General features: G+C 41.3%; 1 pseudogene; it reads left to right on the top strand.

The window, feature by feature from the left end:
• The first annotated feature begins 18,176 nt into the window (after nt 1-18,176).
• LOC123462571 lies at nt 18,177-18,355 on the top strand (annotated as a pseudogene).
• The last annotated feature ends 125,824 nt before the right edge of the window (nt 18,356-144,179 follow it).

Genomic DNA, 144,179 nt, shown 5'->3' on the forward strand with positions numbered 1-144,179 from the left:
TGGAAATGCCAGGGACTCCAACTACTACAAATGAACTTCAGATGCATGTGGCACCTTGTGCATCTGGCTTATGTGGGTACTGGGGAATTGAACCTGGAGCTCTAGGCTTCATAGGTGAGCTCCTTAACCTCTAAGCTATTTTGCCAGCCCTAAAAAATGCATTCTTAAGAAGACATAAAAATGGCCAACAAGGACTGGAGAGATGGCTTAGCAGTAAAGGTGCTTACCTGTGAAGCCTAAGGACCCATGTTTGACCCTTTAGATCCCACATAAGCCAGACATACAAGGTGATCCAAGCACACATGTGCACAAGATGTTGCACACATCTGAAGTTTGATTACCATGGCTGGAGACTCCAATTCTCTCTGTCTCTGTCATAAAAAAGACAAATTTTTAAAAAATAAAATGAATGGCCAACAAGTAGAAATATACTCAGCATCAGGAATCATCAGGGAACTGCTGATCAAAGCCACAGTGAAATAGCACCTTACAACTGTTGTCATGGCTATTAACAAAAAGACAAGAGATAACACATACTGGTGAGAATGTGGAGAAAAGAGAATACTATTGGAGTTGTGTAGATTAGTATAGACATTATGAAAAATAGTACAAAGTTTCCTCAAAACACTTAAAAATAGAACTTTGATCTGAAACAGAAGTCCCATTTCTTGGTAAATAACCACAGGAGATGAGATCACCTCCTTTGTAGAGATCTCTGTACCCATGCTCATTGTGGCATTATTTCATAGCTAAGCTATGGAAAGAGCATAAGTGACCATTGACCATTCATGGATGGATTGATAAAGAAATTATTTTAAGCCAGGGAGATGGCTCAGTGGAAGGCACTTGTTTGTAAAGTCTGTCAGCCTTGGTTTGATCCCCCAGTACCTATGAAAAGCCAGATACAGCAAATACAGAAAGTGGTACCTGTGTCTGGAGTTCGTTTGTAGTAGCAAGAGGCTCAGATGTACAGTGTCATGCATTTATTCTATCTCTCTTTCTCTCCCCTCTCTCCCTCTCTCGAATTAATATATATGAAAACTTAAAAAAGAAATTATGATATGTACAATGGAATATTATCCAGCCTTAATATAAAGAGTTCCTATGAAGCTGTGTAGATGGCTCAGCTGTTAAAGGTACTTGCTTGTAAAGCCTGACAGCCCAGTTTCCCTTCCCCAGTGCCCATGTAAAGCCTGATGCACAAAGTAGATCATATGTCTGGAGTTCATTTGCAGTGACATGAGGCTCTGGCACAGTCATACTCACACTCTCTGTCTGCTTCTCTCTATCAAACAAATATATAAATAAATAAGTTTTTTAAAAAAGGTTCATAAAAGCTAGGTATGGTGGTGCACACCTTTAATCCCAGCACTCGGAAGTCATAGGTAGGTGGATTGCTGTGAATTCAAGGCCACCCTAGACTACATTGTGAATTCCAGGTCAGCCTGGACTACAGAGTGAGACCCTATCTTGAAAACAAAAAATGTTTCTATTATTTGCAACAACATGTATAAAACTGGAGTAACAGTTTGCTTGTTCAAATAAACCAGATTATAAAGAAAGAATACAGTATATCTGTTATATGTGAAATATTTAAAAAAAAAAACAACAATGTCAACTATATCAAAAAAGGAAGCAAAAAAGTTTTGGTTACCAAAATTGGTAGACAGTGGTGAATAGGACAGGATGGGGAGATGAAGCAAAGTGTAGAAAGCTGTACCTATGAAAGATGCATAGCTGTACAGATGTAACATGTAGAAGATAGCTCATAGTACTATATTACTTAGTGGAAATCTGCTAAGAGAATAGATGTCAAATTTTTAAAAAATATATTATTTATTTATTTATTTGAGAGAAAAAGATGCACAGAGAGAGAGAGAGAGAGAGAGAGAGACAGGAAAGAATGGGAACATCAGGGCCTCCAGCCACTGCAAACGAACTTGACATGCATCACCTTATACATCTGGCTTATGTGGTTCCTGGGAAATTGAACCTGGGTCTTTTGACTTTTCAGGCAAGTGCCTTAATTGCTAAGCCATCTCCCCACCAAGCCCTGTTTCAACTTTTTAATTATTATTTATGTTTAAGCAGAGAGAAAGAGAGAGACAGAGAAAGAATGGGCGTGACAAGGTCTCTAGCCAATGCAAACAAACTACAGATGCATGCACCACTTTGTGCATTGGGCTTTACCTAGGTAATGGGGAATTGAACCTGGGTTGTTAGGCTTTGCTGGCAAGTGGCTTAACCATTGAGCCATCTCTCCAGGCCCGAGAGTAGATCTTAGATGTTCTTTCTATACATACATGCACACAAAAAGGTAAGTGTAAAGTGAGGGATATGTTAATCAACTTGACGTAATGATCACTTCTATGTATGCGTACTTATCATCATGGTGCATACCTTAAATATCTAAAGCAACAATGCTTTCTTTTTAAAAACATGTGCTCTTCATCTATGCATAGCCAATTACAGTGCCATGAGCATCTGGGCATTTAACGTAAGTTTTCCATGTTGGCTATTGCACTTCCTGACACAATGTGTCCCTTCTCATGTGATTTGATTCTTGAGTGTCTTCTCTTTCCATATTAGGATTCATTGTGCCTTTCATCCAGATTGCAAAAGGCAGACTATTCCAGAAGTGTTTGATAGATCAACATTAAATGTGACTTAAGTCCATGTTCCCTGTACACAGTCTATCTAATTTGTAATTTGCTGTACTGAAAGTTGCCTTAACCACATTCCACTGGGTTCCCTTTACATACAAGAAACTCATTCTAACTTTTTTCAGTGGGAGTCTCCATTGCAGATACAGTAAAGTATCCTACTTCTCATTTTAATACAATAGTCATTTCTAAGATCCTGGGAAAGTAGTCCATGATTCATGTCGGAATAATGCATTGCTTTCTAGTAAGAGATTCCTTGGAGTTGTGTCTATGGTTTAGTAAGAGACAACTTTTACCAACAGTTTGTTGAACAGAAATTCCTCTCATAACTTTCAGAAACCGAGTTTACACAAGAATGTTTGAACAGCATGGACATTATTGCAAGGCACCCAAACCCTGGGCGCCATCTCCCACGAGTTCCCAGTTCTCTAGTCATGGCATCCAGAGCTGTGACCGTGACATGCTGCTCTCTTGATGATACTGTTGTTGTTCAGAGATGGTGGATTTTTCTCCCTGGAGTTGATCAGATTTTACATCCTTGGAATGAATCACCACTAAGAGAACATTACTAGTGATCCTGGAAATCCATGGAGTGCCTTTTATGATCCATGACAAAGCAACAGACTGATAAACATAGGCACTGTGAACTAAATTCTAAGATCTTCCCCTCCGGTGCTGTGAGAGTTTAAGCAAACCATATCTCAAACCAAACCCATGCCTCGGTTTTCTCATCTGTACAACTGAGCACTGTTAAGCCCCCTCACAGGGCTATTTGCTTTCTTTGGAGAATATTTACCAGTAGAAAGTGCTGCTGAATTGTTAAAATGTTTGATTTGAGGGAGTAAAGTATTTGTGAGGTCTCTTCTAGTGTTTTGGCATCTAGATCTAAGAGAAAAGTCTTCATTTACAAATGTGGGAAATGTGTCTTTTAAAGATTTGCAGGGAGAAAAGTAAGCTGTTTTCTGGTTGTTGTTAAGTTGAGGAAACAAGTAACTTTCAGGGTTATGACTTGACCCACATGTAGGAAGTGGCTAACTTGGAAGACATATCCAAGAATAACTGTACCTCACATCCTTATAGTCTCATAGTCCACCAAAATTTCTAGTGACACTTAGTGTCTCCAAAACTAAAGAATGTGGCTGTCTGAGGCTTTTCCTACACTTCATCGATAGTATGTAGAAGCAGTAGTTAAGTTCCATTTCCAGTGTTGCAGACACAGATACCCACACATGCATTTCATATCAGGTATCCCAAAATGCATCTTTGTTGAAGCCTGGTTCAGTTCTATGTGATAGTATACCCAGGATCATTTCATCCTCTCTTATATGACATATTGGTCTTGAAATGCTAATACATTGGCATGTGGCCCTCGCATAACAGACAGCCAGAAAGGTTGTTGCTTAAGACACAGATCTAATAGAAGAAATTCTTCCCTAATTCTCCCCCATCATAAGATTTGGTTAAATTTCTCTTGCTGTGTACCAGTCATTCCTGCACATTGGAACATCGTCTGTTTCTACCCTAATGCTTGGTAATGTTTTACATTTTTCCATTTCTTAACTGAATAATATTACAACAGACCAGTACACTGTGGAAATGAAAAAAATATAATTTCCTTTTCTTTTTTTTTTTAATTTGAGAGCAGCAGACAGAGAGAAAGACAGATAGAGGGAGAGAGAGAGAATGGGCGCGCCAGGGCTTCCAGCCTCTGCAAACGAACTCCAGACACGTGCGGCCCCTTGTGCATCTGGCTAACGTGGGACCTGGGGAACCAAGCCTCGAACCGGGGTCCTTAGGCTTCACAGGCAAGAACTTAACCGCTAAGTCATCTCTCTAGCCCTTCCTTTTCTTTTTTTTAAAAAAATATTTATTTATTTATTTGCAAGGAGAAAGAGAGAGAAGATGGGTGCATAAGAGTCTCTTACCACTGCAAAAAGACTCCAGATTCACACATCACTTTGTGTATCTGGCTTTACATACTGAGAAATCAAATTTGTTCCAGTAGGCTTTGCAAACAAACCTTTTTACAAAAAAAAAAAAAAAAAAGCCTTTGAGTACTGAGACATCTCCCCAGCCTTCCTTTTTCATTTCTTGCCCTCTCTTTCATTACCTTAACAATTTATGCCGGGCGTGGTGGTGCACACCTTTAATCCCAGCACTCGGGAGGCAGAGGTAGGAGGATCGCCATGAGTTCGAGGCCATCCTGAGACTACATAGTGAGTTCCAGGTCAGCCTGAGCCAGAGTAAGACCCTACCTTGAAAAAACAAACAAAAACAAACAAACAAACAAAACAAACCCAAAAAACAAAAAACCAATTTGTCTATTCCTTCATCCAACATGTTTTTGAACAAGCCACCTGAATCTTATCTCATTTAATCTATGCAACTCCAGCATCATCATCATCATTGTAAAGATAACAGAAGATTGGGTTAGTTGCTCAAGTCCGGTGAGCCTAATAAAAAAAAAAAAATGGAATAAATAAAGATATAAAAAATTTAAATTATATCTTTTTGATGAAAAGCCAATTCTTTCCTGGCTCTGTCTTATTTCACAGGCCTCGGCTCCCACATAAAAAACAATGGGAAAGAAAGTGGTGCCTAAGGAAGGGTGTGTATGAGCTTGTAATTCAGAGGAGCTGAATGGTAACCTGAGGCACTGTAAGAGGTTTAGAGATAGATAGCAACCTACCATAGTGTGTGCTAAGTGTATTTTATAAACCTCTAAAAGGCTATGACATGATATGACATGTCTTGTTGAGTGAAAGTCACTAAAAGCAGATTTAAACCAGGTAACAAATGAAGGGAATGAAAAATATATTATAGGACTGGAGAGATGGCTCAGTGGTTAAAGGCATTTGCCTGCAAAGCCTAAAGACCTGGGTTTGATTCCCCTAGTACCCGTGTAAAGCCAGCTGCACAAAGTGATGCATGCATCTGCAGTTCATTTACAGCTGCTAGAGGCCCTGGCATGCCCATTCTCTCTCTCTCTCTCTCTCTCTCTCTCTCTCTCTCTCTCTCTCTCTCATCTCATCTCTCTCTATCTCTCTCTCTCCTTGCAAATAAATAAATATTTTTAAAACTACACTGTAAGGTCCTCAATAAAAGAAACCTGAAACTTGGGAGCATGAGGAGAGGGCTTCAGCTGAAAACCAGGACAGAATTTTGGGTTTAAAAATTAAAAAGGGTCCTTAAGACTGACTGATCTCTACAGCTGGAAAAGGAGAAGTCACGACTTACAGGAACAGGTATCAATTAACATTTGGCAGGAAGGCAACAAAAGCCTCAGGAAAATGCCAAGGATTTCATCAGGATAAACTTGTATAAGAATGTTAAGTTCAAGGGCACCAGATGGCATTTTCTGAGGTACTTGGGATTATAAACAGAGATTTCTGATACAAGCAGTTCCTTGGAGACACAGAGAAAGTCACCCAAAGGTTTTCATGTTATGGCTACTAATTGGCAATGAAGGAACTACGTGAAACAAACATGTCCCAGTGAGGACATGTGGCATGAACCAGATAAGAAGGCCACCTCCCTTCTCCTGCCTGGATGTGTTTTCTTTGGTCTGCTTTAGACCCTGGTAACATACTAGCTCAAAAAATAATAATAAATAAATAAATAGACTTTTCGTATCTCCTTTATGAAATCCACTTTTCGTGTTTTCCACAAGACACCCCTTTATGAGCCTGGAAATTCTTTTCGTTATCTTTTGCCTATCAGAGGAAAGATGATTAAGCTTTCCTCCTGGCGAACTGACAGTATAAGCAGAAAGCTTTTGAAGTTCTTGGGGTTATTTGGAAGAAAGCATTATGAAAAGTTTATTTCCATTCATGTTAATAAATAGCATTTTTCAAAATGCTAAAAGCAGGACGCTTGTTCCTCTACTTTACACAAAGGCCTCCCGCGTTTGTGATCTTCCTCACTCCTTTCCTTTGCTGCCGCTCCTCCACCCCGTCACCTGGCCGCAGCCAGCAGCAGCTTCTGCCTCCTTTGCTCTCTGCCTGACTTCTCCTCCTATGCATTCTACCATACGCTCCATATGCTTCAAATAAAGCCCACTGTCCGTCGGGCAAGTCTCTCTTCTCCCTCTTACTCCTCAGAGTGAGTCACATCCCTTGGAAACCCATCTTCCTTTGGCGTGTCTTTCTTTCTGAATCACTTCAGATCTGAAATGGAGAAGAGAATCACAACAATGCCATATTTTCCTGAGTTCTTTGTCACTCTCAGGAAACTTCCCCTCAGAAATTTTCCAGCCTTTTCCTTTTATGATGTCCTTTAAGGGGCTTTTATAAGTTGAAGAGACAGGGGTGCTTTGGGACTTTGCCTTGTGTCCTTATGAGATACTTAAGCGTTACCTACAAGGTGTTTATCTTTGCAGTGACAGAAAATGGTGCTATCTTATTGATGCATTCAAGTGAATTTACTTCAAAAGGGCATTGAAAAATTAGGAGTCTATCATGTTTTGGAATATATAGCCATGAGGAAAATGTAGACTTGTCCATTGTAGACAGGAGACAGGTTCCACTGAAGATGTCCATATGATGGAAAAGAACCTATCATGTTGACACTGGGTCTATCATTTCTCTGGCTTAAGATAGCTTTAAGTTTGGGCCCTAGCTTCAACCCTTTCTAGTAGGTTAATCTTGAAAATTTGAAGATCCACTTCTGTAAAAGCAGAATAATAAAAGGACTCTGGGCCTCCTTGGGAGGTTTGGCTGAGATATGCACCTAAAGTGCTCAACCACAGTGATCCTGAGAATTGTGATTGTTAGACCCCAGAAGACTATTCGGTACAGTAGGTAGATAAACGGCTGGGCAGTCAGACAGCAGCACACAGTTCAATACAAAGTACCAGTCACTGGAAACAAATGGGAGTGTTGCCTTATTCATTGGGAAGGCAACCAACCAGCCATCCCAGAGGAACTACAGGACTGGGGCGTTATGGGACCCTAGGGCTCTGGTCTTACAGGGCAGAAACCCACATATCAGAATAAGGAACCATGATGTTCATTGGCTAAGCCTTAAGCATGCTTTGAGATGGAGATTTCCTCATGCCCTGTGGCATATGTAGGTCCCTCCTGCCTCCGCCCAGAATCAAGACTAGAATGAGCAGGTAGGTCCCTCCCAGTGATTGGCTAAGAAGCATCTTTTCTTACAAGTCTGACAGGGCTATTTTATTTTACATATGGCACACATAAACTATCATAAAATGAATCACCAAGAAAGGACAGTTATTTTTTAATTTTCCCCAAGATAGTTGTGTTCAAATGAGCTCTTTCCTCAGATCTAACATTCTTGGATCACAATATGCCATTCTACCAACAACCTCCAGATCTGTCTTTCATCTGCATGTCTCTCTACTGGATCTGTCTGTGGTTTTGCCCAGCACAAAGTCCAAGTTGTTCCTTTACATAAAACCTTTGGATTTAATTCATTAGTATATTTTTCTTATTCAGAAAAAACAGCAAGATGATAAACTAATATAATTTGGGAGCCTCAAGTGTACTTATCTTAATGTGACATAAAAAAGCATTCTATTTTTAAAAGCCATTTACTTAGGCCTTCAATTTTTTTGTGTTTTGTTTTTTCGAGGTAGCATCTCATTCTAGCCTAACCTGACTTGGAACTCACTCTGTAGTTCCAGGCTGGCCTTAAGCTTACAGCAATCCTCTAACCTCTGCCTCCTGAGTGCTGGGATTAAAGGTGTGAGCTACTACACCCAGTTTAGACTATCAATTTTTTTTACGAAGTTAGTTTTAGTGATAAATAAATAAATACATCTCAAGATATTTTAGGAAACATTTTTATTCATTTGTGTGTGTGTGTGTGTGTGTGAATGTGCCAAGGTCTCGCTGTTGCAAATGAAAGCCAGATGCTTGCATCACTTTTTGCGTCTAGCTTTATGAGGGTGTTGGGGAATTGAACCCAATTCAACAGGTTTTACAAGCAAGATCCTTTAACTGCTAAGCCTTCTTCCCATCCCCAATATTTTTGTTAAAGGCAGAATTTCCTAGCCATGGGAGAAAGTTTTCACATACTTTTATTAAAAATAACATTTTTTTTTTTGCAGCTGTTGGGGATTAGTCCTTTTGGTTGCAGAGCAAGTGCTCTTACCCACTGATCCATCTCTCCAGGCCCCGACAATGTATTTCATTGACAAGTTTTAGACATGTATATAATATACTTGATCATATTTCCCTACCACTGATGGGGTTAGTACTGAGTGGGTCTTGTGCAAGTTATGACAGCCACTGTGAGGTCATGATTGCAACGGCCATGTTATGCCTAGATAACAGTGCCTCACTGCCCTCCTCCCCATCCTCTGGCTCTTTCTACCTCTCTCCCACATTTCTTCCTGAGCCTTGGAGGGGTGACATAGAGGTCTCATCTAGTGTTGAGCACTCCAAAGTTACTTGTTTCAGCACTTTGGTGAGTTTTAAGTGAGTGTACTCAGTGTTCACCACTCTCTTCAAAGAGAAGTTTCTCTATCCAAAGGTAAGAACAGCACTGATCTATGGCGTAGATATACAGATTTAGATGGAAATTTGGTGGGTCCATGCCATAGACAGCTTCACGTTGCTGGGATGAATATCCAGACCAGGCAGTGTTTATGGAAGGAGGGGTTTATATCAGGCTCACAGATCCAGGGGACACTCCCCCAGTGGCTGAAGAAGCTGCTTCCACACATCCACACACAGAAACGACCCAACAGCCAGCAAACACCAAAAGCAACAGCACAAACCAGCTCCACAGAGCTCAAACCTCTGTGCATAACTTTGGGTTGGAATTCAGGTCTGACCCCCCCCCCTTGTCCCAGTGACACCTCCACCAGGAAGGCAGCAGGAGACCCAAGTTGCAAGCTTTAATAAAACAGCTGAGTCTATGGGGGATGGACATACATCTAACCTGCCACAGTCAATAACATGCCATTTAGCCAAACAAAACAGTAGTCACTTTCCTTTTAGGGCCTATGACCTCCCAGTCACAGGCTTTTAACTAGACATTACCAACCGAGAATTCCTTCTCATAGAATGGGCCTCATATCCACCCAGAGGGAGAAGTTGGTTATCACTGTAAGAACCATGCCACTATTGCACACCCTGCCTGGCTGATTGGGTGTATAGCTTACGAGGTCCACTGCTGGGTATGAATGCATTTTTACATTTTTTTTGAGAGAGAGAATGGGCCTTAGCCACTGCAAACTCCAGATGCTTGTGCTACCTAGTGGGCATGTGCCACATTGCGCTTGCCTCTCCTTTGCGACTGGCTAAGGTGGGATCTGGAGAGTAGAACATGGGTCCTTAAGCTTCGTGAGCAAGCACCTTAACCACTAAGCCATCTCTCTAGTCCTAGTTGTACATTTTATGCTAATGCTTATATGTACATGTGGGTAAATCAAAAGAACATTCCATGAACTATTACAACCTAGAATAAAAAGTGCTCTGGTAAGTTAATTTATTATATGATATTTTTAATGTGGAAGAGTCCTTTTTGTAGATATTGTATTAGAAGAGTAGTTTCCTAAGCATATGCAAATTTTCTACTCCTGTGTATTTGAAATCTTACCACAGGCCTTTAGTGTGTATGTGGTTATTATTATTTTTCTATCATCTCCTAAAAGCATCTCCTGCCAGGCCCTTCCTACACACATTGGTCACTTTATAAATACTATGGAGACAGACAAAACCTGAGCCTCAACTTCTTTATGATTCATATCTTATTTTGCATGCAATTACTAGCAATATTTGAGGATTATGAACTCAACTTTTCCTCATAATTATGAGAAATATCTGTTATTTATAAACAGGTGTAATGCTGAAAAAAATCTGCCAAAGATCCCAGGGCTGGGTCAGGGCAGGGAGGGGTAAGAGATTGTGCTGGCCAGAGAGGCTTAGGTGTCTCCACAGCCGTGCACACTGGGACAGATAGGTTGTTCCGCCACTCTCTATAGACTTAGAGTAGAAAGTTTGTTTTCAGGAAGTGGCTAGTGGAATTTCCCAACTGCAGACAGATAATTTAGAAGGTGGGGCAAGTGGACAGTTGCTAATAGCCTCTGGGTTATGACACAGGTATCTGAAAATTAGGTCATTCTTCAGAAAGGGGGATGCCCAGGGGCAGGGGTCCAGTAGCTAGTTAGCAATTGCTGAAGGATTCAGCTTCCTGCGAAAGGCTGGAGGGAATCCAGCAACACAGCTGGGAGGGGCCTGAGCCCTAAAGCCCTGTAGTGCTGGGAGAAAGGGAGAGAGGACTGCCCCAGAGACAGAAAGCATGATTCAAAAGCAGGTGAGAGGCATCTGTAGTAATGGGCAGAAGAGATCAACCTGGAATTTCTTTGTCCTTGTCCAGTGTTTTCTCTTTCCTTTTCATGGGAGGCAGTGAAGGTGAAAAACTTTCAAAACTGTGGTACACTTTCTGTGTTGGGCAGAAGTTTGTGCTCATATTTTGTGCACTTGGAGAAAGCGATTCCCATAGAGAAGTTGCTGCTGGGCTTCCAGGTTCCCAGTGTCCCCAGGCCTCCCAGTAACAGCCAAGAAACAACCTGAGGTGGTGGTGGGGGTCTTGCCCTGGGGAGAAAGGCCTGCAGGAAGGGACATTTAAACTTTAAAGGTTAACGTAGATAAACTCAAGAGATATATTACCCAAAACATGAAGAAAATGAATAAAGAAACAAACATGCCTGTTCTTTTTCTTCTCTAAGTGAAACGGTAATTAAACTTCTTCTGAAGCACCATGGTTTCTTGTCCCTGCTCTCTTTCCCGTCTTGTGTTCCTTGCACAAGCTGAAGGGGACTTATCCATAGCGAGCTTAAAAGTGAAAAGGCAGGTCAGCATTTCTCTATCCACATGACATGCTCCAAACAGGTAGTCTCATATTTGGAATATAGATGTACTAGAATGGGAGGGAATCTTTGGATTTTGACTCTAGCTCCCAAGTGCATCAGGCACTCCAAAAGCTTCCTCCCAGGTTTAAAATTTAAAGAACCCACTTTTGCTCTTGGCTTTCAATTTTCCCATGATCCTTTCTCCCCCACAGATATAAACCCAGTAAAGGAAGAATCATTTTATTCAGGAGCAAAGACCTAAAACAGGACTTCCTGGGTAGCCTGATTGTGTGCAGAGGAAGCCCCCTAGGACCCTTTCCTTGCCGTTTCAAGACAGGCTTCCTGACTATTCCAGTTGACCTCAGCAAGGTCAGGCAGGCATGTGTTTAGGAAGCACCTCATTCTCCCACTAAGTGGCTCAATGCAAATGCCATTTCATGCTTTCTTCCTCAGTCTTTATTGTCTCTTCCATCGTCCTCCCATTTTCTTTAATGCTATGACCTTTATCCTTGACACTCTAACCTTCCTGTTTCTCTCATTCCCAATATCCACCCATTCCATACCATCTGTAAATTTCTCGGTATAAGCACAACTCAGTAGACAGTGAAAACAATTGGGTTCCATTTTCTTTCCTCATTTTCCCCATGAAACAACTGAGCTGAAGAAAATCAAGGGTTTACTTTACAGGAACCAGGAATTCCAAACCTGACTCAAAATAAAATTGGTCACAAGAATGAAAAGAAAAAAGGATTGTTCTCAATGAGACAATGTATTTCTTCCCATTGGCTTTAACAGATCTACTTTTGAACAAAACCTCCAGCTATCTGACCGTGTAACTCACTAGTATGTTTCAAGATATATAAGAACTCCTAGATCCTCAACATCAAAATGTGTACCATAGGGAAAATCCTTAGTGTCTTTCAAGTTAAACCAAAGAGAACCAAGTTTATTTGATCTGCATCTGTTCCTCTAATCTGTTCAATCAAGTTCATGCTTTTATTATTATATTACAGACAGAGGGGGTTTATTATATTTTCTATCTGTTTTGTAATGTATCCTATCTTATATGAACATAACATTTTTTGTTTCAATTTTGCCTACTCCCCTCTAGAATGGAAAAATAATTGGGCAAATCTTGCAAAAATTCACAGATGCAGCTTTGAATACAACAGGTCATAATGGCTTAAAATAGGAGTTCTGCTCTAACTTTCATCTAAACATATGAGGTGAGGGCCGGGGGCGGGAGGAAGTGGAACAATGGCCCAAATCCAGTTTTGATCCCTGCGCTCACCGGAAACACCGTCTAAAGCAAGAGCAGTTGTCAGCACTTCATCGGCGAGCATCATTATCAGAATTCCTCAACTCACTCACGGTATCAAAGGTTTGTTTTAATGGAAAAATGTACATGGCATCTTCTCTGGGAAGCATCAGAAAGGGTCCATTTGGAGCCTTGGCTTTGAACGTTGTGTTCTGAGCGCAACTCTGCGTCGCCCAGGCCGCAGCCCACACGGAAGTGAACGCTACAGATGTCACCCAGAGCCCAGGGAAGACAGATCCGGAGGTTAGGAAAGAAAGTGAACGGGATGTTTTCCCTGCTGACATTTCTCTTAACAACTGTGTCTAACCTGAAAATGTGGCTCCAATCCTTCTCAGAACTATTATTTTCTTTACAGCAAAGTTCTAAAAACTCAGTTTCTTTTGATTTCCAACCCCCTCCCCTGGCAGGAAAATGACACATTTGGGGCCAAGGCATTAAAGCATGGTCTCTTGGGAGAAGGGGGAAGGGCTCTTGCTTTCCAGCCCACAAACAGTTGCAGGTGCAAAAAATGTGCACACGAAAAGGGAGGTCTGGTAGAGGCCCCTTTTAAAATGTGGCCTTTTAAGTTCAATAAATCTCTTTGCTCTTCTCTTTGTAAGCAGTGTGCCTCCCTCCCACGCTCTAATGCACATCCCGGTCTCCAATGTGGCCTCCAGAAGGAATCTTCATGTTTGTTGTGAAGTTTTCCATAATTACATAATCGTTGAAGTCTGTGAGTTCGTGTTGAGGTGGCTGAAAAATGCAAGCCCGGGGATTACAGTAACATAATTAGACTGTTTCCTGTAAGAAAGAGTCAAGCGACTGTTCCCTGGGTCAGGCTTTGATTGGCTACCCTGGGAACCCTCTTTTTCAGTGAATCGCAGCTCTGTGTACATGTCTGCCAGGCAACTCCTTGAAGACATTTTTTTACGTGTGTTTTAAGGCATGGTTGAACTCTCCATACATGATCAGGGGCAGCAAAGCCAGAGGGCTGTGGTGTGTTGGATGCCTTTGTGTCTATATTGTGACATTCAGTGCTTAGGTTGTCTGAGCTGTGGTACTTTGACTCATGCGGGGGTGGCTGGAAGCCTTGATTCCTTGCCTTGGAGTGTGGGTGGCCAGGATAAAGAGAAGGAAAGATCACAGCTGAGTTTTAGATGTGTAGTACGATTGGGTGTCTGATACATATCATTAGTTACAAATCACTTTTAAGTCGATTGGATATTGATCTTATATGTGAAAAATCAAACAGACCTCCAAGTAGCTTCCTACAACCTGCTACGGTCAGCCCCCTAGAATCCACTTTCTAGTCCCTAACTGCCCTTCAAAGTGGTGCTTCCCATGTTCCCATGTCCAGTCCTTGGCGTGTCTGCTGCTTCTGTTACTCCTGGCACACACTGAGACCTTGGAGCATTTAATAGTCCAGGTAACAATGGTTAGCTTCTAAATAAAAATGACATCCTCTTCTAAGAGTACTTTTTACACTCATTTTGTGGTGCAGCTCTGTAGCTGGTTCTGGTGGAGTGTCCATCAGTGATCCCCAGCCACGGAGTTAACCACTCTTAAATACAGAAAGACGACCATGGGGGGAGGTCTCTTAATTTAGCTTTGAAATCATGATGTGGAACCCGAGAGCATGTCACTGAGGCCAGCGTTTGGTTTAAAGGAAGAAGGCAAAGTCAGACGGGTCTCAAGCGGAGACAAACGTCTGATCTCAGGGGCATTGGGATGAGTTTAACTGGGGTGACCATTCAGCCTCTCCCTGGTGCAGCAAATATGAGAGCTGTGGATCCTCAAGCAGAAATGTTCTGGAAACCCTTCCGCCGCTGCTCTGGGAGACACTCAGGCCATGCTCTCTGGAGCCCCTCTCAGGTCAGCTGTGGTCAGCAGCTCATCCATTCTGTTGAGTTTCCTCTTAGTTATTCCAGTTTCATAAATGTAAGAGAAAACCCCTTATCCATCACCTTCTTATTATTCCCCCCTCCCTCCCCAACTCTCTCTTCCCTCCATCCCCCTCCTCCCCAAGTCTCTCTTCGCCTTCTTCTCCTTCCCTTCACTACCTCCTTCTCCTCCCTCCCCCTCCCCCTCTCCCCACAAAATGTTTAAATAATACAATCCTGTTGTGTGAATCTCTGGAAAACTCTCTTGGAAAGCAGCATCAGCTCTGTGCCCTTTTGAACATTAACTTTGATAACATGTCTCCTCATTTTTCTGAAGGACTCTTGATTCTGTCTTTGCCAACTTTCAACTTCAAATAATAGCACTCATAAGGATGCATGTTACATTGAAGCTCAGTGCAGAGGGTTTCTACATGGCTAGAAGAAAATACAAGGATTTCCTTCTCTGCTTTGTAACGGGAAAGTCAATGTGAAAACTCGGGCTAGTTTGGAATTCTTCACATTTTAATCATTTCAAATTTATCTTAATAGGTCCCTTATTAATCAATTGTACACATGTAAAATATATGATTATTTATGTAATCTCAATGGAAGAGAAAACCTACTTGCTAATATTGTTATTTATACTGAGTGCCTTAACAACACTTAATACCATTAAAGTTAATCAGAACAGTTTATCTTATTTTAGCTATGGCTGTATAACACCTTTGAAACTTACTATGTTAAAGTGACAAATGTTTATCATCTCAAAGTGGAAGTGAAGAAAATTCCCATCTTAACTCACTCATCTGGCAAGACTCAGCTCTTTATGGGCCTGTCTTCCACACTTGCTGGGGTTTGACTATATATATATATATTCCCCCCCCCCTTTGGTTTTTCAAGGTAGGGTCTCACTCTAGCCCAGGCTGACTGAAATTCACCTTGTATTCTCAGGGTGGCCTCGAACTCATAGCAATCCTCCTACCTCTGCCTCCTGAATGCTGGGATTAAAGGTGTGTGCCAACATGCCCAGCTCCCTACAGGCTTTTTTAATGGAACAACTTAGAATATGGCTTCCCCCTGAGAAGTCTAGAACATATGCAAATCCTTCCATATTCTCTAAAATAAATAAATAACTTATTATATCTTTCACTATGAATATGGCATATAGTGTTTATACTATATTGTTCAGGGAATAATGAGAAGGAAAATGAAGGTCTGTCCATAATTTTTTTAATATTTAAAAAATATTAATATTTAGGGCTGGAGAGATGGTTTGGTGGTTAAGGCATTTGCCTGCAAAGCCACAGGATGCAGGTTCGACTTTCCAGGACCCACATAAGCCAGATGCACAAGAGGGGCAGGGCGCATGCATCTGGAGTTTGTTGCAGTGGCTGGAGGCCCTGGTGTGCCCATTCTCTTCCTCTCTCTCTCTCTCTCTGCCTCTTTCTCTCAAATAAAGAAATAAAATAGATTTTTGAAAAATATTAATATTTTACTGGGTGTGGTGGCACACACCTTTAATCCCAGCACTCAGGAGGCAGAGGTAGGAGAATCACCATGAGTTCAAGGCCACCCTGAGACCACATAGTGAATTTCAGGTCAACCTGAGCTACAGTGACACACTACCTTAGAAAACCAAAAAATACATACATACATACATACATACATATATATGTATATGTATATATATATATATATATATATATATATATATATATATATTATTTATTTATTTGAGAATTGGGATGGGGGCAGAGGCAGCTAGAGACAGAGAACGAGCACACCAGGGCCTCCAGCCACTGCAAACAAACTCCGGATACATGCACCACTTTGTGCATCTGACTTTGTGTGGGTACTGGGGAATTGAACCTGCGTCCTTTGGCTTTAGCAGGAAATGCCTTCACCACTAAGTCATCTCTCCAGCCTGACAGACACAGTGTTTGTATGTGCACATTTCCGTCCTTCGACATAGAACCTCAGATGTGGGATTCCTGGACACAGCATGCTGGCTGCACTACTTTCCCCTTTATGTTAATGACTGATAGACAGCACTCCCGGAGAGAGGCATACTTGTTACAGATAGAGACATCTATTATTTCACTTGTTGATACCTTTCACCCTGTTCCCACTCCCTTTATACCGAGACAGTTCTCAAACTTCCTAAATATCTGTGGGCTCTGATGACATTTTGACACTGTAAATGCCATTTTCTCATTTCACTTACACTGCTCCCTCTCTCTCATTAAGGAAGCTGGCTTCAAATTTCCTTCCCTTGGGGAGATATTGAGGAATGGTGAGAAGGAGGCGAACACCAGAGAAACTAGAGAGGTGGGTAGAGCATGTGCTTGCCAGACCCCCCACCTTCACTCCCCACCCTGCCCCTTTCACTGCTTCCGGGTCGGAAGGAAGGGTGAGGAATGTGGCTAGAGAGCCACATGCAAGGCAGTCATTCAAAGGAGGTGAAGCCTGCAAAAGAAACGCAATGCACACATGTACTTCTAGGCTGTCTATCTAGTAGCAGTCTTACACACAAGGACCCCTCTAGGATTGTGGTAGATGACCAGAGAGTAGGGAGAGAATTTGCTCTGATTCATAGAGACCATTCTCTTTTTGCATATGTGAATAGGGAGGACTGATGTCTGCTACATGTATATGATTAACTGACTTGACAGTTGTATAAGCTGGTCAAAATAATTGCCTATTGCATCCTAGAAGAGGAAAAACCTCATGTCAGCTAGGTGTGGTGGCTCATGCTTTGTAATCCCAGCACTTGGGAAGCTGAGGCAGGAGATAAGGCCAGCATGGGCTACATAGACAGATTCTGTCTCAAAAAAAAAAAAAAAATCAAAAAGGAAGAGAATATGTTATGATGGATAATTTTGAATCTCAGCTCAGCCACTAATTGGTTTTGTAACTTTGAGAAAATTATTTCCCTTTTTTCTTTCATGTGTATTATGCATTTTAAAAATAGACAAAATCTTGTTGGGTAGATGTGATGATAAATTGAGATAAAGTGTGTAAGGGTTTAAAAATTTCAGCTGTCATAAACTGCACAGGCCCTTTTAAAGACTTTAACATTCATGTACACACATTAGTAATGATCTTATAATTGTGACAATAATAGAATTAAAATTAATCCTTTAAAAATTAACATTTTTTGGGCTGGAGAGATGGCTTAGCGGTTAAGCGCTTGCCTGTGAAGCCTAAGGACCCCGGTTCAAGGCTCAGTTCCCCAGGTCCCACGTTAGCCAGATGCACAAGGGGGCGCACGCGTCTGGAGTTCGTTTGCAGAGGCTGGAAGCCCTGGCGCGCCCATTCTCTCTCTCCCTCTATCTGTCTTTCTCTCTGTGTCTGTCGCTCTCAAATAAATAAATAAATAAAATTTTTTTAAAAAATTAACATTTTTCAAGAATATTTTGAATTATTTACAGGAGAAATAAAATAGTTCCCCAGCATTAAAATTTCTCAGCTTAAAAAGAAAGTAGGATGAGAAGAAAGCTACATAGCCTCAGACTTCTGGGGACTGAAAAACAAGGAAGTGGGTGGCCTGGGGGAGCATAGGGCTCTGCCCCATGGCGTGCAGTCCCTTTCTACAACGCTGGAGATGAAGCTGGGCCTTGGGCCTGCATATTCCTACGACTTCTCAGCATCCTGTGGACCATGACTGAGGAGATAAACCATGCAGGAGATGATCATATCACCCACTCTTTGTGTTTTACACGATTAAGAAGAAATTACCTTGGTCTCATACTGTACTGATTTTTTAAAAAATCATTCTTTTGCAGAACTCGTTCTCAGCTCCAAGGAACTTTGTTCAGTAAAGAAGAGGAGCCAAACGTGACTTGTAGCAAGTGACTGCATGCTTGATTTTGGCTCTTTTGAATTAGCTGGTAATGTTTTGTGGGATTTAAAAAATATATTTCATTTATTTGAGAGAGATAGAAGGAGAGAGAGAGAGAGAGAGAGAATGGGCACACCAGGGCCTCCAGCCACTGCAATTGAATTCCTGATGCGTGTGCCATTTTGGACATCTGGCTTATGTCGGTCCTGGAGAATCAAACCAGGATCCTTTGGCTTTGCAGGCAAACACATTAACCACTAATCCATCTCTCCAGCCCTTGTGCCTTTTGACCTTTGGGTTTTATTTCGTTTTCTGTGCAGTACTAGGGATGGAACCCAGAGCTTTTGGAGTATGGATTTGAAACCCTTTGGCACATTTGCCTGCATAGCAGTCTAGCCTTATCCTGCATGGTGGTACATTTGCAGTGTCAATTATTGTGTCTGCCTCTCCTTTGCTAGCTAGGGTGTGGTTCGGTTGGTAAAGCTATTGTTGCAGTCCGGTTCGCATTGCTGGTAGAAATCACCCAACCAAGAGTAACTTCTGGGAAAAAGAGGTTTATTTTGGCTTGCAGGCTCGAGGGGAAGCTTCACGATGGCAGGGGAAAACAATGGCATGAGCAGAGGGTGGACATCACTCCCTGGCCAATATAAGGTGGACCACAGCAACAGGAGGGTGTGCCAAACACTGGCACAGGGAAACTGGCTATAAAGCCCATAAGCCCGCCCCCAACAATACACTCCCTCCAGGAGGCATTAATTCCCAAATATCCATCAGCTGGGAACCTAGCATTCAGAACACCTAAGTTTATGGGGGACACCTGAATCAAACCACCACAGCTATTACCCAGAAAAGCCTATGAACTCCAGCACTCTAGAAACTTCCGTGAGTTTGAGACCACCATGGGCCTTGTCTAAAAACCAGTTTCTTTGGAGCTTTTGTAAATCTGTGTAATGTTTAATGGATAAGTTTGAGGTCAAACAGATGAATGAATTAAAATATTAAAATAAAGATAAAAACACAAAAAAAAAAACATGTAAGTAAAGGTCAGTTGTGGTGGTACATGCCTTTATTCCCAGCACTCAGGAGGCAGAGGTAGGAGCATCACTGTGAGTTCAAGGCCAGCCTGAGACTACATAGTGATTCCAGGTCATCCTGAGCTAGAGTGAGAGCCTACTTCAAGAAAGATAAAAATAGGCTGGAGAGATGGCTTAGCGGTTAAGCGCTTGCCTGTGAAGCCTAAGGACCCCGGTTCGAGGCTCGGTTCCCCAGGTCCCACGTTAGCCAGATGCACAAGGGGGCGCACACATCTGGAGTTCGTTTGCAGAGGCTGGAAGCCCTGGTGCGCCCATTCTCTCTCTCTCCCTCTATCTGTCTTTCTCTCTGTGTCTGTCGCTGTCAAATAAATAAATAATTTTTTAAAAAAAAGAAAAATAAAAGTTAAAAATAAAAAGCAAGTGTAGGGGTGCAGAGATGGCTCAGGGGTAAGAGCATTTGCTGCGCAAGTGTGAGAACCTGAGCTCTATCCAGGCACCCCTGTTAAAAAGCTGTGTGGGCTGGAGGGATGGCTTAGCGGTTAAGGCGTTTGCCTGCAAAGCTAAAGGACCCAGGTTCAATTCCCCAGGACTCATGTTAGCCAGATGCACAAGGGGACACACACATCTGGAGTTCATTTGCAGTGACTAGAGGCCCTGGTGCGCCCATTTTCTCTCTCTCTCTCTCTCTCTTTTTCTCTCTCTCTCCCTCATTCCCTCTTTCTCTGTCAAATAAATAAATAGATAATGATAAAAAATTTTTAATTTTTTTTTTTAAAGCTGATGTGGCTTTGCTAAAGAGAAGAAACAGGGATAGAAGAAGCAGGATCCTTGGGGCTTTCTGGTCAGCCAGTCCCCCCACCTGTCTCACTTTGTCTCTCTCACACACACACACACACACACACACACACACACACACACTAGCATGAGCTCTGGATTCAGTGAGAGAACCCCCCAGTGAGAGACCCAGGTTCAGTGAGGACACCCAATGTCCACCTCTGATCTTCTCATGAGTGTGCACTGGGAATGCACATCTGCACACACATGCACCCCATATGCTACATACATGTGCACACAGATGTGCAGTTGAGATGAAAACACAAATAAGATACAAGATACTGTAGAGTATAATTAAAGTGGAATTAGATGGTACATACTCATTTATCATATATGCATGCTAGAAAAAGAGACTTTCTTCCAAGATGAATTTATAGCTTATAAGTCAATGAAATCCAATTTCTCGATGATAGATGGAATGCCGTATATAACAGTGAGGAATACACTAAAAGCAAGAGCAGTAAATGGCAATCGTCTGACTTACTGTATGTGTCATTGCAAAGAGTGATGATTTCTCACAAGTTGAGGTGAAATCAGGGACTATTATGGTCCATATCTAAATGGTTGTGCTCTTTTCTTCCACAGCCACCAACATGATTAAATAATGGTTTGGCTCACCAGAGACTCGAGTGTAGTGGCCTAAGTTCATTCCCAGTCTGTCACGTTTGTAAATGTCTCTGATGCTCAGCCTTAGAGCAGTGCAGATATAAGGGAAGGCACCCCAAGTCAGAAGCAGACAGGGCCACCCAAGGGGGAATGAGTATTCTCTGAGAGCAAGCCACCAGAGCGGGATACTGTTGAGTCTGCCTCTCACTGTGCGCTGCAGAGCCTCAAATGAGCCCTAGCCTGCTGGGAAGGAGGGTGCTATGGGAGCCACCCCTTCAGGAAGTCCTCTGAAACTCTCTCTATCTGAGGAAAATCCAGAGCTTCATGGAAGGTTCCAATACTGTCACAAGGCAGGCAATTCTCATGCTTAAGGTCTTCACTGAGAGCCAGGCACAAAGTGAAGATACCCCAGGGTTCATGTGCCAACAGCCGTGTTGTTTGGCACTTCAGGGTGGGAGGCGAAGGGGAGCAGGAAGCACGTTTTCACCAGAAGGAGCAGAGAGCAGTCTGAGAAGTGCTTAACATTAAAGAACCCTGGACTAAGTGGTTATCTGAATGGCTTCTTTTGCTTCGGTGAGTTTACTATTGTAAGTTATAGTGACTGGTTGGTTTTTTTGTTGTTGTTAAGTAGAAACTTTGTATGGGCACATCATGTATTGGTACCATCATTTCCCTCCTCCCTGCCCCATTCCACTGAGGGGCCTCCTAGGTGGGATTAGAGTTATTCACCATGAGGCTGTGGGTTGTGCCAGCAGCAGTCCCTTATTGGGAGGAGGCAATGCCTCTGGATGTTCCCTCCCACCATGTGGATTGACAATCTTTCCATCCCCTTGTCCACAAAATGTTCTGAGCCGTGGGTGGGTGTTTAGAAGTCTACTATAGTGTTGAGCTCTCAGTAGCTTCTGGACTTCTGCTTTGGTATGTTTTGAGTGTCCTCAGTGTCTGGCGCCTTCTTACTCTCTTACTCATTTCGTCAATTCCCCTGTGGTTTCACCTGAGCCCTGGCTGATGTGTGAGGGGTGGTTCCTCTCCTGTCAGGGAGTCGGCTCTCTATTTTTGTCTAGCTGATAGATTTTTGCCTGTCTTCAGTTCTTGATGGAGAGTAAGATCAGGATAAGTTAAAGGGGATAAATTTAGTTAATTTAGACAGATTTTGAGGGGTGTAGCCTCTTTTTTGGCCAAAAGCTGTGGGAGCTTCTCATTGGAATCCATAATCTTGGTTTCCATAGGATTCTGACTGAGTTCCAAGTTCCAGCTATGGGCTCCTTTCTACTGAGCAGATCTCTTAGGCAATCAGAAAGCTATTTGCTACCACCTAGGCTGGAAGCCACCTTGCACAGGTGTGTACATCTCGTCAGGCTGGCTGCTTTTGTATAGCAGTGTCCCTGCTTGGTCATAATGTTGTTGGCCATTTTCCCACAGAAGCTCATGTAGCACTTTCCAGCACTATACAGGCTAACCATCTTGGAACTGGCTTCCTTCTAGATTCCAGCTGGATCTCTTGATGTTCTGTGTCAGTAGCATGTGGTATCTTCAGCAATAGGGTCTTACCTTTTACCTCAGGTAGGTAATCAAGCACTTTGACAGAAGCCTGTCTTGTTTTGGAGACCTTACAGGTCTCTCCAATGAAAAGTTTAATGTGGGGCTAGAAATATGGCTTAACAGTTAAGGCCTTTGCCTGAAAAGCCAAAGGATCCCAGTGCGATTCTCCAGGACCCATGTAAGCCAGATGCACAAGATGGTGCATGCAACTGAAGTTCGTTTGCAGTGGGTGTAGGCCCTGGTGCACCCATTCTCTTCTCTTCTCTTCTCTTCTCTTCTCTTCTCTTCTCTTCTCTTCTCTTCTCTTCTCTTCTCTTCTCTTCTCTCTCTCCCTCTCTCTCTCTCTCTCTCTGTCTCTTTCCCTCTCTGTCTCATTCTCTGCCTCTTTCTCAAATAAATAAATAAATAAATAAAATATATTTTTTAATAAAGCTTAATATAGCTTATAACAGATTTCTGGTACTGGAGTCACAAGCCAGAGCCAAATATTTTAGGGTTAGATTTCATCCCACCTTCTCCAGGGGCCTTCTTACCAATTGACCCCAATACTCCTATTGAGGGCTATAACTTTTAGCCTTCTGTCAAACTCATTTGGGGTTTAGTTTTGTGTGTATCTCCTCCTCCTCTCACCTTCCCCCAGGCCCTTCCATTCCTGTTGTCTGGGCCTCAACTGCCTGTCAGGCATGCGGGCAACTCAAGCTGTTCCAGGTTAGGAACCTCAGATAAGGGGCACCATGTGGCATTTGTCTTTCTGTGTTTGTGTGAGTTCATTTAGTATGAATTCCAAGTCCGACCATTTTTGTACAAATTTCATTTAATAGTTTTTCCTTACCGCTAAGTAGTATTCCACTGTGTATATGTACCATATCTTCATTATCCAATTGTCAAATGATGGGCATCTGGATTGATTCCTATTCCTAGCTATTGTGAACTGAGCAGCAATTAACATGGTTGAGGAAATATCTCTGCAGTGAAGAAAGGAGCCTTTAAGGTAGGTTTCCAGGAGGGGAATAGCTGGTCAGTTGGTAGCTCTCTTTTCATCTTTTTCTGGAGTCTCCATATTGATTTCCATAGCGGTTATATAAGTTTTCACTCTCACCAGCGGTGAATGAGGATTCCTCTTTCCCCACATTTTGCCAACATTTATTGTTGTTTGATTTTTTATTTATTTTTGTTTTGTTTTTGGTATTTTATTTATTTATTTGAGGGGGGGAGAGAGAGAGAAAGAAAGAGAAGAAGATGGACTGAGGAAATGGCTCAGAAGTTAAGACATTTGCCTGTGAAGCCCAAGGACTCTGGTTCGATTCCTCAGGACCCACATAAGCTAGATGCACAAGGTGGTGCATCCATCTGGAGTTCGTTTGCAGTGGCTGGAGGCCCTGGCACTCCCATTCACTCTTTCTATCTGCCTCTTCCTCTCTCTCTCTCTCTCTCTCTGTCAAATAAATAAATAATAAAATATATTTAAAAAAAAAAAAAAGAAAGAGAAGAAGAGGCAGATGGATAGAGAGAGAATGGACATGCCATGGCCTCTAGATCTTGCAAGCAATTTCCAGACACATGCGCCACCTTGTACATCTGGCTTATGTGGGTACTGGAGAATCAAAACTGGATCCTTAGGCTTCTCAGACAAGTGCCATGACCCCTAAGCAATCTTTCCAATCCCTTTCTTGATTTTTAAATGATTGCTGTCCTGACTGGAGTAAGGTAGAATCTCATAGTTGTTTTAATTGCATTTCCTTGATGGTTAAGGATATTGAACATTGTCTTAAGTATTAGCCATTTGTATTTCTTCCTTAGAGAATTTCCTATTTGCTTCTCTGTCCTATTTTTTGAGTGGATTGTTTCATTTTTTAAAATCATTTAGTTTTTTTTAATTCTTTGTAGATTCTAGATATTAGACTTCAGTCAGCGGTGTAGCTGCTAAGGTTTTCTCCCATTCTGGGGGAAGTCTACTGGCTCTGTTTATGGTATGTTTGTCTGTACAAAAGCTTGTTAGCTTCATGAAATCTCACTGGTTAAGTGACTGTTTAATTTCCTCAGCTGCTGGGGAAGTCTTTCCCCACTTCTGTACTGTGGAGAATTCCCTCTATTTTTTCTTCCAGGGGTTTAAGAGTTTCAGGTCTGACACTGAGGTCTTTAAATGCATTTGGAGTTGAATTTTGTGCATGGTGAGAGTGTGTTTAGTTTCATTTTTCTACTTGTCCAGCACATTTGCTGAAGATGCTATCTTTTCTCCAGTGTACATTGCTGGCTCCTTTGTCAAAGATGAAGTCGCTATAGTTACTTGAACTAAGGGCTGGGTCTTCAATTCTGTTCCATTGGCCTGTATGTCTGGTTTTATGCCAGTACCATGCTTTTTTTTTTTTTAATTTTTTATTTATTTACTTGAGAGCGATAGACACAGAGAGAAAGACAGATAGAGGGAGAGAGAGAGAATGGGCGCGCCAGGGCTTCCAGCCTCTGCAAACGAACTCCAGATGCATGCGCCCCCTTGTGCATCTGGCTAACGTGGGACCTGGGGAACCAAGCCTCGAACCGGGGTCCTTAGGCTTCACAGGCAAGCACTTAACCGCTAAGCCATCTCTCCAGCCCTTTTTTTTTTTTTTTTGAATAGTTATTTATTTGAGAGAGAGAGAGAGAAGCAGATAGAGAGACTGGGCTGGCCAGGGCCTGTAGCCACAGAAAATGAACTCCAGATGCATGTGCCACCTTATGCATGCATCTAGCTTACGTGGGTATTAAGGAATCGAACCTGGGTCCTTAGGGTTTTCTGGCAAGTACCTTAACCAGTAAACTATTTCTCCAGCCCTGAGATTATTTTTTCTGTCTCTGTGAAGAATGATGCTGTGACCTTTTGATTGGCATTGTAATGAATCTATTTATTGCCAATTGCCATTTTCCACAATATTAATTCTGCCTATCTAGGAGGTTGGGAGGTCTTTCCATCTCATTTCTTTCTGGAATGTTTTTATGTTTTCATTATATAGGTCTTCCACATCCTTGGTTAGTGCTATTCCAAGGTATTTGATTTTGTGTGTGTGTGTGGCTATTGAAAATGGAACAACCTTGTATTTGTCTTTTGCATATAGGAAGGTTACTGATATTTGTGTGTTGATTTTGTAACCTGGCACTTTGCTGATTGAATTTATCTTATCACCTTTAGAAGTTTTATGGTAGAGTCTTTCAGGACAGTGAGTGAACTTTTAAAAAATATATTTAATTTATTTATTTGAGAGAGAGAGAAAGAAGAGGTAGAGAAAGAAGGAGAGAATGGGCACACCAGGGCCTCCAGCTACTGCGAACAACCTCCAGACGCATGCACCTCATGCATCTTGCTTTCCTGGGAATCGAACCAGGGTCCTTTGGCTTTGCAGGCAAACATTTTAACCACTAAGCCATCTTCTTCAGCCCAGTGACTGAAGGTTAAAGCATTGTGTTAGGCTTGCGGCTCATAGTGTATCATATATTTATTGAAAATCATAACCTAAATTCATGCTTAATTTACAACATCAGATAAAAACAGTTGAGACATAAACTCTATTTTTTTCCCTTTTTAGTTTTATTTATTTATTTACTCATTCTTTTGAGAACCTGCTGGGTCAACAATACTAATGTAGTTTCTGTATTTCTTGATTTTAACATGTCTAATTTCAGCATTGGTAAGAGTGTAATGTAGTACACATTGAGCCCAAATTCCAGATGAGCAAAGTGAAACTTAGAAAAGTGACATAACTTGCCCAAGGTCCCACAGCATGGGAAACGAAGAGAAGATATTTCAGCCAGTCTGTGATTTCCATAGTTATCCTCATCGCTCCACAGCTGCTACTACCATAGAACATGGGAATGCAAGCCTTGGTGAGAGAAGAATCTTGTATTAGAATTTGACAAAATGTTTTTTCTTTTTTTTTATTTTCTCACTTTACTTTTTTGTTTTCGGGTTTTTGCTTTTTCAAGGTAGGGTCCCATTTTAGATCAGGCTTACCTGGAATTCACCATGTAGTCTCAGGCTGACCTCAAACTCATGGCAGTCCTCCTTCCTCTGCCTCCTGAGTGCCAGGATTAAAGGTGTGGGCCACCATGTCCAGCTTTTACTTTACTTTTATTTCTATCCTGATTAGTAAATGAAAATGAAGAAAAATCTTTCCCCATCATGACAACACAGTATTTCAACACCCACACACACCACTGTACTTCAACACACACACACACACACACCGCTGCCACCACCACAAGTACTACTCACATGCCAAACAGAAACTAAGAGTGAAGAAATGTTTTCCTATGGAAATGACCTTGTGGCATTTAGAGAGAAGGACACAAGTGAACAGAAATTGGCCAAACCAAACTAGATGGACACATTCACTTTTGAGGGAGTGGAATCTCAGGCAGATAGGAGTCATCATAAGAAAGATAGACAGAGGGTGTTTTTGGAGAAATGGTATTCTGACAGTTCATACTGATCCTTGTAAATCATGGCCATTTTATTGTGAGACTGACAGAGAATCACTGAAATAATTTTCACCACTACAATATTTTAACCAAGGCATAATAGAATTTATATATTACTTTAAATATTTTATTTATTTTTGCAAGCCAAGAGAGAATGAGAGGGAATGGGCATGCCAGGGCCTCTCACCATGCCAAACAAATTCCAAATGCATGTGCAACTTTGTTCCTCTGGCTTTATTTGTGTGTTGGGAATCAAACCCAGGCCATCAGGCTTTGCAAGCAAGTGCCTTTATCCATTGAGCAATCTCTCTAGCTCCCCAGATTTATATTTTATAACTTCTAACTTTCACATTTAGGTAGAGAGTGGCTTGGTTGGGGAAGATACCATAAGTATGTACAAAATGAAAAAAATAAAGCTATTATAGGAGTGCAGGTTAGTGGTGGGATCCTGGGAATTGGGTGGAGACAGAGAAAAGGTGGAATAGATGAATAGATCCAAGATTTACTGGACAGATTGTCCAATGATTTGAATATGAGATGTTGACATCCAAGGTTATGTCCTGATTTGGACATGAACACTGACACAGATGGAGAAATCATGTTCCCAATTTGGGGTGGGGAGGCAAAGAGCACAACTGAGGTGGAACAGGTGGAATGATTCAGTTTCAAATCTAAGATAAGATTCTAGTGCAATTTTTCCAAGTGGATATTTCAAGAAGGTAAAGGTATATCTCCAACTGGGACACAGATATGGGTCAGAGATAAAAGTTTTAAATCTGGCATCTGGACAATATTTAAAATCAAGAGGGTAGTGTGGTCAGGAGTTAGAAGGGGAAAAAGATAATAAGTGGCCCAGAGGAAATTCCTAATGTTCTTCAACATTCAAAGTCAAGGAAAGTAGGAACTGTTGAGAAAGTAAGGTATAGTCAGAAATGAAGAGGAAACCTGAGAGATGGTGGGAAACAAGGGAAGAGGGCTTCTAAAGAAGGAAATAGTAAACACTGCTCAATTCTCTGCTAAGTCAAGTCAGATGAGGCTTGGAAATGACCATTGTATTTAGCAACATGGACACCATTTCATCTGGAGTGAGAAAGGAAATAAATACATGGAGGTAGGGTTTCAAATTTGGATGCGGGGTATAAAGTGATACCTATAGGGAAGATAGAAGTGATACCTATGGGGAGATGGAAGTGATACCTATCTATGGGGAAAGATGGAAGTGCTATCCACTTTCTCCAAAACAATATAGACACTGGAGAACGGAGCTTTGGGAGGATGAAGATGCTATATAGAAGCCACTGAAAGAGAGAGGGACATCAAGAAGATGAGAAAAACATTTCTGCCACAGAGGTAAATATTTTAAATTTAGATATAGGTAAAACTATAAACTTTCTCTTTAATAGGAAGGCTCAGTATTATACAGTATTGCTAATGCTCTTCATATTCATCATTCTAATTAATGCAATAACCCTAATTAAATTACAATTGCATTTCACACTTGCAGAACTCATACTATACATGTCAGGAACTGGGCAAAAGTGCTCATAAAATGCTAATCATAATCAGAAGTTCAATGAAACTTGGAAAAATGACTACAAACTTTATGAAAAAATAAACATGTGAGAATAGCAAAGAAAATTCTGGGAAAGAAAACAACTGTGGATTAGCCAACTGTAATTGTGGTTTGCAGCAATAGGGAGCTCAATGGAAAGAACTCAAAAAATAATTATAAGTTTATGGGTAACTTCAGTGCAACTATGGTTTCCAGTGGAGAAGGGAAACAAGGTGAAAATAAAAGATTTTGGAATACCTGAATCATTATTTTAAACGTAATAAAGCTAGGTTTGTGTACAGTTCTTTATCCTCAGGTTAAATAAGGGAAAGATTTGATATAAAAAGTAAAACTGAACTGGAGAGATGGCTTAGCCATTAGGGTATGTGCCTGTGAAGTCTAAGAACTCATGTTCAAATCTCCACGTCCCACGTAGCGAGATGCAGTGATGCAAAGCATGCAATGTCACACGTATGCCACAAGGGGCGCACACATCTGGGGTTCATTCACAGCAGCTGAAGACCCGGGTGTGCCCATTCTCTCTCCCCTTCTTTCTCTCTGCCTTAATCCTGTACACCCGAGAACCTGCTGCTCCCCTTTCACTGCTTGCTGGAACAATTAGCACTAGGAAAGTTTTCTCACAACAGGTATTTATGCATTACTGAAAGACATAAGGACAGTTGAGTTTTATTCCAGTCAGTAAGCATTGAGCTGTGGAAGATAAATAGCTTCTTGGTGGAAGGAGTGTTATTTTATTTGCTTTATCTTTTTCTCTCCCAAACAAGTTCATTATTAGTCTTTATAAATTATAGAATCTGAAGAACAAAATAAAACAAGGCTTATCTTCAAAAAAAGCTGTAAGTACTTTATATATGATGCTGAGAAGAACTTTTAAAAGTATACAGTAATCCTAAACATCGAGCTGATAAATGTATACACCTATACTTGTGCACCTACTTTAGTTAAACTGACCAAAAAATAGAGCTTACATAAGTCAAAAGTATGAAAGCTCGGGCTGGAGAGATGGCTTAGCGGTTAAGCGCTTGCCTGTGAAGCCTAAGGACCCCTGTTTGAGGCTCGGTTCCCCAGGTCCCACGTTAGCCAGATGCACAAGGGGGCGCACGCGTCTGGAGTTCGTTTGCAGTGGCTGGAAGCCCTGGCGCGCCCATTCTCTCTCTCTCCCTCTATCTGTCTTTCTCTCTGTGTCTGTCGCTCTCAAATAAATAAATTTAAAAAAAAAAAAAGTATGAAAGCTCTACTTGTAGTGAGAAAAGCAAGAGAAAGATAAAGAAACAGAAATGGTTGAAAAAACATGGAAAGATGTTCAAGTTGTGTGGCAAGGTTTTAAATACCAAAATTAAATCGAGAAAGCTATTTTTACTTAGATTAATCACTCCAGTCAATATATTATTTATGAGCACCTGGTATGTATAAGGCACCTTTGACTTTCCTAATGGGCATGTTTTACATAGTCCAAATGTAATATGTTTTACATAGTCCATCTGTAATATGTAATACATTTTACACAGTCCATAGGTAATATGTAATACATTTTACACAGTCCATAGGTAATATGTAATATTTTTTACATAGTCCATAGGTAATATGTAATATGTTTTACATAGTCCATATGTAAAATGTTTTACATAGTCCATAGGTAATATGTAATATGGTTTACATAGTCCATATGTAAAATGTTTTACATAGTCCATAGGTAATATGTAATAGGTTTCACATAGTCTATATGGAGATATGTTCCACTATCACCTCTTCTAGAACACCTCTAGTATCTGTTGTGAACCGGTTTTTGTTTTATGTGTTGTAAGTAGATCACTATAAAAAAAACTTTCAAATATTAGTACTATAATCAGTAATTTGAATGAAAGAAGATGCCTCTCAGAGCTTGATAAAGCATGAAACCCATTTTTTTTCCTTAAGTCAAACTTTCAGCACCTGATCTACATGTTTAATTTGAATGAGCTTTTCACGGAGTTGTACAATGGTCAATTTGATTTCTTTTTAAAGGGCTCACATAATTATTTTCTTTACATTTTTTGACATTGACAAAGTAGGGCTGGAGAGATGGCTTAGCGGTTAAGTGCTTGCCTGTGAAGCCTAAGGACCCTGGCTGGAGGCTCAGTTCCCCAGGACCCATGTTAGCCAGATACACAAGGAGTCGTACTCATCTGGAGTTCATTTGCAGTGGCTGGAGGCCCTGGTGCGCCCATTCTCTCTCTCTCTCTTTCTATCTGCCTCTTTCTTTCTCTGTTGCTCTTAAATAAATAAATAATAAACAAAAAAATTTTTAAAAAATTAAAAAAAGAAATTGACAAAGTAGTTAGCATTGGAGTGTTGAGGGTATGCCCAATGAGAGCTGAGAGGCGGGGCCCTCTGACTTCTTCTTCCACAAGCAGGAGGCAAGAAGAGTAGTTGGCAAGGCTGCTATATTCTCACCTCTCTGTTTCCCCACTCCTCCAACTCAACAATTCCTTGTAGTAGGTTCGGAGTTCATCCTAATGAGCAGCGGAAAGAGGAGCCCTTGCTTCCCCTCCCTGTGGGCCCCAGGGAAGTTTGCAGCAATGCTGAGACTGGACTATCAGCTCTTGCCTTTGAAAGCTTTCCCTGCTTCCTTTTATTTTATTTGCAAACAGAGAAAGATATAGACACAGAAAGAGAGAGAGAGAGAGAAAGGGAGGGAGAGAGAGAGAAAAATGGGCACATCAGGGCCTCCTACCACTGCAAATGAACTCCAGATGCTTACTACACTTGGTGCATCTAGCTCTATGTGGGTACAGGGGAATCAAACCTGGGTTGTTAGACTTCACAGTCAAGCTCCTTAACGGCTGAGGCATCTCTTCAGCCCCACTGCCTCCACTCTTTCAATCTAGAAACTACTTCATGCTGCCCAAGGTGACTGACATGTTATTTCTGGGACTGTACTGGAAACTCATTTGGGGATGATTATCTTTAAAGTAACTCTCAAATTTATATATGATGTCTAAGTGCTACTAGGCCACAGACCTCCTCCAAATGAATAGGGGTAAACTTTCTGGCAATGCAGGAGAGATTTTCTACATTGAAATGAATCACCAGGGATGAGTAAGTTTCAGTCATAACAAATGATCTGTAATTAAGAAGATAAAGATATATGTTAAGAAGCATAATACATCTCAGAATAACCCAAAACTGTGCTCATCCATCTTTGTCAACAAATACTGGAAAGAACCAAAAGAAACAAACATCTAATGCTATGAAGTCTATGCTTTGAAAAGGTAACTAACCTAATATATACTTTCATAGAAAAAAAAAATCCAGTGTGTACTGAGGAATTAGAAAGAATTAGTGTGTGCTGAAGAACTCATTTTTGTGTTACTTTATATAGTTTCTATTATATTAGATTGAATCATATGAAGTTGCTGAACTTTTAACCTCAGAAACTGGCAATTTTATGTGCTTCACCCTAACAGTATGGCATCCTTTCAATTCCTCAGAGGAAAATTTTGAGTTATGAATAATTTATAGGGTTCTTTGCAGTGCTAAACCCTCCCTGTGTGACTGCCATCTAAGGGCTTTACCTGAAGTCCAAAATGTCTAAGGCTGGAATTTGGATGAAAAAGAATAAAATTTTTTTCATCAGCCTTTACTTGGAATTTACTATTTGTTACGTTTGTAACTATAAATAGCAAGCCTTGATAACAGTGACGAGACCTTGTCTTTGTCACCAGTAGAAAACTACTTACTTTTGTGTTACATGATAATTGTTATAGATATTTCAAAATATTATCCACACTGATAACAAACCTGGAAATTTTTATTACTCTCAGAACAGTAATGTCAGGACTAGGGAGATGGCTCAGCAGTTAAATGCACCTGCCCACTCACAAAGCCTGCTGGCTCGGGTTTGATTCTCTGGAACCCCCATAACACCAGGTGCACAGAGTGGCATGGGCCATTTGCCATGGCAAGAGTCCTGGGTAGTCCCTTTTCTTTTCTCTCTCTCTCTCTCTCCCTCTTGAGTAAACCATTTTTTTTGTTTGTTTGTTTGTTTGTTTGAGGTAGAATGTCACTCTAGCCAAGTCTGATCTGGAACTCACTCTGTAGTCCTAAGCTGGCCTAGAACTCACAGTGACAAACAATGTATGCATTATGTGATGCTCAGCAGTTTAGATATGCTATGAAGACATAGGGTAAACAATGTATATTTTACAGTGTGCTGTGGTATTCAGCTGCGGTGTTCAGTAGCTTATAGATGCTAACTGTATTTTTATATCAAATATCTTCAGTTTTTAATGGGTTTACCAGGTTCATTGTAAATTAAGGAACTAGTTATGTAGTCATCCCCAATTTATGAACGCAAAGGTTAGGTCACACACTACTGACTCCCACAGGCAGGTTTCCCAGCAGCCCTGGCTCCATAGTCCATGCTCTGACCTGCTCCTGTGTCTCCTCAACATGACCAATAGAGATCAGATTAGTCAAGATATACATGATTTGATCACCAAATCATTCTTTCATGACTCCAAAATTATTTTCCTTGTGCTGTGACAGGGTTATAGCACAACCCATTTTAGAAGCATTGACCATGACAATCACTGGTTTGCAATATGAACAGGAAGGTATTCACAGAAGAATAAGGAGAATGGACCCTGGGCGGTGGACAGTGGTGCAATCAGATAAAAGCCTTGAAGGCTAGAGAAGGAGTCACAGAGAGGTAAGAAGGGACAAGAAAATAGTGAATGGCCCAGCACATGACAATATGACAGCTGTTTTCACTCTTTCATTTAGGACCACCCCAGCCTTTTTTACTACATTGGTTTTCTTTCCTCTTTCTCTACTCTAAGTTCATTTTCCGTTCTAGATTTCTGTTCTACTTCTCTACATGCTCACCAGTTTTCAGCTTGAAATATAGGAAAGTATAGCAAGAAAGTATGTCAGATGAAATTCATAGTTATTTTATTTATTTATTTAAGAGAAGAGAGAGGAAGGGAGAGAGAATGGGTAAACCAAGGCTTCTAGCCATTACAGACAAACTCCAGATGCATGTGCCACTATATGCATCTGGCTTCTGTGGGTATTGGGGAATCGAACCTTGGTCCTTAGGCTTCACAGGCAAGTGCCTTAACCACTAAGCCATCTCTCCAGCCCAAAATTCATATGCAAGCATTTATTCAACTATATAGGCTTTTAATTGGTTTTCATACCTGATGAAAAGAGATATATTAAAGGACACAAAACAAGTCATATCATTACATTTCTTTCATTCTTTTTATTATATACATGTGTGTATATTGTATATGTTTGTGTATGTGTGCACACATGTGCTCATGTGTGAGTGTGGGCACAAGCCTGCCACAGCAAGGGTGTGTAGATGAGAGGATGACCTCGAGATGTCACTCCTCCCCTTCCACCTAGTTTGTGACAGGCTTTCTTCTGATCATAGATATCACTGCGGTATTCACCAGGGTAGCTGGTCCACAGGCTTCTGAGAACTTCCTATCTGCACCGCCCGCCCATCTTGCTATAGGCTCCCTGGGATTGGAGATGATTGTGACTGAAGCTGGCTTTACGTGGGTCCTAGGATCTGACCTCAGCTCCTGGCACTTGCACAGCAAGCAATTTTACCCACTGAGACATTACCCCAGCCTGAATTTCTTTCATTCCTAACACATCTATTATTTATTGAGTCCTTGGCTAGGTCCAGGGGATTTCCAAGTGACTTTATGTCTCACCAGACTAGACAGATATTAACAAGTATTATTTCCCAACCCCATTCCTATTGTTATGTAATAGTAGATGTAGATATGACAGGTATCTTCATTTTAATTAAAGAATGTTGAGGATCCCCAGGATTCCTCATTACTAGAACACCATAGAAGGGAAATGTAGTGGTGAGTCCCCACCGTCACATTCCCTGCCAGCAGACTCCCAATGATGTGTTCATTGAACAATCATGACTCATCATTTAGTGGTGGGTTTAAATGCCTACATTCACTTTCTGCAGTGAAAGCCTTGGGCACATTACTTAACCTCATTGTTTTTTTATCAGAACGATGAAGTCAACACATTCTCTTCAAAAGGATCCTGTAAGTATTGGGAGATACTTTTGCAGATTATTGAGTGCATCATGTCATAAATATGGGCCATTTGAATCATGGCTGATGTGGACCCCACTACTTTCTCTGTGTGTCTGCTTTGTCTGAGACCACATGTAGCAAATAGATTTCATATAAGTGAGGACAGAAAGGGTTCAAGGACTGATAATGGGAACATTTCTTCTATTAGGGTGGACTATCTTGCTAATAAAAGTACATGTTTAAGAAAGGCATCCTTTCATGGGGTCTGATACTTGTTTCCAAGTTTTCATTCATGCAATGCAAAATAAACAGGCTGTATTACCTTAAATCTATGCTGATTACAGCTTTGCTCTTATATCAACCTTGAAGCTCAGACCCCAGGATCCAAATAGGGTTGAACTTCAGTTCACTGAAACCCATTTAGTGGACTCAGAATGGGAAGATTTTATAAGTGGCTTGAACTGAGTACTTAATGTGCACCAATCAGTATGTGCAGAAGGTTTTTAAATATAATAATCATCACAACATCTCTGTGAAACTGAATTAAGCAGATCTGAACAGTTATTCCAAAAAGAGTTCACAGCAAGAAAGAAGCAGCAGGCTGACTCAGTGAGACCACAAGACTCAAAGCTGGTTGGATGCACCATGCTTGGTACCTGGATGGCTCAAAGTGCTGCAAACATGGCTCTAGGGAACTAGCCCCATGCGTGAAAGTCTTCCCCATCTCAGATCCCACCACAAAGCAACTTTATTCATTATCACTGAGTTCCAAAAACTCATAAGAGATCAAATATCATTGTTACTATTTTTTGTGATAGTCAATCTCAACTGTCAACTTAATTTTAAAGATCTAGAATCACCAAGGAGACAAGCCTCTGAACATGTTTGTGAGGGAATGTCTAGATTAAATTCATTGAGATTGGAAGACTTACCTTAACTGTGGGCAGGACCATCTCATGCAGCTGAGGTCTAGAACTGAATGAAAAGAAAAGCTCACTGGGGATTGGCATTCATCTCTCTGTTTCCTGGCTGTGGATTGCAATGTAACCAGCTGCCTCAGGCTCCCTGTGCCGGGTCTTCTCACCATGATGGACTGAATCCTTAAACTGTGAGCCAAAATAAACCTTTCCTTCCTTAAGTTGCTTTTATAGATATTTTTTGTCACAAGAAATTTAACAGACAGAATCTTGCCAAGAGTCTTTAGTCCTGTAGCAAAATGCTTCCCAAAGGATAAGCAAAGATGGCAAAATGAGTGATTTAACTGGAAAGGACATGCTGAGATGCTTAGACATCTCTGGATAGCAGGCAGTGGTTCCAGTAGATAGAGAACCTGTCATTTGTCAAAGTCCACAGCAGGAAAGCTGTTATCTGTTCTACTAAACTCCAGGCTCACTAGACAAGGGATATTGCAGAAGAAGAAAGTCACGAGGTTATCTACCACAATCAATATGAGACTCTGAATCTTCAGAAAACAGTGTTTGGAATGAAATTCTCAAAGATCTTATCACTGGGCTAATGGTTTTAAACGTGAACTTTTCCTTCTATTTGACATTTATGAGTCATACCATAAATTGCCTGGGATTAGAGTTAGTTTGAGTATTAACCATTTCATAGGTCTGTGTCTATCTTGGCTCAGAAATCTCCCCTACTAAGAAATGACTGTTCTACATTATGTCTATAGACATAATGTAGCCTATAGACTTTAAAAGTTCAGATGAACTTTGGACATGTTGTGTGTTCATTCAATAAAGTTAATCCCATAAATTCAGCCATAGATGAAAACGGCTGGCTTGCAGGGCGTAACAGAGCAATTTTCACTGCTGATGCATGCATGCTTTCTCAACTGAATGTTCTACTAGAAGATACCTTGCTCCAGAGAAAGCTAGTTTCACTATGATGTTATTCAGTTTTCACCAGTCAATAGTCTATTTTAGTAGCTTGTTGTTGATGGTGTTTGTTTGGGTCTTATATCTGGGGCTGGCATGATTAGGCCACTAGTGAGAACTCCCACAGGCCCATAAAGACCTCCAGAATGTCAAATAACACTTATAAGAAGGTGGACCAGTAAGTAAAATTGCCACCGAACTGTGCATCTGAGAACTTAACAACCATGGAACTCTTTCATTGAGAGGCTAACATTGGAAAATATACCTATTCATCATTTGAGTTAAATAGCAATGGAAAAACCACAGTAGAAATCTTCTCAACAGCCAATGTAATCCTGTAATCATACCTACAATCCTAGAATTTGGGAGGCTGGGTCAAGAGGAGTTCCACAAGTTAAAGCCAGCCTGGGCTACAAGTGTATGTCAGGCCTTCCTGGGTTATAGAATAAGTCTTCAGGAGGAAAAATGAATAACAAATAAGTAAGTAATGAATCTTTTTAACCTAGATAGTCAAAGAAAGGCACCTCAGTCATTTCTGCGGTCTGCTTGTGTTCTGCAAAGGTTGGGCTACGAGAAATGCCTCTGAACACATAGAAGTGCTGCTGTCAGGACTACGGCTATGGCTGGCCTCAGATTTCATCTAACTCCAGAGCAATTTGGAGAGTTTACAAGTAGATAAATGAGGAAAAGGAAGCTTTGAAGATTTTTTTAATGTGCTAATTTTTTAATAAAAATGTTTCACACATATGACCCCTTTGCCCTTGCCCCAATTCTGCTGAGGGTCATTGTGGGGACCAAGAAGCCTCAGTCAGTCTCTGCAGGGATGGAGGAAACATGGGGTCTCAGGCTATTCCTGCTCACCCCAAGGCTTTTATAGACTTCCTGCCCTCTCTTCTGCAATACTCCCTGAGCCTTGCTGGGCAAGACAGAGATCTGAGTTAGTGTTGCTTTCTCTGTAGACTCTGGATCTCTGCTTTCATGAGGTTTGAGTGACCACAGTGTCTGTTGCCACTTCCTTGGAACTAATTTTCAGCCTTCTAGTGTGAGAAATATTTGTGTCATGACTTCTTCAGTAATGACTTCTGGGCCTGGGAAGATGGGGTGGAGGTGAACCAACTCCTGGTAGACAGTTGGCTCTCTCTTCTTTTTTTTTTTTTTTTTTGGTTTTTCATGGTAAGGTCTCACTCTAGCCCAGGCTGACCTGGAATTTACTATGGAGTCTCAGGGTGGCCTCGAATTCACGGCGATCCTCCTACCTCTGCCTCCCGAGTGATGGGATTAAAGGCGTGCGCCACCACGCCCGGCGGCTCTCTCTTCTTGAGGTATTGATGTATCCTTGTTCTCCCCCATACACTCCTCCATCTGTAACATAGAACTGATTCTCCAACCAAAAGTGAGAATAGCTTGAATAAAAGAGGAGAAACATAGTCCTTAGAATGACATATTCATGTGTATATTCATTCTTCCTAGAAAGCAGTGGAGGTTCTCTCTGGAGCCTATTGGTTTCCTGTTCTAGGGAGCCTGGCTTGGTTCTCAGAGCCAAATATGGGTTATCACTATTCACATTTTAATTCAATCTCTCCAGAGCTTTTTGCTCTCTCATTGTAATTTGGAAGAACACAAGAGTTATTTTCTAATTGAAGAGGTAGGAAGAAAGGCCAACCTGATAAACAAGGAGCCTTCAACAGACTCTCTGGCACTGACAAGCATCAATGTCCTAATATGTCACTCAATACATTTGTACTGCCTTATTCAGTGAACGTTTTAGGCAATGAAAACACCTAATTTTATCCAATAAAAGGCAAAACTAACAAAATTTCCTTGATGTGTAAAATCATTTTATCTTTCCCCTCTGGCCGATATTTTCTCATGTCACACATATAAGGAACACAAACAAAAAACACATCGTTCTGGCAGAGAACTCTGAAGCAAGAGGTGACTGACATGTTTAGGTCATGTGACCATCAGAGAGACCTCTGAAGCAAGAGGAGACTTAGTTCTTTTAGTCATATGACCATCAACATAGTGACCAGCTGCTCAGCCATGATTTCAAAGTCTTCGCCCAGTTTTGAAATCCTAAGTGATCACATCTGTCCTTGGCCCAAGCAGACCATTTTCATTAGGATATACTCTTACAGGCAGAGGGCAATTTGTAGTCTCAGCCTTGCAAGGAGTAGACATGATTCACATGATCTTCTTAACCTTGGCTTCTCATAAGCAGACTTACTTATCATCCTACACATTGCCAGGGTTTTGGCTTCTGCCAGTCCGGCATACAGTACCTTGTCTGATCTCTGCCATGATAAGGACTTTCATTCTCACAGACTTTTCTAGGGGTTTCTTCAATAATATCCAGTACATCCAGGTGGAACATTCATTTATAAAAATGGCCGAGCAGAGAAGATCTGGGGAGATGGCTTAGTTGATCGAGTATTTGCTACACATATGAACTTGGGTTTGCACCTCTATCACCCACATAAAAGTAAATATAGCAGGGCACAGCTGTAAGGTTGGCATTGGGGACAGAGAGCTTCTCTGGGGCTTGTTGTCTAGCTGAATTGGTAAGCTGCAGGTTTAGTGAGAGACACTGTTTCAAGAAACAATAATAAAGGCTGGAGAGATTGCTCAGTGGTTAAGGCACTTACCTGAAAAGCTTAATGACCCTGGTTCAATTCCCTAGTACCCATGTAAAGCCAGATGCAAAAAGTGACCCATGTATCTGGAGTTCATTTGCAGCAGCTAGAGGCCCTGGTGTGCCCATTCTATTTGTCTATCTCTTCTCTCTCTCTGCTTGCAAATAAACAAATAAATGTATTTTAAAACAATAAAATAAGGTAGAGAACAATTGAAGAAGATATCTGATGCCATCCTCTGGCCCTCACACATACATGCACTCACACATGTACAAGCAAATATTTACACACACATACACACACCACATAAACATGTAAAAAAAAGTTGTTAAGCAGAAATTAGGAATATATACTAATGATCAAGAGACTCATCTGTGGAAAAAAATCTATCTGTTCTCAAATATGTCAGAAAACTGAATCTAGCATTTCGGTTTACCTCTTCATTGGTGAGGAGGCTCATTTGCACCAATGTGTCCCCAAATTCTCCATTTAAGGGTGTCTCATCTACTGACCAACATTGTAACTGTGGAGGAAAGCAAGAGCAGATGGTGCAGGGGTACTTTGAAAATTGTACCCCTATTCTTCATAAAGAAGAAAAAGCAAGAAAAGTGAGAGCAACCCCCCCCCCCAAATCTTGTTACATCTGCTTTAAGGATGTGTGTTAGGAAGTGTAATTTCCCTCTTTGGATTCCACCTAGTCTAATGCTCTTTTCAAGGACTGCTGGTACTGGAATATTCTGGGATAAGGTCAAGGCTGTAGGAGACATGCAAAGATTCCAGAAGAATAAAGCACCTTCGACAAATGATAGGAAAGAAGTGGGCTTCAAATGAGGGTTCCAGTTTTCTAAACTGTATTAATGTGACACTTTTATTCTCTCAAGCACAGATGACCTCATGAGGTGTAAATTATTTCTGACACCGCACATTTGTTTGGCCAAGGTCCAAACAAAAACAGTGGGAGAGTGACGCAGAGTTGAATCAAAATATGGATGCAAAGAACGCATATGTGAGTGAGAGAGAAAGAGAGAGAGAGAGAGAGAGAGAGAGAGAGAGAGAGAGAGAGAGAGACAGCAAAGTGGGTATGCAGAGAGACAGACAGAGAAAATGCTCAGGAGTGCTTCATTCTGATACAGTATTCAAATTGGACATGACTAAAGAGTGTTTGGTGTCTTCAGATTTCCAAGTCTGATTAAAAGTTTGTTTCAGCCTGGCATAGTGGTGCACGACTTTAATCCCAGCTCTTGGGAGGCAGAGATAAGAGAATTGCCATCAGTTTGAGGCCGCTCTGAAACATAGTGACATAGTGAATTCTAGGTTAGCCTGAGCTAGAGTGAGACCCTACCTCAAAAACAACAGCAACAACACAAGTTTGTTTTCTTTTTCCCATGGCTTTTGTCACAATCTGAGCAGAAGCTAAAACTCCATTGCTGGATCCTTACTCCCCACATTCTGATCTCTTTCCCATTTCAATGTGCTTATGCTGTGTGGGGGAGAGACCGGCCAGACGCCCCTGAGGCCCTGCGCCAGAGCGCTCCATATGGGAAAGGGTGACCACTGTCCCTCTCCCACATGCATCAGCTGACAGACTTTCCTGACTACGCACTTTACTGCATGCGATAAAACCCTCAGGCATGTGCTTGCTTGGGGAAATGCTTATGACCACAGTAACACACTCTATGCTCAAATGTTCTTTTTAAGCCAGGTATGGTGGTGCACACCTTTAGTCCCAGCACTCGGGAGGCAGAGGTAGGAGGATCACCATGAGTTCGAGACCACTGTCTGAGGCTTCATAGTGAATTCCAGGTCAGCCTGGGCTAGAGTAAAACCCTACCTCAAAAAGAAAAACAAACTTCTTCTTAGTCAAATTAGTGGCATCAATAGTAAAGTAGATTTATCCCATAAGAAAATTTGGAGTACAGGCCAGTAAAATCAAGTACTTATTAAAAGCCTACATTTTTCATTTTTTAAAAAATATTTTACTTATTTATTTGTAAGCAGAGAGCATAGGTACACCAGAGTCTCCAACCACTACAAAAAAAAAAAAAAAACCTCCAAATTTATGCACCACTTTGTGCATTTGGCTTTATGTAGGTACTGGGGAATTGAACCAGGGTCCTTAGGCTTTGTAGGCAGGTGCCTTAACCAATGAGCCATCTCTCCAGCCCAAGACCTACTTTTTAAATATTTATTTATTTATTTGAGAGAGAGAGAAGGAGAGAAAGAGGAAACTAGAGAGACAGAACAGAGAGCTAGGAATGGTGGTTCACACCTTTAATCCCAGAGGTAGGAGAATTGCCTTGAGTTCGAGGCCACCCTGAGACTACATAGTGAATTCCAGCTCAGCCTGGGCTAGAGGAAGAGCCTATCTTGAAAAATCAAGAGAAAGAGAGAGAGAGAGAATGGGTGCACCAGAACCTCCAGCCACTGTAAATGAACTCAAGAACCATGTGCCACCTTGTGCATTTGGTTTATGAGGGTACAGGGGAATCAAACCTGGGTCCTTAGGCTCTGCAGGCAAGCTCCTTAACCGCTAAGTCATTTCTCCATCCCAAGACCTATATTTAATAAAATAGATAATATTAATGCTGGTAACTTTGATCATGGTTATCAAAAGGGACCCTAGAGGCAATGTTTCTTCTAACAGGGATTGGTTTGCATTGGGCTCTATTAGGGTCATTCCCAGAGGAGCAGTCCACATACATTGCTTCTGTGACCTTCCTCTCCACATAGACACCAGACCAGCATGCTTCTAGCTCTACACCACCTCTCCCTTCCACTCCACGGAAATGGCTTTCCAAACATCGCCAGGTGTTGTCTTGAAGCCCAGCATCCTTTTCTTAGTCATAGCATTGGCTTTCTTCTCTCTTGGTGTTGCAGCCTCGGCATTCACTCAACTCATCCCCTGAGCTTCTCACTTTTTGATTTTCTCTTTATCACCTAAGGCCTGAATCATGATATTTTTCTTTAAAGTTATAATCTTATAACTGCATTGATCAAAACTATACACCCTATACAGGATGGGTGTAATTGTGGGACTTCATGCTTTTATAAGCTTGACTTGAAAAATGAATGGCTCACAATTTCAAATTTTGGTAGTGATCCAGTTTTGCTAGGTTCACATTTCTATCCTACAAATTCCTCCTGCTTTTCACTCCTGTCGTGTCTTTCTGACCTCCCACCCTCACCTAAGGCTTCAAGCACAGTCTATACTGGTGAACTGACATCCCTACAGCGTCTATCCAGCGCCTGCAATTCAACGTGGACATACTGCTCCCAGCACGGTGTTTGCCTCCTTCCCACTGCATTGTTCCAAGCGCTTGTGCGCCTCCTCCCCAAGGCAGGACAGAATCTGGGATAGACGTAGAGGATGTCGCCTTCTGGTAAAGAGTCACGAGGAGCTACTTCACCTACAGAAAGGAGAGGCTTCCACAGGTGGTGTCATGGGCAAACCCTTCCAAAGCAGTCTACGTGGCCTTTTTGAGAGGCACATGAGGCACAGCCAGTAGCCCAGCTCCCAAGGCTGCTGCAAAGAAATAAGAAATTACCACAATTGGGTGGCTTATAAAACAAAAGATACTTATTCTAGAGACAATGCGTCTGAAATTCAGGTGCTGCAGACTGTGATCCTTCCAGAGGCTCTAGGGGAATACTCTCAGGCTTTGTTCCCTCTGGGTCTGAAGGTCCCACGCCTGGCTCTGCTGGTGGCCACCTCATTCCAGTCTCTGTCCCCAAGGTCACACTGCCTCCTCCTCTTCTCTGGGTCCTTCACTCTGTGTGTGCGTGTCCCATAAAGTCGCTTCTGTTACATTTAGGGCTTATCTAGATAATCTGGAATATGCTTCTCTTAGAATCCTTGACTTAATCATAGCCTTTGCCATTTAAGGGGATATTTGTAAACTCTGAGGATTAGCACACAACATTCAATCTTATATAGTCAGCTACATAATATTCAGGGCCCAGTGCAAAAATAAACAAACAAAGAAAATATTGGACCCTGTATTTAAAACTCATGGGAAAGGTACTAAAAAGCTTTTTGTCTTTCTGTGTTGGTCTCTCTATCTCTCTCTCTTGAGTTTTGTTTTTATGAGGGGATGATGTTTAGTTGCTTGGTTTCTGTTTGTTTGGTGATTAGTCTTTTGCTATTTAATGTCATTCTAAGGCAAGTCATATGAATTTTGTATGTTTGCCATAACTGTTTATTCTGTATAATGCCAGTGTTAGATTCCAAACCTAACACTTAACTTATATGTCGAATCCCCAAGCCTTCTCAATGTGTATGCTGTAATCTATAGAGTTCATTGGCTTTTTCAGCAGAACACTGACAGTGCTGCACAAAGCCAGCCCAGGCACCCTTCTTCCGTTTCTGGGTGCACGCATGTTCCACCAGCACTTCGCTCCTGGCTAACTGATGAGAAAGGAACAGGAAGTCTGGGTCTTCCTTCTTTCCTTTCCTCCAGTGTCACCACTTTCTGTGGAAATGATGCCTAGTAGGAGGAAGTGATATGAATAAGAAAGGATGTGATAAGGACTCCAGGTGATGCCATTTTCTTAGAATGTCATGCTTTCTTTCTCACTTGAGGACAGTTCTGGTCCCCATTGAAAAGACACAGCCTCTCCAGGCTGCCTGCACCTCTCTCAGTAGGAGATATAGCACACTAACCTTTTACTCACTTGCTGCATTCCCACACATCGCAGGCACACCAGGACTGTGCTAATGGGGCTTCGTGAATGTTATATGTGAATCAAAGCAAAGAGCAGCAGAAAGGCCTATTGCACCTGTCTCTTCTCATGTATTATATATGAAATGAAGCACACAGTAGCAGACAGGACTGTTGTATATGTCTCTATTCATGCAGTCACTTTATTATCCTATTGGATCTCACTTCCACAGCACAAATTGAAAGGCAAAAATTATTAAGAATTACAAGATGAGAGGTGCATGTGGTGGCACATACCTATAATCTGGAGGCATTCAGAAGGCCGGGACAGGGAACTGCAAGTTTCAGGCCAACCTGGGATATATAGTAAACCCTGTCTCAAAAAAAAGAAAAGAACAAAAGACGAAGTTGTTCCACGAAGGTTCTACCTCCCAAGCTTTCATCACACATAATGGTAATACCTGGGTGGGTACACAGGTTGCAAAAGATGACTCTGTCATCCATAACCCTCAGGTTTGTTATTCAAAATATGGTTCAGAGTTCATTTGTGAAGTAGAACCAATCAGTGGTTATTAAATCACTGTGGATTTTGACTAGCTCTAACAGATACGCATATAATTTTATAATAGAAATATTTTATGAATACTAAGGATGTACATTATCTTGTGAAACTTAGAATTCATATGTGACCATCTGAGAATCTGTCTTACTGGTCACTGGAGCCGCTATTCCAAGGGCTAGCCCATGGGTTCTGGAGTCAGAAGACAGGCCTTTCAATTCTATCTCCACCTTTTCCTCTCAAGCAATCACCGTAAACAATGTGAATCCAATTCTCCATATGTGTCAGGCTCAAAGTGGCTGAAAGTAAGCACTGCGGAAACATTAGCTATTCCTTAAGCTGAGGCTGTAGCGATTTCATCTGCATGTCTGCAAACAGTGGTACTTGAACTAGGAGTCTCAATCCTAGCGTGAAATAAGAAAGTAAGTTTTGGTTGCTTTTTGAAAGCTTTATTTCTTTATTGGTAATTAATTAGTTGGAGGCAGGGTCTCACTACATGGCTCCAGCTGGCCTGGAACTGCAGGGCCCCTCTTGCCTCTGCCTGCCCCGTGCTTGGGTCACAGACATGCCCCACCACACCTGGCTTAAGTATTATTTTATAGGACATGATTTCCTGGTTTGTTTAAGCACTTCAAGAGGTACAACTTTTAAAATAAATGCAGTTGTGCCTACACAATTGGCTCACAGCCAGTACTTCCAAAGTCAGGTTGTAGTTTAATCTTTACATATAACAACACGCAGCACCCACATATTCATATCATAGTGCTTCATTGAATGACTACATGTGGTATAACAGTTGCATTTTTTTTCTCACTCTAAGAACATATGCCTGTAAGTAGGGTTTCTCTTGAGTGACTAGAAAAGAGCTTTAGAATTTAAAGTCATACAGGCTAAGTAAATATCTAGTGTACACATTAGTCAGTGTGAAGTGGAGGAAGCCAGTTACTTCCAATAATTTGGTATCATATTATTTTCCAGTTACTGTTTGAAAATGAGCAAAGTGACATTTGAGAGTGAAAGGAATACTAGGAATACTGAATTATTAGTAACCCTCTACAACCTGGAATTAAAATAGAAAATTTATTTCTTTAAAGAATTTTGACAGTACTTCAGAAAACTTGAATCATTTTAACTACAATCCCCAAATACTGAAAATGCTCCTAGTAGCCCATGGCTTTTGGATAAGACATCTTTATTAGGAGGAGAAAGGCCAGTGATTAATTTTATCTTAATCGCATCATGTAACAAATAGTATCTGGCTTTAGTTCATAAAAGAGGACCATATTTGTAGATAACATCATTTTCACCTCACCATTCCCATCTTCAAAAGCTTGACTTTAAAAAAAGAAAAAAATGTTCTTAATATAATAAAGCACCTGGGTTTGGTGCCAAATACACTGTAATAAACGCAACGTATTTTTTTTTTTCGAACTTGAGAACGTTTACTTTAAAGAACGCTACGGTTTTTACTTTGTCTACTTGCTTCATCTTGCATTCTGTTCACCAAAGACCAGGTCTAATAGTTACCTCATTCATTCATCTGCCAAGGATGCGACTTCCCAGGTCACCAGCAGACTTGAGGTCTTAACTACAGGCCCCCTGGCAGAAGGAAGCGTGGTCTCTGGGTGGAATGCGATGGCAATGTGACCGTCTAGAGAGGAACTGCTGCCCTCCCAGCCCCCCCTGCGTGCCCACAGGAAACATGTTTCTAACATTACCCGCCGATTTTATGAGTGAAGAGAAAGTGAGACTCTTAGACTCACAAAGAAGTTCACATACATCTTTGGCCTCCTGAGCACACATCATCAGAAGAAAAAGGTGAAGAAAGGCATCAAGACTGCAGGCAAAGGGCTTCCCATTGAACCAGATGCCCCCCGAACCAGCACCTTGTGTGGACTTTGCTCTAGACATCAAGTGCACACTGAACCTTTGGGGAGGTGAGAGGAAAATAGGAATTGATAATTATTTCCAGATTCAAGGCTTTGAGGCCCCCCGGGTCCCTAAAGTCAATCTTCATTTTCTCCCTGCTCTGTGTTTATGGTAAATTATTCTGGGAAGATTTGCTTCAAGGGTCAGTTCTCTTTCCATGATTCAGCTTCTTCTCAGTGTGTTAAACTGAGGATTTCCTATGAACTTGGCCTGATTTGGGGGATAGCAGTTTGAGGAGTGTTGGGTTGATTTTAGGGTCAACACCACATAAAATGCTATGTTTAGTGTTTCCTAATAAATAGTCACCGAGTAACAAATTTGCTCACAATAGTTCTCACACAGTTCAATCATAACAAATAAAAGAGAGTAATGCACGCACTAGAGCTCTTGGGAACTCAGTAGGTTCATCTGACAGTGAAAACGCATGTTTAGTTCTTAATTTTTTTATTATTTTAGTCAGCAGCACTCTCGTCAGAAAAACACTTTAAAATCCTTACTTTTAGACTTGTTAGAACTAAGTCATAGATCTAATATTTTGAATTTGTGTTTAAAAAGGAGGTAAATCTACGTGGCCTTATTATCACTGTCTAACATATTAAGAAAGAAAATAAAAATGCATAAACATACAAAGATACAGAAACATTCTAACTGTCTACCATTATGTTCTTCAATGGTTTGGGTTGGTTTTTAGGCACAACATATATCTGTCAATTTGCTATACAGGCCAACCATACCCTTTAATTTTTTCATTTCACATTATTCTGATCCATCAGTAAATTCATCTGTGTTCAATACCCCCATCGAGACCATTAGGATGCAATAAGACTATAATTATTATATCGCTATAAATGAGCAGAGATCCTAATGGATCCCTTGATTAAAATCTGCTGTAGCAATGTTAGCAGAAAATTTATACAATAAGACCAATGAAAGTAAGGTGAATTATCACAAAGGAGAAGGAGGATTTTCACAAGGGAAGAAATACACCTCTGTTAAAATGAAGGAGAATATTCTAGGAGACTACAAACTGAGTAAAGTATGAATTCAGATGACACACCAGAGATACAAAGATCTGTTTAACTGCACATGCGTCTATGTGTGTGCACATGCATGGAGTACCATCCCATTTTCAGACAACGTCTCTCATTGGCCTGGCACTGCCCGTTTAGGCTAAGTTGGCTGGCCAGCAAGCCTGAGGGCTATGTCTGGATCCACCTTCCCAGCTGTGGGACTATGAGAGCATATCACCAAACCCAGATTTTTCATGGGGGTTTTGGGGATCAAACTCAGGTATTCATTCTTATAAGGCAAGGACTTTACTGACTGAGCTATTTTCCCAGTCCAAGGAATAAATCTTTAGTCTTCTAGTTGAGGGTGCCCCTAACCACACACCATATACATACATACCAATATCTGCTCACTAATGAACCTTCCTAAATATGTTTTCAACCTCCACACATCAAGTATTTTCAGTTTACTCCAGTGTTTCATCTTTCTCATCAGCATAATTAAAAAGAAACTTCTCAGGCTGGAGAGGAGGCTTAATGGTTAAGGCTCTTGCCTACAAAACCAAAGCTGAAGGACCCAAGTTCAATCTCCAGTACCCATGTAAGCCATATGGACAAGGTGGTGAATGCATGTGGAGTTCATTTGCAGTGTCATTCTTTCTGTCTCTCTCTCTCTCTCTCAAATAAACAAAATATTAATACAAGAAACTTCTCAAAAGTTTCAGTAATTAGTAGTCGTTCTTCTATTACCTTGATACCTTCTTTCTATATTTAATTATAGCCTTCAATTCAAATGCAAATGAACTAGAATCAATTGAAGTTGTATTTGAAAATGCCAGGATAAATGATACCTAAGTTCTGTATGCCAAATTAAAAAATCAAATAAAAGTGATTTGATTTTACAAGTAGCAAACATTCATATATTCACTTCTCAGGTGCATTTGAACGGTCAGAGCACGTGGCAGCACACAAAATGAACACACGCAAATCACCTTTTCCACTAGTGCGGGGCGAGCAGATCAAGCCAAGCGCCGTCAGGGCGCACAGGGCCTCAGCAGGGTCAGAGATTCTTCATGAAGTCCTAAGGCCATTTCTACTTTTCCTTCAATTTTTTTTTTTTTTTTTAAATTTCAAGTTTCCCAAAGCATTTTACTCTTCTTAAGGCTTTGCTTTTCCAAGGAATTTTAAAACAGGTTTTTGTTTTTCGGAATAAGTTCAAATTTGTGTTATACAAATGGGATAGATTGTTGCTTGAGATTACTTCTTGTTTGCCTCCAGAACTAGTAAGGAAATCAATTCCAAAAGTCTGAGATATGCATGTTCAGAGCAGAAGACACTTGGCCTAAAACGTTTTATATCCTGTTCTCCATCCTGATTTGAGACCATTTTGTTTTAGATATTAGGTATTGGATTTCTAGAATGCTATCTGTTAATTTCCCATTGTTTTACCTTGTAAATAGCTACAATAAAAATAAGATACTCGTGAATCATAGGGCAACTACTCCAAAAATTTCAAATTGAGAATCCTTTTAGCCTAAAATTTCCTCCCTCCCTACTTCTCCCCACAATCAGCAGAAACACACTGTCTATACCCATCCATCCACTCATTCACCTGACATTTGTGAACATCCAATGCCAGGTGCTGGCATAGGCACTGAGAGCACTATGATAACTAAAATAGCTTACAATCTCCAGAAAGATACAACTTTATAAAAAATAAATTGGGGACTGAAGAGATAGCTTAGCTATTAAGGCACTTGCCTACAAAGCCAAACGACCCTGGTTCGGTTCATTAAGAACTACATAAGCCAGATGCACAAGGTGGTGCATGCATCTGGAGTTTGTTTGCAGTGGTTGGAGGCCCTGGTATGCCCATTCTCTCTCTCTCTCTCTCTCTCTCTCTCTGTCAAAAAATAAATAAATAATCAATCATAAAAATTTATTTATTTATTTGCAAGCAGTGATAGAAGAATGGGCATGCCAGGGCCTCCAGCTGTCACAAACGAACTTCAGATGCATGTGACACTTTGTGCATCTGGCTTTACGTAAGTACTGGGGAATCGAACCTGGGACCTGAGTGTTTAGGCTTTGCAGGCAAGTGCCTTAAATTCTGAGTCATCTCTTCAGCCCCAAGATACAACTTTGAATCAGGATGGACATTCAGGGATAGGTTGGAACTAAGAAGAAATAGCAACAATATGTTTTGAAATTAATCAATGCATTGTTAAAATAGGAGAATTAATATATCACTTGGGATGCCTATTTCAAAGACATAGACATCTTTGTATCATTCAAAAACAAGTACATCAGGGTTGGACAGGGGAAGTGAGTTTACAGTGAACACACACTGGGATGTCTCAGCAGAAGCCCTACCTCCTGGCCGTGGTTTCATTTGGCAGAACTCTATTGCCATACACTGCCCAACATACAAAACCCACCAAATATTGTTTCTTTTCTTCCATGGGCAAAGGAAGACAGACTGAGTTACCTTGAGGACAACATGCAGAAGAGGTGACGCTTGTCTTTGGGTTTTCCTGCCTGCTGTCTGTGATCCTTCCCAATGTTCATTGGAATAGTTCTCCTGGCCCTTTTGGAACACTGTATACAATGGTTCCCCCCCTTCTCCTTACAGAAACCAGGAAGGAATATACGTGGTGGTTTGAAGGGTCCTCCTATGGTTGGCTGTCTTCAAATGTGGATGCAGCTTCCCAGTTCCTGAATACTTCCCTGTGTTAGGAGAGCACCCCACTTTGAGAGTTTGGGGAAGGAGGCACCAGATACTCCTCCTTGCTACCCAACTGTCAAGGGGGTGACTGACGGGCAGTGACTCTGGAGAGCAGGAAAGCTGCAAGGGCCATGGAGCCAGCAGCAGGAGCATCTGCACCCAGGGGAGAAGATGCTTTTGGGTGCTGCCCAAAAATTGCACAGTTGCTGTGGTGTGAATTGATTGCTATGGCAATTTGACCAGTGTCCTTCCAAAAGATACTAAAGATTCCTTGCTATCTGGAAATATGACCTCATTTGGAAATGGGCTCTTTGTAGTTCATCAAATTAATATGAAGTCTCTACAGTTGGTCCTAGTTCAATATGACTATATATCTTTATTTTAAAATCATGTGTGGCGGCAGGGGGGGAGGGGCAAAGAGATGGCTTATTGGTTAAGGTGCATGCCTGCAAAGCCAAAGGACTCAGGTTCTATTCTCCAGGACCCACGTAAGCCAGATGCATGAGGTGGCACATGCATCTGGAGTTCATTTGCAGTGGCTGGAGGCCCTGGCATGCCCCTTCTCTTTCTCTCTCTCTCAAATAAATAAACTTTTTAAATATCAAGCGAGGGAAGGATTTGGAGAAAAACCCAGATGGCAGAATGCCATGTGAACAAGATGGCCGAGGTTGAAGTAATGCTTTTACAAACCAAGGAGTGTCAAAGATTGTCAGAAAACCACCAGAAGCTAGGGAGAGGCCTGGAACAGATCCACCACACCGCCCTCAGAAGGCCCAGCCCTGCCAACACCTTGACCTCAGACTTCCAGTCTCCAGAATTGCGAGACAATGAATTGCTGTGATTTTAATCCCTGGTTTGTGGTGCTTGGCTCTGGCACCTAGCACATTAATAAATGTACTTTTACTCAACCTGGAATTCCCCCCCCCCCTTTCTGACATGTTGTTGTGCTGCCCTCCCATCCTTCTGATAAATTCTTTGTCTTAACTGGAGTTAGTTCTTTGCATCTTAGGAGAGGGATCTACACTTCCTTCGGTACTCATTCTCCTCTGCAGCTGCCTCAATAATTGCAATGTCCACTTTAGTATTCCTATGGTTCTGGGGGAATTTCTCCCCACCTCCCACTCCAAGGGAGAGTACTGTGGCATCTGCTTAGCCACAGTACTTAGTCAGTGCTGTGATTGGTTCCCAAGTGACCAAGTCCCTACAGATGATCCAATCACAGTCACGAGCCAGTGTGAGAGTGATGAGGCAAAGAATCTCTTTCTGGAAATACATAAGGTGCCTGGAGCCTAATGATTCTGGCAAGCTTACCTCTGAGAGAAGCCAGCCACAGAAAACAAGAAAAATGGAAGGAAAGAAACACTTGCTTTGTAACATCTTTGAAGCCCTGGCTGGGGCCACAGCTAAGGTCCTACCCCTTATGGATTTCTCAATACTTGAGCACTCAGTTGCCCTGATTGTTAATACCAATTAGAGTGGATTCTTTTTTTTTGCATCTATGCCTGAAACTGTCTGTACTAGAACATCCGATTTATACCTCAAACATAATTCATGGATTTTGATAAACCTATGAATTATTTGATGTTTAAAATAATGCCAAGTCTAAGAATGCATTTTCTTTGAAGGTGGTTTAAATTATTTATGAGAAATTGGATGACATTTTGGTGGCAAAGGGGCCATCACTCAATTCTGGGGACAATGTTGTCCTTGAGAGACACAGTAGCACAGACGATAATGGTGGCGGTGGCAGTGGAGAGGATGGCGCTCCTTCCCAAGGGCCCACTGTGTGAAACTTCTGTGAAACAGAAACAGCGGATCTGAATCTTGAGCAGTCATTAGAGGGAACTAGGCATTTCGGGCTCCTGTGGGGGACAGAAGTGACCAAAGCCTCGACCACACTTCCTTCTTCCTTCACTGTGCTCTTACCTGCCTGTTCATGAGTCACGCAACACAGGTACAAAGGGTCCTTTTTGTGGCCCTGCCCATTAACTGGAACAAAAGAAATGATAAATTTGGAACTCCATCTGCTCTCAGAGAGAGATAGAGTTGACACTAATTTCCTCCTCCCTGTAGGGTTTACTGTGTGCTCTGGCTACTGGCTGTGTTCTGAGTCATAATTCTCTCATCCTCTACTACTCAGGAATGGGACTTACTGTATTTTGGTTATTAATTTGCACTTCCAGCTTCAGTTGTGACCCAAAACTTCCTTTGAACCTTTAGCCAGTGGCCGTTTCAGAGATTCCCCTTAGCACAGAAAGACCTTCCCAAATCTGACTATCTTGCCTGCTGGAAATGGAACATGGCCCACCCAGGTACCCTGCAGGTGTCCCCAAACCTAATTACTAACTTTGACCTCTAGCCATCAGATGGCAGCCTGTATCAGATCTCAGCATAGCCTTTAGCCACTGAAATAGGGATCTGTTGGCCACTGTGCTTAGAAGATGGTCACACTGCTGTCAGAGTCCTTAATCCTTGGGAATGCTTTAGTCCTTCCTCCAGGGAGTCCTGAATGAATGTCACCACCAAAGTCATTTGGTTTATGACACTTAACAATAGCTTCTCATAACTTTATCTCTTCTTGTCCCAAATCCTGGGGTTCAATCTTCATTCTCTTGTGTTTCATCCATTTTTCTTGGACTTCCTATAACATCACCACTAGCCTGTATCTCTCCCATCTCAGTTGTAACCCAACAGTCGGTCATTTTCACCTACCTACCATGAAAGGGTTGAAGCTCCTTTTGATTTTATTTCTCCAGAATCTAAGTATTTACCACTGAATTAAGTAGTAAGAGTTCTTGGGTATTAAGAATCAGAAGATTGGGGCTGGAGGGATGGCTTAGTGGTAAAGGTATTTGCTTGCAAAGCCTAAAGGCCTAGGTTTGATTCCCCAGGACCCACATTATCCAGATGCACAAGGTGATACATGTGTCTGGAGTTCACTTGCAGTGGCTGGAGGCCCTGGCAAGCCCATTCTCTTTTTCTCTGTCAAATAAATATAAGTTATAAAAAGAGGAAGATAGACCAAATAAAGTGGAAGATGTGAGTGAATTATTTGAATGATAGATACAAGAGAAGGGAAAGCACAAGAGTTCAAAATAAGGAGACTCCAGATGTTGGAGGATATGATCTAGACCCATGTGATAATTACTATTAAAAAAAAAAAAAACAGCCTAGTGTGGTGGCTCATGGGGCTGAAGTAGGGGGATCGCTGTAAGTTTGAGGCCATCCTGAGCCTCAGACTGCATAGTGAATTCCAGGTCAGCCTGGGCTAGAGTGAAACCCTACCCTAAAAAACCAATAAATATATAAACAAGTAAATAGCCATTATGGGGCTGGGACTGACCACTACAGTTAAAGAGTTGATAACATCAGAAAAACCTAGGAACAGAAATGCTCTCACAAGCATTAGAAACCAATGAAGTAAAAGAAAAAGAATGAATGATGCCATTTTATGCTAATTGCCTTATTTATGTGAACTGCTTTGTATTAAAGATATTACATATTCATTATTATATGCGAATTTCACATGATTTATAGCAGTTGTAATTTGATGAAATGTTTACAAACTCAAAACTAAAGGGACAAGTACTCAAGAGTGTTACATTATATTCTACTGATAAGGAACCAGCTGGATATTGTGGTGATAAATACGGATGTCAACACGGAACTCTAAAGTGTAAGTACACAAATGCTAGTCATATAATGCAGAAAAAGATATGTATCTGGGGATTGGAAATGCCAAAGGTGACATGCGGTTGAACCAGAATGAAATTGGCCTCTGGAATTAAAATTTAGACAACAGGCTTGTAAAAAGGAAACAGCGTCCTGTACCTTGCATAGCAGTTACAGTGGAATTTATGATATTTCAGTTTACCTTTGCCCCACCCCTGTCTGCTGCTATCAGTCCATGTGGGAATAAAGTGAAGATGTCTCAGAGAACCTTCTCATCACAAGGCTTATGGGCTCTGCAGAGACTAACACTTATCATGTTTGGCCAACATTCAATGTGTTCTCATCTCATAGTAAACATGCAGAATAAAATAAATGTTTACCACTGGCAGAGCCCTTCTGCACTGGATTCACTTTTATAAACAGCTCTCTCTGATGTGCTTTCTTCCTGCATTTGGAAAACTGGAAAGTCCTTTGCTTATTCCGTTGCCTGTATCTTGAAGGGAAGTCATTCCAGCTCGATTACAAAACAGTGACATTTCCCAGAAAGATGGAACATATCTGGGCCATCCAAACCTCACCACCTTAGCACGATCCCTCTTTCTGTTGTTGCAGGACCCATGTCTGGATCCGAAAGTAGACGCTCAGATTCTCAGACCCCACAGGAGAGAAAACTCAGGACTTGCACATTCTGGCTTTCTGTGTGCTGAATCAGGAAACAAAAATGCCACTTTTCAAAAAAAAAAAAAAAAATACCCTGGGCTTATCCTATTCTCTTCTAACCAGATGCACATACTTTGAAAAGAGTCTCTTCTTGTTTAACAATGGGAAGACAATGGCTTGCTTAAATGCTATTAAGTGGAGTATATTGAGTCTATTGTGGGTATCCCTTGATGTGGTGTGACTTCCTGATGAATGGTCACTAACGAAGAAACTGCAGAAGGAAAGCTGATTTTAGAATACTGGGAAAGTTTATTGTTGAATAATTTATTTGGGTTAATGGGAACTCTTTCCGCACCTAATGTTCATGTTGTTGTAGGTGGAGTCACTCTTGAAAACTTTTTCTTTGCTTCCGGACTTAGAAGTAGAATTCCACTTTGTTGTGTGTGTTTCCCATAGACATGTGTGCCAGCTTCAGTCAGTGCTAAACTCATCCCAGATTTGTCTAGCACAATGGCTGTGGCTAACCAAAAGATCATTTCAAATTTCAAAGCTTTCAGCAAGCCATCTGCCACAGTCAGAATTGCTGCATGATAAAGATTTGGCTCTGGACAATTCTTAGGACATTTTCTCTTAACGTTGGCAAGTTAAATTTGTTTTTTATATGTGTAAAAAGAATTTATAAGTAAACACACACACATGAACAGAAACAAGGGCCTGTGGAGAGGGCTTAGTAAAATGCACCTGCTTACAAAGCTTGTTGGCCTAAGTTCAATTCCCCAGCCCGCATGTAAAGCCAGATGCAAAGTGGAGCATGTGCCTGTTATCCCAATGCACAGAGAGAATCTGAAGCTTGGAGACCCACTAGTCTGATGTTTCTTTGCAGCCTGACAGTTCATTTCCAATGGCCAAGGAAGGTGGAACATAGACCCCTTGAAGTTGTTCTCTGACCTCCACGTGTATGTTGTGGTACATGCACACAAGTGTCTGCACACACATACACAAATATTTAAAAATAACCCAGCCAGAACAGAATTTTGTATTTTTTAAAGCAGAAACAAAATTTTCTAATATTCATGCAATAAATATTTATGAAGAACCCAATGTGGTAAGACTTGGTGCTAGAGATATGGTATAGAAAGGATAGACATGTTCACTGACTTTGCAGAGCTCACAGGGCAACTCAATGAGCAAAAGAAGTCATATGTACTAAGTTCTGTCCATTAATTATGAAGTAAACCCAGGAGTAATGCTACCGAATAAGGCAGAAGAATTTCAAATATGAATTCTTCTGGAAGAAAATCTGTACATGAACTCTTCATTTTATGCACAACATTAACATTTTTCTTTTTCTTAGTTTGATGATAATAATAAGCTGAGTTTTAAACCTTGTGTCTAGAAAGTAAAGGAAATGTTTAAACTGTTTGTGATCCCTGCCTGAGATTTTCTAATGCAATTTGTGGATGATCATTGAAGGACATGAATTAAGTTTGTCTGTTAGGAATTAGATGTAGAAAAGAATGTTGGAAGTATATAATTTAATAAAAACAAGGGTAGAATAGAAGATAAAGTATGGCTTAATCATGTAATGATGCTGAACTATTTTTATAAGAAACTTGAAATTTAAATTCTAAATTTAAATTCTTGCATTGAACTTTGATTTACTTAGCACTGGAGTAAGAGATGTAATATTTGAACCATTCTTTAGTAGGTCACCGTCAAGAAGACAGGGCTGTAATCCTAATACACTACACTGTTTCTGGGTTCTGGGAAGAGCATAGTTTATTGTTTTGTTGGTTATTGTTGCTGATTTGAGACAGTTTTACTACATATTCCAGGTTGATGTGAAACTCACCATGTGCCCCAGGCTGACCTTGAACTCATGGCAATTCTGCTGCCTCAGCCACTCCAATGCTAGACCTCCAGGTGTGTACCATCACACCCATGTGTGGTTCCTGAGGCTGTGATTGACAGAGACCAGCTGGCAGAGCATAGACTGCCTCAAAAGCCAGGTTAAGTCAAGATCCAGGGTTTATATTTAACATGGACTCAGTGGAAAACCTCAGGAGCTTGTTAATTGTGGGAGTGAAGGGGCGGATGACATTGTAGATTATTTCTTTGTGGAAAGCTCTTTCTGGTTGCATAGTAGAAAAGTGATTGCATAAAGAGTAGACTGGAATCAGAGCTTCAAATAGGCTTTCACAACAATTCAAAGAGAAATGATCACAAAGTCAGTCTTGGCCTATCAGAATAGACACAGGAAAGACGTGGTAGGTTGAGCAGAATTCATTGGAGGCTGGAGACAAAGAGGACTCGCAGTTAAACTGGATAATGAAATAGATTTACTGACCATGAATTGAAAGAAGAGAACAGAGGTTTGGATGCAAAAGTTCAATTTGAGCACTTCCATTTAAAATGCCTGTGGGTGGAGAACTAACTGCAAAAAGGCAGCTGTATACGCGGGCCTGAAGCTTCCCAGAAGAGATCTAGACTTGAGATTAAGAAAACAAGCAAAAAAATGCATGACGGAAATTGCCCAGTGTGAGCCTGCGAGGAAGAAGGTCAAGGACACAGGGCTGGCAAACTGGCTGAGCTAAGAGGAATTCTAAAAGATGACCGAGAAAGGGAAACTGAAGAACAGCAAAGATTCCTATGGTGGGGTCATAGGATGGAGAGAATTTCAGGAGGGAAGACAGTCCACAGTGAGTGCGTGAGGCATGTCCATTAGGTGATCTTGACAAGAGCCATGGGGTGGACCAGAAATCGGTTTGCAGGAATCATGAGGAGATAACTAGAGGTGAGAAAGCAAGAACAAGGAAGGCATTCAGGGCCGCTTCTGGGGACAGAATTGAGACAGCAGGGCCAGCGATGCCCACTTCACCCATCCCCCCCACGTGCCCACCCATGCTAGCCCTCCAGGTGTGGGGACTCACCTTCATGTGTACCAACAATATTTTTTTTTTAAAAATCTGCCACCAAATTGTAGCTTGATACAATGTGAATATTTTGTCTTCAGTTTCTTCTTTGGTTTTTTGTAATAAATGTGCTTCTGTTCACATAAATCACAACCCCATAGGGAATACCTGCAGCCCCTCTGAGGTGAGTTCCCAATGGAATGGGGGCAGGGAAGAGGGAAAAGAGGTGCCAACACATGATGTAGTCACATGAAATATGTTGTTAATAACAATAATAAGTCCCTATCTTTAGGGAAAGAGACAATGGTTAGGAAGGGTGAAGGTCTCTCTGTGTGTGTGTGGTTTGTAGTAAATAATACTTCCACACACCAAAGAAACCCTGTCATTATTGTATGGCTCTAGCTCAGTGGTGACACGATGAGAGTGTCAGAACATAATTCTAATACACATCCTGAAGTTTTCAGTACTTCTTTCTGTGCTTCTCCTTTTCTTCTCTCTCTCTCTCCCTCTCTCCACCTTCCCTTTCTTTATGTATTAACTTTGTTTTCAATACAAGAAGAGGTAAATACTTTCAGTGAGGAGGAAAATGTGCAAAACTAATTTAGTTTAATTTTCTTAATTGGCTTTATATTTGACTCTAGAATCAGACATATTTCATTAAACAAAGTAAGTATTCTGATAAGCAGAAAAGAGGTTATTTTTCTAGACAGGAAAGAGTAGAAGAAGGAAGAAAGCAGAAGGGGAAAAGGGCAGACCCATTATGTCAGAGTTACTTTCCTTTGACTGCAGGGACAGGAAGGCGGAACATGAGAACTGTGCCTGGTTAACACTGGTGACTTCAGGTTACCTTTCTGTGTCAGGATTAAGGCAGGAGGAACGTCATTGTCACTCCAGTTGAAACTGGTCTGTTGGGAAATTTGGCTATTATTTTTCTAATCCTGATTCCTCAATGGGTCAAGCAACTTCACTGCAGCTTAGTGACCTAGAACTTTAGCAGGAGTCACTCCATTTTAACTTTTTTGCCAGGTCTTTTGGAGTTACATGAACTCATTAAATCCAAAGCAATGGCCTTCAGGAAATTTTCCTTAGCAGGTATAAAGTAAAAAGATATTATTCATATAAATTGATGATTGAAGCCTCAGATTACAAACTCATGTGTCCAAAATCCATTTAGAGAATTCATTTAGCTTTTATAACTTTTATGTGGAGACCTGATTTTTACAAAACAAACAGAAGTCTTTTACAGTTATCTTCTTTAGAAAAATCTATGGAAGCCAGAGTAAAACAGAAGAATGAAAATTCACTTCATAAGACCAAAGATCCAGACTCATCTTTCATCGTTACTCTTCTGTTGGTTGCCCCAGCAAGGGAGGAGATTTAGAACCCATTACCCCTTTTACTAGCTGGGTAAACGGAGGCTCAGAGAGGCCAGAAATTGTGTCCAGTGGTACGATCAAGACAAAAGTCTTTGACTTAACATCCTTCCAACCACTTCTCCCCTTTGAATGATTCCTCTTGCTAAGAGAATGCAGGTTGCTCGTGTTTATGAAAGGAATGCACTGATTCTGTCCACTCAGCCCAGAGGTATCTTGTTGATAACTAACAGGGTATCTAAGGCACATGGAGCTCTGAGAAACAAACCTGAGGTGTTTGCGATCTACAAACGCCACACCTTTGTATTCATGTTTACTCCTTTCCAGTTCTGTTGTTGCTTTTCCTGTATTCATGTTCTATATCCACTTTCTAGCTCCTAGTAATTCCAGTGCCTAATTACACACACACACACACACACACACACACACACACACACACACACACTTGTTCCTTTGCCCGTAAACTTATTCTCCTTTTTATAAAGCTGCCTTCACTTCTGCTGAGTGGGTTCTACCTGGACACAGTGTCCCTGTGTGTGTACCAGCACACAGATGGTTTGAGCCTCTATAAGAGACAGTCCTTGTCCCCAGGCCTTGTTCCCACAATTCAAACAAAGGCCAACCTCAAAGGACCACCATTTAAGGGTCCTCTGTGAGATTAAAAACAGGAGGTTTGCCACGTGTTTTCTGCACTGACTGCATTTCTGAGAGTCCCTCACAGATGACATTCGAATTGGAGGGTACTTAGTGGGAAAAAAAAGGAGAGAGAGAGAAAGAGAAAGAAAAAACACCCTTAAAGCCAATCCTACTGTTGACAGAAAGCAGAACTAGGCTTGGAAAGTGTCCATTCCTTAATATCGCATATTGCTCTCATTTGTAGAGTAAAATGATGCAGTTCACACAGTGCTTTCTCCAGCGTGCACTTAATCCCTGTGGAAAGGACGTGATTCACTGCAGCAAGACTCTCGCCTCCCAAATGCTTCTTTCTCCAATTAGAAGTGACTAATTATTATAAGGATAAATAACTATGCATTTCTCAGAATAGATACATTTCCCTAAGTCATGAGACAGCACTCACAGGATTCCCCCATCCCAAATCCTGGAAGCGCTGAGCTCGACACCCCCATATTCTTGCGTTCAGGAACTGAGACACTGAAATGGGCATCACTGGAAAAATCCACATTGGCTCACAGGATATGAATACGGCTTCCTTGTTTCAAGTAGCATCTTAATGGGGATTGTGTTTTGCACTGTGATTCAAGAGGCCAGCCCCGAAGAAAGCGTCTAACTTTCAATGGCTATGTATAAATAGAGTGGGAGAGAGAATGGTCCAGCAGCTGTTTTCCCAGACCGGCCTCCTGGGGCACCCAACCACAATACCGGTCGCATGAGAAATGCCACTCCTGGTTGGCTTACTACTGTGAGTTCCGTCCTAAAAACCAGTGTTTGCCAGTGGATCCGCTGCAACATACTTATATTTATCATGATAACGCAAACAGCCATGGCAACTTTTGTGGAGAAAACGTGCTATAAAGTAATTCAGTTATCCTTCTAGACCAAAATAATTTGCTATGCCTCAGTTCTTGTGATATCCTGGTATCTTTCTTCTGAATTTCAAGCATCTCTGACCACATTTAAGAAAATTGGGCAGAAGTCCGTAAAGAGGCTCATATAAGATAGCTTCCTCCAACTGTGTTGACAAGTCCACCAGCCCAGATGACTATATGTCTGTCTGTCTCACATTGTTCTCCGTGACCCCAACTGGATGAGTAAGAAGTTGAATTATGGGTTCTTGGCTGACAACAGCTGTCTCCAGGAACTTGAGTAACTCTCTCCAACCCAGCATGTATACAAAGAGAAGGAGGGCCTCAGGGAACCCAGAATTTAGCAAAACACAAGATCGGCCTCTTGATAACTTCCTTCTAGTCCTACGCAACAACAAAACTGGGATTGAAAATGAATCAAAACTATCCTTCAAATTAATTAGCTTATAAATTTTAAATTAAAAAAACAATCAACTCCACTTTGGACCAAGTTTTGTGACTTGTGTTTCCCCAGTATCATACTGACTTCCAAGATTTTTCAACGAACAAACATTCTCATCTCTCGGAGAATTTAGCTGACCATTTGAGAAGTGATTTGTGTCTCAGACTGACAGAGCAAGTGTTATACTCCTTGTGTGTGAAGCTGATCTTATCTGAACCAAAAGTTTCTCTCTTGAACTTTATGGGTCATATTCTTTATCTTATTAAGTCATATTTGTAAACACAACTTTGTGTTCTTCTCCACAATTCAGATGACTTTGCAATTTTATAGATCACTTTTCAAACTTCTGCTGCCTTTCACACCAGAATATTTTATTTGTATTTTACTTTTTTCCCATTTCACTTAGAATATCTAGCAAACCTATAAATATTAGGATTGAAGAAGAAGGGCCTGAGTTCCTTCTGCTCACTTGCTGGTGGGGATCTTGGTTAGGACAAGAAGCAAAGCTAAAAGTAAGGAAACCAGCTGCATTACTTCTGAGGAGCATCCCCAAGGAGAATGCCATGTGTGGGCTGATCAAACAAGGCAGATACGGCAGCTTTATTCAAAGTCTCTCAGGTCACCTACAAGTTTTCATGTAATGGGGTGGGGGCAGAATATCTCCTTATACACACAATTGTATCTCCATCTCACTACACTTTTGAGAAATAGGTATTGGTTGATTTTCATTTCCAAAATAAACAATGAAAGGATTAGAAATACACCCATCATCATACCCAGGAGTGTCTAGTAGCCTCTCTGAGAAGCGGAACTTTTTTCTAGCCTTGCCAGTGAATGGGCTCCTGCTCCTTTGGTTGAGCCATGTCTTGTAGGTTGTGGGTAGTTACTCTATGCTCACAGTTCCTTTACCCCAGCAATGCACTTCAATTATGACAGGTAAAAAACATGTTCACAAGAATGTATCCATTGCATCTGTCTCCTCAGCCTTTCCTTTATTTGGCAGTTCTGTTTAGAATAGGATTATCACACATTCACTCCCATTAATCCCATACGAGCTCATGTGAATAGTAGTCATGTTATTAATTTAAAATGTGGGATGCTACCAGTTTCCAATTTGGACAGTTTAAATTGTATATATGGCTATTTTCCACGTGCAAATTCAATCTTTTATCCCCATGAAGAATCTGAAATGAGGAAAATAAAAATACTGTTGCTAAATGTTTAGAGGATTATTTCATAAGCCAGTGAAAACAGAATCTTTCATTTGCTTTGCCAATGGTGGGAAGGTTTTCTTTTTTCTTTTCTCTGAGTATGTCCCCTGGTAATGCATGCACATAACACAAAATAATATTCTTTTATTTAATAAGAAGCACTATTGGTTCCACATGATGACATCCATCTCCCTTTGCAGAAATGTCCTGAGAACTCATCTGACAAACAGTTCAACTCAGAAACACAGGGCATGGTTTCTCTTAACTTCTGTACTAAAAGCAAAGCAACGTAGTTTTTTTAAAACTAATTTGCTTGTTTGTTTGAGAGAAAGAGGCATAGATAGATAGATAGATAGATAGATAGATAGATAGATAGAGATATAGATATATATCTATTTATAGATATAGATATAGATATAGATATAGATATAGATATAGATATAGATATAGATATAGATATAGCTATAGATATAGATATAGATATAGATATATAGAGAGAATGGATATACCAGGGTCTTCAGCTACTGCAAACAAACTCTAGACATATGCACTACCTTGTGCAGCTGGCTTATGAGGGTCCTGGGAAAAAGAACCTGGGCCCTTTGGCTTTGCAAGCAAGTAAGTGCCTTAACCATTAAGCCATTTATCCAGCCCCAAGGTAGCTTTTAAATAACACACACAATCAAAGATAGAGAAACTTTGTTCCAAATAATAATATTTAAAAAAAAATAGGAAGAACTTCCTCCGCTCTTTGGGCCATGGGCTGTGAAAGTGTGAACGTGTTATGACACAGGTACAAAAAGAACAGCCAGTGCTATCACTGATTTGAGGCTGCAGGTGCACGAGCACCCAGATGCTAAGCAGGAACCAGGGACTAAGTCACAACTTTGAGCTACTAAACAACTACGAAAGCAACGGTGTCCTTCAGGGAGCGCAGTGTAGGGCAGGACAGTTTCCCCGCAAACATACTCAGCACATCTGACATTTTGTATGCAAGCTGATCAAGTAAGGACTGGGAATGTGGCACCTGGTCCCTCTCTCCTCCTCTCATCACACGGCCTGTGGAGGACCTGCAGAAGTTGGCTCTCTTACTGCAATGGCATCCTTCCTCGCTGACCATGGACCTCTGTCTCACAGAGTAAGTTCTTGGTAACATTTTGCAGAACCCACTTGGGAAACTATCATCAGCAAGAAGAGCTTAAGTAGGATCTAGGGAGTTTCACCCAGTGTGGCAGTTCACACCTTTAGCACCAGAACTCAGGAGGCTGAGGTGGGAGGACTGCTGTGAGTTCAAGGCCAGTTTGAGGCTATACAGTGAGTTCCAGGTCAGCCTGGGCTACAGTGAGACCCTGCCTCAAATAAATAAATAAATAAAATATACCAAAGTAAATAAATGAGTAAGATCTAAGGAGTTCAGACAATTTTCTGTCTCTTGACTTTTACAAGTGTCGCTTGGACAAATCTTAAGATCTCATTTAGAAAATATGGGGTAGGGGCTTCAGAAATTGCTCAGTGGTTAAGGTGCTTGCCTGTGAAGCCTAAGGACTCAGGTTCGATTCCCCAGAAACCATGTTATCCAGGTGCACAAGGGGTAGCATTTGTGTCTGGAGTTCATTTGCAATGGCAGGAGGCTCGAGTGCACCCATATATTCTCGCTCACCCTCTCTGTCCTCAAATAAATAAATAAATAAAATAACATAATTTTTAAAAGAAAATGGGTGGGAACAATCCTTCTGACAGAGAAAAAAATAGTGAGCTCAAAGGCAAGTCCTGCACACTGAAAATGTATGTTCCATTGTTATTTGTCCATTTTTAAGGAGAAAAGCAAGAGGAAAAGCAGGTGCCTTTCTTGTAGAGCACAACACATTCAATGGTCAGTAGCGCTTCTCTGACATGAACATCCAGGGGCGGCCTCCTCTGACTTGGACTTCCATGGGAGGACTCCTTAACATGGGCATCCAGGGGAGGTCTTATCCCATGGACACCCAGGGGAGGACTCCTCTGACATCCAATTTTATATTGAATCCCTAGCCTTCTTAAGATTCTCAGTGTGACCTTTGGACCTAGCCTCTTTGCTTCTCAGAATCCGCCTATGACAGACTTATTTTTAATCTTTTCAATACTTCAGGACCTTCATAAACCAAGATTCAGGACCTCCAGAAATACAATAGATAACAATGCTTCTATCTATAGCTAAGAAAAGAAAGAAAGGGAACAAAATCAAAGGATCACTGGCTAAAGCAAAACAGACAGCATTTCCCAAAGGACAAGCAAGATAATCAGTTTCAGAACAAAACTTTGATGTCTGTAACTTTACTTATTTTGGCTAGGTATGGTGGCACACACGTGTGATGTCAGCACTTGGGAGGCAGAGGCATGAGGATCAGAAGTTCCAAGCCATCATTATTTACATGGCAAACTAGTGGTCTGCCCTGGCTACATCAAACCTTGCCTAAGAGAGCGAAAGAGAAGGAAGAGAAGAGAAGAGAGGAGGAGGAGCGGAGGGGAGGGGAGGGAAGGAAAGAAGGATGGAGTAAAGGTTACTTATTTTGCTTATTTCATTTTGCACTGTGTTGGTTTCATAGCCTGCCAACTACAGTGTGTCTTTTGCAGTATTTTCAAAAGCACTGTTAAGTGTGGCTTTCCTTTACTTTATAATGATAAGTTATCCGTGTTTCTAGAAATGAATAGTAAATAAATCTATAATGACCTGGTGTAATTTCCTTTCCTGAACCATTCATTGCCAATTTTCATGCTCAATTCTTTGCGTTTGAAAATATTTTAAACAGTGTTGAATAATACTTTAAAATTAGGAGGTTACTAACTTCAAGTCTCACGACAGTAGTTACAGTTCAATGTGTGCAATTGTTAACTGCATCTCGCACTCACATCTAAAAGAAATGATTTAAGTTATGTGTCGGAATTATTTTTTTTTTTTGATGGGTGGTGCCTGTGTGTGTGGGGGGGGGGTACATGCACTTGTTCACAAATGTGTCCACACCATATGCATGTCTGTGGTGGCCAGAGTAGAACAGGTGTCCGTCTCAATTATTCTTCCTACTTATTTCTCTGAGACAGTCTCGCTGAATCAGGAGCTGCCAGGGTTTCAGTTAGACTGGCTGACTGAGGAGCCCCAGCCAGCATCCTTCGCCCCTCTCAGCACTGGGGCTATGGGAACTTGTGGTCTGACTTTCTGCATGAGTCCTGGGGATTGAACTCAGGTCCTTAAGCTTGCCTAGTGGGCATTTTTACCCACAGAACCATCTCTACAGCCTTGGCTGAGTTCTTTTTTCAAAAAATAAAATATTTCTACCTATTCATTTGAGAGAGAGACAGAGAGAAAGAGGCAGACAGAATGAATAAGTATGGGTGTGCCAGGGTTTCCTGCCACCGTAAACAAACCCCAGACACCTGTATCATTTAGTGCATCTGGCTTTGAGTAGGTATTAGGGAATCAAACCCATGGAGTCATGGTTTGTAAGCAAGCACCTTTAACCACTGAGAAATCTCTCCAATCCTTGACTAAATTCTTAATGGCAATTAGCAAGACAAGTGAGCTGGAATCAATTGTAATAATTAAAATAAAATCAACATTTTGAAAGATGTACTATGTGCCAAATACTATACATGCTTGTTATTTTTTCTCTGTAAAATAAGTAATATTTTATCCATTTGCAGATGTATAAATTTAAAAACTAAAAATATTTAGTAATTTTTGTATGTTTAAGTAAGTAAAGGATAGAGCTGGGATTTGAATGCAGAGCTGTATCCTCTAAGTCTGATCTTTTTCCATTGAGTCATAGTGACTTTATAAACTACCAGTAATGAAATGCTAATTATGTCACAACAATTAATCTTTAAAAATCATTATCCTCAACCTTTAGTTATGAGAAAATAAAATGGCAGGGTTTTTAATATGTAGATTTAAACCCAATCCAGAATGGTGAGAAATAGTTTGCCTACATAAGCATTATCCCATTAAGCAATGTTTTAGACTTAAAATTTTATTTTCCGGTGTGGTGGCACACACCTTTAATCCCAGAGCTCAGGAGGTAGAGGTAGGAGGGTTGCCATGAGTTCAAGGCCACCCTGAAACTACTGAATGAATTCCAGGTCAGCTTGAGCAAGAGTGAAACCCTACCTTGAAAACTAACCCCCCCAAAAAATTATTTTACTGGGTTACATAAGGCTTTTTTCTTTGTTTGTTTTGATGCAAAGTCTCATTCTAGTCCATACTGACCTAAAATTCACCCTGTGGCCCACACTGGACTCAAACTCATGGTGAACTTCCTACCTCAGCCTCTCAAGTGCTGGGATTAAAGGCATGAGCCACCACACCTGGGTCATTTTTGACATTTTCACACAAGCAAATAGATTTTGATCTTATTTACTCCATTAACTGGGACATTTTTAAAATACTGCTTCAATCACATTGCTTATTATATATTTGCTTAACTTGTTAGCTCAGCTAATATTTTGTTGTTTTTTGTTTGTTTGTTTGTTTTGTTTTGTTTTCCTATGTAGGGTCTCACTTTAGCTCAGGCTGACCTGGAATTCACTATGTAGTCTCAAGGTGGCCTCGAACACATAGCAATATGATCCTCCTACCTCTGCCTCCCAAGTGCTGGGATTAAAGTCATGCACCATCACACCCTGCTCAACTTACTTTTTGTACTTTATATCAGTATAGAAATTCACCCATTTCTTTTAGATTTTCTAATTTGAGGGAATAGAACTTCCTAAGCTATGTTCTAATGATTTTATGAATTTCATTTGTGTCTTTTCTAATGGTCTCTCATTTCAATTTTGATATCCTATACTTTGCTGAGTTTGTCTAAGGATTTCTTGGTTTTGTTTATTTTTTCCAAGAACCAACTTTTTGTCCCACTGATTCTTTGTATTGTTCCCCCCCCTTTTTTTTCCCATTTCATTAGCTTCCGACCTGATCTTGACTATTCTTTTCCATCTGACTTGGAGTTTATTGTTATTCTTAAGCCCCAAGGTGAATTATTATTATTTATTTGAAATATCTCTCATTTTCAGTGTATTTATAGCTGTGAACTCCCCTCTTAGACTTGCTTCCATTGCATCCATAGGTTTTGGTTGTGTTTTTATTTTCATTCAACTCTCTCTCTCTCTACACACACACACACACACACACACACACACACACATATTCATTTATCATTCAATAGTGTGTTGTATTCATGAGTTTGTGTATGCTCTACCATTTCTTTTCTATTGATTTCTAGCTTTATTTCATCATGTTCTGATAGAGTACAAGAAATTATTTCCATTTTCTTATTAAGACTTTCTTTATGTTTTATTTTATAGAAAGCTTCATGACCTTCTAAAAAGAATGTATGTTCTGCAGAGTTTTTTCTGTAGATGTCTACTAAGTCCACTTGCTCTATGATGTCATTTAACTAAGATGTTTCTCTGTTTTTTCGTCGGTGTTTTAGTCAGCTCCATAATACTAGGGTGAACATCCCAACACACACAGTTTATGGGAGGAAGGAATCTATCTCAGGCTTACAGATACAGGGGAGACCCCATCAACATGAGGAAGCTGACTCCGTTTCATAAATCCAAGCAGAGAAAAAAAACTGCAGCAAACAAAACACCAGCACGAACCCACCAGAGCACAGATTGCTTGCTACACCTTTGGGTTGGAATTCAGATCTGCCTCCAGTGACACCTTTTCCAGCCAGGTAGCTGGCAATCTAAGTTACAAGTTCAACACCTGAGTCAATGGAGGACCTACATTCAAACTACTATAATTATAATGGCCTGTCTATTAGTGAGAGTAGAGTATTTGAGTCACCCGCAATTACTGTGTTTTTGTTAACATGTCTTTGCATCCAGTGGCATTGGTTGTATGAACTTAGGAGCACCAGTGTTTATTGTGTATATACTTAGAATTGTAATAGCCTCTGGATGGATTGTTCCCTCAACCAGTATGAGGTGACCATCTGTATCTCTTCTGACTAATAGTGCTGTGAGTTCTGTTTTGTCATATAGTAGAACAGTAATCCCTGCTTACTTTCTAGATCCATTTGCTTAGAATACCCTTTGCTATCCTTGCACTAAGGTAGCATTTGTTGTTGATGGTAAGTTACATTTCTTAGAGACAACAAAAAACCAAATCCTGAGTTGTTGTTGTTTATATGTGTGTATGTGTGTGTGTGTGTGTGTGTTTTCATATGTTTGGATCCATGTGTGTATGCAGGTACATATGCAAGTGTGTGCACATGTGTGTGAAGGGCAGAGGACAACTTCAGGTGCTGTTCCTCAAGAACTGTGTCCACCTCTTTGAGATGGTGTCTCTCAGTGATAGGGTGCCTGCCAATGAGGCTAGACTGGCTGGTCAGTGATCCTAAGGGACCAGCCTATCTCAGCATCCCCAGCACTGAGATTGCAAGTGCAGATAATTTTCTGCATTGCAGATTTGGTGTCAAAACATCAACATTCCAATGATTATTCCAATGATATCCCTATCATTCTAGCCTTATCTAGATTATTGATAATGTGATATGTTTAATAGGAGCACTGTAAGCTACAGGGGTACCTAAGTGATTGATATCATAGAATATTTGCTGGAACCAAATTTCTTTGATCAGATCTGCCCCCAGTTTGAACAAACAACAGTGTCATTTGTGTATTCTGTCTGATAGCTTTTGACAGTTGCCAAAATTTCAACTTCTACTATATTCTCCTCTCTCCTGTGTTTGTATGATATGTAATTTGCTCATACATTTTTCTACTGAAAGCTAGTTATTTTATCAACGTTTAGAAGAAATATATATTTATTTTTGTAGTATGCCATTTTACTAAGAAATTACAAAGACCATGTCTAAATGTAATGCTTTAATTCTTCAATATTGGGCTGGGGATATAGAATGCAATAGGCCTAAATTCCATTTCTGACATCACACATACACAAAAGAAAGCAAATTTCAAAGTCTTCAACATGCATAGTAGTAAATATTCTCTTTCCCCACTATCCTCTGCAGTCTCCTCCGATTAGATGAGATGTCAGATCAACAATGAGATCTAATGTAGTGTTACTTCTGCTATCTAAAACTACTAAGTGTGTATTCCAGTTACCTCAGAGAACAATAAAACATTATCAAAAAATGCATTGAGGGTTTTGTTGATTCCTAAAGTATTCTGTCTTTTTTAATATATATGAATGAAGTACTTACTTGAAAAGAGCATGGGTGTGAAGCTGTTCAAAGAAATAATTCACTTACCATCTCAGTCTCTTCCTGTTGTCCAGGAGCCAAGAATTCTTACCTGGAATCTCCTGACAGCGTGTGCAAGTTGTGACATGATTTGCTTTCTTTCACTCTAACTCCAGCTAACTTTTCCAGGAAGAGCCAGTCTGATCCCGCTCTCCCGCCACTCCCTCTCCTTTGTGCACAGAGCACACTTGGTTACCACAGTTTTTCGGAAGAGCCTTTGGGGTGGAATGTTTTTGAGATTGGGAATGACTGCATCCCTATCTTACTGTAATCTCAAAAAAATATCTTAGCAATTACTTAGGTCATGATAGAGAGAACATATTTCTATAGACACTGTCTTCAAATGTTATAGGAAGGGTGTTTGGGGATGAATATGTCTTGTTGGGTTCGTAAATAATTGGGACACTCTCCAAGTCATTCTTAGTCAGTGTTTCACTCTGTGTATCTAAAGATAAAATGTTCACAAGAAACTAATATCTAACTAAATTGCTCAATCATATTTTAGTTTTGTCACCAATGTTGTGAGACATTATGCAGCATAATCAAACTAGAGAAGCACTCTAGAAATTCAGAAATTTAAAAACTATGAAAAGTAACATGGAATTTTTTTGTTTGTTTTTTGTTTTGGGCATTCTGAGAACATGGCTCAGTACTGAAGTGCTTGGCCAGTATAGCAAAACTCTGAATTCAATTCCCAGTCTGAAAAAATAATCATAGCATAAAATCTTTTTTACATTATCAATTCTAATATAAATGGTTGGTTATTCAAGATATTTTAAGGCCAATTGCAAAAAGAGGGAATATGTCAGAAAAAGATGAAGAATTATTTTAACCACATATCTTATAGATAAATTCCTAGCTTTAAGAAATAGCATTTGTGCTATGTATGATGGTACACACCTGCAAACCCAACGCTCAGTAGGCTAAGGCATGAGGACTGTAAGTTCAAGACCAACTATATATTCACTTCAAGACTGGCCTGGGCTACATAACTAGATGGAAGGAAGGAAGGAAGGAAGGAAGGAAGGAAGGAAGGAAGGAAGGAAGGAAGGAAGGAAGGAAGGGAGGGAAGAAGGAGGGAGGGAGGGGAGGAGGGAGGGAGAAAGAGGTGTTTTCCATGATTACATCAATTAAGTATGAACATACTATAAATAAGCTAGTCCCTTCCAGGAGCTTCCAAAGAATAAATTCGCACACACTTGTGAAATTTAAGCACATTAGTCATGTCAGGAATGAACTTAACATTTTGATCAAAACCAATAAATCATTACCATGATCCAAGAGGGATTATACTAATAGGTGAATTTGTATTTTCTTAACTATAAAAGGCATGTCTGGAAATTGGATTTCAGATATGAATACATAATGATAAAAATCACATAATCACATAATAGACTCAGCAGTTAAAGGCTTTTGCTTGCAAAGCCTGATGGCTTAGGTTCATTTCCCCAGCAACCACGTAAAACCAGATGCAAAAATGGCTCATGCATCTGGAGTTCATTTGCAGTGGCAGGAGGTCCTGGTGTGTCCATATGTCTATACCCACACACATGCAAATAGGCAAGATATTTTTTCTTTAAATCATATAAGCTGGAAGATGGTTTAGCAGTTAAAGTATTTGCTTTAATATTGCATAATAATTGTAGATTTTATACCTAATACTTTATATTATTTTATTTTCAACATAATTTTATGTGGTCATATGAAGTAAGTGTAGCCATATCTATTTGTGTATATGACATTAGAAACAATTTTATAATCACAGTATGGTTAAAAGTAAATATCAACCACATAGTTGTTTTGTTTTGGTTTGGTTTTTGTCTGCTTAATGGGCTTAGGTTTCATATGTGAGTTCTGTTTACCTACCTAACCTAATACAGGAAAATTTTCTAAACTATGTTAACTCAATCCTGAAGAAGTCAAGCTGAGCCAGGATTGATGGTGCAAGCTAAAATCCCAGCACTCAGGGCACTGAGACAGGAGGATCATGAATTGGCTTCATAGTGAGACCCTGTCTAAAAAACACTTGGAACTTCATAGAAACATTTAAAGTTAATTTTATTTGTAGTATAAAATATGGAACAGATAATATACATTGTTCTCTAGGTCACAAGTAATTTCAAAATTCCTCCAGCAATTCCAAGGAAAAACACTGGCTTCAAAAAAAAGGACAAAGGAAACCAACCATCTTAATGGATAATGTTTCCCATGACTATATTTTCCATCTAAACTGTGTTGGTGCTACTAAGTAAGGGACAAAGAAAACTGTCATGCTGCTCAACGGAGACTTAGCAGATACTAAAATGGAAGTATTTTGTATTTGGGATGATTTTATTTCATCCCATATATTTCTGCAGTGTGATAATCCGGATAATTTATTTGGGTGAACATTATGGAAACCACAGGGTAATCAACTTAATAAGAGGAAACCACAGATGGCCATCATGCTAAAGGAATAGAGAAAAGGCTACTGTATTATTCACATGCAAATCTTGTGCCAGCCAGACACTATGATTCATGAAGTGAGATGTGAAATTACCATACGTTTCCTGAAATGTTCCCCTTTCCATGAAATCTCCTATATTGATTAATTAGAAGAAGTGACAGTTTCCCAAGCTAAATAAGCAATGTCATTTCCGCTAAATTCACTTTTTCTTCTCAACATATGCACTATGACACACCTTCTCCATATGCCATTGCACAATGTTAAGTCTAAGATTGTTAGCCTCGGAGGCTATGAGTTTGTAAGAAAAAAGAAAAAACTCCAAGTTTGTCTCTTGCTTTTGACTCAGCCTTACTTTGCCTAGTGAGCATTCATATTTCATAGATGATGAGGATGGTGGTGAGGAAGATAAGAATGTATATGGAGGGCTGGAGAGATGGCTTAGAGGTTAAGGTGCTTGCCTGAAAAGCCTAAAGACCCAGGTTTGATTCCCCAGTATCCAGGTAAGCCAGATACACAAGGTGGCACATGCTCTGGAGTTTGCTCTGGAGTAACTAGTAGTCCTGGAAAGCCCATTCTCCCTCCTCTCTCTCTCTCTCTCTCTCTCTCTCTCTCTCTCTCTCTCTCACACACACACACACACACACACACACACATATAAATAAATAAAAGTATTTTTAAAAGAATGTCTGTGGAAAAGGATGATAATATTAAGGCACATATGCAGAGTACTTTTTGTTGAAAACCAGAAATTATGAGTTTAAAGAAAGCGTTTGCTATAAAGTTGAGAGCCATTTCCTTTGACTTGTTTCCAATGATGACTACCTCCAAGAAGTCATGTAACAGACTTGGAGAATCATTTCTCTCTATTCTAGGGGGAAGTTATTTAGCAATTATGATACTCCAGTCCTTTTGTAAATCATAAGTACCATATTTGATTCTCATGAGCCCAAGTTTCATCAATAATTAGGCAGAAAAATAGAAATATTTATAGCATTCTTGGTAGTAGGTCTGTTTGCAATTAGTCCACAATAAATGACACCCACTATATGAGGAAAATAAATTAATATTTAATGCCATTTAAGACCATCTTCCACAAAATCTTCTCATGATAATATAATGCCTGCCACATACTCATCAACCAGTATTTGAAATTATTATTATTGTTAGGTGCCAATTATATATATATTGCTTGCTTCTAAATATGAAATGCTAGCCCACATTACATTTTTTTAAATTTTTTTTAATTATTTATTTGAGAGCGACAGACACAGAGAGAAAGACAGATAGACGGAGAGAGAGAGAATGGGCGCGCCAGGGCCTCCAGCCTCTGCAAACGAACTCCAGACACGTGCACCCCCTTGTGCATCTGGCTAACGTGGGACCTGGGGAACTGAGCCTCGAACCAGGGTCCTTAGGCTTCACAGGCAAGCACTTAACCGTTAAGCCATCTCTCCAGCCCCCACATTACATTTTGTCAAAAGAAATGCATGTAGCTTTCCAGGGCCATCACCATTTAGATTTTCCACAGGCACCTCAAACACACCTTTTATAGGAATGGATCACAGCACTCTGAACTGAGCCCTTCCTCATGCCATCCCATGTTTTCTACTTTCCTTAAATTCCAGTTTCCCCAGTCAGAAGCCTTGGACTCATTCTAAATAGACCTCCCTATCCCTTTTTCCTGCGTCCGAAGAGTCCTAAAGCCATGAGGATTCTAATTCCATTTCCCCTTGGATTCATCAACGTCGCCTATGCAAAATGTGAAGCGCGAGTTTTGTCCTCTAGAATGCTTCTGTGGTGGGGTTGCTGCAATGCCCATCTGAGCACAGGAGTCCCTACTTCAGGCGGAAACCCTGTTCTCCATCCTGGACCGAAGGTCTTGGACTTTCCTTTCAGCCTCTTTTCTTTCCTCTTGGCTCCAGGCAGCTTGGGCATCCCAAGTTTCCTGAGCCCTACTCACTCTCCAGCATTCAAATCTCCGCATGTGCTGTCTCCTTTCGAAACCTCCACACCTGTTTTGTCAACATTCAGCTTATCTATTACTGTGCTAGTAAACCTTTACACTCTACTAGCCTTGAACCATCCCCACAGCTAGCTCCCCTGTCCTAGGCTACGCAGGTCTTTTCCCAAGCAGTCACCTATGGTCCCTACCAACGGGGTGACTGGCTTTCATTCTGTGTGTCTTTTGTCTGTCCCCTCTCAAGGGACAGAGATTATTTCTTCTTCTGAGTCAGTTTCCAGGATATTGTCAGAGACATTACTTGTGCTTTGTCATGATTATTATGATTTGTAGATTTATGACTCCTAATTATTTTTTAAATACTACATCAATGAATAGATGGTTCTGTGAGCTTTCAGTTCCTAATTATCTTTCACCTGGAGGAAATAATAGAGAATTTGGAATGTGGGCACCTTTGCTCAAGTTCTAACATTACCAAGTAGTAGTTGGAAACTTGGAATGAATTAGCCACTTCAGACTTGTTTCATTGTTGTGAGGACCAGATATGCTCATGGACCTGAACCTTGTGTACAGGAAATATAACAGATGCTAAGCAGTACACAGAGATGAAACATAATGTAGCGAGAGGCAAACAATGTCACTTGGACCTAACGTTACTAATGGAAGCAGTACATAGATACCTGTGTGCAAACATGTATTCTAGTATCACTTCTTCTGTGTATATGTGTGTGCATGTTCATTACTTGAGACATTGTAAGTCTTTAACAAATGCTATACTTTTTATCATTAAAAGCCTTTCTCCTAGAAACCTTAATAATAGCTACTCTACTTTTAGCTATAAGAAGTGGCCGAAATTTTCCAAGTTTACTGTATTAAAATCACTCAATACAAAATTAACTTGAAGTTTAAATGGCTAGAACAACCAAAGTACAGAAAATACATAGATTGAAGTGACTGGAGGATAAGTTGGTACACGTGCATACAATCACAAATAGATATTAATGAATAGCTTTACCTTCCTTAACATTTTCTTTTATAGTGCTAAGAATCAAACCTTGGACCTTGTGCATGCTAATCAATCACTCTACCACCTAGCTACATTCTCAACCTAAGACCAAACTTTTGTCTTGACATCTTGACATTCAAAGATGCTGATCCCTCTGTTCTCCCTTCCTTCTATTACTCCCAGCCTGAATCTACTGGTCCTGGTATGACTCCGTGGATGTGCTCTGTGAATTCTTGCTTCTTCATCTTTATTTATTCCATCCCCTCAACCACCAACTGCTGCTAAGCTCCATCATCATTTTATCCTTCCTCTCTCTCTCTCTCTCTCTCTCTCTCTCTCTCTCTCTCTCTCTCTCTCTCACACACACACACACACACACACACACTACCTTTCCAAATTCTCCCTATTGTCTCCAGTCTCTGACTTCAGTCACCATTGATAAGGGCTTCCTGCACTAAACACCTCTATAATGATGATGAAGAGAACAATGATAGCAGTCATTAACATTGATTGAGTTCATGTTGTGTTCCTAGTCAAGAGGTTTATGAATGTTATCTCATTTAATCTTATGACCAGTAGTGTGAGCACCACTATCTTCATCTGAGTGGAACAGAGAGCACCAGGAACTATGAAGTGTCACACATCCAGTAATGAGTGGCATAGCCTGTCACCCTCTAAGTTCATACTTTGACCTAGGCTGCCCCCCACCCATATAGATTGTCACTGTGGATTTGATGATGACATTTCTTGCTGCATGTCATTACTTAACTTTTCTGTGTGTTTGCTCTTCCACTTCAGTGGTTATTCTTCACTTATCTCTCCAAATATGGTACGTGTTCTGAATGCTAGTTCTCTGGCTGACGGAATTTTGAGAATTGGAACCTCCTGGAGGCATGTATTGTTGGTGGGCTTATGCGTGTCATAGCCAGTTTCCCCTTGCCAGTGTCTGACACACTTTCCTGCTGCTGATGTCCACCTGATTTTGGCCAGGAAGTGACTGTGCAGCCTCTGCTCAAGGCACCTTTCCCCTGCCATCATGGAACTTCCCTTGAGTCTGTAAACCAAAATAAACCCTTTCCTCCCTCTAACAGTTTTTGGTGGGGTTCTTTCTGCCAGAAACACAATTGCAAACGTAGAATTGGTACCAGAGGAGTTGAGAGGAAGTAGGGTGACTGGACCCATGAAAGTCAAAAGGGGGTCAAGAAAGTCTTCACTTGCTCCAAATCAAAGATGATCTGACTTCTATCTCTTGCCTAGTTTCCTAGACCAGGTTTTTCCACAAACAACCAGGACCCATACTGGGAGGGCTGTCTTTCAGGGTATTTAAACATTGTTGATTGGTCAAGTTCAGCCCCTGGAACTAGGTGTCAGGGCTAGCCACTTCCTGAGACAGCCCCTAGCCCTGACCAACCAGCTGTCCCTCTGGTTCACCTGAGCCAGAAGACAGCCCACCACCATAAGGTTATAAATACCTTTGCAAGGGGAGGGCAGGCTCTCTGACCACTTGGTAACTTCCAGCTGTGGGTGAGATTTTCTCTCTATGGGGCCTGGGCTGGTTTGACCCAGGCCTAGCCAGAAGGGCTCCCTAGCCCTTACTCTCCACATGGGTTCTTTATCCCCTCCAGTTCCCCACATGGCAGGAGCACCTTCAATTTTCTTTTCTCTCTTTTCTTCTCAGTGTTTTTCCAGGTCTTCCATGTGAGATCTCTAACTACATGGGTGGCTTTCCTTGGTTCTGTACTTCCCTCAATAAATATAGTAATTAAATAATTATCCTTCTCAGTCTTTTTTTCATTCAATTCTTTGATGAAAATTAGATATGAACCCAGGGTTTGGGGTTCATGGACTTTCCTGGACCCCTAACACCCCATTACAGAGTGGGGATGTTGCTGTTAGAAACTTGACAGTACAGCTTTGGTCTTTTGGAACTGCTTGGAAGGAGGACTGTGGATGAGTTTGAAACCTTGGCCTAAGAAGCATCTTGCAGTGCTGTAAGTACAACTCGATGGATTCTGGTCAAAATTGAAAGACCTGAAGTTAGTAGTTGCTGTAGACTGTGGAGTTTGGCTTATGAGGGGAAGAAAGAGCTTTGTCCAGACTTGACTAAAGGAAGTTTATATGAGATACTTGTTGTCATATCCTTGCCCAAAGAACTTGTGGACTGTTGCATTGCATAGAAATGGACTGGTGTGAGCAGAAGGAGATGGCACAGGAAGAAATGAAATCTTTGGGCTGAAACTACTGCCCATTCAACTGCAATTGTTTGAGAGATTACAACTATTGATACTGGGCCAGCTGATCTGCATTGAGACAGCAGGAAGAATGCGGACTCTTGATATTTTACATGCTGAAGGAGTGTCCTGCTCTTCAAAGTTGGTTTTATTTCCCCCCTGGATTAACAAGTTGGTGGCCCCCCCTGGTACTATGGAGTGTAACAAATGCAGGAAAGAGGGTCATTGGCACTGAATGGAGTATACCTGGGCTATGAGCAGCCAAGCTAGAGGGAATGGATTGGAACTCAAGACATTACCAGACTTGGACACTTGTCACTTGTTAGAGTTGTCAAACTTGGAGTTACAAAATTTGATATCTGTCCTGTTTATTTTAAATCTTGTATTGGCTCAATCGTTCTTTGCTATGCTCAATGCCATCTTTTGCAGTGAGAATGTTTATTCTGTGCCATTATGGTTTGTTTGGGGATTTTATTTATTTATTTATTTATTTTTGTTTTGGTATTGTAGCACAGTTTAAGTCCTTGGACTCCTGAACAACATTGGGATTGATAAAAACTATGGAGACTTTTAAAGTCAAACCCAATGTATTGCATTTTACATCGTGGATTGCTATTGGTTTATGGGGCCAAGGGCAGATTGTGGCGGTTTGATTCAGGTATCCCCTATAAACTTATGTGTTCTGAATGCTTGACCCCCAGCTAATGGCAATTTGAGAATTGGAATATTGTTGCAGGTGTGATGCTGGGGGCAGGCTTGTGGGTGTTATAGCCAGCTTCCCCTTGTCAGTGTTTGGCACACTCTCCTGATGCTATTGTCTACCTGATGTTGGCCAGGAGGTGATGTCCACCCTCTGCTCATGCCATCCTTTCTCATGCCATCATCGAGCTTCCCCTTGGGTCTGTAAGCCATAATAAATCCTTTCCTCCTATCAGCTGCTTTGGGTCCGGTGCTTTGTGCCAGCAATGAGAGGAATAACTGTAGCGCATGGTCTCCATTTTCCTCTGAGCCTTAGGAGGTTAATCTGTTGGGCTGTATCACCTATGCCCTCTGGTTTCTAGATGGGTTGGGTCAATAAAAGACATTGGCAATAGATTAAATGATGAGTGAGAGAGAGATGGAGTAACCCACCCACGCACATCACTGATCTTTTCAGCCTCATTAGTTTCTCTATACCCACAGTTCCTGTGGAGGCCCTTCTCGAGATCCAGAGACCCCACTTGTAAGTCACACTGACCTCCTGTTCATTCAGGTCTGGATATGGTAATGGCTTCTTGCTGAGTCTAATGTTTTGGAGTTTTAGCATTACTAATGATTTTCTTCTTGATCTCACTATAAATATAAATAATCCCATGTTAAAACTAGTTTTGGGCTGGAGAGATGGCTTAGCAGTTAAGCTGCTTGCTTGCAAAGCCTAAGGATCTGGGTTTGATTCCCCAATACCCATATAAATCCAGATGCACTAAGTGGCACATGAATATGGAGTTCATGTGCTATGGCAGAAAGCCTATTACACCCATATTCACTCTCTCTGTGTCTGCCTCTCATAAATAAATAAAAATAATAATTAATAAAATAAAATTTTAAATAAAATAATGAAAAGAAATTTCAAGAACTAGTTTCAGTTAGTATATTTTTTTTAACTATGTAATCTGATTTCTTACTGGAAACTTCATGGATTCATCACCACCTCAAATCATGGGGGAGAGACTTTGTCATAAGGGTTGTTCAATAAATATTGATTCACTCACTTATTAGCAAAGGGCTATACATATGTATGTGACGATAGCATAGTAAACACAAATATGAATCCATGGAGATCATTGTCTTCATTCTTCTGAATTTGTCTCATAGATCATTATCAACTATGCCCAGAAACTTTAATCTCGTCTAGGCATTACATCACTCTAAAGGAGTGACATATAGGAAATACCTTGGAAGTCTGAATTTGGCATTTTATGCCAATTTTCTGAAAATATCCTTGTCTTCTTTCCAGGTTACTTAATGATGTCAGATGCTTCCCACATAAATGAAATGTAGACTTTAGGTCTAGACTAGTCTTTCACAAAACAAGGTAGCATTTACATATAGGGCTTCGTGTTTGTGTGTGTGTGTTTCTAAGACTGTGTATCTCTTGTTAGGGATGCTTTTGCCAGACCATGAACCACCTTTCTCTGGAAGGCTCACTACTGGTTTTTCCTGAACATGTCTTTCCTGTTAAACACAATCCTGTTTTTTTTTTTTTTTTTTTTTTTTTTTTTTTTTTTTTTTTTTTTTTTTAATGACCTAATAGCCTCTTTGCTTCCAATTCCAATTCCAGGAGCAACCTACTCAAATGAAAAACCCAGTTTTTCCCATCAGAAAAAGCTAACCTGAATTTGGAAAATCAACTATAACAGTAAATGAATGCAATGTCTGTATTTGGAATTAAGGAAAAATTTCCAGTGAGATTATTATTATAACATGCATTCTGATTACATTATTTTCTTAAAAAATATTTGTTTATTTACTTGCAAGCAGTGAAAGATATAGGAGAGACAGACAGAAAGAATTGGCAAGCCAGGGACTCCAGCAACTGCACACAGACTCCACATGCATGTGCCATTTTGTGCATCTGGCCTTACACAGGCACTGGGAATTGAACTTGGGTTTCTAGGCTTTGTAGGCATGTGCCTTATGCTGAGCCATCTCGCCAGCCCTGATTGCTTTCTTATATTTTAATTGTGTTATTTGAATACAAACAAAACAAGTCTATGAAAAGAAATCTGTTTTATGATATTTGACAGTATATACATATCCTAGAAGAATCTATTTAAATTAATTCACCAGGAAGTAAAAGTGAAAACTTACAGTAGAGAAAAAAACATGTGCCTCAACTAGTCTCAGTTACTATTTAGAGAACACTTGTTATTCAGAGATGTAGGAAATACTATTGTAGGCTGTCATTGATAGGGCTTGATACAGTATTTCCTGCTTTAGTTCCCTTTATTAAAATTTCTAAGACAGTATAGTCATGTCTTAATTAAAACAAATCACCAAAAAGGAAGATACTATTGACTATAGAAAGATCATTTCCCCAGCCTAGCATTTCCTGATACTGGGGTGCCTATCCTTCTCCCTAATTCATTAGCCAATGTTCGCTTTGTATTTTGTTGTAGAGTTTACTGAAGATTTCTTGTAGATATTAGTGTAGCTGAAGGATTGCCTTTCCCCTTAGGAGTGAAGATTAAATGCAAATATCGGGTTTGATCACCAGGGATAGTTTAATACAGTCCTATGCTTGCAGCTCTAGAAACTGTGTTACATGAGATGAGCTATGTCCATTTGCTTTATTTGTCCTAATCATTACAAAGGAACGATAAGCTTGTTGAAGTACCAACAGCAGCAGCAAGAAGAATATGAGACTTTCTGGACTACCATTACTCAGGAGGAACAGTTAACCTGGGTGCAGTCAGTAATCCCTCAGGATGCTAATTGATCATTAATCTAGGTGTCTACCCCTAGCTACAAGGTGGGTTGGGCTTATGTGTTATGAGCAAGATACAAGCGATCATGACTTTGCCCAAGTTGGGAAGAGAAAACGTGACAGGATGATCAGGGGAACCTCCTGGTAACCCTGTGTGTTGTGTCAGCACTAAGCCTTTCAATAATCATGTGACCAGGAGCTACTGGATCTGAGGACAGCCATTCTCAGCCCAGATTGTACAATAGAATCAAGTATCAGGAGAGGTTTCAAATGCATACATGGCCTGAGGTCACCCTTAGGAGTGTGAATCACTATGCATGTGTGTTATAGATTTGATGAGTTTCTGTGTAAACTTTTTAAGTGACTAACACACAACCAAAATGAAGGAACATAACTCTAGAATATACTATCAAAAGCAAATGCATGTAAGTAAAGCAATTTTTCTTGTCTCTTTGTTTCTCACCACTTTCTCAATCCTTTCTTTCCTTTCAAATATCTAAGTCCAGTTAGTCACTATCTTCTCTTCAAAAGAAAAACTCACTTGCAAAGGCAAATATCAGTTAAAACATCACATGAGAAGAGGGGTCAAAAGATGGGAACAGGGGGAGAATGCATTATGTACATGTATGAAAATTGTCCATAAAAGGTTTTTAAAAATTGCTTGGCAAATGATTTATTATTGATTCATTTAGCAAGTATCCATTAAATCTTTCTTATGTGCTCATCAAAGTATACTCATTAAGTGATCTTGAAGATTTTAATTTCATTGTAGTGTTTGGGTCTTCCTCTCTTTCTCTCTCCTGTACTGAGATATTTTCTGCTGACCAACTCCATTAATGAATTGCGTTGACCAGTCTATGTACCCCTCTCTACAAGAGTACCAGAGAAATGTAGACATGCCCCATCCATATTTTTTCATCAGATCATGAAGAACAGTATTTTGCTTATATTTGGTATTGCACCATGCTCTTTGTTCCTTTCAAGTTAATTTCACAATGTATTATCTTTCCTAAGTTTGCAAGTCTTCTTGTGGCAAGAGGAAAGCACCTTTGTGATGAAACCATGTGCATATCAGATTCATAGCCAGGTCCATCCAGGAAGACTTCTTGCACTGGGATGTCCCTATTTGCTGAATGGCCAGTGCTTCAGGGTGTCAGTCTGAGAGTGAGCCTTGCCTAGTCCAGATGACTCTCACTCATCAGCCTGGAAAATGGAAGTCTACTTTCTTTGAGGTCATGTAGCATTCTGTCTAGTTGGGTTACTCTGAAATTCAAACTGCTCTGCCCTAGCAGCGAGGCCCTTCTCTTAGCATTCAGCATGTTTATCTGCCACATCTGCCGCAAACCCTGAGTTCCACCCTTATTTTCTGAACCTTTTCAGTGCACTCCTTTTATCTTAACTATCCTCTACTTGGGAATTCCTCCCAGTGTAAACCTCTGCCCAGACTTCTTTCCTGCCTCACGTCCATCTGTTTCCTCTCATCCCTGCCCAGGTGAACCATAATAACAACACTATGTTCAAGATGGGATTAATCTTCCCTCAGAAATGTTCCTCCTCATCTGGGCCCCACCCTGGCTGACAATGCCAGGCCACTTTCTCAAAACAGAAACCTCTAGGCGGCATATGGTCCTCTTCTGCCTCTGTCTTCTTCTCCCACTCGATCCACTGAGTAAATCATTAGGTACCTCCGAGTCCAGCTTTTATAATATCACTCAAATCTACTTTGTTCTCTCCTTGCCAAAACGGCTGCCTTAATTTAGTTTTATTGACCCTTGGGATAATATTGAAATTGGGTTCTGTCACTATATTCTTTTTCCCCCTTCATGTTCACAGCCTGCATAGTCACAAAATAGTATTCCTAAAACAGAAGTTTGCTCATGATACTAGTTAGTGTTTTCAGATGAAGCTACATGAAAGGTACAACTTCCAGAAGGAAAGATGTGCTTGGGCTCATTGATTCGATGAGACTTCAGTCCATCATGGTGAGGAGTGTATGGTAGAGCCTCTCCAAACCATGGCAGACCAGAAAGCGGAGAAATCAAAACTGGAATCAGAGGTGGGTAAAAAGTTCAAAGCCCTAGCCCTACTTAACTACTCCTTACCAAGCCCCTCCCTCTAAAGACTCCATAGCCTTCAAAATGGCGACCTTTCTGGGGACTACATGTTCAAAACATGAACTTACAGAAATGTTAGATCCAAACCAGAATGCACATGTATCTCTGTGGTCTGAAATCTTTTCCTGGGATCCAGGCATGGTAACACATGCCTTTAATCCCAGCACTCAGGAGGCAGAGGTAGGAGGTTCACTATGAGTTCGAGGCCACCCTGAGACTACATAGTGACTTCCAGATCAACCTGGACTAGAGTGAAACCCTGCCTCAAAAGAAACAAAACAAAACCAAATAAATCTTTTCCTGGCTATCTTCACTTGTAAGGCAAAGGTAGGGAAGGAAGAAAACACACAGAATGAGGGATGGGGAAATGGCTTAGAGGTTAAGGGATTTGCTTGTGAAGCCTGAGGACTCTGCCGGCTGCCCAAAGGGGCTCATGTGTCTGGAGTTTGTTTATACTGGCCCATTCTCTCTCTGCCTCTTCCTCTCTCTCTCTCTCTCTCTCTCTCTCTCTCTCTCTCTCTCTCTTTCTCTCTCTCTCTCTCTCAAATAAATAAATAAAATATTAAAAGAAAAGAAAGAAAGAAAACACACAGAATGTGTAGGGAGCCAGAATTATTCTGGTGGCCCCAAACATGAGGCAGAAAAGGAAGAAAGGCATAAGGGTTAGATCATTCACATCCAGCCAGGTATCTCTTCCTTCTTCCTAGATTGCCTTAGCTGTCAGCTCAGAGCAACTTCTGGAAAAAGAATCATTAACACCCCTAGCCAGGGGTCATTCTCTCCTTCCTCAGTGCTAAGTCTTTGCCTCATACAGTTGCTATTATGATACAAACCACACTGTAATATAATTGCTTGTCTGCTTACATTTCTGTCTCCCCTTTAGACTGTGAAACCCCTTGGGGGCTCTACGTCTTATTTATTCCTATGTGTTATGATAAAGACTCACTTCTCTAAGCTGTACAGAGAGCTCAGTGGGTCAAGTACTTGGTGCACAAGCACGAGGACCTGAGTTCAGATTCCCTAGCACCCACATAAAACGCCAGAGCTGGAGGTGTGCACCTGTAACTCCTGTACCTGGAGGTATGCACCTGTAACTCCTGTACCTGGAGGTATGCACCTGTAACTCCTGTACCTGGAGGTATGCACCTGTAACTACTGTACCTGGAGGTATGTACCTGTAACTCCTGTACCTGGAGGTATGCACCTGTAACTCCTGTACCTGGAGGTATGCACCTGTAACTACTGTACCTGGAGGCATGCACCTATAACTGGAGAGGTGTGCAAACTTGTCAGCTGGTTTGTCTAGCCCACTCAGTGAGCTCCAGCTTCGGTAAGAAGGGTGAAGATGCTGAGTAAGCATCAACAACATATGGCTTCCACACACCCACATAGGCACATGTGCAGTCTCTTACACACACGTACCCCCACACATATATACACATGTGCATTGCATACAATCATGCAATAAAAAGAGACCTATTTACCTACTACCCAGAAAGTTGTTCTTTTCATCCACCCCAAGTTATTGCCCTGAGGCAGATGCAGTGATGATGGCTCGGGCTTTCCGGGCTGTCCCACTGGCTCCATCCTCACCCAGGCCCACGTTCTCCCCTCTGGCATTTAGGTGACAATAACCATCAGTATCAGCAGAAAAGAAGGACAGTGTTTAGTTCTGGCTCTTTACCTGCTACCAAATTTGTAGGATTCCTTAATAGGCTTATTGAAAAAAGGTCTCTAAACCAAGTACAATGAATCAGAGAATGCATTAATTCATGCTTAAAATTAGTACTGCATCATACTTATATTGCCAAGCCCCAGCTGGAGGAGTTATGTGTATAGACACAATGAAACTTGTGATAAAATAATTTCTCTCAGCCGGGCATAGTGGCATATGCCTTTAATCCCAGCCTTTGGGAGGCTGAGATAGGAGGATTGCTGTGAGTTTGAGTTCATCCTGAGACTACATAGTGAGTTCCAGATCAGCCTGGGCTGGAGTGAAACACTACCTCAAAAAAAACAAAACTAACTAGCTAAATAAATATAAATTATCCCTTTATTTATAATGTTACCTTCAGTATTATAAATTTACAAGGTATAAAGTAGACTGGATTTGGAATCAACTAGAAGAAATTTAATATATTTTCATAAAAGATTACACAAAGTGAAAGCTGTCATACGTTAAGAAGTGCTGAGAAAATGCAACTCTACAGTTTTGTCTATAACTATACAGCTTTATTCATAATCTCAAACATTTAATTTTCCAATTAAAAAAAGTCTAGGTAATACTAATCTCATTTGAACAAAAATGCTTCAACTCTCCAGAGTCCCTGGCCCCAGAGGAAAATGTCCAGTTGTATGAAGAGAGATGTGTGGCATATGTGTCCTGCTGAATTCGTGGGGAAGGACAAGCTGATCTCATGCTGGTCCTTGGATGAACGCTGGGTGTACCTGCTGAGGGTTAAAACATCGCTTTGTCATCTAGTAGCTAAGAGCATGATGAACTCCCACCACAGCCTGCTACTGGAGCAGTGGCTAGACAGTGAGTGCCCCTTGCTTCCCCCTCACCTCCTCCAATGACTCCTGGCCTTCTGGGCTACCATTCCATCTTGCCTCTCCGTGTGTCTCTACTGAGTTTTACTTAGTATGCTAATGAAGTTATCAACAGAAACTTATTTTCAAACATTTTTAATTTCCAGAAGTTCTAATGCTTACTTCCATATTCATATAGTCAAGTTCTCTTTTATTTTTCCAATATATTAAATATAGCTTATCTTCAGCAAATGATAAATTGAACTGGCTAAACCTTTCAATCTGCCATTATCATCTGTTCTTTGAAATTTGCCTTTATGTTGTTCCCTGTGTGTTTTGTGATATTGTCACTGTGAGTTACCACCTCCCTCAAAACTTCTTCCAATAAGAATTCTTTCAGGCTTGGATTGAACTTCCAGGCTTCTAGAGTGGATTTGTGTCTACTTCTGCTGGCAGACCTTATTAACTTCTCAGTCCAAAGATGTGAAGCCTAACTGACTTTTTTGATAGAACTGTGGTATCATTATGAATGTTCGGTGAGGATATTGCTTTCCTGCTTCCTAAAACTAAGGGTTATGCAGTGAGCTATTTGTATTTCTGCACAAGGGTTTGTTTTCTGCCCGCCTTATGGTAGGGGATGAAGAGCGTTTATGCTTCAGACTTTTTGCAGGGAGTATCCAGCCTTACCAAGTGCTGATGTTCGTCTGTCATTCCCTGGACCCCAAGAAGTACACAGGGTAGAAGCTCCAGGTTCTCAGGTTAAATCACAAGGAAGCCTCTTTAGTATTACTTACCTCCTGGCTTCTTAGATATGTGCGTGGCAAACCCTTGACTTTTGTGTCAGACTATTGAAGCTGTTTTTAGTAAGTCTCAAGATATGTTTCAGTAAGGCTTATCTCTAGGGTATCTACTCCAGTATTTTGTGGGGAAACACAACCTTTTCTATCATAAACACGAATAAACATTTGCATAGCTGAGGTTTTTGAATCCTGGAGACTTGGAAGTAGACAAATCTAGGTCATGATTCCAGATCTTTGACCTACTCCGGCCTTACGTAAGTTTGCCCTGTGCGTTGGCTGTGTTCCGTTGTGTCCACACACACTTTCTGTAGGTAGCAGCGAGACAGCTGCCCTGCCGTGTGGGAGGTCCTAACCCACATGCTCTCTAGATGGCTTAGTCCTAAGCCTCACACAGCTATGCATTGTGTGACATGTGAGGACCATCTCTTTCTGTCTACCTCATGGTTTTTGCACCTTTTTGTTGTTGTTTATCTGTTTGAGGTAGGGTCTCAAATAGCCCAGGCTGACATGGAATTCACTATGTAGTCTCAGGGTGGCCTCGAGCTCACAGCGATCCTCCTACCTCTGCCCCACCCCACCCCAAAGTGCTGGGATTAAAGACGTGAACCACTGTGCCTGGTGGTTTTTGCACATTTTAAACTATTTTCCTTATTTGTTGAATGGAGATAAGATACCCTTAGACTTTAGGTTGATGGTATATATACAGGTTAAGTAGACATTTGTGAAGTTTTTAGCAGACTCCCTGAAATTATTCTTTGATCCATCATGTTTTTTTTAATTATTAACTTTATTTTATGAATGCTGTGGAATTTTTGTAGGCATAAGTTTTACTTGATTAATGAAACAGATACTTATCTAATGATAATGCTCAAGGTTCTGAAGTTAAAATAGTGAGTTAGACAAAGTCCTTACTCTGATATTTATATTCTAATAGAAAAACAGTTAACAAACCATTAGGTAAATAAATATAAAGTACAATGCCACCAAAGATAAAGTAAATAAATCAGAATAAGGTTTTTATGATGACTAGATCTGATATTATTGCAATATGATGTTAACATTTTAAATAATATGAACAAATAAGGCTTCTCTAAGGAGGAAATGCTAGGGAATTTTTTGTTTGTTTGTTTTTTTGTTTTTCAGGGTAGGGTCTTGCTGTAGCCCAGGCTGACTTGAAATTCACTATTAGTCTCAGGCTGGCCTCGAACTCACAGCAATCTTCCTACCTCAGCTTCCCGAGTGCTAGGATTAAAGGCATGTGCCACCATGTAAGAGGAAAGTCTTGAATGAAGTAAAGAAATAAGATAACATGGATATCATCAGAGGAGAGCTTTCTGGGCAGAAAGAAGTATGAGCGCAGAGGCTTTGAGTCAGAGGTGGCACTTGTCCTGCTGGGAAACCTCAGGAAGGCAGGAGGTGGCTGGAGGAGAGTGAGAAGAGATGAGGCTGGAGAGGTCAGGAGGGGGCCATGTCAGATAGAGCCTTGTGGACCATGGTCTGTAGTTTTGACTTTTTTCTCAATATAATGAAAAGTCCATGGAGCTTTTTGTATAGGAAAAAGATAGGGTTTGGTTCCTATTTTGCTGACAGTATTCTGGATAATGTCTGCACATCAAGCAATGGGAAGAGAGAAAGTCAGGCCAGTGGGAAGCAGGAAGCTTCATGCCATCCCAATAAGAGATGAAGGAAGTTTAGGCCAAGGCATCAACTGTAGAAGGGAATATGATTTTAAAATAACATTCACAAGATTTGGTCTACATTTGGGTATGAAACAACATAAAGAAGTTCAGAATAACCCATGGCTGAGGCTGAGCACCTCAGGGCTAAATGGAATGGGGAGGAGTGGACCAGCCCTGAACTTGTTCTGTAAGGAAGCCAGGTTTGGTTTTACACACATCAGATCTGCTAGAACAGATAGTGGACATGACGCTGTATAGCCATGAGTCTGGAACGTCAAGAGGTAACAGACAAAACCTAGGTCTACAACATAAGGATGGCTTTTAAAGTGATGTGACAGAATGAGGTCACCTGACGTATGACAGTAGGCACAGAAGCAGAGCTGGTGATGGAGCTCTGGATGTTGCAGCATTTAGACACTTAAAAACTGAAGGTGAGAGTCTAGCAAGGATGGAGAAAGACATGGAAACTGCTGTATCTGAGGAGCCAACTGAAAAAAAAAAAAGAAGAAGAATATAAAAGACCCAGGTATGGTGGCGCACACCTTTAATCCCAGCACTTAGAAGGCAGAAGTAGGAGGATTGCCTTGAGTTCAAGGCTACCCTGAGACTAAATAGTCAATTCCAGGTCAATCTGGACCACAGTGAGACCATACCTTGAAAAACAAACAAACAAAAAAAAAAAAAAAAAAAAAAAGAATTGTGACCAACTACTTCAAATACTGCTACAGAGTCATTAAAATGAAGGTCAAAGCCAAGCATGGTAGCTCATGCTTATAGGCACAGCACTCAGGAAACTAAGGTAGGAAGATCATGAGTTTGAGTCAATCTAGGCTACATATTGGAGCCCTTGTCTCAAAAAAAAAACCAAACAACATATAATAAAGATGAAAGTTGAAAGCTAGCACTACTTGACAGGATGGGAAGTTATCTGTTGGGGTAGGTGGAGATGAGATCCTTGTTTGTGACAGCTCCTGGTAGAATCTTACTCTAAAAGAGGAGAGAGAAATGGAGTTTTAACTACATAGGGATGTGGGTTCCAAGAACATCTTTGCAAGTTGGCAGATATTAAACGTCTGCATGCTGGTGGTCACGAGTCAATAAAGAAGGAGACACGAGTAATGTAAAGGAAGTAGGTGCAAATTATAGGAGACAAGTCTATAGATAGGATGAAGGGATGGGATTCAAAATACAGTGATGGGATGCTGGCCTTGAAAAGCCCCAAGAGCTCAGTTATCCTCACTTGATTTATATCTCTACTCAGATTGAATTAGATATTCTCCCAGAAGACTCTCCATAAAAGTATATCTCCTGGTCTAGTGAGATGGCTCAGCAGCTAACAAACTTACCTACAAAACCTAACAACCTGGATTTAGTTCTCTATTACCCATGTAAAGCCAGATACACAACGTGGTACATGCATCTGGAATTCATTTGCAATGGCTAAAGGCCCTGATGTGCCTAGTCTCTCTCTCTCTCTCTCTCTCTCTCTCTCTCTCTCTCTCTGCCTCTTTCTACTTGCATATAAATAGATAATTTTTAAAAATGGTACTTCCTAATTACAGGCTACACTTTCAACTTCCTTTTCTTATTCATAACACTTTTCATGTATATATGATAATATATGTTATATAAACATGTACTTATTCATGATTTATTACTTGATTTTTACCCAAGAGCATAACACTCACTAAAAGAGTAGGGAAATTGGTAATCTACTATCCCTAAAGTTCATTATACGATCATTTACTTGCTTTAATTAAATGAGTAAAAACCCCCAAAAAAAACAAAGGAAGACAGAAAAATATATGCACAAATGTACATGATTTTCATAGTTTTGGTGAAGAGAAGAATAATTATTTTCCTCTTCTTATGTATGTTTCTCAGTTCCATCAAAAGCAGAGTTACTTACTGAAAGGGAAAGGGAAGTAAGAGCCTTGTGCCCAGGAAATAGAAGAGAAATGCGCTACAAACTGTAGTTGACTTGCCAGGAAATGTCAAGAACTTGAAAAATCTGTGGCTAATATTGTGAGGTGAGACCAGTTAGTATATTTGTGAGCTTTCTGTCACCTTAAATCTTCCAGCTGGGGGAAGGCACAGAGATGGTGGTAAGCTGGGTTTGGTCAGGGTTAGAGATTTGTTGTATGAGGTACCTTGGGGAGATACATTAGCTTGTGAGGGCTATTATACCAAATCACTACAAACATGGTGGTTGAAAGATCACAGGATTGTGTTCTTGCATGTTCGGAAGTCTGAAAGGTTGGAGCAGGGCTCATTCCTCATAAAGGCTTCGAGGAAGAATTGGCAACATGCTCCTCTCCTAGCCATCAATCCTTAGCTTGATGCACTTCTCCCTTCTCAAATCTCCATCTCCATGGGGCCTTCCTCCTGTGTCATTGTCTCTGTGTATCTTTCTCTCCTCCTAAGTAGAGGGTAGAGTCTACCCTAATGTATTTTGATTTCATCTTAACTGATTATATATGCAAAGAGCCTGTTTGCAAAATAGAGTCATATTCTAAGGTTCTGAGTGGTCATGAATTTGGGGGAGACTGGATTCAAGTCACTGTAAGCATTGGGAAGTATGCAAAGAAGTGATTATAGCAATGAACCATCAAGTCTAGGAGGGAAAGAGGCATAGACATGTAATGGGCTGGATAATGGAAGTGAAAAATAGCCAAAGAAATGGGGAAAGAATAAAATAAGTGAGTTAGAAAAACAGGAGATGTACAGAGTGGGAAGTTTGATATTTTAGAGGTGGTGCAGTCATTTATGGTGCAAAACCTAGTGGTTCACCATCGAAGAATGTGGCAGAAGGGCTACAATGGAAGCGATCATACCAGAGGAGAACAAGAACTTTGAGGATAACACATGAGCTGAACCATTCGTGGGGTGTGTTGAACTCCCACAATGATGTCATCAAGGGTGGTAGATAGTAAGAATGTGCTAAAATCCTTTCTGTGTAAGAAGAAAGACCATTTTGTCAGTAAGTTATCTCAATGAGAAAAAACTCCAGCTAGCTGTTCATGGAACGTGAGAAACCAGGTAGCTTCAGAGGCAGTGAGAGCTGGGGCTTCCTCCTGAGACCGTCCAGTGGGCTGTACTTCTCTCAGCAATAGTAAACTTTCAGCTGAACAAGACTGTGCGGAGCATTGATTGAATACACAGAGGATTCTCCAGGTAACAGATGATGGAAGGGAAAGGACATGGTCCAAACAGTAGGCATCTGGCTCGGCGCGCGGACCATACACTGCCTGGCAGTGAGAGAATGGAGCAGGAAAGTAGCAGGTTGCAGGTGGCAGGGCAAATGCTGGTGGTGGAAGAAGGAAACAGCAGCAAAGACTTCCACTGTAGAGACAGATCGTAATTTAGTCACTCCTTCTAATTTCATGTGTACAATATTCCATGTGTGGGGGTGGGGGGTGAACACTTGGTACCCTTCCCCAAGAATTATGGCAATGGCACTTTCAGATTACATCGGGTTCATCAATTTCAGCTTTTTCTTGGAGAGCTTGAGGAGGCTGGAGGGATGGCTCAGCAGTGAAAGGCACTTACTCACAAAGCCTGTTGGCCTTGGTTCAATTCCCCAGCACCCACATAAAGCCAAATGCACAAAGTGGCACATGTGTTCATTTGCAGTGGCAAGAGGGTCTCTTTCTCTCTTCCTTTCCTCTCTCCTCCCTCTCCTCTGTCTTTCTCTCTCAAGTTAATACAAAAAAATATTTGGGGGAAAAAGGAAGCTTGAAGGCTTTGGCTGTTGGACTCAAGAGTTATAGGAGTCTTTATTCATAGCCCTTTTCACATAATGGCAGTTTCACAGTTTCACAATGGTGGCACTCGTTATGGCTGTTTGAAAATCTAAAAATACGACAGTCTTCATTTCTTTTCCTCCATGCTTTCCTTTGTCCTTTTGGGTGTTGGTGGGGGTGGCACACGATGTTGCTGAAAGATTATTCTGCCCTTATTATAGTCTTCCAGCCTGTTTACTTGTTCAGGGCACACCGTCACCATGTGACAGGACGTGTGTGCTCCGGAATGACAAAGTGTGTGGAGTCTAGCCAGCAAGGTCAAGAAAATACTTCATAAACAAGGCTGTAAATAACATCTGGGCTGTCCAAATACAGGAGGACCTGGTGGCTTTTCCTTTTGGTTGTTGTTTTGTTTGATCGTGGCCATCTCCCTGCAGACCCAAACAAGTCAGAGAGCCGTGGTCACAGCCCCAAATTCCTTCAGGCTAATTATTGTTGCTGAGACTACATGGCAGGCTGTGAATGGGAAAACCAGACCTTGGAGAGTGAAATGGCAGGAAAGAAGTGAATCATAGCATTGAAGAAGAAATCCAAAAGATCTCATTAATCAAGATAAAGGCTTTGAACCATGAATGGTAACTCAATCTGATAAACATTTTTTACCTCAGTGTATAAAAATATTTAATAAGAATAATGATAACAAATTGATTGTAAAGTACTCACTTAAGTCTTTCAAGCCACATGTATCCATATAGTTACTAATCAAGTGGGTTGTCCAATATTCAATTAATTTTATTTCTTCTACAATTCATTCAAAATTATTATAAAAATGTATTTATACCAGGCATGATGGCTCACATCTTTAATACCAGCACTTGGGAGGGCAACATAGGAGAATCGCTGTGAGTTCAAGACCAGCCTGGTACTTCAAAATTCAAATTCCAGGTCAGCTTGGGCTAGAGTGAGACCCTACCTCAAAAACAAAATCCTTTTAGGGGCTGGGGAGATAACTTAGTGGTTAAAACTCTTGCCTGCAAAGCCAAAGGACCCAGGTTCAATTCCCCAGAATCTACATAAACCAGATGCACAAGGTAGCATATGCATCGGAGTTCATTTTCAGTGGCTAGAGGCCCTGGAATGCCCATTATTTCTCTATCTGCCCCCTCAAATAAATAACTAAATAATTAAAAATCAAAAACACTTTAGTGCCAACTACTTCAACTAAAAGATAACTATGACTTTTGATATCTTAAAGGAAGCCTGCATTATAAATACACACTGTAGAGAAGTCTAACTTTGCCTACAGATGTAAACTTCCTAATGCCCTTGATTACTCACTCTGTGATTGTGACTCTAACAGATGGAGTAAGCCATTTAAAAACAGGAGCCTTGGGATGACTCAGAAGGCATCATGGTGCCAGAACGAAGTGACCGTGACTGGAGTGCTCAGTACTGTAACATCTCGATCACACCTTCCAAGGCTCAAGGTCTAATGTGGAAGAGGTGGCGGAAAGAATGTAAGGGCCAAAGGAAGGGTAGGACTCCTTACAATGTGCTCCTCCAGACACAAAATGACCTGGATATCTATGACCTCACAATACCCATAACTACCTACACAAGACCATCATAAGAGGAGGAAAAGATCATGACATCAAAACAAAAGAAAGACTGATTGAGATGGGGAGAGGATATGATGGAAAATGGAGTTGCAAAGGGGAAAGTGGGGGGAGGGAGGGTATTACCATGGGATATGTTTTATAATCATGGAAGTTAATTAAAATTTGAAAAATATTAAATTAAATTAAAACGGGAGTAAGAGGGCTGGAGAGATGGCTTAGTGATTAAGGTACTTGCCTGCAAAGCCAAAGGACCTAGGTTCAATTCCTCAGGACCCATGTAAGCCAGATGTGCAGGGTGGCATATGCGTCTGGAGTTTGTTTGCAATGGCTGAAGGCCCTGGTGTACCTATTCTCTCTCTCTCTCTCTCTCTCTCTCTCTCTCTTTTGATTTTTCAAGGTAGGGTCTCACTCTAGATCAAGCTGACCTGGAATTCACCATGTAGTCTTAGGGTGGCCTCGAACTCGTGGTGATTCTCCTACCTCTGCCTCCCAAGTACTGGGATTAAAGGCATGCACCACCATGCCCAGCTCTTTCTTAAATAAATAAAAACTTAAAAAATTAAATGAGTATGAGATCTTAGGCAATTATTCCAAATAAAGGGGCTAAGGAGTGTTGGGCCCTGAAAGGCCCAGGCGTGAGGCCTAGTAGAACTTCCTGAGCCTAGCTGAAGTTTGGCGACCTGTCTCTGGCCAGCTATGACTCAGCAGGATGCCTAATGGCTTCTGGCCTGCTACCTCCCTGTGGCAATTGTAATTACCATTTCAATAGTTAAAGTTTACTATTGGCCCTTACCTCTTCCTCCACCCTAAAATCCCCGCCTTCGCCCCCAACATGATATAGGCAACTGCTCAGAGTAATAAAGCGAGTTGTTTGTGCATGGAAAAGACTCCCGACTCAGTGTGGTTTTTCTCCGGTGGCCAGGAGAGGTTTCTGGGTCTTCCGACGCTCATCATCCCCTCAACCCCTAGGGAGGAACCAGCAGGTCTGGTCCTTCCCTCGGCACTACCTGAGCGGGAAGGAGCCCCACAAAGGAGATGGCTTGGCTGTTAATGGCACTTGCTTCCAAATCCAGATGTTCACAGAAAAGCAGTGGGACCCCCTACAGTAGCTTTGCTCTCTTTCTGTCCCAAAGGGTATAAAAGGACAATTTTTCAGCATTACACCACATCCCTACTCATTGATAGACTTACAAAATTGAGAAAAATGAAATCCGTGATGGGGGCTGGAGAGATGGCTGAGCGGTTAAGCACTTGCCTGTGAAGCCTAAGGACCCTGGTTCGAGGCTCAATTCCCCAGGACCCACGTTAGCCAGATGCGCAAGAGGGCACATGCATCTTGAGTTCGCTTGCAGTGGCTGGAGGCCCTGGATTGCCCATTCTCTCTCTCTATCTGCCTTTCTCACTCTGTCTGTCAGTCTCAAATAAATAAGTAAAAACTGAACCAAAAAACTTTTTTAAAAGAAGAAATCCGTGATGGCACTGTGGTGGGGCTCCAGCACACTGGCCACTGGCCGCAACCTTCAACCAGCCTGTAACCGCCTGTGCGCCTGGTGCAGAGCTCTGAACACCTGCCTAGGGGAAAGTACCAAAGTACCACCTTGTGCAGCTATGCTCGGAGCCAGCACCTCATCTCTGATTCAGTTCCTCAGTCAATGCTGAGTGATGACTGTTCACAGTTTGAGACAACGGGGAACTGGCACTGGACTTAGGAGAGGTGAGCCCACACACCAGTGGCCTGCATCAACTGCCTTCAACTTTCTCTCAGGTTGTCTGTCTCTCCATCTGCAGAACTGGTGGCAGTGAGCATCCAGTGTCATAGTATGTACTGCCATGGGCTCAGCTCTTCTCCTTATCTGTGTCTAGATTTGTTGGAAAACATAAAAAGTTGGAATTCCATCCCTCACACAGTGAGCGAGATACTGGACTTCTTTCTGGGAAAATTTTACACACATACCTGGAGATGACATGACCCCAGTGCTGCTGATCCAGAGGTCAGTGCCCACGAAGGGTTACTCCATTTCCACAAGCCCCAGGTGATTACCCAGCACTCTATGACAAGCCTGGCCTCCCCAGCCACAGGAAGGCTGCATTTTCACAGGTTTCAGAGAATAATACCTCACAGACATTTCAGGAGTGATGCAAATAGAAAGGGATAGAGAAGGACTCTCTCCCAACAACCTTCTCTTGCATTATATGACATGTGAGCCCTGGCCTCAAAGCACATGTAACAATTGTTTTATTTTTCTCTCATGCTCCTAACCACTCTCTAGTTTGGATTAGAAACTATATGTGATTTATGCTCTCTGGTTAACCTTGTATCTCTCAGAATGCTTGTCAGATAGCAATGAGAAATAAATATTGGTATAAGTTGATTTAATCAATAAATGCAATCAGGCTGGAGAGATGGTTTAGTGGTTAAGGTGCTTACCTGCAAAACCAAAGGACCCAGGTTTGACTCCTCAGAACCTGCATGAGCCAGATGCACAAGGGGACACATGCATCTTTAGTTCTTTTGCAGTAGCTAGAGGCCCTGGAGTGCCTATTCTCCCTCTCTCTCTCTCTCTTTCTCTCTCTCTCTTTCCCTCCCTTCCTTCCTGCCCGTCCCTCTCTCTCAAATAAATAAAAGCAAAATATTTTTAAAAAATAAACGCAATACTGTATTTATTCTTGCCAACTTTCATAATTGTATGACTCCCCCACCAAAAAAAAGAGGTGATTGAACTAGAAAGCGAAAAGCAGTGTCTCTTAAGTTGTCCTAACCAAGAGCAAAGCATTTTGATGCATAAGGCATCATTTCCCCAGGGCGGAGAACAAGTACACATTTCAGTCTCTCTAGAGAATGAATGCTGAGACCTTGCAATGCCTGTTCCCTTCTGCCAAAATCACAAGCACGCCTTATGAGAGCTAGCGGGGGTTCATGCACCAAAATACTTTTAAAGAAAGGAAAATGTCCTCCAGTGGCATTCAACGCCCTAAAAAAAAAAAAACCTCAAAGCAGCTGGAGCAGGGGGCTGCTCAGCAAGCAGCTCGGTGCCTTTGTCTGTTGTGCACATTCGTCTGCCTGGTGGCGAGCTCTCATCGAGGGAGGATTATAGAGGGGAGATTGCTAACATGAGGAAACCATGTAAACATTGAAAACCAACAGAGGAAGAATCGGTGGATCCAAGAGCTTATTCACAGTGTCTCATGCAGAGTTCCCAGGGTTGCATTGCTTGTTTGGGGCTTATGTCAGTCTCTTGCTGAGGACAACGCTGAGATGACAGCCTCCATGTTCCATCCTCTAGGTAGTGCAAGGGTAGTTAAGATTCTCTTGGGAGCTCAAGGTGGAACATGTTTTTGAAAGGCTGCGACACAAAACGAGGTTCATGTGGTGAATACGAGAAAGTCAAGCCGTGAGAAGAAAAGCTCTTAAGGGATCCACCCAGGTTTTGCTGCTAGTGTTGTAGCGAGTTCTGTAGGAACAGACGGCTGTCACTGAACCAGAATGCCATGCATTAACTATAAGCATGCATTCAGATTGGCATTAATGCCTCCTACAGAAATAGACGCACATTGGCCTCTACTCTGGAGACCCTGCTTCGAGAGGACTAAGGTAAACTCAGGAATACTTTTAACACTCTAAAAAGAAGTCTGAGGCCTGGCTAGGTTTGGAAACCCATGGTGTCTGTCCTTACATTTGCCTGGGTGCAATCCAGGTATGGAACCACCCAAACTCAGCTTTGAAGAGTCACCAAATAGGAAGGGTGCTTTCATTCTCCAGCGCAGTTTAAACATTGAGAGCCATGCCGTGTAGTGGGTGAGGCTCTGCAGTAATTCCCATGCATTGGGCACATACGCTGCATGCGCGCACACACACACGTGGTAGAGAAAAACTAGATTTGATTCACCCAGTTGCTGGCCAAATTCTTTCCATCCACTGAACTTCCTCAGAGGTCTTTGAAGTCAACAATTACTTTGTTCTCCGAGGAGTCATCCTGTGGCAAGGAAAATGTGGAAAGTGTAGCAATGTATTAGAACTTTCCGAATCTGGACTATTTCAAAATATTTATCTGTGTGTTGTTTATCCTTTTTTTTTTTCTTTTTCTTTTTTTTTGGTATTTAGACTTCTTTTTTCCTAATAACCAGAGGACACTCTATGGTGGTTAGTCACTTGGAAGACATAATAATGATAGTAAATTTTCCAAGGTGGTAGCAAAAAGCAGTTCCCAACAATGCTTTCCTTAGACTTCTACCCTGTCCTTTTTCCAAAGCACAGATTCGGATAACTGAACAAAGAGGGACTTCAGTACAGTGCCCAAGAGAGAATCCTTCCTTCATAAATTTTTTGATTAATTCACTACCAACCCAGAACTTCTCACATCATCATCGATATCCTGAGGGATATATGATATAACTTACTCCTATTTTCCAGAACTGGTTCTCTGACATCCAATTTTATCCTACATGTGCTTGTCCCTGACATTTATAGAGCGAAAAATCTTTGAGGAACATCTCCACTGATAGTTGAAACATGTGACTGCACCTCCCTTTATGTTTTCTTTTAGATTCTCCATTTACAGGAAACCATAGATCCTAATGGTAATTTCCTGTATTGCTACAATCTCACAACGTGAGGATTTTACTTTTTAAAGGTTCCAACTTTCCCTGCACAAGGGCGTTCTTGGCCATCCTCACTCTGTCCACACATACACGGACCCCACCCCGAGTCTCGGCTGTCCCTGTCCTTTCTACTAGAGCTCTGCGCTGGGCCGCCCCTCTAAGCCACTGCCTCCCACTCCAGAGGGTGTTGAACCTTGGATTACACACAGTCAGGTGGGTTTTTGTTTTTTTCTGTGTAATGGATAGGGTGTTGATATGTATAGTGGCTTGGTCATTGATAACCCTGGTGATAAGATAGCTTTGGTGTCTCACAAACCATTTATGTCCCTTGAGTGACTGCTTGCGATGGATTTCCTCGTGACTGCATTTCATCAGTCAGCCTGGGAGTTCTCAAAGCCATGACCTGTGTGTGTCTGGGTCTTTGCAAAAAATTGGCAAGTGACCAAAAGTGGGGCATTCTTAATCTGTTTTAATTTTACTGACCCTTCCATCTCTTCCCACCCCCAACACATATACACACAGAGAAGAGAGAGAGAGAGAGAGAGAGAGAGAGAGAGAGAGAGAGAGAGAGGACTTCTGCTTTTTCCAAGAGCTTTTGAAATTTTGTTTGGCTTATACCCCTGAGGCCAGTGTACAGGAAATGAGAATTGGATAGGAAAAGAGCTGAAAACATCTCTTGCAAATTTTTGTTGTGTGGGGTATGATAATTTTCCATTTAAAATGTTTCATACTTAGACTGACCAGGAAATATTGTTGTATATAAAAGACTTCCATTCTTTAAGATTTGCATATGGTTTTTAAGATTACTACCTGTTAAGATTATAATCTATGTCAATAACCTTCTGAAATAATAACTTTCATTTGACTACCTGAAAAGCTTAGAAAATGGTATGGTAAGTTTTCCTCTGGTGTAATTCCAGGAATGGTATTCTAAGAGAGCAGAAGCAAGTTCCACAGAAGTGCAATGTTTAAAAGAAAGGTTTGGCTTCCTTTTTTTCTTTTCTTTTAGTACTAAGGCTCAAACCCAGGCCTCATTCATGCTGAGCAAAGACTCTACTACTGAGCTACACCCCCAGCCAAAATGTTTTTAAACCCTACATCCTTTATGCTTTTAACTTACTACATTTAATAGGTTTAAATCATTTTTATCTATATACAGCAAATAACTTTTTTGATTTTAAGATTCTGTCCTCTCTTTGATTTATGCCTTCGCTCCACAATCTATATTAAAATTGAAAAAAATAAATATTATAGAGGGAGCTTTTCATAAGGATCTGTTTTAAGTTTGAGATTATTCCGGACTTATTATTTTGATGTTCAAATACCATTTCTTTTCTAAGATTATAGATATGAGAGATGAAAGATGTTCACTTATTGACCTCACTTGACAAAATAAAATGTCGACAATTGCACATTTTCCTCAGATTTCATTTTGAAATCTTGTCAATAACAGGCAAAGCTCCTGAAACCCAAACTCTGCCTTGGTCGTCCCAGGAAGAGTCCCCACCACTTGCCGTGGTGGCTGCTAAGCCGGGCTGCGCTGGGCCGCTGTGACCACAGAAATAGATGAGGTGCTCTTGCTGGCGTCCCAGAGGCATAATTCTTCCTCAGATATTTCAAAAGGCTAAGGTAATTAAGTTAATAATCCCTGTTGTTATAAATACTAGATGTGGCATTGTTCATTTATTGCCTTCTAACATCCATGATATCGATTTACACAAGAATAACCAGGGGAAGTTCTGGTATTGAAGCCGGGAAAGGAACTAGGATCAAAGGCTCCTAGATTAAAGGGTTGATTTAGGATAAATGTTAAAAGACATAATGAGAACAACACACTTACTGCACACAAGAAGCCCTGGTCATACCTACAGTCCTATCTGGTGACAAGGATTCCACTTGCTAAAAAAAAAAATGGAAGAAGGATTGAATGAAGTAAATTGCTACTGGTTCAATTAAAGGAAACAGGCTTACATTTAGGTACCTTTAATTTACATTTACAATGTAGTTTAATAGTTGATGTAGGCAGGGCCACACAGAAAGAAAAATTTGATTGCCCGACATGTACATGTTTAAATAATATGTACAATTAATGTGTATGTGTTTTACAATCCTAACAACTTCACTTACTGATGCACATATTTTGAGGTCCTAGCCATTGAGTCTATATGTAGCATCTTCAGAGAAACTTAGGAAGTACAATATAAATTGCTAGGTGATCTCCATACACCACCCACCCAAATGAGGAGAGTTGCACAAGGTCAAAAATAGAGATAAACTGATTGGCCAAACAAGAATTCTGATAAAATATGACAAGTGCAACCTGTATCAATCATGCAATATTTTCAAAGACTACTGGTTCCCAGCATCATCTCACATGACAACTGCTTTGACAACAGGCTGGTGAAAACTTCTGGAAAAGTCCACGTACCTATGCAGAATAGTAGAGTTTCAGACATTTCAGCCGGACTGACTTAGAAAGACCACTTCGTAGAACATTTGCCTTAACTACATCTCAGTTACTCCACTTGCATACTCCTCCAGGCAATCTGCCAGGCCTGTAGCCACTTCAACCAGGCCCTGGAGGAGTGCGGACTGTTTGCACCTGCAACTGGATCTCCAGTCCTCTTGGACTATCTTTCTTGCCCTGCAATTGTGTGCTCTGTTCTTTCTTTTCCACATTCTACTTTTATTTTAGATGAATTAGCATTTAAACTTTCTTATGTAGCAAGGATTACAGTTTATAACCCATGGGTTAAATCCAGCCCACCACTTACTTTTGTAAATAAAGTTTTATTGGCTCATATCTATGTCAGTCAATACGATTAGATGGTTGCTAAAGAGATTATGTAGTCTACAAAACTTAAAATAGGGCTGGAGAGATAGTTCTGCAGCTAAGGCACTTGCCTAAAGAGGCTAAGGAGCCTGGCTTGATACCTCAGTACCCACAGAAAGCCAGATATACAAGGTGGCACATGTGTCTGAGGCTGGTTTGTAGTGGTTAGAGGCCCTGGCGTGCCCATTCTCCACACCCCCAGCTCACTCACGTTCTCTCTGTTTTTCTCTCTCTCTCTCTGAAATAAATACATAAATAAAATATTATAAAAAAAATACCTACCATCTGTCCCTTTACAATGTTTACTCACTTCTTGTCTACAGAGAAAACAAACCAAAAAAGGCAATATGGAAGAGATGCAGCCAGCTATATGGGCTTGGGTGCTAATAGTTTATCACAGAAACATCTCAAAAGAATGTTTTATTTAAAGTCATTGTCTTGCTATTCACTGGGGAAATGGTCTGTGTAAAGGCTCTTACCCCTTTGTGTGTGTGTGTTGTGTGTGTGGGCATGTGCATGCCACAGTACATGTGGAGTCAGAGGACAAGCCCAGGAACAGGGTCTTCCTTGTGGTTTCACTAGCACAAATGCCAGACTAGCTGCCTACAAGCATCCAGATTCTTCTGACTCCGCCCACCCCCTGCATTGGGGTAGGGTTGTTAGGATCGCAGATGCATGTTCTACTTATATATGACTTTAGTGAGCACTAGGAATCTGACCTTCAGTTGTCAAGCTTGTAAGACAAGCACTTTGCACTGCTGAGCAATCTCTCCAGCTCCATAACCTAAGTTTAATTTTTTTTATTGTTTATTAAATTTTTGTAGAAAAAAAAAGTTGTACTATTAGACACCCAGGCCCCTCCCCCCTGCCCTAATCCTGCTGAGGGTCTTCTTAGGTGGAGCTATTGGTATTCTTTATGAGGACCAAGAGGCCACAGTGGGTCGCTGTGGGGGGGGATATGATGCCTCGGGCTATTCCCACCCACCCTGAGGCTCTTACAGTCTTATTCCCTGAGCCTTGGGGGGATGGACTAAGATAGAGATGGGATTTAGTGTTGCATCCTCTGTGGACTCTGGATCTCTGTTTTGATGAGGTTTGAGTGACCACAATATGTGCTGTTATCTTCCAGGAACTGGCTTCAGGCTAGCCATGAAACAGTATTTGTGTCACTGCTTCCTCTGTAATGACTTCTGGGCGCGGGCAGATGAGGTGGAGGTGACCCGTCTCCTGGTGGACAGTTGGCTGTCTAGCAATGCACCCTGCTTCTCCCCCACATTCTCCTCCATCTGTCCCACATGAGGCTGGCTGGAAGCAGTGCCCCACAGCAGTCCCAACTTAACTTTTTAATATGTGCTCTTTTGTGGATTCAGGGTGTATGCTAAGGGATGGCGAAATATTTGGGACAGGCGTGATTGGTGCTAAAACAAGCAGGCCCTTCACAAAATTTGAAGTAGGTGAATCCAGCTTTGGTGTCTTTCCACCATTCTCTTTCTCCTGCCTCCCACCTACCCTTGTTTTATCCTTAGAGGGTGCTAATTTATAAGTGTCTCTTTTATCTGGGTAAGTTCTCAATTAATCACTCTGGGACTTTGAGCTGATAGTAACTTTGATGTTACTCTTCCTATGATATTGATGTTTTAAAGGCAAGTCTGTGAAGCTCAGGAACTATATTTAAGAAAAAGAAAAAAGAAGAAAGGAAGAAAGAAATCAGAGCTTGCCAACCAGAGGTTGCATGTGTGGGTTACTGTCATTCCTGGTGGGGGCCTCACTGGGCAATGCTTTCTGCTAGCCAGCAGCCACTTCCAGAGGAAAGCAGCTGCCTCTGGGTGATACAGCAATGCTGTCTTTTTCTATCATGTCCTAAAAATAAAAAGGATTAGGAAGCAGTAACCTCTGGAAATAAATCATTTTCTGTCCCACTTACTCCAAAGGTAATAGGACTTGAGAAATCAGAGTTAATGATGGCCACTGCATGTTTCCTAGAAAGTTAGACAACTCTGGCTGGGGAGATGGTAAAGGGCTTGTCTCACAAGCATGAGAACCTGAGTTTGGACACTCAACACCCACACAAAATTCCAGGTGTGGTGGTATGCACCTGTAACCCCCGTGCTGGGCAGGCAGAGGTAGGGAATCCTTGGGGTTCACTGGCTGGCTAATCTAGCCAAATAGGTGAGCTCCAGCTCAACCGGATCCTGTCTCAAAGAATAAAATGGAGAGTGACTGAGGAAGACATCTAACATCAACCTCTGGCCTCCACACACAAGCACACATGTGCACCTATCCACACATGAGCACACATGCACACCACATATGTATGTGCCTGCAAAATTAAAAGAAAATTAAAAGACTCTGACTGTAAATAACTCAGTTGTCATAGATAAAGCTAAATGAAGGCATGTGCTATGCTTCAAACGTTCTGTCCAATGTATGCTACTGTGATGATCCCCATAGGTGGGACTTCTAAGACATGGTTAGACCATGGGGGCTCGGCCCTTGCCCATGAATTATGCTAGTGTGAGAGTAGTTAGTCAGTTAGAAGTGGCTTTGTTACCAAAGCAAATTCCCCCTAGAAGTGATCTCTCCTCATGTGATGCCCTCCATCATGTTATGACATGGGAAAAGCCCTTCACCAGGAATGGCGTATTCCAGGCATGGATTTCCCAGGACCCAGAATCATAAGAAAATAATCTCTTTTCTTGGGTAGAAGGCATTTCTCAGTGGAAGAGCATTTGCCTACCATGCTCTATATTTTATCCCCAGTGGTAAAAAAATTGAAATTATATTTTTATATAAGTACCCTCTATGATACTTTGTCATAATAACAGAAAATAAACTAAGAAAGATAAGTGATCTATGGGCACTCTTACAGTACTCAATCAAGTGCAAAATCAAGTGGGTATGGTGACACACCTTTAATCCCAGTACTTGGGAGGCTGAGGTAGGATTATCACTGTGAGTTTGAGGTCAACTTGAGACTACATAGTGAATTCCAGGTCATTTGGGCTAGAGTGAAAGCCTACATTGAACCCCCAACATATCCCCCCAAAAAATAATAAAGAGAAAATCAAGTTTTACAGATTAACTGGTTAAGATTCTGCATTGATTATTAGAATGTAAGGCACACCTCTGTTGTCTTCCCTTGTCTCCTGACCATCTAATCCAGTGCCTGGTCCACACAAGGAGCTTGGTGTTAAGTTACTACACTGCCCCAGTACAAACCATGGACTGGCATCATCAGCATTGCATAAGCATTACAAATACAGAAGCTTAAGTCCATCCCCACCTGTGACATGGGAGCTCAAGTCCATCCCCACCTCTGACACGGGAGCTCAAGCCCATCCGATCTCCAGAAACAGAATATTTGGCTTTTTTTTTTTTTTTGATTGAAGAGCTGAGAATAAGGACTTTTGAATTTAGAGCCAAAAGCAAAATATCTATACCACCCTCACCAGGGCTCAGGACGCATTGTGGAAGAAGGGGCGGAAAGAATGGAGGAGTCAGAGGAAGGAGTGGAACAAGGAGGAACTCTGTCTTTGGACCATAATGTGCATTCTTGAACTTATGGTATTGCAATTATGTGCACAAGACTGAGCCTGTCAACTTCCTATCTTTGGAGGGTGGAGTGATCTCTTCCCGAGGTCTCATAGGTAGAAAATGGTAACTTGAGGGAAAAGGGCCCACAAGACCCCACCCCTCTGAGTATCTCTCTACAAGCAGATGAAGGGTGATGGGATAAGTAGAGTCACTTTCTTAAAAAAGAAATCTCATTTAAGCCAGGCATGGGGGCACCTGCCTTTAATCCCAGCACTCAGGGGGCAGAGATAGGAGGATTGCCAAGAGTTCGAGGCCACCCTGAGACTAAATAGTGAATTCCAGGTCAGCCTGGGCTAGAGTGAGGCCTTACCTCAAAAACTAAAAAAAAAATTAAAAATCTCATTTATTTGAGACACAGAGTGAGATAATAGAGAGAGAGAATGGGTGCATGAGGGCCTCCTGCCACTGCAGTCAGACTGCCATGCATGCGCCTCTTTTATGTATCTGACTTTACTTGGCAAAGGAGGAATGGAACCCCAGGCCAACAGGCTTTGCAAGCAGTGCCCTTAGCAGCCAAGCTTTTGAGGGGTTTAGCCACTGGGTGGGAGCCCAGGCTCCCATCAGTAATCCTTCACCCAGGAGTCTACAAACCAGTCTAAAGACTCATTTGGTCACCAAAACAAAACAAACAACAAACAAGCAAAAAAAAACATGTGAAAGGAGAAAAGAAGGGAAACTAATTGGAATGAGAAAAGGAAGCAGGGGGAGCAAGAGAAGGTAATCGAATGATTATGATAAAAAATATGACATATATATGAAAATATCCTAATGAAACTCACTGCTACATATAATTAATACATGCAAATAAAAAAGAAAATTGTCCTCACATTTCTAAATATTTATTTTTTGAGAGAGAAAGAGAATGAACCAATGGGCGCACCAGATCCTCTCTTACCACCAACACTGCCAGTGATGCACCCACATCACATGGGCACTGAACCCAGGGCTTCAGGCTCAGTACACAAGTGCCTTTAACCACAGCCATCTCTCCAGCCCCCACCCCTCAAATTTCTAAACACAAAAATTAGCACTGTCCTGAAGGAACACTGTGATCCCAATTATAGGAATGCCTAGAAAACAGCAAGAAAGTTAACTTAGACAGGAATTTCAGTCGAGTCATTGAACCCTTATAGTTCTCTATGAACCTCTCATGAAATTCTGATGAGACTTATTTCTCGAGCCCCAAGTACTTACTTCGCAGGCTGCAAAGGAGGTTGTGAATACATGCAGGAGCTCTGGAGTTATAACCCCCAGATCCTGACAGCAGAATGCAATTCTAAACTCTTCCCTGATCCCAGCCTAAGGTTGTCGTCCCTCTGTCTTTCCATCAGTGTCAGATCTGGGGGAGAATGTGAGTACATGTGGAGGGCTCAACACTGGCAAGACGGAGAGAGAAAATGGGGACCAGTTCAGGTGGAGCAGCAGAAAAGACCAAATGGCTCGGGGGAGAGAAATTGCCCACCAGGCACTGGCAACGGCTCCTTGTGCCTCTTATTACACTTTGTCGAAATTGCCTTTTTATTTGCCCATTTCTTCTAGGAGGCATTAACCCATTCTTCCTATGAAGGAAGAGTCTGGCTCTTATTCTGTTTATCACTTTATTCACAGAACAAAACTCAGTGCCTGCCAAGAGTGGACAACTAAGCCACATCCCCTAACAAAGGAAAGATTAAATGACAGGCACAGGGGAAGGCAGACTAAGCAAAGATTCTGGTTGGGTAGGTGAGGGTGTCTTGTGGAGGAAGAAGCAGATGCTGGGGTCTGGAAGGCTTCCTGGGGCAGCACAGAGCTGTGGTGATAGTCCAATCTTTGGCATCAATAACTTTAGATTTGAATTCTGATTCGGCTTCTGTTCAAGTCTACTTTGTGGGCTCGGGCAAGCTACTCAATTGCTCAAATCTGTAAAATAGTGGTTCACAACACTAATCTCATTACCACCTTCATTGAGCATCCAATAAGAGCATATTTAAAAGGTTACCTTGGGCTGAGTGTACAGCTCTGTGGCAGAGTCCTTGCCTAGCACACTCAGGGCCCTGGGCTTAGATCCCCAGCGTGAGGGAAAAAGGGCTGAGTTGATGATACTTGATCCTTCCTCATCAACAAGTGGTTGCTAGTGAAGGAAGACAGGAAGAAGAAAATTCTGTAATTCTATTAGCTAATAATACGCATCACCCAGAGTTAGGGAGACTGGAGGCCAGAGATAAGAATCGATTCTCCCAAACTAAGAAATAAATGACATATTGAAGTAGAGAGCAATAACACGAGCCACGGACTGAGGTGTCAAGGGGCAAGGTACAGGCAAGGGATGGCGGATGGCAGGCACAGAGGGGGAGAGTGAAGAGTGAGCTTTGAACCTGTTCCAACAGCTGCCGAAGGCCGGAGCCTCAAGTGCGTTAGAGCGGAGCTGTTGGCAGTGAGGGCAGGCATGAGCTCATGGCGAAGTCAAGTGCACCTGGCAAGAGCAGGGACGAGAAGGGGTGTGAAGTCAGAAAGTTCATGACAGCTAGGCAAAGGAAGATAGTCAGTAAAGAGTTGTTGATAACTTACTTTCATCATTAGCACAATTGTTCCGGGGTGGGGGAGTGGTGAGCCTTCGTTCTGATTGTGAAACTTGTTCAGACTAGGCAAAAGGGAGCCTCTTATTCATTCCATCTTACTTTACTAGTTCGAAAATTCTGGGGAGGCCAGGTATGGGGGCATATGCCCAACACTTGGGAGGCAGAGGTAAAAGGATGGAGGCCACCTAGAGACTACATAGTGAATTCCAGGTCAGCCTGGGGTAGAGCGAGACCCTACCTCAAAAAAAAAAAAAAAAAAAAAAAAAATTCTGGAGAAAAGGGCTGGAGAAATGGCCAAGTAGTTAAGGCATTTGACTGCAAAGCCAAAGTACCCAAGTTCGATTCCCCAGTATCCACATAATCCAGATGCACTAGGTGGTGCATGTGTCTGAAGTTTGCTTTGAGTGGCTAGAGGCTCTAGCATGCCCATTCTTTCTATCTACCTCTCTCTTTCTCTCTCAAATAAATAAATAGAACTATTTTTTTTTAATTCTAAACTATCCTTTTTGTTTCAGTTAGAGGACAGCTTGTCTTATGGAGTGATTGACAGTGGTCGTTCAGCTATATCACATAAGCAGCACCAACTTCACCAGCATTAGAAGGAATAAACCAAATTACAGGTTGTTAGAAATGGGTCTGGGGGCCTTCTTCTCTCTCCAGCTACACCTCTTATTAACATGGTGTCATAATTCTGCCCACCAAGATACTGGTGAGTCTGAAATTCTCCAGCTCCATCCAACTGTGGCTCAAGCATGCACCCTTGATGGGTAGTTGGGACTAGCTTGGTTTTTGGTTTCCTTCCTTCTTTCTTCTCTCACTCTCTCTCTCTTTTCTGAATGACAAATCTGTTTCTGAGCATCAACTCAACAGGCATCACACAGAATGCAAAGTTTTCTTGTAAAAATGTCAGCTGCAATAAAGAGATTCTGGAGCCAGCCTGGCAGCCTAGAGGCTGCTACAGCATGAAGTCAGAGCCACAGCTTATGTCTACATGACACTGAACATCAGTTAAAAAGTGAAAAACTCAACCAGCCATCCAGATGTTTTATCTGCTGAATACCAAACATCCTCATGTTTCCAGCTATCCAGATGTTTGGCACCAGGCACACCAATAATCAAAAATCTGGATATATCTAGGTGTTTGGTATCTTGTAGAAATAGCCTTGTGCAGTAAAGGGAAGGCCAGGACTTTATTTTTTCTGACAAATAATAGGAACTGGGAATCTCTTAAGATTTCATGAAAGTGAGTGGTGCCATTGTGTTTAAAAATTATAAAGAAAGCTAGGGAAATGGCTTAAAGGGTAAAGCACTTGACATGCAAGTATGAGGACATGAGTTCAGAACCCCAGAGTCCACACAAAAGGTGAATGCAGTGGCACAGGTATCTGTAACCCCAGAGCTCTTCCTGTGAGATGGGCTGCAGAGATAGGAGAATCCCCAGGAGCTCATCAGCCAGCTAGCCTGGCATATTCAGTGGTGAACAAGAGACCCTGCCTCAAATGCATGTGCCTGCACTCAGACACATTTGCACACGTGAGCATACACAAATGGGATTCTGAAAGCCCTTGAAGTCAAACACCTAGGTGAATAGGGCTTTGCTAAAGGAACTGATACAGAGAAAGAGAAAATGCAACAAAGCTGACTTTTGAGTCTCTTGTTTGACCAAAAACAGGTTAGGATACCCATTCCTTAAATCCTCATTCCTTGCGGCTGGGGTGGGGGGGGTAGGGGTGGGGGTGGGGAAGCTCCAAACATACCAAGTTTGAGTGTAATCTCCTACGCATGCCAGCCATGACTTTTCAAACTGGGTCCTGCTTCCAGGAAGTGAACTTAAACTTCAAAATGACTTCAGAACTTCTCCCATGTTCTTCTGACCAGTTGGGTCATTACCGTCATGGAGGCCTATTTCTGAACAAGGGCCCTCTAGTGTGACTATCAAGGACTGAACTGGCTGGGCCAGAGTATAACTTCATTCTCAGTTTGAGACAAGCATTCTTCACTCCATCCTCTTACTGGTGCAATGATCCTAAGAAATAACTTCAGGAGAGAGAGAGGAGGAAAGAAAAAGAAAAATGTGTGTGTGTGTGTCCCAAGGACAGCATGTGCTGATGAGTTTAAAAACACCACCACAACATAAAGAGAACAATGAGAGCAATCTAATAAAGGGTGAAACACAGTCATGCGACAGGGAAGAGAATGTGCACATCTGCACTTTTTCGTATTTATAACCATGTCAGGAAAACAGGAAAAACTGCAAAAACCTCAAGTGGAATTTTTTGTTGTTGTTCCAATCTTGCTGGTAGCTTCACTAGGAAGAAAGTGATGGTTTGATTGCCTTCTGTAGGCTTGCAGTACACAATCCACCATTATCCCCCACACCCATAAGAGCAAGTTGCTCTTTCATTGCCGGGTGGGGGAATTCCTCTCCCACTACATTTGGACTTTCGCCTTCACGCCACCAGGTAGAAGGAGGGCCTGCTCACCCTTTATTGCGCCTGGACTCATGCACTCTGTCTCTTCTAGGATGCCTTCTATGCTCACTGTTTTTTTATTGTATTTTTACTGCTTGGTTGAGTAAAACAGTTTAAAATTTCATGTCAGGGATTGCAATCAACTCAAATTAGCCCATCAATATCATCAATGTTGAGTCAATCTGAAGGTTAGCAATAGCTAAGATACACATAATTTGGTCTCCTTAAAGGAGACAGACATCTGTTTTCCCTGGTAGCCGCCTGTTTCCAGGCCCTTGCTTGATACCATGTGCGTGCCCAACTCCTGTTGACAACAATGGCTTTTATCCTTGAGGTTTGGTAGAATAGTTAATTGATGTCTTTATCTTTTCATGAGAGATACCAGTTCACATCAAAAAAATGAAAAGAAAGAGAAGGAAGAAAGGGGGAAAAAGCCCCCCAAAACACATTACAAAGGCTAGCTTTATATCTGCAGGAAATACCGAACCTCAAAGCCCAATTCAGTATTAGAGAAAAATAGATTGCTTTCATCCACATTGCTGGAAATTTTGTCTGCATCCTCTAATTTTTCTGCCATTGTTGAGAATTGACTATTTGGGCCTGAATATTTTTAAATCTGTGCGTGTAAGTATCAAAATGGAAAAGAGAAGATGTGTGTTTCCTAGGTGACAATGAAGGGTGAGACAGGCAGTGTGTGGGAACCATGTTCCACTGTTTCCTGGGTGAGGAAGAGGAGGGAGACAGGCAGTGTGCGGGCACCATGTTCCACTGTGCTGGGAGGGGCCTGAGACCCTATGTTTTAGATGTAATATGTCTGCTTATACTCTTTGAGATAATCAATCATATTTATTTACTTGTTTATTTGTTACAATGCTCCACAAGCTGGGGTACCTGCATGTAGAAGAAAGAATCACAATCATATCCTACCCTGCAGAAAGTTAAATTCTTTAGGAGGTCAGTAATTCCACAGTGCTCACAGGAAGTATATAGTAATACAATGAAAACTGATGCATTAAAACTATGATTCACCCCCTCAAAAAGTATTTAGTGAGTAAGAAAATAGTATAGTAATGACAGGGAAAGTTTCAGACTAAAAACTGGATGATCAACAATCTGTTTTATTTTAGCTGGGAAGATAAGTATGGGAAAAGTAAAAGACAATATATAATTAAGTTCCTATATAAGATAAAATCTGTCTAAAGGGAAATAGAGCTTTACACTTCCAGGATGTTAGGGTAAGAATTGCTTTTTAAACATGTCATCTTAATTATTTTATTACTTATCATTATTGCCATTTGTTCTCAAAACACAAATCCAAATTGTTTTTCTCTAAGACCAAAAATCAGGCAAAAAGAATTAGTTTTGTTTTTTTAAATATTTTATTTATTTATTTGAGAGTGACAGAGACAAAGACAGATAGAGGGAGAGAGAGAGAATGGGCGCGCCAGGGCTTCCAGCCTCTGCAAACGAACTCCAGACGCGTGAGCCCCCTTGTACATCTGGCTAACGTGGGACCTGGGGAACTGAGCCTCGAACCGGGGTCCTTAGGCTTCACAGGCGAGCACCTTAACTGCTAAGCCATCTCTCCAGCCCCATCACTAATAATTTATCCCCTGTCTTGCTTCAGACTTTTTCTGGTAAGCAAAATTTCCACAAATGTGCTTGGACAAGCCTCTTTGTGCCCATGTGCTAATTTCCCCAGGGATAGATAGGTTTGCTGAGTCATGGGATATGTTCATATTTTGTTCTCCTTGCAACTCTCCCATTCTTCACAATGGCGGTACTGATGCCTACACACACTCACCCAAAGGAAACGAAAAGCTCTGTTTCTCTACATACTTCACAGTGCTTTCTGGAGCTGGTGCACATTTGGAAAAGAAGTAGCACTTATTAACTTAAAAAGAAATAAGTAACTAAAATATTTACTACATATAAGTGCACAATTGCTTTGGTGTTGAAAATAACATATTATACATTCTCGCAGATACCATCGAAGAATCCCCAGTACCCACAGACTTTTCAGTGGGGAAAAGTTGCCCAACAGCCAAACATGCTTTCCCTTCCTTAAACATTTCAGGAGTTCTTCCAAGTCTTGATAAAGTTTTATTTCAGAAATCACAGTACCCAGCAACATCATTTATTTAAAAATAAAGATCTAGGACAGTTATATCCAAAGTTACACATCTGTGATGACAATCATACTATTTCCATTAACCTGGAAACTACCAAGATTCTTATAGGCTTTCTTACTCACCAAAAATACATAGCTTTTTTTATGTAACCACTTCCCCTACAATGTGAGCAGGGAATTGTCTATGTATGCCACCAACCCCTTACATATAGGAAGGCTTTAACCCTTGTTAAGTGTTGACTGAAGCATAATAGTCATGTTTCCACTAAGGGCGGATCCTTTGCTACCTTGCAGTCTCAGCTTAGGGGCAGGAAGATATTAAAAATTCCCTGAGTGGAATACATACAGTAGAAATAAGAGAGATTCAGGGGACAAAACTAGGACATGCACTCAGATACAAGGCTGAGCACTACTCTGAGGTTGTAGAACTGAAGCAAAACTTCAGGAGGGGGAACAGGCTAAATTATCAACATAGACTTTCTGCCAGTCACAGGGCTTTGGCTTTTTAGATCCCTCCTGCTCTGGGCAGGCGAAGATCTGATGGGAACTGGGAAGTAGAAAGAGACATGACAAGTGTCTGACTCACTGACAAAAATAGACCTCTTTTGTGGTTGAAAGTAGAAATAATGGGATAGGGGCCGGAAAGATGGCTTAGCAGTTAATGCACTTGCCTGTGAAGCCTAAGGACCCAGGTTCAACTCCCCAGAACCTACATAAGCCAGACATACAAGGTGATATATGCACATAAGGTCACACGTGTGCACAAGGTACCACACATCTGGAGTTCAATTACAGCAGATAGAGGCCTTGGCATACCAATTCTGTCTGTCTGTCTGTCTGTCTCTCTCTCTCTCTCTCTCTCTCTCTCTCACACACACACACACACACACACACACACACACACACAAGAAATATCAGGATAGGAAAAATGAGAATGGGAGCTCGGAATATGAGGGGAAGGTCCCAAGCAGAAGGAGTTGCAAGAGCCAGGCGAAGATGTGGGGAAATATTTTTGTACTGAAGAAGAAAATAAAAGGCTCTGTGGGGTACAAGGCAGAACACATACTGACAAAATGCTAGAAAGGGAAAGTTTAGCCAAATTCTGAAGGACATGATTTCCAAATTAAGATCATGAAATTAATTTGCTGGGAAATAGAGGCTCATTGGATGCTCAGTATTGTTTGAACTTGCTGTGAGCTGAAAGGTGTGACATCTTTTGGGGCACTGTTACAGTTTCCTTGCAACAGGATTGTAGCTGTTTATTCAGTGGTGTGTCTCCAGCTTAGAACAGTGCCTGATGCCTAATAGCGTACCGAGAGAGAGAGAGAGAGAGAGAGAGAGAGAGAGAGAGAGAGAGAGAGAGAGAGGGAAGGTGGGGAGGGAGAGAAGGAGAGAGAGAGGGAGGGAGGGAAGGAGAGAGAAAGAAAGAAAAAAAAGCCATAAGTATTGAATCTCAAATTTAACCTGTGCTATTGGAGAACCTAAAAGTGGGCTCCCTCATTGTAAATTTAATCCAAACTCTGGTTTTGAAATTTGGTTTCATGCTGTAAGAATGACTACAGTCAGAGACATCAAGGAAGAAGCCACTGGCCAATGGCTTGCTGGTTTGGAGAGGGGCTAAGGCAGAGGACAGGGCAGGGAAGGGGGAATTAAAGCTGTATCCTTAGTTTTAGAGCATGAGTGACTGAATGATGCCAGGATAGTTGTGGGGAAGTCAGAAGGAAGAGCTAGTTCAGAAAGTTTAGTGTATATATCTGGGTGTGTGAAGACTGGAATTCAACAATGGTGTTTTAAAAAGTAGCTAAAATGAGGCTGGAGCTCTATGGATTTCTAAAAGAAAAATAGGTATCTCTGTGTAAGTTACTGCAATCATTTTTTTCAGAAACAGGAAAACTGAGAGTTAAAAGGATTATATATGTAAAGTAGTTAGCAAGAATGTAGCAAGAACTAGCTCTGCCCTGACTCACGGTTCAGTGGAAGAATGAGAAGAGACTCCATCTTCAAAGCTAAGACTAAGGCTTCCTTGAGCCTCAAATCACTTCCCACTTGGCCTCCAGTGCCTAATATATTTGACTCTAGTCAATTCTTGTGTTAAAAGGCAGTGTTGCTAAGTGGTTAATATGATTCTAGAATGTGACAGAATTCAAACCTTGACTCTGTCATTTTGAGCTCATGAATTAGACAAGTGCCTTTAATACTCTTGTGTTTCTGTCCTTAAGATAGGAGTAATAAGAGCACCCCCACCCCAGAATATTGTTGTGAAAGCCAAATGAACACAATGCACATCACGCAGTGCCTGACACACTGTCAGTGCTTAAGGACGGTCCCCGAAGCCCTACGTAGCAGACGGGCTATGTTCTCTTTCATCTATGAGCAGGGTTTGCTACTGAAAGCTCTGGAATAATCTCTAGGAAGTGGAAAAGGATCCCTTTCTGTGTTCATTCTATCAAAAATGGCCATCTCCTTAGATGTAGATTTAAAAACATTCCACCCACTTAGGCATGTTGCCACTATAGCGAGTCCAGCAACTCAGGTGCACTAAATTCTCACAATTGAAAAGGCCCTGGGAGAATTTCAGTGCTATTGTTTTGGAGACTTCCTTTCCCCCTCTTTTGAATTTGTCCCAGTTCCAATTTTAGACAATAAATTCGTAGTCCTTAAAAGAGAGTCCCACTCATTATTGAGAAAAGGGATATTGGATCCCCGAACTGAATGTCAATTATCAATAACTGACTAGAGCAAAGTCTGAACTATTTAGCTTCAGAAATTCAAACCAATGCCAAGAGGTATTATTTAGGGTTGTCCATTTAGTTTTTGTTGTTTGTTTGTCTAATTTATGGAAGCTTTCAATGAACAAATTTCTTTAAAATGAGCCCAGCTTTCTGATTTGCTTATTAGAATTACCACTCTTCATTACCTTTAAAAAGGGACTCTTATAATGGTAGTTCTTATGGATCTACCAAGAAACATCAGGAGGTCAGACAGACACACTTGCAGTACAGACTCAATCTGTAACTGAAAACGAAAAGTGCAGCTGGAAACCCTCATAATGAAACATGCAGGATCAGAGAGTTGACAGAGCAGAAAACAAAAGTAGGTGCTAACTGCTCAGAAGTGCAGCCTTGATGGCAGTCAGGTCTGTGAAGATTTTCTTTTCAAAGTACTATTTATTCCTTGATCTATTTATTTCTTTATTTACCTATTTGAGGGAGAGAGAGGGTCCGAGAGAGAATGAACACGCCAGGACCTCCTACCACTGCTAACGAACTCCAAATGCATGTGCCACTTTGTGCATCTGGCTTCACGTGGGTACTGGGAAATGGAGCCCAAGTTGTCAAGCTTGGCACAAGCTTTAACCACTGCTGATTCATCTCTCCAGCCTAAGGTGGTTTTTTTTTTTTTTTTTTTTTTTTTTTTGTGTGTGTGTGTGTATTGGTGACAGAATTCAGGTCCTCATGTTTGCAAGCCAAGCACTTTACCAGCTGAGCTATCTCTCCAGCCTTCTTAAGGATTCTCTTGATGAGTGGGCAGACCTTTATGCATTTTTGCATTCACGTTAGCCATCCAAAACAACTCCTGGCTCTGGCTTAGGATTTATGTTCTTCCAAGATAACACCACCTAGCTATCATCTCCACAGAAGTATCCCAACAAGCACTTTTTCACTTGGGAGTTTTTCCCAGAGTAATAGTTCATGTTATCATATCTTAATGTCATGTGCTAGAAAATCACGCTCCTAGGAAAGATAATAAGACTGCCCAAGGGAGGTAGCTGTGGTTGAATGAACTTTTTTCCCAGCAGTGGTCTCTTTCTCCCCAGGGGACCCAGAGTGTCAAGCTTAAGTGGTGACAACAGTATCCAAAGCTGGGAGGATGGCATAAGGAAAACTGTTCTGCCATTGGCTCAAAAACGCCCAGGCCCTTGCGGAAACTGGGTGATTACATCTTGTTTTGCAAGTGACTCACAAGTGGCCTTGAGCAACCACGTGTTCTCTGTGTTCTAGCTTTCTCTCCTCAGAAACCTGTCAATTGGGAAATGTGGGAAATATCGGAAAGACCAAATCTTTGTGTTAGCCATACCAATACTGTTTTGACTTTCTTTTAAATATCTTGTTTTTATTTATGTATATATTTGAGAGACAGAGGCAGATAGAGAGAGAAAATGGGCACCCCAGGCCTCCAGCCATTGCAAATGAGCTTCAGGCACCTGTGCTACCATGTACATCTGACTTAAGTGGGTACTAGGGACTCAAACCTGGGTCCTTAGGCTTTACAGGCAAGAGCCATAACTGCTAAGTCATCTCTTCAGCCCTGTTTTGACATTTTTAACAGTGTGCCTTAGGATCCCCCTGTGCATTCCCCTGTCCCATATGCTTATATTTTTCCCAGACTTTGCACTGAGGCTCTTGCAGAACAAAGAACCAAAATGTAGACTATGAACAAGACCTGCTATACCTATTGACTGAATCTGCTAACTTACCCTGCTGGTCCTCGCTTCACCTCCCTCTGACCACAGCCTGTGTGCCTGGAGACAAGATCTCTATACAAGCAATGGCATCAACCAGTAATTCCTGCTGAGCCTTCATTGGCAATCTCAGAAGGCAGAGAACTTCTGACTTCTAACTTCCTAAGAGCCAAACCAGCTGAGCACCCGGTGAGGTTTCATAAGTCCCAGTGAAGACACTATAGACTCTAGGTGTTGCAGTCAGCCTCATATTACTGGGATGGACCTCCCGACCACACAACAATGTATACAAGAAATGAAATTTATCTCAGGCTTGTAGAACCAAGGGAAGTTTCATAATGGCAAAAGAAGCCCACCCCCACATGCCCCGTCACAGGTCCTTGCAGAGAGAAATATCATTACAAGTACCATAAGCAAGAACACTCCAGGAACCCCAGGGAGAGCTCAAGCACACTGCATATCTTAGGCAGGAATTCTGATCTGATCCCAGTAATGCCTCCTCCATCCGGGTATCTGGAAATCCAAGAAGCTTTAATAAAATTTCTAAATCTACTAGGGACATCCATTCAAACTACTATATCAAGTATACAGCAAAATGTCTTCTTGCAAGAAGTTGAAGCCATCTATGAACAGTGCATACCCTTATACACATTGAGCTATGGAAGTGTAGCATTTCTTGCTCTCTCATGCCCTCTCTCTCTCTCTCTCTCTCTCTCTCTCTCTCTCTCTCTCTCTCTCTCTCTGTGTGTGTGTGTGTGTGTGTGTGTGTGTGTGTGTGTGTGCGTGCATAAGAGAGAGACTATAAGGGTACTTGTGTCTGTGTGGGTACACATACAAATGAGTGCACATGTGTATGAGGGACAAAGTATACAATCTTGGGTGACATCATCAGGAGTATTTCCCTCTTCCTTAGAAACAGGGCTTCTCTGGATGGGCAGTGAGCCCCAGCGATTCTCCTGTCTCCATCTCCCCCAAACTGGGATTATAAGCATGGTCCACCATCCTTGGCAGTTTATGCGAATGCTAGGAATTAAACACAGGTCCTTATGCTCATGAGGTAAGAACTTTACCAATGGAACTGTCTGAAGTTCCCAAGCATAGCAATTGTGAAAGGAAAATATTTGTTTGTAAAACCGGAAATTGTTGTAGTTTTACACTTAATCCAACGTTAAAGAGATTCATGGCTATGAATTTAACAGACAGTAAGAAGACAGATGAGAACCTAGAAATATGTGACTTTTCAGCTTCATAGAGGGCCAGTGTACCTTTCAATTTAAGGGAAGGTTTTGGGGTAGCAGCTATATAGGAAGATGTTTCAATTGATCTGAGTTCAGAATGATCTTTGGTGCAGCACATGGACCTGCTTAGGCCTCTAACAAGTGTCAGGCAAAACCCACAATACAGTTGCAAAGGCTGAAATCCCTCTGGGACACTGGGCTATCTTGGAGCAAGTCATGTTTCCCCTGTGCAGGTTTTGGGCTAGCACAGGAGACAAACCCAGAATGAAGCTCTTTGTCAGTCATCCCTGCCAGGGTTTCAGTGTTCCTCTAGACCAACGAACCAGTGGGCCAGGGTGTGTTTATTAGAACGTAAGACATCTAAGAGTCCTGCACACATCGTGCTGTGTTGATTTAGGCCAGGATGATATTTCTAAGAAAGGTGGCTGAATCTGACCTTCTCTTTAAAAAGAAGACCGAGGGGCTAGAGAAATGGTTTTGTAGTTAAGATGCTTGCGGACAAAGCAAAGGACCCAGATTCAATTCCCCAGTACCCACAAAAAACCAGAGGCACTTGGTGGCACATGTATCTGGAGTTCATTTGCAGTGGCTAGAGGCCCTGGCATACCCATCCTCTCTCTTTCTATCTGCCTCTTTCTCTTTCTTTCCCTCCCCCAAAAAATAGATAAATAAATGGTTTTTTTTTTAATGAAAACCTGGAAGTCAAATGCTCAACAGTATATGAAGCATACTTGTAAATACATGTATCTGCATATGCAATATAAAATATACAAGTTGAGTAATTTATATCTTTTCACATAATTTAAATAATCTTTAAATTTTCTCTTGACATTATACTAAATCTATTGTTTTTCCTTCTTACCATACATGTTGGTTTGACTGTGGGGTTTAAAAGGTAGATGTCACTTTGGTTCTCATTTTCTATCTCTAAAACCTGGTGAAGATATGTGATTGTGAAAGATGAGCGTCGCTAACACTTGGTACCTGATGGTTCCCCCGTGCTTCTGGTAAAAGACTGAAAGATCAGTCTTTCACATCCTCAGAAGTATAAACCTCAGTTTCTTTTGTAACGTTTTTATCTATAGTACTGTTTTTGAAACTCACGGTTGGGTGGGAGAAAAGTGTTATTTCCTGGATATGCCTAAACATGTTGCTGTTCACTTGCACTCTTTTTTTTTTTTTTTTTTTTTTTTGCACGTTAGTTTTCTAGGTGCACCCAGACATGGGTTGAGGTTCCAGAGAAATATGGTCATTTCTTCAACCTCACTCTGAAGGAAGTCATAAAAGTGGTTTAGAATGTAGGTACTAGCATAGTCACTTGAGTGAATGTCCTGATGCAAAGCTCAGATGCTGTAGTATGGCCCAGAAGAGCCTATGCCCCATCAGTTTGCAGAGAAACTGTATCTCTGTTGATGATAAACTATGTCCCTGTCTGTGTAAATCACATCTGTACATGCATGATACAAAGAAACATACATAAGTAGATATGACATAGAGATTAGATACATGATACAGATAATATATGATTAACTAACATGAATTGGGAATGAACAAAATTAGACCAATTTTGTATAAGCTTATTTTCTTTTTTCTTTTTTTAAAATAACTTTTTGGTGTTAAACATTGAACCTAGGCTCTCGCCAACTGAGCTACAGCCTCAGCCAGTGTCATGCTCTCTTAATAGGATTTATGTTTTATTCTAGAACCGAACAATTCTTGACTCTATAAGGGAAAATAGATGCTCTAGACAGAAGGCGGTTGTTTTATAGACAGAAGAAAGCAGAAACGCACATGCGCACACACCCATACACAAAGCCAACAAACTGGTCATTTCAAGGTTAGTGTCACTGTCAGGCAGGGACAGGGAGACACAATAGAAAAATAACTGGCTAATATCGTGTTACTTTCTGCTTCCCTTTCTGTGAAAGGATTAAGGCAGAGAAAATTCCATCATTGTGCTGACTGAATCTAGCCTGTTTGTAAAATGTGGCTGTTAATGTCTTCATTCTGATTTTTGTTCAACTTTGGTGACGTAGAACTTCAGCCTGAGTGACTCCATTTTGATTTTTAGCCTGGTCTGTTGAATTTAACTGAAGGAAGTTAGTCTGAAACAGTGACCTAAATGAATGTAAAGAATTTTTTTTTTTATTTGACAGAGAAAGAAGAAGGGAAGGAGAGAGATAGAGAGATAATGGAAGCACCAGGGCCTCCGGCCACTGCAAACGAACTCCAGATGCATGTGCTACCTTGTGCATCTGTCTAATGTGGGTCCTGGGGAATTGAACCTGGGTCCTTTGGTTTTGCAGGCAAATGCCTTAACCTCTAAGCCAACCCTCCAGCCTGAAAGTAAGTAATTTTTATTTAACATCATCCTCAATGCCTTGATTTCGAGAGCACTGGAACTTCCTCAAGAACTTCCACCAGTAGCATCAATTCTATAATTAGAGACTCATTATTTTGCCTTAAGATTTCTTTTCCAAGGAGCTAGGAAGATGGTTCAGTGGTTTAAGGTGCTTTCTTGCAAAGCCTGCTGGCGTGCATTCAATTCTCCGGCCACCTAAGTAAACAGGGCACAAAAAGTGGTGTAAGCGACTGACACTCCTTTGCAGCAGGCAAGAGACACTGGAGGGTGCGATTTCTTCTTCTGTTATGATACAAATAACCCTAGAACAATGCAAACAGTAGAGCAGTGCCCTAGTGCAAGTGAAATCTCTGTTCAGAAGACCCCCAGGCGAGCAGAAGGATGGATGATCCCAACAGCGCTGAGGAAGCTGAGGAGGGTGGAGGAAGAAGCCCAAGGAAGGATAGATTTCCTCCAAGACTCTACAGTCAGGATAGAAGATGTATTTCAAAGCACAGATAACCAGTGAAACCAAAGAGACCTTTTAGAAATGAGGAAAGGGCTGGTGGTGCGTGCCTTTAATCCCAGCACTAGGGAGGCAGATTTAAGAAGATCATTGTGAGTTTGAGGCCACCCTGAGACTACATAGTGAATTCCAGGTCAGCCTGTGCTAGAGAGAGACCCTACCTCCAAAAAACCAAAATAAGTAAATAAATAAAATAAAATAGGAAACGAGAGAAGAAAGACAGAAAAAAGTGCCAATAAACAAGAGTTACACCTCTGGAACTGAATCTCTCAATAAAGTCTGTTTCTCTGCTTTTTTCTTGTCTTGTCTGCCCCCCCACAAAAAAAAAACCCACCAGATTGCTTATATACTTTCAGGCTGTCCACTAGCCATACCTGCATTTCTCTTGCTAAGAAAAGGTATTGAGGCAGATGTAGTGGTACATGCCTTTAATCTCAGCACTTGGGAGGCTGAAGTAGGAGGATCACTGTGAGTTGCAGGCCACCCTGAGACTCCATAGTGAATTCCAGGCCAGCCTGGGCTAGAGTGAGACCTACCTTGTAAAACCAAAAAACAACAACACCAAAAAAAAAGGTATTAAGCCTCAGACCCCAAAACATTTACCAACAAATTAGTTTGGAATCAAATTGCCAAACAAGCTGTGGTGGTCAAGGTGGCAAAAGTGAAACCCAATGGGACAGTACAGAAGCCTCAGCCGGTGTCCTAGATGCCTGGCCACTGCAGAGACACAAGTCCCTTGGTGTGACACTTGGCCTTGCCAGTGACAGGTCTCATCTGCAGGGTTGAGATGGAAAAGGGTGATCTCAAGTGTCCTTCTTTACAGCACAGACTGGGGCGGGGTCACCATGTACCCCATGTGGCCCTCCCGAACCCTCTCTGAGTAGCTGTGAGAGAAGCCCAGAGTGGAATTACGAAGGCTGGAGGACCGTGCTGGGGCCAGGAAACGCCAGATATGGTGAGCTTATTGTTGTCACTGTTCTTCCGCCCCCGTCTTTCACTGCCTCGCGGTGTTTTTGTCAGACAAAGAACCCAGCTGAGACTTCCACAAAGAAGAATGCAGGGAAAGGGGAGAGAATACCTTGAGCAAGAATAGCTTGTAAGGAGCCAAAAGTGGAAAAGGAAGTCTAATTCTGTCCTAGTCCTGGGGAAAAAAAGTTCTTGAGAAATGTAAACAAATCAGGAAATCCTGGCACTCACTCCAGTTCCGATCTGCGGAGACGCTCAGGTCCTTTGCCCGGCAGTGAGCTGCTGTTTGTGAATGAAATCCAGATAAAGCTATTCATTGAGCCCTGCCAGCCCCGTAGTTTCCAGTTTTCCTTTTGCCTATGGCATAGCTTAAACCTTACAATAATAATAATAATAATAAAACATATGCATGTTATTAACTCTCCGTATTCAAATGGAAATCCAATGCTATCATAAATCTCTCTTTTCTAACGTAAATTCCTTTCTCCAGCATGGAGCTGCAGGAAAGCCATTGTATCTGAGTAATCTAAACTTGAAAGAGAATTTTTGTTCAACCAGTTATGATAGGGGAAGCATGTTTTTCACTGAGTCGAAAGATTAAAGTTGGTTGTAAAAAGGGGTGGGGGACCAAGGGAGAATTATTGGTTGCTCAACTAATGATTAGATACAGAACTTCAAGGACAAATTAAGAGGCACAAAAGAAAGAGTCGTGTAGATAAGTGAAAACAGTTCCAATGATATTAAATAAAAGATGCATGTTTATCTTGGGTTGTAATCTCCCTCCCCATACTCATCTGGAAGCACCCTCCTCCACCCCAATACGTACTCCCAAGCAGGTTCCAGGCTCTGCTATGCCACACATCTAAAGCTGAATTGTCTGTAGCTCCCTTTCTTTCTAAAGTCATATCCCATGTTCTCCACCCACCCCCTTTTCTCTCTCTTATTATGTCTTGGTGTATTTCTACTGAGATGTTGATCAAGAAAAATGTGGGCCTGAGTTGAGAAAAAAAAAACTATCCCCTTTACATTTTTAAATTTTTATTTGTGTGCATGTGTGTGTATACATGTGTTGTGAGAGAGAGAGAATGAGAATCCATGCCAGGGTCTCTTGTCACTGCAAACAAAATGCCCCATTGGTTTTACATGGATGGCTGGGGAATTGAACCCAGGCAGACAGGCTTTGCAATCTGGAGCCTTTAACTCCTTAGCCAACTCCTCAGTACCCCACCACCCCCATTCCACCACCATTAAAGAAAATGTTGTAAACTCTTATTTCAAAGAATTTTCTCCTAATACCATAGATCCCTCATCTCAAGCCAATCCTGCTAGTGTCTTTTGATTTGCCTGTCTCCTGCCACCCTTCCTTCCCTCTCACGGCCACAAGCCTACCCCAGATCCCCCATGTCAAAGATTATTCTGAGCTTGCAGCAACAAAGTTGTATTCACCGCTGGCTGTGCTGAGGGTATAGCTCAGTGGTAGAGCTTGTGCTTAGCATGAGTAAGGTCCTAGGTTCAATTTATAGTACCACGTGCACACAAAAAACAAATGGGTCTGTGTATCAAGAGCTGTGAGGAGCAAACTTAAACAGCTTCATGGCTGGAGGCACACAGATGGGAGAAGGTGGAGTTTGGGGTCTTGAGAAAGGACAAGATCCAGAGCATGTTTCTCCCCCAGGCATCTGGCCCTAGTCCGGGTGCTGGTGTGTTTTCCTGGAAGCCTCCAGAAAGGAGGGGTGACAGGGCTCCAATCAAGTGTCAAGGCAAAAGCTTTCCCAACTGACTTTCAGGAGCATGGTTCAAGGGTACAAGGAAAAATATCACTCCATATCAGTGTGAAGGATTGACTCTGCCCTAGACAAGTATTTGTGATGAAAAGAAATACTGAAATTAAAAATTAAAAATTTGGGCTGGAAAGATAGCTTAGCAGTTAAGGCACTTGCCCACAAAGCCTAAGGACCCATGTTTGACTCTCCAGGTCCCACATAAGCCAGAAGCACAAGGTGACATGGGTGCACATGGTTGCACATACACACAAGATGACGCACACATCTGGAGTTTGACTGCAGTGGCTGGAGACCCTGGCACACCAATTCTCTCTCTTTCTTTTGCTCGCTCACTGTCTGTCTTTTTCACTCATAACAAATAATTACAAAATTTTTTTAATTAAAATTTTAAAACATAACAAAACTCTCACATACAGCCATATCATGAGGAGCTGGAACATATGTGCCCATCCCACAGCGAATGCATTACAAACACTCACAACTGACTGTGTGCCTTAGAAACATTTTAGGAGAAAGACCAAAACATTGTCTCTAGCAGCTGAGACCAGGGTCTCCCTGATCTGTTATTTAATGTCCAACACTCAGCATAGAAGATGTAATGCTTTTTGTGGATTTTTCGAAGATTTATGACATCTATAGAGATGTTCATAAAATCTGAGACTGTGCAAGACTTTTGGCATCTGTCTCATTGTTATCAGAGCTATAAAAATCATTGTCCTCTCGTCTCTGGCCAGTCTTTCCTTTCTAGATAATACATCCCAGGGAAAAATAAAGATGCCTCTGAGTGTCTGCATTAAGTAGGCTCTGTTGTCAGGGCAGTGTGTGTGTGTGTGTGTGTGTGTGTGTGTGTGTGTGTAAGGAAGAATGATGTTAGGTCATGGGAGGTTGAGAAAGAATAGGGCTAGGTTTGAGGATTTAAAGAGGAACACTGTGATGCTGTTTCAGGTGCTGTTCTTTCACTAGGAGGACACTGCCATCTTTCACCTCAGCGGGCAACGCCGTGCCATGCCCTGCCATGTGCTCCGGCCTTGCCCACGTGGCATGAGCCTGCAGCACACACAGCGGAGGGAAGCCGGGGCTTCAACCCCACAGCATCTGGCTTAAATGACCACAATGCTGGAGCACCTGCAGCCCATGTTTCAGCCAAGGCTGGCCTCCCATTGTATTCAACTGGACTTTCTGCCTTGAGCAAGAAAAAGGCATTGTTTATCAGATTTGCCAATGGATCTCCCGGGAGGTGGAGAAAGACAGGATAAACAAACCTGAAACAAAACCAAGCATGGAGAACCTCCTGTTTGTGACTGTCCAAGGTAATCTTTCAGAGTAAAGCTGAGAGAGACGACCAAATGTTAGCATAAACCTAAGCAGTTTCAACAGTGTTCCCAGAGAATTAGTATTGGATAACCTTGTCCAAATCCTGGTCCTTAGGCAAATCATAAATTCTCATACCTAGAAAGACTCTCAAATTAAATGACATTTATTAAGGATGCTTTTGCACAGAATGTTGTGCTACAAGGTTTCAGAAGTAATGGTCATTACACGGAGACAGAAGAAAATCTTACTAAGATGACCTTTCTACTTGGTATTCAAGGTTTAATGTGTGTATTTTCCATTTGGGCATTTTGTACTGGGTGAGCTGGATCCCTTCCAATCACGCTCCAAACAATCACCTTTTCAAATGAAGATCAGTAAAGCTAATTCCACTGGCTGATAATACAACAAAACTTATGATTAGTATGTTGGAACCAAATAGAAAGCTTATTTTCAGGGACTCACAAAATAGTTTGAAGCTGCTCTGCAGTGTGATTGGTTCCTTCTGCCGCTGCCTCTTTGTTGTCTTTTCTTTGCATAGAGCCCCAACTAGCGGGAGACTGGAGAACTGCACCGAAGGAAAATGCTGCACCACCAGATACCTTGTTCATTTTGGGGTGTTCAGTTGAGGACAAGTATGAAAAGGATAGAGGTTTATGAAACTGACTTATCCTCAACTTTCTGTGGAGTGAAAGGCAGCCTCACATGGATGGAAGCAAGGACAACCTCTTGTGTTTGAAATGAGTTAGTGCACACTATAGCTAATTTGAGAAAGGAAAATATTTCTCAAGTTCAGAACTTAATGTTTTAGGAGATCTTTTCAAAAAGGAAGAGGCCAACATCCTGTGACACTAAATTGCATACACTGTAAAAAATACCTGGTTATATAAATTAAATTATGATGCAGTTAGCAATCTTATCACCCTGGTGACATTCAGAAAAGAGTGCACTGGGCTGGGGTCACTGAGAAGGAAGGTCGAAAAGATCAGGCCACGCGGTGTAAGACAGGGCCAGAATGCCACCAGTAAAGAGTAAAGTAGAGACACCTGGAAACATGGCTTATGATGGATTTTTCTATAGGATTGAATCTTTGGGATTGTTAGGTTTTTAATTTTATTTCTTTGTTTGTTACTTCTCTTTTTTTAAAAAAAAAAAAGGATCTCATTCTAGTGATTTTTGTTTTTAAGGAGTCTTGGTTCCCTTGCCAAAAAGTACCAATAAAATGCAGGCAGCCTGGAGAGGTTATAAAAATGCAAGATGAACTCATCAATCAAAGTGTAGACTGTCTGTGCACCAGGGGTTGGAATACAGACTTTCAGGGATTGCATGAAACTCCCTAACAAGATGTGCGACTTGTGTGTGTCTGTGCGCGCAGGCGCGTCCGTGCTTCTGGATTCCATAGCTTTGATCAGATTCTCAAAGGGCCAATAACAATGATTTTAAAAAGGAACACAACTCTACGGGACTATTCACGCAGAGAAAAAGCAGTCACCTTTTAATGGCGTCCCTCGGTGACGTCAGGCTCCGTGGAGCTCAGAGGGAAGCCCGGAGCTCGCAGTGTGTACGCACATCATGAAGCAGATGTCGGCCTGCTCACTTTCCACGCAGTGACTCTTCAGAGTTCCCAGAAGTTTCCCAGCACATTTTGCAGTGACTGAAGATGTAAGGCTCCCCTGCTTAATCCTGGAGGCAGGGTGTGTTTGTGCTGGAGTTGATCAGCTCCTGAGAGGATTAACTGCCACTTACCAGCTTTCTTCTGTGTGAATTAAACAAATAAGCTGATTGATGTTCAAAAACCTAAGAGGAGTAGTGGCCATTTTTCCAAACAATTGAGGGGTAAAACATAGGGGAAAAAGCACCTTTCCTTTAGGAGTTAAAGGCTTACTCAGTACATTCAGCTGTTATCAAAATCAAGTCACAAGAGGTTTTTATGCCACTTCATGTTTGCGGTGGTTATTAAATAAGCACCACAGACCTTTGCTTCATTTGAGAAAGGGTTTGTTTAAATACTACTTATTTGAAGATCATTAGGTCTCCAGAGTCCAAGGATAACAAGGGTGATAATGTCCTGTGATGCTATCTAACTTCTTTTATGGCATGAGCATTCACAAGGATTTCATTTAACAAATGACTTAGTTGTGAAGAAATGCTGCTGTATTAATCTCTCTGTCCTGGCCTTCACCGCCCAGCCAGGCCGTAATCATGCAGGAGGAGTCTGAGGGCATCACACAGAAGCAAGCCCTGAATCCCCACTGGGCCTGTGATCCAATGTCACTACCACTTTCTTCCTGAACTCCCTGTTCTTTCTGTCTCTGATGGGCATGACTGTGCTTTAAAATTCGTGAAAAACTCGATGTGCCGATAATCTAAGACATCATGAAATCCTTGCCTCCTTTTGGGTGTTGGTTTATTTCTTGGAATAAGTATCTTTCTCTTGCCTTGGAGACTGTAAGAAACTTTACATGATGGGAGTAGTGAGTGTTTGGGCCACTAGAAACAAGTAAGTAAAGGTCTTTAGGAAAAAGGTCTTCAAAAACTGAAGTTTGACAATTAAGAAAAGTTCACTTCCTTACCATGATCATTCCAAAACCTCTTTCAAATATGATGGCCCCAAACTTTTCCATCAGATGAAACTGAAAGTAGGCCACTTAGAGAATTTTGGCTAAACTAAAGCAAATGTCTTGAGCTAATAATTTTAATCCTTGGAAATAAATTGGCTACTAAGCACAGTCTTTAAAAGTAAGCATTTTAAATATTCCGTGTGAATTTGTCACTTTTCCTTTGGAGCTTATCCAGAGCAGAGGTGGGGGGGTGCCCCTCCCCTTGGGACTGCCTTTCCTGAGCAGTGAGGGCTTGGCCAGGGGCCAGCACCTTTCAGCACCACGTCATTAAGAACTCTTGGAGGTGTGTTTAAGTGAGAGGTTTCCAGCTCTCCTTCACCAGACAGATAGGCAGTCAGGGCATGTTTGACACATCTAATTTTTAAAAGGAAGAGGAGGAGGAAAGTGTTCAAAATTATGCGGATCAAAGTGAAAGTGAGTGAAAATGGAGCCATTCATCTGACTTGGGGTGTCAAAGGCTCACAGTCACATAGTACCTTACAAGACATTCTAGATAAACCTAATCTGCTAGTCAATTTATAAAAGGCAGCCAAACACCAAATAATGTTTTTCCAAGATTTTTGAAGAAGGGATGCATACTAGAAGTAAAGGGTGCCCACTTATACCCCTCATAGTCTAATGATTTAGAACATCATATGTAACCTGGTTAAGTCAGAGAGAGAGAGAGAGAGAATATCAGAATCTGTATTTGCATTAGTTGATACATTTAAAGCCCACTGAATGTTGAGACATGCAGGTGAAAATAAGAAGGCCACGTCAGTGGCACGTTTTGGAGGTGAGCACACGGCCGCGGCAGGGAAGGCCAGGCTGCGCTTGAGCGAGCAGGGCTACACCCGGTTAAGTAACCTCTGCTCTGCTCCATTGTGTCCTGTGATGCCAGTCAGATACCTGACCACAAAGTGAAGCCAAACCAGCTAGATAACCTGGACTCTTCCCCAATTTCATAGAAGTATATCAACATTGACCAAAAAAAAAAATAATAATAATTGAATCTTAAACAGGTCTGACAAATCTCAATTACTTGTGATCATGTTTTTACCTCCCACTGATAAGGTAAAATGAATACCTAATTGATTTTGGAAGACATTTCAAATTACTCTGCTTTCTGGTGTGCACCAAGCTTAATCCCATGTCCCTGTCTTAGCATGCTTACGGAACTGGAAGGCTAAGTGATAATGAATGACAATGTTGGCAGAAGTGGCCTGAGATGTTTTCAAGTAATAAGGAAAATTACAAATGATCCATACAAAAATAATAATATGTTTTTTCAAGGTAGGGTCTCACTCTAGCTCAAGCTGACCTGGAATTCAGGGTGGTTCTCAGGGTGGCCTTGAACTCACGGTGATCCTCCTACCTCTGCCTCCCAAGTGCTGGGATTGAAGGGGTGAGCCACCATGCCCAACTCTTAATAACGACCTTTTGACCTTCATTAATTCCTTCCTAGAGACAGTTTTATCTTTTGTGCATTTTCAAATGACTTTCCACTACAATTTTTCTCAGCAATTTCCACAATGACAAAATGTATTGGGAACAATATTAATTCTTAACTTTGTGACAGAAGCTTCACATAGGGAATATTAAAATTTTTAAAATAATTGGTAGCTTATCCTACTTACAAGCCAACATTGTTAGTGAATTTTTTAAAGTTGACTTTTCACATATTCCAAATTTTGTTAAGGTGAAGTATATACACAATCATGAATATATTTGGACTTTAGGACAACTGCAAAGACAAATATTCTCAGATAAAATATTACAGGGGCTGAAGAGATGGTTTAGTGGCTAAGGCATTTGACTGCAAAGCCAAGGATCCTAGTTTGATTCCCCAGGACCCACATAAGCCAGATGCAAAAAGGTGGCATCACTATGTCTGGAGTTCATTTGCAGTGGCAGAAGACCCTGGCATGCCCATTTTCTCTCTTTATCTATTTATCTTTCAAATAAATAAATATTTTTAAGGATTAAAAAGCAAAAAAAAAGATACTAAAACCACTTTTCAAGCATTTAGGAATGTTTACCATATTTCATTAGAATTCATCAGACAGGCCAACATCATCTCTGCTGACATGTATAAAACAGTACAAAAGCCCAATGAAAGAAAATTCAAGAGGGATCTGTGCAAGGCCCATCCCCTTGAACTTTTGAGTTTTAGCTATACTTCTGTTATCAATAAGTAACTCAGCAAATCAATTCAAACAAAGAAGCCAGAAGATTGTTTTAAACAAGTTAATGAGTGAACGTATCTTGGTGTTGGTAACTGCGTCATGTCCATAGCAGGTCAGTGATGGAGCCAAGCGTGGTGGCACATGCCTGTAATTCCAGCACTTGAAAGAATGATGCAAGAGGATCTTCAGTTCAAGGCTAACCTAGGCCACAAAGCAAGTTCTAGGATAGCTTGGGTAAAGAGCAAGATTCTTTCTCCAAAAAAAGTAAACAAAATAATCAGATCTTTAAGGGCAAGTTTTAAATTTTAGAATTTTGGCCTTCTGTCTGTACTCCTTAAACTTTTAAATGAATATACCAATATTCTGTAATTCCCTGGCTATGAATTTTTTAATATTTTATTGTTGTATTCCTTGCAATATATTTGGGAAAGATGGCAAATGTTAACACTAGCATCAACAAAAATAATGTAGACACTTTAAAGGAAAGAGTAAGAGAAACTATAATAAAATGAAAGAATAGGAGAAAAATATGTGTACAGTTATAGTATTGTCATCTTAAAGAGGAGCTACGTGAAAAGAAAAAAGAATGTCACACACATGGACCCAATCATATTTATATCAAAGTATGCTAAGTTTCCATTTAAAATGTCATAGTAATTATTTCGAACTCATCTAAAATTGCTTCTCTCTGAGGTTTCTGGGCTGTACACGTGTGATCTGAGTAGTTGCAGACATTCATTGTCTAATGAGTTTTTCATCATCAGTATAGTTGTAGCACAATTTCTTTTAATTTTCACTGAGATGTATAAAACTTGATGTTTTTCCACAACCATAAGAGCAGTCTCTGATGATGGAGTGAGAAATCTATAAAATGATTTCCTATAATTATGTCTCTCACATTGCAAATCATTTAAACAGGTAATGGTTTGAGATAGGTATTGCAAAGCCAGTGTCATATGCTTACTGGCACTTATATCTGTGAATCAAGTTTCCAAAAGCAATAGATGTTCAGAATCATACTATATATTCCTTCAAACAATGCTGTGGAGAAGTTTTCTTATGTGGATCTAATAAGAGGAAGTTTACATTCACCTATTTCTCTTTCTCTGTTTTCAGGGAGAGAAAAAGACATTCATTAGCAATAGCACTCAAGGTTGGTGAACATAACAGTGTTTATGTGGCAATAGATGGTGTGCTCAGTTCTATGGTTTCCTCAGCAAGCACCAGAAACTAGGGCTGAAGGCAGGTGTGGTGGGGCACAACTTTAATCTCAGAACTCAGGAGGCAGAGGTAGCAGGATTGCTATGATCTTGAAAACATGCTGTCGTATAGCCACTTCCTCTCTATGTGTGCTCATGTGGCTATCCCTCCGTGCTTGACTCATGTCCAAGCTTCCCCTTTGTCTGTGGCCCACTCTAATCACTTCATTTTAACTTGGCTACCTCTGTAAAGGTCCTATCTCCAAGTGAAATCATATTCTGTTCTACCAACGGTTAGGACTTCAACATCTCTTAGGGAAGAGGGATATCAGACAACTATTTGTTGGTGATTATATTTCCTATCTTGAAAAAGTGCTGCAACACAGATAGCAATAGAATCCATCGATAAAAATCAGGGCAGAAAGAAGAACCTGGAAGCTAAAATTTAAAACTATGAAATTACTTTTAAAAGGAAATGATATTGGGCTGGAGTGATGGCTTAGCAGTTAAGGCGTTTGCCTGCAAAGCCAAAGGACCCAGGTTCAATTCCCCAAGACCCACATTAGCCAGATGTACAAGGGGTGCATGCTTCTAAAGTTCATATGCAGTAACTGGAGGCCCTAGCATGCCCATCCTATCCCTCTCTCTCTCTCTCTCTCTCTCCCTCCCTCCCTCCCTCTTTCTCTGTCAAACTAATAAAAATAAAATATTTTTTCAAAGTAAACAATATTAGGGAGAACTGTATGAAATTACTAAAATATCCAGCCATTTTTGTCTATAAAGATAGTTCATAGCCAGGTGTGGTGGTGCATGTCTTTAATCCAACCACTTGGGAGGCAGAGATAGGGGGATTGCTGTGAGTTCGAGGCCAACTTGAGACTACATAGTGAATTCCAGTTCAGCCTGAGCTAGAGTGAAACCCTACCTCAAAAAACCAAAATAGAGAAAGAAAGAAAGAAAGAAAGAAAGAAAGAAAGAAAGAAAGAAGGAAGGAAGGAAGGAAGGAAGGAAGGAAGGAAGGAAGGAAGGAAGGAAGGAAGGAAAGAAGGAAGGAAGGAAGGAAAAGAAGAATGTTCATATGTTGAAATAACAAATAAGTAAAATAAAAAGAGAACAAAGGATCTAAGTAGTTTTGGAACAGAAACACCGACAGGCAGCAGAAGTAGGAAGCCTCCCTGTGAGTTGTTGGTGAGGGAGGCCCGGGAGGCCCCCAGCCCATACAGGCGATGTCCACTGCTCTTGTTGACCCACCAAAACTAGATGGTAAGACCCTGTTGCCAAAGACACCGCACACTTTGACTGCAGGACACTGAGAAATCAAGCTGGACGCTTCCTCCTTGCTGGCTACCTGTCATAGGTAGGAAGGTGCTATGCAGGCTGCTGGGACAGAAAGTCATAAACAGTCATACTTAGCTATGGAGCCTATGTACTACTCAACTGACTTGTTAGGCAAGGTGTGCCCACTGGTGTAAGAGTGAAATGACTGCCACGGGCCAAGCAACTCTTTTCTCATTGGACTGAGGTCCATTCCGCAGGAGGAAATTCACACCTTATTATAAACCTGGTCGAAAGCCTGGGTAGACAGGTCATAGGCTACAGTGGGAAAGCTACTATCGTTATTTAGCTGGATAGACATGTGCCCATTTCAAACTGTTTTCTAAATGTTTATGTTTAAATCCATAGATAAGTGTCGTTTCATAGATAGATAGAGTCTGTTTTGGTTTTTCAAGGTAAGGTCTGGCTATAGCCCAGGCTGACCTGGAATTCAAATATGTAGTCTTAGGCTGGCCTTGAATTCCCAGCAATCCTCCTACCTCAGCCTCCTGAGGATGGGATTAAAAGCATGTGCCACCACACCCAGCAGAAGTTTTATTTTCATTTGTTTATTTATTTAGTTATTTTGCAAGCAGAGAAAGATAAAGAGGAGAGAGGCAGAGAGAGAATTGGTGTGTCAGAGCCTCCAGATGCTGCAAACAAACTCCAGATACATGTACCACTTTGTACATCTGGCTTTACATAGGTACTGGGGAATTGAACCCGGGGTCCTCAGTCTTTGTAGGCAAGCACCTTAACCATTGGGCAATCTCTATAGTTCAGAAGTTTTGTTGTTGTTGGTGGTGGTGGTGGTTTTGTTTTTGGTTTTTTGAGGTAGGGTCTCACTCTAGCTCAGGCTGACCTGGAATTCACTCTGTAGTCTCAGGATGGCCTTGAACTCATGGTGATCCTCCTACCTCTGCCTCTCAAGTACTGGGATTAAAGGTGTGCACCACCACACCTAGCTCCAAAAGTTATTTTTAATTAAGGCAAAAAGTGTTTTTCTGAAAGAAGGGATGAAATGTGGTAAAACAAACTATCAATTTGTTTGAAACACTAACAATTATAAGACTGTCAGAAATTGTGTTTAAATCATTTTGCTCTTATAAATAATTTATTTTCCTTTTCACTATAAAGATAATAACTTGAATGTGAGGCTGGGTATAGCTCAGAGGTAGAGCACTTGCTGACCATGCAGGAAGTCCTGGGTTAATTAATCCTGGTACTGCAGAGTTGGAAGGGAAGCTTTTCAACTAATTTAAAACTAATTTGGAGCATGAACACAGTTGCATCATGTCTCAGATATCATTTGAATGTGTAATTTGCGTAGGTTGGAACCTTCAGACTATGTGAGAAGTTTCTGAAACACAAGCCCGAGAAGGACCCATACACTACTGCAAAGCTCTATGGACTGAGCTCAACACCTTCAGTTGCATGGGAAATGAAGAGGAGCTAAGCGTAGCTAAGGGAACACAGGTGTGGCAAGTCCAGAGGAGCCCACATTCTCAAGTCTACAGGCGGGAGACTATTCTCCTCAAGCTGCATTCCCGGGTGGTCCCACTAACAAAGCTTCCTGTCATAAAGCTATCGCTCAGTACAAGGCAAGTGCATTGTGAATGCCAGGTTCAAAACAGTTCATTGAAAACTTCTTGGCTAAGTAATTAAAGCAAGCTGAGCTATGGGAATTTCTCCAGGAGGGAGCTCATTTTGAGAGCAACTTTTCAATTCACATGTTTCATAAACCAAGGGTAAACTTAGTTCAGATGAACAACACACACATACGCACAACAGACAACACACATACACTCGAAAATTGCAGGATTAAAAAGTAGAATTGAAGTCAAGGCCAGACCTCAGCAGACATGTATGGGCTTGAAGGAAATGAAGCATTTTGTCTCCAAATCATCTCTTTATTGGACTGTTTTGCTTCATCTCAATGACTTGTGTCTCCAAATTCAAATCTGTGTCAGCAGATCGCAGGTAAGGCTGTTGCCCACCAGCCACACGGTCCTAATTTCTGCTTTGTTTCATTCTGTTTTGCTCCTTTGGGCAATAAATAAATTAACTGATTAATTAATTAATTTAATATGCTTCAACTGAATGAAAGACAAACAAATTTTATCTCCTGCCAGTCTGAAAAAGAAAAAAAAAAGGGAAAGAATATATATACATATATATATTATATATTATATTATATTATATATATTATATCTTATATAAGATATAATATATATATATACATATATATTAGTTTTTTAAAAGGATCATTGCTGTAGAGACCTTTAAAAGTAGAAAATACATCTGGGCATGGTGGCGTCTGCTTTTAATTCTAGCACTTGGGAGGCAGAGGTAGGAGGATCACTGTGAGCTCAAGGCCAACAGGAGACTACATAGTGAATTCCAGGTCAGCCTGAGCTAGAGTGAGACCCTACCTCAAAAAACAAACAAACAAAAAGAAGTAAATCAATCACCTGTCCAAGCTCTGCATGGCCTCAGCTCAGTTGACCAAAAAGGTAACTCCAAAGTCCCTCCCAAGCTGTCGCTCAACAGTTTAGTCACATACGTAGCTGAATATTTTACTTTTCCCTGTCCGCCAAAGTTGCCTCCATAGTATTTGTCTCAATTTCCTTTAATTCTTCTGCAACAAAGTGAGAAAAACAGTTGCTGAAAACCACATAAATTCACTCTCTTTGTGTCCTAAGAGTCAGGACACACTGCCCTCATTTCAGACATCATTCTACTAGGCAATGTGTAGGTCCGACAAGGCTGTCACCTCCTGGAGGCTCTGAGTGGATGGCTTGTCTCCTTGCCTTTTTCAGCTTCTAGTGGTCACCTGTAGTACTTGAATGTGTTCCCTTCCAGAGTGACTCCCTCTGACCTCTGCTTCCATGATCACATGGCCTCTTCGTCTGACCTAAGGCCTCCTGTGTCCCTCTATATATGCCAGTATGATGGCAGGTGGCTGACCTGAGCTCTCCAGGAAAACCTCCTCATCCTCAGATCCTTAGCTAACCCACATGTTCAAAGTTCCCTTTGTCACGTAAGACAATACTTGTGCGTTGCAGGGACGAGGACAGGGATTTATGTGGGATGGCTTTATTCTGTCTACTACAGTACTTCTGAAAAGTGGATTGATGTCATTCTATGGCATTGTTCTCTGCTTTCAATTAAAAAAAACAAAAGCTTACATGTGTTAAACACTCTAGGAACTGCAATATTGCCAAAATAAGACAGACTAGTTGAGGCCTTAGAAGAGCTTGAAATCAAGTTGAGGAGACATATTCATGCGCAGACTAGAGAAGTATTAAGGAGTAACTGGGGGGTGATGTGCACTATCATTGACACCATTGTGCGTTAGGTAGGCACTCTGAGTACGTGAAATGATTATGCTCCCTGGAACCCTATCCTGAGTGGAGTAAAGTCCAGACAGTGTGAAGAGAAGGTTTACAGAGAAAAACTAAAGTTGTACCCTTACAATTATAGATTGGATTATGACTGGGAAATGCATTTGATTGTTCCAGAAATCTAGTGGGGGTTTTTTGGTTTTCTTCGCTAATGTCTTGGGGAAAACTAGCTGTGTATCTTTGGAAAGATCATGTCATTTCTCTGATTACTTCCGCAACTTCCTGATTTTCACAGTCTGCATTTTCTGATTCCTTTCAGAATTGTTGTTTCTGTTCATTTGTTATTTTCAGAATCATATTTGATTCTACATTGATAGAAGCCATGAAAACATGACATTCTCTTATATTACAATACAACATTGCTGTGGGATATTTCTTCCTAGAAGTATTACCAAATTGTATAGCTAAAATAACAATTTATTTTCTTTGAGGTAAAACAAAGTGACTTAGTAAATGACTGTTTAAGATTCTCAAACATAAACATATGGCTTAATTATTACTTGTTCAAACCAATACTAAATTATTTCCATTATCAATTACCTCCCATTTATCAAGATAAATTCTTGATAGAGCTTTGTTCACTTGGAATTCATAGTTTAGAAATAGTAAAAATATTAAACTGTGTGGTAACTATACCACACAGTTCTAATTAACCTTAATTCACCATAGTTTGTTTTCAATAATTTTCACAAGTAATCTGTACATGTTGACTACTTAAAATATAATGATTCTTGCTTTTATGTTTTGAAAGAGACCTAATTTTTTTAAAAATCATTTAAGTAAAATGAAATTTTCAAATTAGTTGATTGGCAGATAAAATAAAGAAGTTTTGTGGACAGATTGCTAGTCTTCTACAGCAGTGGTTTAGGTGTATGTTCAGGAAAGATAAAGTCAAGCTACACTACCAGGACAACAAGTGTGCACTTTAAAAGTTAGTTTTTCATATTAGTCTGAAATGTTTCTGAACATACCAAAATATGGCCTAACCAGTCTTTCAATTGTTTATAGAAAAATGAAGCCGCAGGATTATAATTGCCTGTATTGAAGGCTGTAATAAATAAATAGGTGCAAATTTAGACTAAGGTACAATAATTTGAAATATGTAGTGCAGGAGGTTTAAGTAAAGTCTGACTTCTTTTAAATGTGCACATACATTTTAAATACCATGTGTCTGAAACTCAGAATATCATGTTTCAGTATTTATTGGCATATTTTATGGCAGAGAAGCAATATTTAGTCTGTTATGGACAACCAAGAAATAAAGAGCATGTTTATATTTCTTGAGGAAGGAAAATAATATTAAATAGAAATGACATCAGAAAACAGAAAAGGCTGGTCATCCAAATAAAAGGACCCTTCGTTGAAGAGAGCAACAAAAATAAATTGCTTTTCTTTTGACACTGAAAGCACTATCCTTACCTTTAGAAGTATTATAATACCATCTAACTGTTGTATATCGTAAGCATATATATATATATATATATGAATACAATCTGAGAATGAATACATCTGAGAATATGCAGCACTACATGATGGCTAAACTGTTGTGAAATAATGTATGGTCAAAGACACAGCATTGATATGTCATTTATACCTTAACTGCTCAAATTTTCATTAAAAATATTGGTTGTTTTTGAATGACATAATCAAATATCTGGTTGAAGTATTTTAATATTTTGCTGAATTAACATGGAGAAAAGTGAATCTTACCAGTTTCACCTATTTTTTTTTTAAGGTGGGGGTCTCACTCTACTCCAGGCTGATCTGGAGTTCACTATGCAGTCTCAGGGTGGCCTCAAACTCCCAGTGATCCTCCTACCTCTGCCTCCCGAGTGCTGGGATTAAAGACATGCACTACCACGCCTGGCTAGTTTCACCTATTTTAATTTCAACATATTCTGGATCATATTGTACAAATACATATATAGAAACTTAAAAGATCATGATTTTCCATAAAGAGACATTATTTAGTCTGTGTTATTGTCATATATTTGCAAAATATTTTAACACTGAAACTATTAGAAGTATTCACAGCAGGCATGGAAAAAGGTTTATACTGTACTCCAGTGATACTGGTGTGTTTCCACACAAGGCCTCTTAGTGATAGCAATACAATGGAGGTAGGAGTTTATTAATGAATTACTTAACATCCACCATTATTGTTGACATAATGTACCATGCCTTCATATATTTTCAAGGTTGCATTAACTGCATTTTTCAATGCCTTGGAGTAGTTCAATGGTAGGAGAATCAAACATTAGGAGAACTGAAGGGTCACAACCTCTATGGCACTGGAGAAAGACATATTTCTGTTAGTGTCCCTGAAGGGATCCTGTAGAAAGGAAGTCCAAGGTGGAAGCTCAATAAAGCCCCAGAGCAGTAACAACTACTGTTGTTTGGCTAAATGGATATATTATGCCCACCAAAGTACCCTATAAACACATTTGTGCCCATATGGTAATGCGACTCTCATTTTGGTTAGAGAAGCTTCTCTTTTCAGATGGCAGCGACCACTGGGGTGACACAAAACCCACCGTATTGCTGAGAAGTGACAGTGGAGTGCTCAGCACTAAGGCATCTCTATCACACCCTCCAAGGCTCAGGTAGTGAAAAGAATTAATGTAAGAGCCAAAGGACAGGGAGGACTGCTTACAGTGCTGTCTTCTAGACACAAAAATGCCCTTTTATGACCATTCATGACCTCACAGTGTGTGACACAAGATGTTTGCAATAGGAGGGGAAATGATGACATCAAAATAGAAGAGGCACTAACTGGGAAGAAGAAGGGATTCAGTGGAGGATGAATTTGGGATGGGGAATGGGAGTGGTTAGAGGGAATGATCATGGTGTATGTCTATACTTAAGAACATTGTTAATAAAACGTTTTTATTTAAAACAAAGGAAGTCATCTTCAGTTCTTGATCTATCGCTTTTATTGTTCTGCCATTCAGTTCATTGCAGATTCATCCCCCTGGGGTTCTAGAGAAAAATCAGTAAGATCCAACCAAGGAGGCAGAGCCATGCTCATGCTGAAAGTGACAGACAGGCTCATTGATGCCTGGGGGCAGAGGTATTTGCTATGTGAACTTCCCTTACCTGCACAGGTTTCTACCCATCTGTGCCTGTTGTCTCCAAGTCCACTGAAGAGAACAACTGTGGTGGTAGCTTTTCCAGCAGCTGGCATCCCTGAAGGAAGCTGCCCACACCTGTCATATCTGGCAAGTGTTTGATTCTGAGAAAGAATCTCACTATGCAACCCAGGCTGGCCTCAAACTCACAATCTTCCTGCCTCTGCCCCATGAGGGCTGGGATTGCAGGTGTGAACCACCACACTTAGTTACCTTTCAGAACTGGAATGAAGAACTGCTCTTAGTACTGGAGCTAACAGAAAACACAACACTAGGAATCAAGAACATAAAGAAAAGATCACATATTATTCAAAGCATGCAACAGAAATTGCCACAACTCTTGTGACATGGTGTGCTAAATACAGAACAGAGCAGATTCATAAAAAGGAAGCTGCTATGGAAAGCCTTGCAAGTCTGTCTATAGTGGGTAGGCAGAGACTAGGCTTGGAAATTATTGAAGGATGAAACTCACCTCTTGTTTCTCTGGTAGCATTAGAAAAGGAAATATCACCATCACCCCTTCATAAGATTTAAAGTATTATGTGAAAAGGAAGAGCCCAATCCTCCTGGCCAGAGGAACAAAGTCATTTGGTCATGTCAATAACTCCCCTGGTCCACCCTCTAACCAACAGACATGCTACAGTCATACTTTTAATTAGGTAATGTATGACACAGGCCCTACCTTTGGTGCAGGTCCTCGAAGAATCTCACTCAGGATACTGCCTAGCTGTTTGTTTTGTGTGTGTGTGTGTGTGTGTGTGTGTGTTCTAACTCAGAAGCATTAACTTTTCCCTTTTCTCCTTTCTTTCTCTTTGGGTTTCAGCCCAAATCCTAAGCACGCATGACCTGAAATTTTGGGACTTTCCACCCTTCTCTCAAGAAATCTTTGCCTTACTCATGCCTCCTTGTTTGTGTGCCTAGTTTTCATGGAAGAGAAAGAAAGAATACAACCATGTGAAAACCTACAACACACCCAAAGTAGAATTTAAATTACTAGAATGTCCAACAGTATGGCTTACCATAGGTATGGGTTCCAGTGTGAGACCTACCTGAGGTGAGGGTTCCAGTGTGAGACTTACCTGAGGTGAGGGCTCCAGTGTGAGACCTACCTGAGGTGAGGGTTCCAGTGTGAGACTTACCTGAGGTGAGGGTTCCAGTGTGAGACTTACCTGAGGTGAGGGTTCCAGTGTGAGACTTACCTGAGGTGAGGGTTCCAGTGTGAGACTTACCTGAGGTGAGGGTTCCAGTGTGAGATTTACCTGAGGTGAGGGTTCCAGTGTGAGAATTACCTGAGGTGAGGGTTCCAGTGTGAGAAATACCTGAGTTAAGGGTTCCAGTGTGAGACTTAACTGAGGTAAGGGTTCCAGTGAGAGACTTACCTGAGGTGAGGGTTCCAGTGTGAGACTTACCTGAGGTGAGGGTTCCAGTGTGAGACTTAACTGAGGTAAGGGTTCCAGTGAGAGACTTACCTGAGGTGAGGGTTCCAGTGTGAGACTTATCTGAGGTGAGGGATCCAGTGTGAGATGTACCTGAGGTGAGGGTTCCAGTGTGAGATTTACCTGAGGTGAGGGTTCCAGTGTGAGACTTACCTGAGGTGAGGGTTCCAGTGTGAGACTTACCTGAGGTGAGGGTTCCAGTGTGAGACTTACCTGAGGTGAGGGTTCCAGTGTGATACTTACCTGAGATGAGCGTTCCAGTGTGAGAAATACCTGAGGTAAGTGTTCCAGTGTGAGATTTACCTGAGGTAAGGGTTCCAGTGTGAGAAATACCTGAGGTAAGGGCTCCAGTGTGAGAAATACCTGAGCTGAGGGTTCCAGTGTGAGAAATACCTGAGGTGAGGGTTCCAGTGTGAGACTTATCTGAGGTGAGGGTTCCAGTGTGAGACTTATCTGAGGTGAGGGTTCCAGTGTGAGACTTACCTGAGGTAAGGGTTCCAGTGTGAGACTTACCTGAGGTGAGCGTTCCAGTGTGAGAAATACCTGAGGTAAGTGTTCCAGTGTGAGATTTACCTGAGGTAAGGGTTCCAGTGTGATTTACCTGAGGTGAGGGATCCAGTGTGAGACTTTCCTGAGTTAAGGTTTCCAGTGTGAGATTTACCTGAGGTGAGGGTTCCAGTGTGAGATTTACCTGAGGTAAGGGTTCCAGTGTGATTTACCTGAGGTGAGGGATCCAGTGTGAGACTTTCCTGAGCTAAGGGTTCCAGTGTGAGATTTACCTGAGGTGAGGGTTCCAGTGTGAGACTTACCTGAGGTGAGGGTTCCAGTATGAGACTTACCTGAGGTGAAGGATCCAGTGTGAGACTTACCTGAGGTGAGGGATCCAGTGTGAGACCTACCTGAGGTGAGGGTTCCAGTGTGAGACTTACCTGAGGTGAGGGATCCAGTGTGAGACTTTCCTGAGTTAAGGGTTCCAGTGTGAGACTTACCTGAGGTGAGGGTTCCAGTGTGAGACTTACCTGAGGTGAGGGTTCCAGTGTGAGAAATACCTGAGGTGAGGGTTCCAGTGTGAGACTTTCCTGAGTTAAGGGTTCCAGTGTGAGACTTACCTGAGGTGAGGGTTCCAGTGTGAGACTTACATAAGGTAGGGGTTCCAGTGTGAGACTTACCTTAGGTAAGGGTTCCAGGGTGAGACTTAACTCAGGTGATGGATCCAGTGTGAGACTTACCTGAGGTGAGGGATCCAGTGTGAGATTTACCTGAGGTGAGGGATCCAGTGTGAGACTTACCTGAGGTGAGGGATCCAGTGTGAGACTTTCCTGAGTTAAGGGTTCCAGTGTGAGACTTACCTGAGGTGAGGGTTCCAGTGTGAGACTTACCTGAGGTGAGGGATCCAGTGTGAGATTTACCTGAGGTGAGGGTTCCAGTGTGAGACTTACCTGAGGTGAGGGATCCAGTGTGAGACTTTCCTGAGTTAAGGGTTCCAGTGTGAGACCTACCTGAGGTGAGGGTTCCAGTGTGAGACTTACCTGAGGTGAGGGTTCCAGTGTGAGACTTACCTGAGGTGAGGGTTCCAGTGTGAGACTTACCTGAGGTGAGGGTTCCAGTGTGAGACTTACCTGAGGTGAGGGATCTAGTGAGACTTACCTGAGGTGAGGGTTCCAGTGTGAGACTTACCTGAGGTGAGGGTTCCAGTGAGACTTACCTGAGGTGAGGGTTCCAGTGTGAGACTTACCTGAGGTAAGGGTTCCAGTGTGAGATTTACCTGAGGTGAGGGTTCCAGTGTGAGACTTACCTGAGGTGAGGGTTCCAGTGTGAGACTTACCTGAGGTAAGGGTTGCAGTGTGAGAATTACCTGAGGTCAGGGATCCAGTGGGAGACTTACCTGAGGTTAGGGATCCAGTGTGAGACGTACCTGAGGTGAGGGATCCAGTGTGATATTTACCTGAGGTGAGGGTTCCAGTGAGACTTACCTGAGGTGAGGGATCCAGTGTGAGACTTACCTGAGGTGAGGGTTCCAGTGAGACTTACCTGAGGTGAGGATCCAGTGTGAGACTTACCTGAGGTGAGGGTTCCAGTGTGAGATATACCTGAGGTGAGGGTTCCAGTGTGAGATATACCTGAGGTGAGGGTTCCAGTGTGAGACTTACATAATGTAGGGGTTCCAGTGTGAGACTTACCTGAGGTAAGGGTTCCAGGGTGAGACTTAACTGAGGTGAGGGTTCCAGTGTGAGACTTACCTGAGGTGAGTGTTCCAGTGTGAGAGGTACCTGAGGTAAGGGTTCCAGTGAGACTTACCTGAGGTGAGGGTTCCAGTGAGACTTTCCTGAGGCAGAGGTTCCAGAGCGGCACTTCTCTGAGTTTAACTTAGCACTCTGGTTTCTAACATGTCTAAATGACTTAAGTAGTCATATGCTTTATGGAAAATTGTTTGTCCTTGAATAAAACTAGGGTTTCTCTCATTGAGCACTACATTTTCCAGTTAATACCAAGTAGTCTAAAATATTCATGAGAAAAATAATATATGTCAACATATACATTTTATTTATCTTAAAAATAATTTCCATATCATTGGATCTGTGAAAGCATGTATGCTGATCCAGTGTAATGTGCCTGGATAAGTGGATGTCACCAAACTGCCTTCTAAATACTTATGTTTATGCCAGTATATTAATGTTGCCTTTACTTTTGGTTAGAGAAGCTTCTGTTTCAGATGGTGAGGACCACTTGGGAGATAGTAAAAAGCTACAGTGGAGAGTCCAGCTCTACGTGAGACATCTCTGTCACACCAAGGCTCAGGGACCACTGCAGAAGAGGTGGTAGAAAGGCTGTGAGAGCCAAAAGAAGGGGAGAGTGCTTGCAATACTGTCTTCCAGATACAAAGTGACTGTGGTGTTCATGACCTCACAGTGGCTGACACTACCTACGCCTACACAAGATCTGGAGGATCTAAGAGGAAAAACTGATGACATCAGAACAGAAGAGAGACTAGTTAGAAAGAAGAAGAGATCCAGTGGAGGTAGGATTTGGGAGGGGAGAAGGGGGATGTGGTATAAGTGGATTATCATCATGGTATAATTGTCTATATGTTTTAGAGCTTGTTGATAGAAGTTAAAAAATAAAAATATAAAAACAAAAGCTATTTGAGACTAATGATATAATTTGTAAATAGTGTTTTTAGGGAGCTTCTGACTTGACCAACAGAAGTTGTGTGTTGATTTATATACTTTGTCATTTCCATGGTTGCAGAAATTAAGACAGGACAGATTTGGACCAGAGAAATAAATCAAAATTAAATTGAAATGGTTGACCTGAACATGTTTTTTCACTCATCTACTGGGAGCATGCTACTTAGTATTTGGTGAGATAGAATCACAAAGAGGTGCAGTTCCTCATGTGAAGAGAGGTGGAAGAAATGCCTGTATAGTGTTGGTTTCTTATAATGCCTATAGCAAATCTGGGATTGGCTATTTTCAAACCCAAGGTCATTTTTTGTCCTAGTACAGTTTATATGCACAGCTTTTGAGGACAATAAATCCCATTACTTTCTCTAATGCAGTTACTCTTCTTAAATTCTTAATGTGAGAAGCATTGCCCCATTTGATCTAATGACATGAAGCGGCTGAAAAAAAGATTTAGTCACATAGCAGGTTAATTCATGAAAGTGTGGATTTTTTACTATTGCATTTGGCAAGTGGAAAGGCAACATTCAAACCGAAGGACTCATTTCCTTTTCTGACAGCAGGTAAACGCATTGCAGCTCACATTCATTTCATGGAGTTTCCACTGTTACTGCAGCAATCAGCAGTCTTTGATTGATGGTGATGCCAATTAATTCAAGTCATCTTTTCCTGATAGTTCACAGATCCTATATGGCTGCTCACAAAATTTACCTGTATATTCGTGAATTGTTTTCGGCATTCCTCCACCAACTTGTCTTCCAAATCAAACACCAAGCTCCCTGATTACAGTTAACTTACTAACATTAGATTATCAGTAAAATTAGCATTGTCCTACCTATGTGCTCTAAACAATTCATTTTGATAGTATTACATGCATTCTAATGCTACTGACACCACAGAAGTTAACAGTTTCTTTAGTTGTTTTTGTTTCTTAGAGTGCAAAGTTCTAACTACATCAGCATTCTTGTTGATATATAAATATACTGAGGCATTTGTTTTCTATGTTTATAATAATTATATATTTTTTGAGTAAATTTCTGTCTGTTATATTATTTGCTCCTCATAACAATACAGGACTTGGAGAGGGAAAGTATAATTTTTATCACTGGAAAAAGACATGGGTCAAATGTCTTTCTGAAAGTTTCACAATTACTGACAAAACCAGATCTTCAGCACATTCCTTGCCTTCCAGCATAGGTCCTTCCACTCCCCAGGGCTATTCAGATTCTATCATAAGGAAGCTCTGCCGGGCCTACCTAAAGCCAGTATCACAGGGAAGGAAGACAGGGGTGAAGGAATGCTTCTAAATTGCCTCAAGAAAGAGAAAATTTTTAACAAAGTTCCGTTTTACTCTGTGTTTCAGGTTGGGATACTGTATAAATGTTTGTTTAAACAAGGAAATCACTGAGGGAAAAAATGAAGAAGAAGAAAAAAATAGAAAGTGAAGTGTTACATTGCCTTGAAATTCCTGAATTAAAATGGTAAGTGTAACACTATCTTGGAATACCTAGAGTGGGTTGTAACCCTGGTAGAGCCCTTGCCTGGCATGCACAAGGCCTTAGGTTCCATCCTCAATACTGAGGCCTGAGAGGGCCTGATTCAGACTAAGTTAGATTTCCCCAGCACCCACTTAAACAGCTGGGTGTGGCCATGCATGCCTGTAACCACAGAATGGAGAATGACAGGATCTCATGGGTCAGCCTGTCTGATTGAAACAGCAGCTCCAAATTCAGTGAGAGAGTCCTTCTCAAGGAAACACATGGATGGACAATAAAAGAGAAAGTCCAACATTCTCCTCTTTCCTCAGCATGCACGTGCATGGGGCATGTGCATCTGCATACCCACATGCATATACAACATACACATACCACATGCACCACACACTCACACACATGTCAAAAAAAAAAAAAGAAGAAGAATGAGAAGGTAACATCTTTAATCCCAGCACTAGTGAGGTAGAGGTAGGTGGATCACCATGAGTTTAAGGCCACCCTTAGACAATATAGTGAATTCCAGACCAGCCTGGACTAGAGTGAAACCCAATCCTTGAAAAAACAAAAAAACCAAGGATGGGGGGAAATGGCTTAGCAGTTTCGGCATTTGCCTGCATAGCCCAGTTTCAATTCCCCAGGACCCACATAAGCCAGATGCACAAAGGGCACATGTGTCTGTAGATTGTATGCAGTGGCTAGAGGCCCTGGAATATCCATTCTCTCTTTCTCTCTGTCTCTTTGTCTCTCATAAATAAATAAATAAAAATTTACAAAAACAA

The sequence above is a fragment of the Jaculus jaculus genome, chromosome 7 (genome assembly GCF_020740685.1).
Source record: "Jaculus jaculus isolate mJacJac1 chromosome 7, mJacJac1.mat.Y.cur, whole genome shotgun sequence".
NCBI lineage: Eukaryota > Metazoa > Chordata > Mammalia > Rodentia > Dipodidae > Jaculus > Jaculus jaculus.